This window comes from Anopheles nili, chromosome 3 (assembly GCF_943737925.1).
Source record: "Anopheles nili chromosome 3, idAnoNiliSN_F5_01, whole genome shotgun sequence".
Classification (NCBI taxonomy): Eukaryota; Metazoa; Arthropoda; class Insecta; order Diptera; family Culicidae; genus Anopheles; species Anopheles nili.
Window position 1 is genome coordinate 17152761 of NC_071292.1, and position 104527 is coordinate 17257287.

The following is a 104527-nucleotide window of genomic DNA, read 5'->3' on the forward strand; positions in this document are numbered from 1 at the left end:
GTACTTTTTATTCGGATTACCGAGCGAAAGATGCGTAAAAAGAATGTACATAGCAATCCAACGTATCATTGCGACAAACGGAAGAGCGACAACCTTCCGTGGTGGAGCAAAAACAACCAAAACCATTGTCGCAAGTACCGAGCTCATGCGGCCCAACTCCTCGAAGTCATGTGGAACAATTTTGATCGTTTTTGGTGCTTTTTCGGACTAAACGTGGCTTGACAATCTTCATGATCGATCCCCAGTGGCTGTTCGCGAACGGCAGAAGGAACGTGAGGGAAATCGTCACGCGATCGACATCGCGCGCAGATCAAGTACGCACAAACCGAAAATTCAATTAAAAGCTCAATCCAACCGTGACAGATGGGGCGCAATCGTTCATGCTTTGGCCGCGTCTCCCGCCGATAACGTCTCCCGGGGGTTTGGCGTGGTGGCCTTTTTTGCGTCCTAGCGGGTTGCGTGGGTTTTTGTTGCTATTTTGGTGCGCTTAAAACACTCCGCCCGTGGCTGTCAATCGTCGTCACCGGTCGAATGGCAGCGAACGAAACGGAACGAAAGTTGGAGAAAATCCTGCACCCTTCGCATCGATCTCCCTAGCGGGATAGAATTGGTGAATCAAATCAGGAGGTTTTTATATTTTCATCTTAAGCTAAAAGAGATCTTCCCTTTCTGAGCTTGGGCGAGTGAAGAGCATCCTTCCAAACATACTATTGCAATACTTTCCAACAGATCCTAGCAACCCCCGACAGTGGCAACTAAAGTGACATTTTTCGATCAACCCCTTGACAGTTGGCAGTCACGGTCTTTCGTCAGGATGGACAGTGTTGCTCTCACTACGCTTTTTTTGGTGATGCTGACTTTGGAACACTTTCTCAGAACTTAGCTGACGCGTTGACGTCAACGTCCGGGTTCTTTTTTTTTTGCATTCACCGTATGCCTTCTCGGAAATGTGTTTGGAAAGTGTTCTTTTTTTACCGCAGCTTTATTTTCACCATCATGAAACGAATGCCGATCCCTAGCCCGAGCTACCTAGCCGCAGCCCTTGACACCGTTCCGGACTATGATTAGTCGCCGTTGCGGTTTCAGTTCAACCCATAATTTCGTTCCTCCGCTGGTTGGGATTTTTAGTGCACACATTCCACCGGAACAAATCGCACCGGGAAATGGGCATGCGTGTGTGAAAAACCAACAAGGAAGAAAGGAATAAATTCCAACCGGACTCACGCGCCACCCGCCCGATGGAGCCCTGTGCTAACGAAACAAAAGACTTGAACGTGACATAAAACGACGAACGTCAGTTTAAAGTGAAGTGATCAAGTCATGTTTCGGTCGGGATTGAGAGATGATTCTACGCCCGCTCCCACACCCGTACGCCACCCGTTAGCCCATGCACCCTTCGAAGCTGACAAGAGAAAGCTTTCAACCGGCAGAACCACGGCGGCGGCGACTTGCAGCTAAGGGAGGCCGCTTAACGAGAATGCCAAAGGGCCCAACCGATGCATGCGTTTGCACTGCCCGCCCGTCCAGCCTTTATTTGCCCAGCATAAATAATAAAAACATCAAACCAATCAAACGTCGGAGGAGGTTGTGGAAGGAGAGAGAGAAGGCTAAGGGGTGTGTGGGAACTTTTTTCCCAGCCACCCGGGAATGGTTTCGTCCGAGTGACACATTCGACGAATGGAAACGAAACGATACACGGATTTCCGAACCTACCCTTTTGGCCCTTTTTGCCTTTACGCTCACCTTGTGCTTCTCTTTCTTTCCGACGCAGCGACGGTTCGCAATTGTATACACATTTAAATTACATTATAATGTATGTAATCAATAAACAATCTGTAGGGCCTTGCGCACACGGCCATGCACAAACGCTCCATGCCTGCTCCAAACCGGCGATCGGCAGGGTGGTGACGATCGCAGGGCTTTCCCTCCCAATTCTCCTTCGCCTTGGACAGGGAAAGAAAGCAAAAGTTTCCAGCAACGGCGTGCACGAAGCGCGCGACCAAAGCGAAATGGTACGGTTTGGGCCGTTTTTTGAATTTGTTCCGCCCGACAAATCGTGGACGCGAGCTGACGCGTGGAATGGCTAAAGGGGCTTCCCTGTTGGCTTCTCGCATCCCCTCAACTCCTGCACATCTCGCATTGGGTGGCCTCACGTCGTCCCACTGCTGGAAGGAATGGAGCTTCTTCGTTCCTTCAGCCCGCGTATCGGAGTCTCAAATTTGTCGAATCGATTCATCCGAACACCGAACCGAAGGGATGCTCCCGCGGATCCATCAATGGGCTTGGGCCGAGATTTCGCTGGTCACCGGGCCAATACACACACAAAACACACAAAAACACCACGTCCGCTTGAATGAAGCTTCGAAAATCCTCTCGTCCGGGTTTGGCGGCTCACGATCACGGCAGCACGTGCTTCCATGCATGGCGGCAAGCGAAACCTCTTGGATATCGATGCGCCACGATCGGGACCTGTGGCACTTGCGGATCGCAGGCACTTCTTGTGGGCTCCCTCACAAAACCGGCCCGGATTAAGGGGTTGCCGGGTGGCCGACGGGGAAATTGCTGCATAAAATTAGTCACAGTCACTTTTAGCCGGTGGTGCTGTTCGCATCGCCATTGTTTTCGCGCACCCCTTTGCGCGCCCTCGCGTGCCGGGTGGAATGTAAATTAAATGCCCATCGGTGCCCGGCAAATAAACTTATCACCCCGAAGGGGTCGCCCAGGTCCGGTGGACACGCAACTCAATCGATGTGGTGGTGGTGTGATGTGAGAAGGGCTATGAGCTGGGTTTTAGCTGCCTTCGGGTGGACAAAACTCGGATGGGACCTTGGTCACGCGCGTGCACAGGATGTGCGGACTCTAGGCGGGTTCTAGCGGAACCCGCCACGACGGCATTCTTTTCCCATCGTGTGATTGAGCGGAGTAATATCGGATTGCCTCCAGTTATCGTTGCGCGGTAATTGCATAACATTCGTCTGTTGGAGATGGAAAGCTTTCGCTCGCGTTGAAACACTCCTTGCATTCCTCGTAAGGGCGTTGATGCTAAAAGCGTTTTTAATTTAGTATTCTTTATCCAGAGTGCAAGGGGGATAAAACGAATCCTGATTTGTTTTTTTGTTTTGTTTAATTTTGTTCAAATTGTGTTGTTTAATATACCGTTCAATATGTTTGCTCAGTATAGATACTATTTGTATTTTAAAGATTCTTGCAGAAAAACATATTTGTAAAGGCATCTTTAGTGTGGCTTTTAAATTATCTTTAAAAAATAAACCTAAAAACACGTTTCAGCGCGGTTCATTCAAAAGTGCTCCATAGTACATGCTATCTAAATTAACCGATATTGGAATGAAATTTGACTGCCTTTTCTTCGTCAGGTCAAAAAAAAAGCTTCAAGCGTTGGTGTAGCTCGAGGACTTTTCGTTTATGCGTTTCACCTTTTCCCTCGATACGCATTACACTTGCACCGTCCAGCATAAGTTGTCGGGCGGACTGGTTCCCGACCGGATTGGCAACAGAATGGGACAGCTCTTGTCACCGCTGACGCTTGATAACATCAGCAAACGACCGGCTCGCGCAGATGTCGCACATGCGCACGATCGGCGGAGTCTAGAGCTCGTCAAGAGGCATTGCTTTTTATTGCGACCCGGGACACGGACTCTCACTCAGGACGCAATCGTTTTCGTTGATTCGTATCAAAACGCATCACACGGTACCGGATTTGGCCGTGAGCCGAAATTTATTTTCGATTGTTTAACCATCCCCTGACAGATGAGCCGAGATCGGTTATCTTTGCGCACCGCCTACTGTAAGCTTTTGACAGCTCCGAAATCGTGTGCATGACCATGACCGGATGCGCATCGTTTTGCTTTTTTTTATTTTAGCAAAGAGGTGCAACAACGGTGAATTCACAAAATGGTTGAGTGCCGTGAAATTTAAAGCAAGAGGAAGTTATAACATAAAACACAAGTTTTAGCATAAATCAGAAACATTCAAATTTATTTGCAAACGGCTCTGTTACTTCATACCACATTTTTTTTTAATAATTACTGGTGTTATACGTGTATCATAACATCCAACTAAACTAACCATACATATTAGCCTCATTTCATGCTACAACCATTTAATTTTTTTTTAATTCCCATCCTTCATGAACCTCATGATCAAATTTAATATCCTAAACGGTTTTCGATTTCGATTCTATGCCAAGTCCTAGCGATCCTGCATCGTCTCAAAAAACTGCAACGACGCATGCCACCAGCGACGCTTTCTATCGTACGTTCGGTAGACGGAGCTCAATAATTGCGCTAGCGGAGGCACATTAACGTGGGACGTGGAGGTAATCATTTCTGATTCGTCGGGGTGTAATAAAAACCGCACGGCCACTAAATGAAGATATTGAGTCATTTCGCGGGGATGAATTTACAACCGGCGTGTTGTTCAATGTTCGTGTGGATGAGAACCGTTGAAAACTTTAAACCCATCGAGACAGGGTAGATGGATCATCAGTGTTCACATGCAAGAGGGATCGATTTTTACTAATATTAATCCATGAAGGTGTTACCAACAATACCGTGACATATATTTTCAATTGGTATGGTGCATATTTAACATCGCATACATAAGAGTACGTTCGATGACTTTTCAAGCGCTCTAGCATCAAAACAGATCAATTTAATGGTTTCTCGTACAGCTTTAAAAAGCTATACATATAATTATTCTTGACTAGAAAACACGTGAAAAAAAAAACAAGCTCCTACTAAAGTTTCCCACTTATCGTTGATCCTCGTCAGGCGGATTAAATTTCCTTACAATTGCGTACGGGTTAATTGTCACTCCCGGTACCTTGCCAGGTACAGCAGCGCCTCAATCGATCACCGGTTTATTAGCCATCCGAAGCGATAATGAGTCGAACGACGGAACACCAGCGACGATCAAGTAAGCTTTCTTCTTTTTCGCTGCCTTCTTCTGCTGACGAACGACGCCGTGGAAGATCAATAAAATAGAGCTCCCTTCCCGTAGTGCGTTTTGCAACATTTCCACCCTTCATTCGAGCAAGCGAACAAGGTAAAGCAAGGAACTGCAGCATCGTCCCGACCGCCCGCACGCATCCGTGTCTGGTGGCTGTCCCACGTGCAACCGGCCCCACGAAGGATGCGCCATCCTCCCGCACACGGGCCTCGCCTGGAAGCGGCACACCGCGTGAAGTTATTAATGAGAGATTGACTAATAAATAATAACTATTAAGAAATCATTTGTTTTACGATGTCCAATAAATTATTGACACGACAAAACATTAAGATATAACTGGAATGGCTCCCGGGAAATGGTAACCATCTCTCGGCGCCCTCTCCCCCTCCTCCCCCCCCCCCTCCTTCCTTCTTCTCCAGGGATCCGCGATCGACGCGGGGAGCTGCTTTATAAATGGACGCTCGGACGGCAATAAAACATTTCCAATCACACTTGAGGGCTGGTTCGACCCTGCCCGCATTCGCCTTGCGATAATTCCCGGACACCCGGGCGCCGGGTAGTACACCGTCCGGACACGCTTCAATGGTCCAGTCCGATCGGGTACTTGACCCGATCGGGACCCAAACCACTCCGCCAAACCACTCCGAGGGCGCGCGTTCGAGTGTGCGCAAGTTTATAGGTCAACAACTCCCCTCCACGCCCGCTCGATGGCTGAGATGCGGGTGAGAAGGCCCGAGAACGGTGCAGGAGTGGAGGGGGTGGGGGGGAGCGGGGTTGATCGAAAGGGACGCGAAAAGGGACGACCGGTGACATTGGGTTCCCCGCGAGAGCCCCGCGGAGCATCGTGTCGATCGCCACGCAAAAGCTCCAGCAAAGCTGGAAGCGAGCTCCAATTAGCGAAACTCGCCACGCCAGAATTAAGCCACACGCGCAGGAAGAGGAAGAGATCAGGCAACCAAATAAATCATAAATTACAACAACAAAAAAAGACGGTGCACCAAGCCCGCCCGCAAACCCTCCCGACCACCCGAGCGGCTTCGAGTTCTCGAGACTTGGCCACGCAAGCGATCGAAGCGAGAGGCGCTTTTAGCTTAATCCATCGGGCAAGAAAAAGAGCCCGCGTCTCGAGGGCTCAAGTGTGTGTGTGTGTGTGTGAGTGAGTGTGTGCAGCAGGGCTGCATCCCGCGCATGGAGCCTGCGAATGAGAGCAGCCGTGATTGCCCGGAGGAATTTCCTAATGAAATTAACCTCCACTCACCACACCGGTCCAATCCTGCCGCGCGCTGCCCCATTGAACGCCCGTGCGCCTTGTTTGGTGCGCTGGAAGGTGCCGCTGCCCCGATGCCGTCCTACGAGCCAGCTTCCCGGACCGTAAGGTGGGAAAAAGGGTTCACTTCATGCACGAGAGCAAGCTCGCCAGCACCGAGCGAACCTTCTGCACGGAAACCTGCTCACGCCGTGCACCGAACGTGCATGTTCTTAATTCATACAACCCCATACGGCGCTCGGGAACCCAGGGCGGGCGTATTTGCTTTCCGGCGTCGGAGGGACTGCACACACAGCATCATAAAACGAGCCAAAAGTTTGCGAGGCCCGTGTAATCGTCGATATGCATAACTATCGGCAGTAATTACGAGCGCCCCGCTATTTTCCCTTTGGGGATGGTAGAAATGTTGGGTCCGGTTTGGGGGCACCACTACCATCAGCGGTGCGCAAAACTCCTTGCCTTATCACGCCGAAGGCCGGTCGCGATCGGTGGGAACCTCCGCGCAGGATGAACTAGGCGCGATCCCTATGGACATCGACCGCGCGCAGTCGCAGTTATCTCACGGAAGGGCGAAAAACGAAAAACAAAAACACGCTCACAAAAGCGGCACCGGAACGGTGCTTCCGTGCCGCAAATCCAACGACCCGAACTGGGTCATCGTGGTGCCCTTCCGAAAGCCTTTGCCATCGCTCCATGCCATTGATTTTTTTTTCCATCCCGAGAGCTGGCACTTTCGTGGCTAGAAGATAAAAATAAAACGTGATTTGTCAAACGGTGTATTGAAATTGATACCACGCGGTCGACCCGGCACGAAGAACACCGAAGGTGGTTTCACTCCCAAAGTGGACAAACGCGATTTTGCCACAAACGGAGCTTAGGTGACAGGGAAAGAGAGAGAGAGAGAGAGAGCGAGAAAGAAGAGTGGTGAATCGAAGGAACCGAAAGGGTTGTTCCATTCCATCAGGCTAAGAACCTCGAGAAAAGCGAAGATATCGTACAGGTGTTTGGTAAATGGGTCCCACTTTGTCTAATGCTGCTTCTTTCCCGTTTCGTCGCAACCTACGGTTTCCTCGCGGCTCGCGTGGGCTGGCAAGCTCCGGGAATGTTGCCTTGCGATTGCTTACCTCCTGCTAACCTCGATGCACTTGACCGACCACGCTCACTGACCGCATGTGTGATGCATCTTGCCGGCGATGCGTGCGCCTAAGAGCTATCGCCGGGTGGCAATGGCTGGCCGCCGATCGAAGAGATCTATTTTGCATATTTTTCAATCGTTCCGCGCATTATTGATTTTCTTCCTTTCGACCCTTAATGGGCACGAACTGGGTGTGTCCATGGCCCACGTTGTCGCTCCATCCGAAGAAAAACTACTGCCAATGATGATCAGTGTGTCCGAAGGGTGATGGTTTTCGCGAAAGGTTCGTCGCTTATTGCCCAAGTCTTTCGTTTAAGTACTCGTTTTAAGCACACAGTTATTTTATTTATTTTTTCTAAGATTTTTTGTTAAGGAAATAATGTGAGAATAAACATGCGAGAAGGTTTTAAAATTGTTATTTTTAGAAAAATTACATTATTTGTGTTGAAAAATCATGGAAAAAATAGCAAGCTATGCTTCTACAATGAGTAATTCTACTTTTCCACCACGAAAGCGTTAGCCATCTTGTCGAACGACTGCAAAATTATTGTAAACAAGCAGTAACAAGTCTGCAGTACATTGATCGACCTCGTCTGGACATCGTCTTTCCATTGCCCATGGCGGATACTTAATTCATTCGTACATATTGACTCTGACTGTCCGGCGAGTGTGTCGAGAGAGTTTTTTTTTGCTCGTTCGTCGTTGCTCTACTCGTCATTGTCTCGTTAAATCAATCCCCGTGACAATTATGGAAGCCCGCAGGATCGTCCAGCCGCTTCAAGCCCTAGCCCTCTCTTTGGTCAGTCGAGCAAAGAACGTAAAGACGGTTTCGAATGCACGAGACAATACCTGCGGAGGATACTGAAAGAATGAAAAAAAACCTCCGCATATAAGCACACATGCCAAGGAACAAATCTCAACCGGTGTCGCCCAGAATGTCCACCGATCGGTCCAGGACTTCTTGCCCTTGCGGTCACCACTTGCAATTCTACGCCTGACTAATAGTTCAAATTCTACCGCCCGACAAGCCGTACAACAAGCAACTAATGCGCTACCGGTTGCCGTTTTCGTCGCAGCCGTTACCGTGGAACTGGTTTCCGAGCCACCGTGGCCACTTCAGAGAGCTCCGATTGCACCAGGGCAAACGGCTGGCCTCGTTGGCCCTTCGCGCTTGCAGGAAGGCAAAGATCATCATCATCAACGCGATCGCAATCGTGCGATCGGAACCTGCCGGAGTACGATAGCGCGTTCGCTCTGTTTGTTTATTTTCCTCTTTTTTTCCCCTATGCTTAATTTATTTATTTGCTTCCCTTCCGATCGATGGTCGATGCATTTTAAACCCGTCCGGGGTCGGGCAATCGATCGCGATCGGAGACGCGCAACCGTCGCCGCAATAGCAGCCAAAGAGTCGGAAGTGCGCGTGTTGACGGGTGGACGATCGCGACACGGGATAACACTTAGCACCGGGGTGGAAAACAATTGTAGAACGCTCGGGAAACAAGACGTTCGAGCGACGCTGTGCCAAAGTGCACTTACGGGGAAGCAAATGCATTCGATCAACCGCGAACCACCGCGTTGTTGGGGTGGAGTTTTGTATCGTTTTGGGTTAAAGGAAAAACACTTTGCTACATTGATATGCATTTGTTATTCCTGAAACTCGTACTCAAACGAGAAAAAAAACTAGTTTGGTTTTAAAATGAATACGCATTACAGGGCTGTAAAGCATCAATTTGTTAAGCAGACTGCCTCCCTCCAGTTGATCTAGTTTCCGTTTCTATCGACGATAGGATTAACACGCTTTCCCTGGGTGGTTTCGCAATTTCATCGGCCAATTATTGGAGCGAAACATCCCGTAACAATCGTTCGGGGACAAATTTTTCCCTGCAACTATCATTGTTCTCGATTGGGCCTGGCGTTTGCAGGGGGTATTATTTTTTTTTCGTAAGCTCTCCCTTTAGATCTGCGGATAAGGGAACATAGAGAGTTGAAAAGTGAATCTTTGTCGTGTGTTTTTTATTTCTTTATTTTTTGTTTCTCGTAGCATCTCTCTCTCTCTCTCTTTCTCTCGTGCGGATGGTTCCGCGTGGTTTCGCTACAGATTGGAACGGAACCGAATGCAACCATGCCTCACCTGGTGCTCGAGCTTACTAGGTCAGGATGAATTCCAGATAGGCATCGGGAAAACTGTTCCGCCCGTTGGTCACACGCTAAATCATAATCCACCACGAAGCTCGTTGCACATTTTCCCTCTCAACCAACCGTGGCACGTCGGTGGTACAACGGTTGGGACACGCCACAACATATGTGATCGGTGTCCGGCTAACGGCAAACATGGAACCCCGGAGCCGTTGTCGACATCGGGCGCTGGCGACAATAGCGGGCAAATACTACTAATGATAATAATAACGATAAAGAAAACAACAGGTCACAGGGTCCCTCTCCCGGCCTACCCGATGGTTCCGGGAAGGGGTTTCTTTATTCGTTGCATCTCATGCAGCAAAAGCGCAAGCAGCTGGTGCCGAGACAACATGGGACAGTTTAACCTATTCGGTTGACAGACGCAACCAGCTGGCCGTGTGCGGGCGATGGGAACGAACTGGCCGCGAATGTGAGGCCACCCGCGGGTCATAAATCATCCGGCGCTCAAACCTCGACTGGCCCTACTCAGTGAAAACGGGATTCGTTCAAGCTCGATCGTCGTACGTCCGATGGGATCACATCATCGCGATCATACGTCCGTCGGTTGCTCATACGATGGATGTACCGTGCGCACTCAACTGGACGCAGTGGGTACAAGAGTTTTCACTGAGGAGCTTTTGAGGCGTTAGAATTCGATGCAATAATAGCCGTAACTCAAACATACAACGTCACCTATTCCATCACGCCACAAGAACATCTCGCAGAGGGTGCGATAGCGAATGGGACGAATAAAACGAGATCGAGGAATTTATTTGCCCCGAAAACGAGGGATGAAAAAAAAAGATCAACAACTGTATCAATCCCTCGGAATGCCCCCGTGGACGCATTCCACAAAACTTCTCTTCGAGGCTAATCCCACCATCGACTAGCAGATCCATCGATCGATACCCGTACGACCGGCCCTAAATCAATTATACTATCCGAATCGGGCGGAAAGCAAGCTCCTAAAGCCCGCGTTCAAGTCGTTCGTGCTGGTGCGCGCGAGTGTGTGTGTGTGTGTATGCGTTCATCCTTCGGTTACACGCGGGGCCCGGTTTTCCGAACACCGCACCATAAATCCATCATCGTCCAATACCTCACTTGGGACAGAGAAGCAGCCGCGACCGAGCAGCCAGCCATCGCGACCGACGGACAGCATGTTGTCTTGTTTGCGTTTAACATATTCTCCTCCAACGCCTGGTCCCGCGGCCACGCAGTTTCGGTTAGGGCGTCATAAAAAAGCATACGTTTTGTGTACACGCATTTATGATGATTGACCCATCCGCACCGTGGGCAGGCTGTGTGGCAGCTGGGTGGTGGCCCTCGGGGGTGGGTGGGGGATCATCCCGGTGCTTTTTCGATCTCCCGCGGGACCCTGCCAGATGCCAGAAGGGTTGGCGCAACTCCAGAGGACCCAACCCCGTAGCCCGGTCTGGAGGTGTTTGTTTATGCCTCACATAACGAGAGAAACAAACTCGCGCTTTTACGACGCTGCGGTTCTCCTTCCCAAGGGTGGTGGTAGTGGTGAGGAGGAGGCTAGGGTGAAGGGGGTTCCCATCCCCTGAGGGAAGGGTTTGCGGCGTGTATTCGACCCCGCGGGGCCGATCGGGGCGAGCAACGCTCATTTTATGGATCATCGACTGGTGTTTGACTTTCCATTCGCACTTCCATTGTCTTTTTTTTCCTACTTCTCTACCCCGACGGTGGTGCGATCGGACAAGGTGTGGGACATGGATCGGTCCGGACAGGACCCAGCTGACAGCTTGCCTCACGCGTGACAGACGCAGGTGCCCTTCCCACCTGCTCCGAAAGGGGAGGTTGGCAAATTTTGGCGAAACGAAACCCATCCACTGAATCGATCACCGATCACCGATCGCTGGCTCCCGATACCGGTGCCTCCGGGCATCGGGATGAATTTATTGTCCCACCCGCCACCGGGTGGGAACAACGCATATGGCTGGACAGAGCTAGATCGTCCGATCGCCCACCCCCCACTGAGAGGCTCGCGATTGGGGTTGCGTGAAAACGCGTCAGAAGATGGATTGGTAGCCGTAGACCCGTGAAACGGTTCCAGGACCGGATTGGGAGCACCCAAGACGGATGGTGAAGCACTCGGGTGGTGTATTCCTTTGAACGGGAACGGGACCAAAGCGGGTCGAAAAATAAACCTTAAAAAAGATCGTCCAGTTGGCCCGGTTTTATCGATCGCTCGATCGACTCGGAAGGATGTCTCAATGAGGGAAGCGCTGGTTTATCGGCTGAACGGTGATGTATGCGCACACTTTTCGATTCACTCCTCAAAAACAGGTGCTTGAAAGTCCCCGTAGGTGTGCCGAGGCCACGAACCAATCAGGATCCCGCGATAGCACACGTACAGCACACACCAAACCCTCCACCGATCAATCATATCCCACAACTTCTCGTGTCGATCGATCAGATCAATTGAACAAGCCATTCAAAATTGCACGATCTCTCTCTCTCTCTCTCTCTCTCTTTCTCCCTTCCTGTCTCTATCTCTTTCTCTCTCTCTCTCTCGAATCTCTCCATTCACGCAATGACTCCCATGTGAATGCTATATCTTTGTCCCCATCTCGCGCTCCAGACGCGTCTGTACATTTGGACGTATTTGCCAATTTTGAGCCCCTTTCTTTCCGCATCAGCTTGTAAGGCACACACGCACACCAGCCCCAGGGTGTGAGACTCGGCAGCATTCCAGCAGGAACAGGTTGTCCTGCGCACCTTGATCTCCATATTTCGCCACACTGCACACACTCCTCAACGTTCCATAATTCGAACCACTCAATAACCGATTCTAACTGTGTCGCCTCGGTTCTAACGGTTCCCCCCAGGACCAGAGCCAGGGAATGAAACAAATGGCCACCCTGGATTGAAGAAGGCTCCCAAGAGAAGAGACCAGATGATGTAAAACTAACACTCAAACTAAACAAAACAAAAAAGATACAAACGTTCGCATCCCGCCGAGGTCCATGTCCATCTTGTCGACCATTTCTCCAATTTCACGACGAAGACGCGCGCTAGAATTCGAGACACCCGGATCCGGCTTGGATCCTCAGCGACACACGTCAGAATCCGACCTCGATTCCTGTACCTCGACCGGCAACATCGGGGTAGGACAGGAAAGCAAGAAAACTCCGTCCTATTCGTCGCGTTTCCAATATTCCTATGACAAATAGTTATCATTAAAGATATGATAATGAAGTCATTAAGATTAAAATATCGAATTATATATCGCCTTGCGCCGGTCTGCTCCGAGGGTGCGCGCGTTTCTAGGCAGAGCGTCCGGACACTAATGTCACAGGTTGATGTTTGCCGCACAGACCCGGTGTAAAATGGAATGTTCAGCCTCAATTTACCATTGCCTCTCGTGGTCCCAGCGCTTTTCCCAATAATCCCCATCGCTTCGGCCATTTGTGCGCGAAATATCTTCTCGCCACCTCTCAAGCACACCTCCGGCTCGACGCGCACAAAGTAGAACCAATCCGACCGGAACCGGGTTTGGGGGGCCACCGGTTTGGTCAAAACACTTATAAACATCCTCGTGACAACTTGTTAATGCCTCAGCATGAGCACACGCCCCCAATCGGGCACCTCCATTAACGAGGGCGTGGAGGTGTTGCTGGGGGATGCTGCGGGGATTTACCAATCCCTCGTCCCATCCTCAGAACCCCCCAAACCTTCCCAAAATGGGTGGAAATATGGTTTTGCTTTCACGGACCTCGAAAGCCTCCACAAGCTCCATTTGCCACCAACCGCACGGTCGGACCCTCGCAGAAGCGCTAGCATGCCGTGTGCGCGTCCGATTCCTTCTTGTTTGCTTTTTTTCTTTCATTTTTATTATCGCAAAGCTATAAATCTTTCATAGACAAAACAAAAGAATGCATGTAAGCGCATAACTTAAGGCACCGCAAGCCAACGAGCCCAGCTGCTGCAATGGACCGCGGACCCCGAACCGGCTCGACTAATGCCTGGCCGATGGGTTTTGCGCTCTAAAAGCTTCCCGGTTTTCCAAACCATCCGCTAGGGGGCGCACAAGGCCACGTGGTTGAGTGCGGAGGTTACCGCGACGGCACTATTAACTACATTTTAACGTAATAAACGCCTGCATTCGTCTGCCCTCACCTATACTCTTGCTCGCTGTGTCTCTCGCCTTCTCTTCAATCCTCAGGAAAAAGCGCCTCGTTTGGCCCAATTGGCAGGTCGTGGCAAGAGTGTAAACACTCCGACCGTGCGCTGATTGCACATGGCGGCGTGAACGAGAGAACCGAAGGTGTCGAGAACGCACTTCAATGGCGTTTGGCGGCGTTCAATTCGCACTTTTTGCGCGCCTCCCCGGGGCAGCTCGAGGCGTCCGTAAGTTATGCACCTTCGGGCTACTCCTGCTGGTACCGGAACGACCGCAGGCTGCGGGAATGGGCCGCCTTCGAGCCCTCCGATGGCTGCGATAGCCAGGCAGCAAGGAGCTCACGGGGCACGGTGGCTTGGGCACAATGCGGAAATAAAGAAATCCTACCAGCGGCTATCTGCCCTCACTGCGAGGGTCTACTGGAGAACCGGTCCGTGGTGCGATGCGTGTGGAATTTCGGACTCGTCTAACCGTGCCGTTGGGAGCTGAGAAATCAGGACGAACGGGCCTATCTGCTGGAAGCTGGATTGTGCAGTGGAAGTGTTTGCACGGTTTGCAATTGCCTACGATGTCCTCAATTCTGGACGTGTACTTTCACATAACCTCAAACAAAACGACGTTCAAAATGCCCCTAAACTGCAACCTTACGTACATGGTACAGTCTTCTACAAAAAAGTAAAGGAAAAAAAAACGCAAACAACCGCTCGTCGGAAGTTGTTCAAAGAACTCATATCTCACCACGGTCGCTCCCAGGGTTCCCGAAATCCTGGCACGAAAATAAAACAACAGCACATCCCGCCCTGTACACCTCCCACCCGCTGTCCCCTCTATCGCCCACCCCACCAACGTGAACCCGCGGACATGAAGGAATTCCAGAGGGCAAAACATCGAACGATCGTGAGAACAAACGGGAACCCCTGGCCGATTTCGTCGCGTCCCGTGCTCATCCCTTAAGGGTGGCCGCCCGATCCCGTTCAAGGTTCTCCCGACCTTCGGCCCATCCCCACACACCACCCACACCATGTCGCTCTCTTCCCCTGCGGGCCACACGTTGCACTCGCGGACGGACACTAAATGGCTGATCCTGCGACATAATATATCATATTCCGCGCGCACGATGCGCATGTCCGATCGCGTAACGATCGATACGCATCGACCACGGGGCGGCGCAGGGCTCGCGCATAATACACCAGCAGCAACACGGGAAGGGACAAAATTGGACCGAAAAAATCCCGACTAAGTACATAAAAGGCAATGGCCCCGGTGCAGTGCCGTCCGGGAAGGAGGCGGACTGGAAATTGACTGGCTAGGGGAGGGAGCAGGAGGAGGGGGGGGGGGGGAAAGACGCAAGGAAAAAAAACAGACCACGCAGAAAAGTACCGCATCCTCGCAAGGAAGCCCACCGATGACCGTTCCGAGGAAAGCTGCTGCGCGCGATCGTGCAGACATTGCAGCGAAAGCTCGCACGAAAGGCTGCAAGAAAGAAAGAGAAAGAGAGAGAGCGAGAGAGAGTGTGCGGAGAATCGTTGTTTTTTTTTGTCGCTTGTTGCTGCAATAATAAGAACCCCAGAACAACGCCAAACCAACGCTGGTGAACCCTTCTGTCCGGTCGCAGCGCTGGTGTGAACAAACGACTTCAAAATTGTCTCATTAGGCTTCGATATCGCGCTCGCTCGATCGGCCGTCAACCCGCGGGGACACTCCGGAAAAGCGCGTACTCATGGCCGCGCTCGCATCCTGCGCCCTAATGACAAGCCGATCCGCGACCAACACCAGGAGGCTCCGGCAGCGTGGAGTGCGCTTCCACAAAACAATCAAATCAAGATATGAAAACGGCTTGTGCTTTGAGTTCGTGCCCCGGGTCGTGCCCGGGACGTTTGATGATGCGCTCGGTTGGGTCCTTCGTCTGGCCTCGCGTGCTTTTCCCCCGGGGTCCTTGGGTTTCCTCCAAACCATTGGAAACCCACACACATGAGCCGGTGATTGAGGAACGAAGGAGAAAGCTGCCCGACTCCTCGAGATCGCAGGCCAGTTGGAAACGCTTGGACGTTCTAGGCGTTGGAGGTACCTTTGAGGTCACACCTGGAACATATTCCCGATGGCGGCGTAATGGGCAAGCGACAGAGAGGGATGATTCGCCTGCAGGGTCTTGCCGCTCGTCGGCTGCACACATGGGCAGGCTCTAATCTTGACATGTCTCTGCGGCCGTGGCATCTCGGGCTAAGAGCCCGCTATTAACTTAACACCCGGGTACCGTCCCACACTCGGTGCGCGAGGATGGAAAGCTATCGCAAATACATCATTTGATATTGCGCACCTTCGGCCCTGTCTGGTGGTTCCGTTTCGATGGTGAAGGTTCGAGACGATGCCGAAGGGAAATTATTGTGCTCGGTTGTTCAGCCTTCGTTTGATAGTTTCTGAAAGCCTTTTTCCATTCGCATGTTGCTGTTGGAAAACCCCCATAAAGTTGCAGGACATTCCAAATAGTAATGAGAAGTCCATATCATCCTGCACCATGAGAATACAATTTTAGAAGCCTTACTACGGTGAATATTTAAACGCTTTCCACAACCGATCCCTCTAGGTGGAACGGGCGCGAGGACACGCTGGACGTTTCGTATGGAGAGTGGGTGAATCAACTACAATAACAACAGCAAGAAAAGGAACGACAAAAAAAGGCAGCAGTAATAATAACGACACCAGAACAATGATCGCGCCTCCATCGTGGCCCGTTCCGGTGAGCAAATGGTAAATCCGCAATTCCACAATCCGCACAATTGCTACACTCACTCATTTTCACGCACTCGACGGAGCGCGTTGATGCGCCTCCTTCCTGCCACCGCCCACCGCCCACTAGCCCCTGTCCACGGTTGGGGTGGAGTGAAAAGTTTCCGTATTAATGCTGCCATAGCTCACCTGCAGAACCACCGGCGGGCCGGACGCGACGCGCGTGTAATGAATGTGATCGTTCCCTACGACCCCTTCTTCAACGGACCGATCACTGCGGTCTGTGTGCGTACGCGCGCGCGTGTGTGTGTGTGTGTGCTTTTTTTTCTTCACTTTTCATCCAGGACTGTGTGGCTCAGGGTTTTTTTTTTATTTCGCCTCGTTCTTTTTGCTTTCCCCCTTAATAGTGCCTTTAACATTTGCCACGGTCATGTACGCAGCGGAAACCAACATGAATGCCTCCCACCAGCGACCGTGAGTGTATCTTAAGGGGTGTATATGGGAGTGTAAGGAGGGCCAGGACAGTACGGTGGAGGTCACCACATTCGCCAAACCCGAAGCCCCGGGGCAAATGACACTGGAACAGAAACGCAAGCCATCGGGAGATGGAAGAACGTAAAATAATAAAACAAACCTACGGTCGTTCGCATAAAAATGGTACCGAACCAACCGCAAACGCAGGATGTGCGGGGATACACAGGGACTCGGGCAGAGCGGGTCAAGCGAAAACCGCATGTAGGGCGGCCATTAGAAAAGACTGGCGAGACCACACGAAAAATGAAACACGAACCACGCACGAGGAGCCCCACGAAGGTGAGATGAATGGTCCAGCCGGCGAGCGAGTACGCAAAATTTTCCATACGACACCGGTCGTGGTCGAATGTCTCACGCGCGACATTTTGTGGGTCGTTTTTTTTTCTTAATGTGCAACACCCTGTTACAGTGTGGTGTGTGAGTTTTGCAGAATCTGAGCCACTGAGTCATGGGTTTGTACGTAATTTAGGCAAGGTAATTTTGAGCTAGTGAGGCTTAAGAAGCATGTACTAATGTACTATTTTGAGACGGAAATCTTTTTTTTACATTCCACTACATCTCCTGACAGTTGCATGAGTGCTAGTAACTGACAGTTGCGTGGAATGTATTCCGAAATGGCACCGGTAAAGGGATATTTTCTAATGAACTGGAAGATACTAAACGTGCACAAATGACTGATTCATGCTTGACGTAAATCATGCGCTCAAATGAGCGGTTGCAAATTCAATCAACCCTATACCAGCGCTCTCGGCAATGGGCTCCTGCGAACCGACCATTTTGGACGGCTGAAATGTAAACCCGACCCCGCACTAAGTTGTGTGGCTCATTTCGAGTCCAGCCCGCTCATGGAGCTCATTTTATTTTCGTCCTCAATGGTGCCTCCACGTCCAGGCCTCGCGTCCAGCTGTGTGGTCTGGCGGCGCTCTGCTGCTGCTTCCTTCGCCACACGGTGTGGCGTTTTATTTCATTTTTATGCCTTATCGTACCCTTTTTTTCTCGACCCAGCCGCCGAGCACGTACGCGTCTTTATGAGACCACATGCACGCGAACATTACGGGGTTTTGCGACGTCTGGCTGTCCGAAAAGCTCGTCTTTCGCTGGCACGGGGCATTAGTGTGATTTGAAGCTTAGTGCCGGTCGGCGCTTGAAGGACGCAGGCCGGTCCTTTCGCTGGCGTGATCATGCGGCTCTGAAAAGCAAAACGAACGCAGAGTGACGTGGTTTTTGGTGGAACGCAAAACCACCGAAACGATGACAGTTCGCGGTCAGCTTGCGATCATGGACGAGGGTTATTAGTTTTCGAGACGTGCAAGTTTGTGTTTGTCTTGCGTCAGGATGGCTCACGTGGCGAAGCGGCGAATTTATGTATCTATTACGTATCACGATCGCCAGTGCGTTGGCTGATCGGTGCCACAGTTTTCACTCGCCACTTTTACAACCACACTAATGCTCAGCTCGTAAAGTTGAGCGCATGAGCTTCGACACTTTCACTTGCGCTCTTGCGGCGTGCCCTTTCAGGATACCCAACTCACAAAAAAATGCAATAAACGTCACGAAAAAAAGACATCCCCATAATATCCTTCAAAGCATCACAGCAGGCACTCGTTTTTTTTTTCTTGCCGAAGCACCGTTTCATGGCATTTAACTAATTACTTGCCGCTTGCCGATGAGACAGCCCCGTGGGGGCAACAATGTTGCGACATTCACTGCGGTCGCCCATCATCAATCAGTATGCTCGATCGGTTAGCGGATGATTGATGTCTTGGAGTTTTCGCGCATATCGGAGTGGGCAAAATCCGCGACCCATCCATCCAAGAGGACCTCATCCTCAAACCCCATCCAAGGCAGCAAATGACCACGAATTCAATCACAAGTGCACCACAAATAAGGCCGGCCTGGAAGGGCTTAGAGAGACCCACGGAAATTCTCCAAATTTCAGCTCGCTTAGCACAGAAAAAAAACGGCACCCTCACCGTCCCAAATCTGTGATCCCGTGGCGCAACGCCAAACTGCAAGCGGCCAGACGGGTTTGCAGAAAATTAATTGCTTTTTAACCCATACCCTTACCGGGCCGTGTCGTGCAGCTGCAGCAACCCAGAGCCCTTTCGGAGCCCGCCAGTCCGGGGCACTAGTTTAGCGCCTCGTGCAAATGGGCTCCTTCCTCGAGCGTTTACTTCAACTCCCTGTATCTTCCGTATGCAACACCTTTTTTTTCTCCACCAGTGATCCACCGATCGCTGCAGCTCTTTATTTCTTTCGCAGAGCCAACGTGGCTCGGGAAGGCTTTGTGGGTTTTTTTTTCTTCCTCTTTGCGCGCACCACCTTTCGTTCGTTTCGGGCCCTCCCAACCATAAACTAACGCCAACCGAGAGGGCTACCGGCTACTGAGCGGACCACACGCGCAAACGACAACCGGCCATCCGACAGGGTTCCGTTTCGTGCGCGCCAATTTCCGCTTCGATTCGATCAATTTCGCATTTAATGCAACCTGACAGGCGAGTAAACGCTTCCACGAGGTCTCTCCGTCGCCGTGGGCCTTTCGGGCGGTTGGTTCACGTTGAGGGGTTTCGCTTTGTTTTGCCGTTTGCCTACTAATCGTCCGCTAGGAGGTGGGTCTGGAGATCCCTGGGGGCGAAATCTTGAAACTCAGCACATGTAATTGATTATTTACTATGCCAGCAGTGAGTCGGGTGGCTGCGAAGAAAGCGCAAGGGCATTGTTGAGAGCTGCAATTTTTCTGACTTGTTCGACTTTTAGCTTGCCAGCGGGTTTACATTTTAATGCAAGCAGCATGGCTTTTTGGATCATTCTTTATCCGCCGGTAAAAAACTCTCACCTCGAAAAAAAAACGTCTTTAATTCATCTTTAGACATTTCTGAGCTTTCATACTCATTCGGTATTTTATCACCTTTTTTCACTTATTAATCTTTAGTGGCCTACATTTCCATGGTGAATTTTTTGCCCCATTCGATCGCCACCATTCATACGGAAATGCATTTCTTCTTTAGCGTAATGGAACGTTCTCGGGCGAGTTGCGATTGCTTTTTCTTTCCCTTCCTTGCCGTGTGTCGTTTGAATATGTTAATTCACGAACGAATGAAACATTCTCCAACAAATGCATCCGTTCTGGCACCTTTTTCGTACCTCCACCGCTTGCTCACGATTCCGCGACGCACTTGCACATTTGGTAGAGAGCACACAACAACAAAAAATACTCCCCTCGATTTGCTTCCCTTCGCATCTTCCTCACAATGCAATCGGCCCCGATGCAGCACAAAGCGAGAAGCCGTGTTAAAAAGCGGCGCCGAATCATTACTCACCGCTCACGGCTCGGTGTGACAACGCCGCCGAACACCGCAAGTGGGGAAAGGATCGGTCCAAATCGATCTCCCACTTCCTCCCGAATGCCTTCGTTGGGCAAAAATGCACTCCAAAATTTAAAAAAAAAGGTGCAAACACACACACACATGAATCGGGAAGCGATGTGCGGCAAGCAACCGAATAGCAACATTGTTGCTCGGTTGACCGACATAAGTGCAGGATGCACTTATGCTTCAGCACGTCCGTTCGTTCTGTCCCTTGTAGGAAACACAAACACACACACACACACACACATCGGCCCGGTAAGGAAGCTGCGCGTTCCTTCGGTTTCAGGCGCACCGCACGCGCCCATTCCCTCCCCAGCCCAGCCCAGCCGAGTTCATTTTTCATCCCGTGCGCGCGGAGAATGACAACGAAACCCCGAAAAAGACCCTTTTACGTCGCCTAATAGGGATACCGCGTGGATACGTTGCCGGGTGAACGCGTGCAGGACACGGCGACGGTTCCACCAGCGGTATGCTAAATATGTTTGCCCGATTGCCTCCGTCGAACATGTGTCCTTTTGGGATGGCAAAAAAAGGGGGAAGCTGCAGGCGATCGCTGGGATACGATCGCCGCAAGCCAAACAGCGTGTTCGTGAGACGCGACCCGGCTCACGCCACGGGACACTTTGCCCAGCGTTCCAGCTAGCCTCCCAGATGGGCCAGCCCCAATCGATCACACACCAGGCCTTGGTTGTACCGGTTGCTAGACCCGATAGGATCCCGCATTTTTTTTCCTTTTCCATCGACCCCGTTTAACGCGGCACAACCTGCAGCGAGCGCAAAACAAAAGCCCCGCGAATTGAGGCAATCAAATCATAAACGCGGGAATGCTTCGCGCGGCACAAAAGCCCTCGCGTGACTTCACGACCACGAAGCGACGAACCCGCGGCCGTGGCCGCGATCGCAATCATTCAATTCACCGCTGCACTCGCCATCCAGCACATTAATGTCCCTCTCACTCTTTCTCTCTCGATCGAGGAAATCTGCATCATGCAGTGCATGCAGTGCCCGGGTTCGCGTCGCTTATCATACGGCGGTCCTTGCGCTTTCGCCCTCTAGAAGCCACCATTAGAAGGCTGCCGAAGCACCACGAGGCTCCCGGTCCGGTTATATGGTTTTGTGTTTACATTTATATTTCAATTGCATTTATGACTTCGATTAACCGATCGCCGATAGCGCAGCGGATGGTCGTGAATTTGAAGAAAATTGCCTACCCGACCGCCCGCCTCCACTCAAAGGCTCGAGGAGGGGATCCTTTTCCCCGTCGATGGACATTGTTTTTCTCCTTGTGCCCTTTCGTGCGCCCCCTCCGACGAGTCGTTCGCACGCCGATGTTATACAATGTAGTCGTCTCCTCGCATGGCGCACTCGCTTGTATGAATAAAATTTATAGCGCCTCTGGCCCTGAGGAAGATCTATCTCCTTGCTCCTGTGTCTGTCCCGCGAGTGGCTGTAATTGAGCATCCCGACGATCGGTCCGGCCAGCACCGGCCACCTCAGTAGTGCAGAAAACAAACCAGCCCCTACAACTTGCCCCGTCCCGTGGTGCGAATAGATCGTCCTCCTTCGTATAGCTTCCCAAGCCAATCGATCGGAACAGTCGAAACTACATTTCGACCTAAAACACGCAAAGCCAGCGCGGGCAGGAGATCCCAAGGGGTGAGTAAAAGCAAGAGAGAGAGATAGAGTGCTCGTGTGTGAGAACCTCGCAGATTCATGAGAGAACGAGACAGCACGAGCCCATCGTCTTGCGAGAAGGTGGCTGGCGATGGTTTTGAATAACATATTATGCTAATAAAATGATAAATATCACTGCATAATTATGTGCCCACCGCCAACCGACCACATCCACCCACATCGGGACATCCCTCCTCCTCTCCCTCTCTCTCTCTCCCTCCCCCATCCCTCGGGCACGCGGTTTGGGCTGCATTCTTGGGGCTTAGTGAAATGCGCCTTCGCCCATCCCACGAACCAGGCCGGCGGCGTCTTCATCTGCATTCGGTCCAGCTCTCGTGGCGGTCGTTTCCGGCGGTCTTTCTCGCGCTCAGGTGCTTCGGCTTCGGTGGAAGTGGTAAGAAAATTGTTTTCCTCACCCTCACGCGACAGCCCCCGCTCTGAGACGCGTGCTGCCCGTTTCCCGAACCCAAACCGCTACTCGTCGAGGCTTTCTTTCGGTTGTATTCCGTACGATCGACTGCGTTTGGGTTGGTGTTGGTTCATTGATCGGTTTGGGCTTCTTCCGTGGGCGGGTAGATGGATGCCTAAAATAGCTTTTCTGCCCCGTATCGTTCCATCTCGGTCGTTAGAAGCAGTTGCTGTCCTGCTAATTATCGATGGCAATGTGTATTTTGTCATTCATCATGGAAAAAAATAAGTATCAATTGTACGATCACTTGTTGCTCAACCTGGCATGTGCAAGGATTATTCGCCTTCTGGTTATAAGCGCGAAAATTGCCACCTTCAAAGTGATCTTTTCTGCAATGGCTCTCCATTTACGTAAGATTTCACTGTCATGTGCATCCTTACGATCACCTCTGCGAGCCGTAAGCGGCACGATCGACATCCTGCAATCGGATCACTAACACATGATGCCTCCCGATTTGACACTTTCCACGATCACGAATGCTGTCCGCACCGGAGGAATCCCCACCGTGCCTGTTAATTTCCTTTTTGTTTTGTTTTCGCGACAGCTCCTTTCCCAACGTTCCCACCGATCGGCACACGTTTGTCGCTTATGCGCTCGCTCAAATCACTCGCCTCGGGAGGCTCGATTCTGCACTCTGTGTGTCTTTCTTTCGCGCACACACATCTCTACTCTTTCACACCCCCATTGCTGGGCTCCCCTTCAAGTCACTCCCCCCCTCCCATTCCCCACTTCTTCTTTCTTTACTTCTCGCCCTGCCGTAATTTCATTCCATTCCAGCTGAAAGATTCGCTCCGCTGAGATTAGAGATAATGTGCTTTTATTTACGACATAATAAATGTTCGAATAAAATATGTACTGTCCGAGCGCGAGCGGGGCCGCAGGGAGCCGGGCCGGGTGGAGATTGTTTATTATTATTATTGCTATTGTTATTACCCGCAAGGGAAGGAAGTGTCCACCCGCCACCAGGGCCCGGATGGCTTTTGCGCGGGTGGATGGCTTAAAGCGCCCGGGCACTGGGATTGCGCCTGGCCAGGATGGGTGTATTTATGTGTGCCAGTGTGCGGGTTGGTTTCGGGAACCTCGAATCGAGCCCACGGTTGAGATGAGACGATGCACGCCACAGATATGCGGCCCGCACGATGGCAGCAGCCCAACATTCTAAGCCCGAGTTTGGTCGCATTTTTCGTTCAATTTAGAGTGAGCGTTTTGTTTGCTCTTCTTCTCGTCCGACGACTTCTGGTACGTTTTGTATTTCTTCTGTTCTGGAGTAAATGGGCGCATTTTAAACGGTGATTACTAGGCAGCAGCAGACCTTTTTGGAAAATTCAATCCCACAGTATCGGGCATGCGTAACTGATGTAGTTGCATACTTGGATTGGCGTAATCATTGATTAAATCTCAAAAAACTGTACTAACTGCACGGAACAAATTCTCAATCATCTTTTTCTTCTTTTTTACTCTATGTAACTCCGTGTGTAAAGCTTAACTGATTGTTCCAAATGCTACAAAAACCCTACATGCCTATCACCTCATTCAAACCGTTGCTTCCGTTCGATCGTCTTGCGACCGATCATTGAGAAAGTTATGCCACCCCACCCGCTACCCACCGCTAGCGTAAGCGAGAAGCACACACACACACACGCACACATACACGAACCGGTCTGCGGCTCATTTCCCAACGCCCAGCTAAGCATGTTGGCAAAATATGCGCCTCGCCCGACACCTACGGTTAAAGTGCGGCATTTATAGGAGCTTCTTCCACGGGGCTAGCAGCGAATGGCTTCATTTGCCGGACCGGAGTGTATGCAAAAAAGGAAAAGAAGAAGCAAACAAAAAAGAACCAGAAACAGCGCACAAAACCGGCGCACTCACACACTGCGGCCAAAGTGCGACCAGCGAAGCCCAAACCGGCCCCCCTCGCGAGTATCCCGCGAGCAGGGGATGTGAGAAAAAGTCAAAGGTGTGTCATTAACTGGTGCGATTAAGATCCAGCACCGGTTCGGCGAAGGTGGAAGCCCCGTCGCTCGGTGGTTCAGGAGGCAGGATCGCTTGAAAGGAGACTCCCCGGAGGTGGTGGGAAAAAAAAGCGAACGACAGCAAAACGACAGCAATTAATTGCTTGACTTAATTGTCTAAATTCAACATCATCGCACTGTCACCGTGAGGATGGAACGATGGCGAGCTGCGGGAGGGTGAAAGGACGAAATCAATGTTATGCTCTGGCTCGTCCCTTTCCCGTTCCACCTGATGCACTCTTGTGGTCAATTCAGGCAATCGTTTAATCGAGCATTTAATTTAGCGCAACTAACGCCAAGGAGCGTACACGCGCAGGACAATGAGTTACAACATTGTTGCACATGCGGTTCCGTGTCCGATCGCCAGTCGATTGCTTCCCGCAGTGTCTGCCCCGGCGGAATGCCAGCCAATAGCGTTCCCAAACGCCCAGCGTACCGCGCGTTCCGATGCACTTGCATCCAGGCATCCGGACCAGGCGATTAAAATACCACCATCGTGGTTGGTCGCATCGGAAATGCACCCCAAGGAGCAGGAGGACCCCAGTGCAATCGGGATTCGCGCTCATCCCGAACGAGCCGCACAACCGAAGGTGCAAACGCAAATGAGACGCGTTCGTCGCTTGCCGCCTCGCAAACCGCCAGCGAAGTCTTTCGTTGTTCTCTCACTTTCGCGGCATCCGGCGAGCTCTGGCAGCCGAAAACTGTTGTAAAACACACTTTTATTGACATTTCGTACGTGGCTTCATCGAGCCACGGGCGCTCGTAATTTCCCTGCGCCCGCACCGGCTACCCCACCACCGGCCCACGGGGGCATCGTGCCATCTCAATCACAGTTGCCCTCCTCGATCGTCGGAAGCTGGCCCCCGTCCAAAGGTGGCTCCAAACCCTTGGCGATGGAACTGGGACCTCGACAAGCGCTGCTTACGCTAACTGCTGAGCACCCATTTAGAACAAGGGCGAAAACGAGATAACTACGGAGGGGAGATAGCGCGCGGAGAAAAGGTCGCGAGACGGACGAGCTGGGCGAGGGAGATTTCAACGGGCGCGAAGCGGCTAACGGGCTTCCGTTAATTTAGTGACAAATTATACACTATTAACTCCGCAGCAATCGTTAGAAATTTTGATGGTAATAATTAATCTGTACGCTAATAAAAACAAACGATTCGCTTCCCGTCTGGCCTTCGCTCATGCCCTGCTTCCCGTCGTACGCTATATTGCGTGTCGCCTTATGTTAGGATGAACTGTGGTCCATTAGATCTGCTTGGAGATCGGAAGAAACGGTTACGTGTCATGCTGAAAACGGGAGTATAATATAATTTAGTGTTGCAATGGGCATATTGACTCTGCACATATCTGGAAGGCATCGAAGTAGGCTGATTGGGACTTTTTCTTTTCCCCATCAATTTCTATTGCAAATGCACGTTTGGATGGAAATTTTGAGCGCTTTTTTGTCAACAGTGTTTTTTTTTTTTAATTTTCTAGCATCTTCTCCTTCTTGTGCCCTGTAAACGAGAAATTAAAATCGTATCTTTCCCGCTACCGACGCAGGATCTGTAAATCAAAGTTTATTATCGTTCCACCCTTCTTTAACGCACATCCGTTTGTGTCATTAGCGGGCATTAAAGCGCGATCTACGCGATCAGTGCCTAGTGAAGGTTAGAAATCGAGGCTGCGGAATCGAGCTAGTTTTATGACCTGACATATCTTATAAAGCCAATTACGTTCGAGGTGTTTTCATTTTCGTATAAGTTGATTTCACTGCTCACATCTACAGCCCAGTTGCACGAATCCCGATCATTCGAACAACTCCTTTGGACGACACCGTGGAAATTGTCTGCCCGTCAATCGCTAACCCGCCCCGCAAAACGAACATCGAATGCGAGCAACTCCGCACGTTCAGCATTAGCGCTGTAAATCGTTTCGCCCTGGCCCGGAGCGATAGAGATAAGGATATATGAGCGATATTGCGTGACACCACTGAATCCTGACTTTACTGTCATATATCCGATTTTATGTCCGACACCCCTGCGAGACTGCGCGGCCCAATCGAGATTGGCACATTAAACATCAAACGGTGCTGGGAAGTGACAACACACTCGAAATGCCCGTGGTGGCAGCACCGATGCAGATGAGTGCAGCCGATGCAGATGAGGCGCTGCCCAAAATTCGCATTTTAGTGTCCTCCTCCCCAGTCCGGCTTCCTGGGTCGTTTTATTTATTTGCACCATTGCCTTCGCGCGAATCGCTTCACGTTGGGCCGTTTTGGGTTCGTCTCTTCTTACGGGGTTGGTTGTTGTATGCTCGAACCATCAGCTACGTCGGCGTCGCCGAGGTCGTCATATTATATCGCTCTATAAAAATGTAGTAAAAACACCAGAAATGTTTTTCTCATCTTAACCCGCCCCGTCTGCAGGACGTTACGTCCGTATCGATCCTTGTATGTTTGTTTCTTTTCCACTTGTTTTTTTATTTTGCGCTTCTTTTTGAAATGCCGTTCCTGTGGCTTTGTTGGGTGATGTTCTGCGGTTTCAGTACATCTTCCCTGAGCCACTTGAGCCGTTTCGTTGTGTGGATCATCGGATGGACGTTTACTTTTCCTATCCTGGCTTCTGAGCCTCGGGCATCGAGAACGTTGTTGCATTCCGGAGACACTCCGAAAAGAGCTCAAATTATATGCACATAATAATTTAACGGTGATGTTGTTTCGCGACATCTCGGCGAGTGTTTTTTTGGGAAAAGTAGAGCTCGGCGGGACACCTATAACCGAGCCGATGAAACCCACGAAACTGATAGAGATTTAAAACGAGATTAGAATCGGGATCAAAGAGTTCTATCAGAAAAAAAAATGCGCGCAGCGAAAGCGAGCAAACAACCGATGGCTTTCCACCCACCAGAGAGATATATTCAGATAGGCGCTGCTAAATTGCAGCCGATAGTGTGCCCGCAAATCTCACATAATGTGAAACTTTCGCGGTTAACGCTTTGCGAATAACATCGAAGAAAAAGGTCACCGATCCCGGAGCGCAAAGGTCCACCCAAAACACTCGCAACAAATCAGGCCGCGTACGCCATTTGGGCAAACTAATCCGCCGCCAAACGCGAAGATTATTCGATCAGCCGATCAAGCAGTTGAAGCCGCCTCTTAAGGTGTTGGCGTACGTCCGCCATCTGCCCCGGCTCCGTCGCCAGCTGAAATTCTGGAGCAATTTCCCGTGCCCGACCTCATTTTCGTGTTTGAATTCACCAACCTGAAGCCTTTTTTTGTCGTTTGTTTGTTTTTCTTTTACACCTACCCGACATTCGTCCTCCTGAAATTTTGTTGTTCCTTTTCTGCGCTACCTCAGGTGTGGATCGTTTAGTTTGCCTGATTCATATTAGCTTCAAAAAAGCTTCAGCACATCTCAAAAAGCTCGCAGAAACCGTCGCTGTTAGGTTTGATTTCACGGTTAAAAGGGGAATGCTGCCTCACAGGATTAGAAGTGTGGGATGGCACGAGCACAATATGTGTGATCTGCTGACTCGACCACTCCAGACGATTGTTTCGAAATAGGTCGAAAGACGTTGGGCTTGGGCAGGAGTTTAATCCTGTCGCTTTGAACACGTTCAAGCATGCAATCCGACGCCTAATTTGCTGCATCTTTATGCACCAGTCACACTCCACTCGGAAGAAAGAATTAGTAGATCGGAAAAGAAGATCCGATAAAGGAGTGTGAGCCGAAGCGAGAAAGAGAGAGAGAGAGAGAGAGAGAGAGAGAGAGAGACAGAGAAAAGGAGGAATTCGTGCACCGGATGCGATCTCTCTTCAAGGTCCATTGCATTTTATGGTCCCTTCCTCGAACTGTAACGACTCTCCAGCTCCACTCACCCCACACCCCCCACCCCCACCACTGCACACTGTTTCTCTCACTCTTTCTCTCTACCAAACACCTCGCCCCCTTAACGATGCAACCACGCCGGCCTTCGCCCAGCTAATTGCCTAAAATCACGACTCTAATCCATTTATGATGCCAATAATTTCCGAGCTTTACACCAACATCGCCACCCCGTGGTCACTTCCTCTGGCCTGCTCCACCACACCCGGCCCTTCCCCCCTTCCAGCCATCACCAGTAGATGCAGTTTTGCCGCCAAACGTTCTCCAACGTTCGTTACACCGAGTTGACACGGATTGGAACCGCCGGCCACAGGAGTCACCCCAAGGCAACCAGTGCCAGGGTGCCTTTCTTGTTGTCCTTCTTTTCCCTTCTTCGATAGACTCCCTTTTTTCGTTCCTTTTTAATCCTTGGCATGCGCCGGTCCCAAACACGGGAACCCACAACCGCCCGGACATAGCACCACTAATCCGATGGGTTTTATAATCGTCTTTATTTTATTTCCCCCCTCCTCCGAGGTCACTCCATCCCACCCCCCCCCCCCCACCGACGGTTCCTTGTTTGCTGTACACTTGCGAGTAAGAAGAGAGAAAAAGGCTCCATCCCCGAAATCCATTTGCCAACGGTACCCACCGCCACTAACGACGAAATATGAGAAATCTATAATTTAGGTAACATCTTCTTCGCGCGCGAGGGCGAGCAAAGTGTCCCCCGAAACCGGTCGCAGCTTTTACGGGTGCCTAAATAATGGCTAATCGTTTCGGGTTTTTTGGGTTAGGGTTGGTTATGGGAGCTTTCGGTTTTTCGGGGGCTGCTCACCCCAGCTCCGGGAATGGGCATATCCTGCATCGCTCATTCTAACGATCCCGGATCGGGGAAGAATGTGGTAACGCTGCTAATAAATAGGAAATCGACCCGTTTTTAGAACCGCCCGCAGTGGACGGTTAAAGGATCCATTTCGATAACTATTCGGGACAGAACGGAGGGACTAACCGCAGGAAGGCGCAAGGGAAGCTGTGAGTGTGAGCCTAAAGCAAGGCGGCTGTGGGAGAACCTCGGCAAACGGACAACCCAGAGCAAGATATATTGTAATGGTTATTGTTATTGCAAGCCAAGATGAAACGCTTGTAGTTACGGTTACGTCTTTCTTTCTCTCTCCCCCTCTTGCTGTTTTTCGGTCCGTTTCGGGTAACGGCTTAGAGGCTCCCGAGGGCTCTTGCTTACCCTTTCCACCACGCGGTACTCCGGAACGAAGGCCGCCACATGCGCAGTTGTCGGTTTCGCGCCAAAAAGCGGCACCCAGCGTTTTCGCGGCGTGGCGCAGGGAAATCCGAAAGATCAATCCGAATATGCCGCCTCAGAGGGTTTCCATGCTCGCGGCCATTTGTGGTGCTGGGGGGCGGGGGGGAGGGGATTCGAGCGGAAGTGTGGAAACAAAGCTCATGATGCGCCGCGTGTAAGGGAAGTAAGCGACCGGATGCACCGCCTGTGCGGGCAGACGGGCAGCACTTTATCGGACGGTGACCTTTTCCGAATCGAATAGGGAAGATAGGGAGTGAAGTAGCGAGGCGCAGGCGTGAGGTGAGACATTTAGGCAAACGATCGACACACCCGATCGGTCCATTATCTAATGGAAGGTGGCATCATTTCGATCCTTCGCTTGATCTATGAGGATTGTTTCTACAAACAACTTGGTCATGGACCACATTAATGTGTTCGTGAGTGGTTTTCTAGCTACGAAATAAATAACAATAGTGTAGATATGAATTCCTCGCTAAGGAGTTGTTCAAGCTAACGATAAAATGTTTGTGAGAGGCGGTATATTGATTCAAATTTATTCGACACCAAGGATCTATAGTGAACGGCGTGTGACATTGGACAAAAATGTGCTATATATCGAATTGAAAGTAACGCTTTTCCTTTAGAAAGCTGTTATTTTAAAACATGTTGTCTATGAAAGGTGTTGCTTATTCGCACGAAAATACAATTTGAGGATCAACGATGTTCCGATCATAGCAAGAAAATCAAATGAAATATTTCTTGTGCGCTAGTACTAGTACTGAACGCCAGATGTCACTGCTGTTGTTATGAACAACTTGATTTACTTTAACGCAACGAGACCTATTGGTTACTTATATGTGGTGTTTAGATGAAAAATATCAGATGCTAGATTCTACAGCTGACTCTACTAACACCATTTCTAGCAGCATTGATATAGTGCAAAATAACAGTTTGCTAATATTGCTGTGTTACAATTGTTTGAAGACGTTTGGTCTAAACGCACAACATGCGACTGAAAATCATTCCATTGAATTCAAAATACTTTCCATTGCATCAAACAACTTGTGTTTTACTTGCATTAATAAGGAAATAAGAATATGATTTAATATACCAGTTTCATATTAATCTAACGGCTATCTTTTTGACGGCTAATTTTTTGAACCATCATGTCATTCACGACGTTTTATGTGTCAATCCAAATGTTTTCTAAAATGTTTTGTTTTTCAGTAATTCGTGTTTTTATCTACAGATCTTCAATATCAATGATTTTCGTTTTAGAATTGTGATTATCTACTTTAATTTCCACATTAGCTCACAAATCACACAACACAACTATACGTAAGCACCTGGTCCATTTGTAAAAGAATTAGGTATCTATAAATTTATTATCATAGCTAAAAAGCACATTCAGTAGGATTTTGTTATCGTGTCTTTCAATAGCATAATTGCTGAAAAAAGGAAATACTGCTGAAACAGGAAAATGGATTTATCTCGTGCACCAAACGAAAGGAAGTTGTATCTTTGCAAATGGTATTTCAAAGGTAGATCCGTTGTTATTAAAAAGAACGTGCAATATGTTCCCATAAACTACAGCTTTCTTTCATTTCAGCTGGTTTTGCGTTACTACCCTTCCTGTGGTCTATCAATACAGTCTGGTTCTTTAACGAGGCCTTCCGTAAACCCGCATACGATGAGCAAAAGGAAATAAAAAAATGTACTGTATCCCGAAAGGAGCTGCTTTTGTCTCATATGAGCTAGATGATTAACGAAATTCTGTAATTTCTTCCTGGGCTCTATTACAGATGTCATATTTTCTTTGGTTGGAACGTTAGTATGGCTCATCGCAATTGTTTCGTGGATTGTCACATTCCAGCTTAAACGGACCGATTGGGGAGAATTTGCAGACAATATTAGTTTTATCATACCTCTGGGGCAAGCATAGTAGTAATGAAGGCATGCACAAACGACTAGAAAAATAATTTAACTTATAATAAAATTATACTCAAACCATTTCATACAATCAGATATAAAAAAAAACTAAATATAGGCAAATGAAACAAACAATAAGCTACTGAATTTGATTTTGAAACACCTTTCAATAGGAAATTCAACCTGTTGCTCGTTGTTTATGCCACCGCATTCGAATAGCAACCATATGCGGTTTCCAAGCTACCAATCCGTAGCGCACGTTGCTTATTACTTTGTTTAGATTGTTGGCCTAATTGCAGGACGTTTGCAGTGTACGGTGTGTTATTTCTTGCTGTATTTCAGAAAATCTTTACTGCTTTCGGATTTATTTCTCAAATTTACATTCATTTAACAAAAGAAAATACTCTGAACTATAATAATGGAGAAAAGCAATCGCTCCAAGCAAATATCCATCGTACCGAAAACTGCATATGGTTTACGTACAGATATCCTAGGCAATGTGCACTTTACCCTCAAGCAGGAAATCATTTACCCAGTTGCAGGAGTATTGGCCATCCATGACTTTACCACCAATAAGCAGAAGTTTTTGAGGTAAAAAAGGCAATTATTTCAGCATTCACGTGAGAAATAACCCTTTTCTAAATAGGTTTCCAGAAAATAGTCACCCGGAACGAATCGTCATAAGCCCGAACCGGAAGTTTATAGCTGTTGTAGAACGAACGAACGATAAGTAATCTACCACGAAGCCAATACGCATATCCTATTCCTAGCTAGAAGGCATGATACTTTAACAGACAAATTTTAAAATTTATTTATCTATCACATCAGTAAATCGATGGTCAACGTGTATGAAATTGAAACACTGAAAAAACGGAAAACACTGCAGTTACCACCGGACTGTCCGAACACGCAGATCGGCAACATCTGCTTTACGTATGATTCCCGCGGAGTGGCAGTCCTGTCGGTCGAGCCGGATGCGTTCCTATCGATCTTCTCCTTTGACAAGAACGACTCACTCATCATTGGCCGGGCATCCAACTCGAGCCAACAGGGTCAAGCGATCTATCTGTCCTGTAACCCAAATGACGCCACTATTGTTGCCGTCGGTGGATTCTACATGCTCAAGATCATGAACCGTACCGACAAGGGCTTTGGGCAGATTGGAACAATTAAGGGGGACGACTTGCTTATAACATCCATGACCTGGCTGTCTTCAGAGGTGTTGGCAGCTGGAACAGCTGAAACAGAGATCATCTTCGTGGAGTCTGGCGAGCTAAAGATTAAACAGCGAGCAGACACTATAGAAACGGTCGACCTATCTGGCGAAGGAGACGCCGACCTCGTGTCCACTCCGGCGGAAGTTGCAGGACTAAAGCACGATCACCACGATGTGCTGTGTTTGACGCAGTTTGAAAAGGGTTTCCTGTACGCAATCTATAACGTAGTACATGTGTTCGAGCGAGAAACAAACTACAACTTCCGCAAGAAATCCATTATTCGTGTGCCGATCACGCTGTTCGACGAGCATCAGTACAAAATCATAAACGTGGCAGTCAACCAAGAACAGGACACGATCGTAGTCGCAACCGTCCACTCACAGCTCTACATTGGTATGCTGATCGTGCCGGAAACGCTTAAAATCAGTGAGCTGGTGTTTCAGCATCTCGGAGAACCGCTTCATATTAGTGGTATTATCGGGATGGCCGTTTGTTCTTGGAAGCCGATAGTTATGACAGCATGTAAGACTGTAAAGCTGCAGGATAGAAAAACGAATTTCATTTAGAACTTTGCTCTATTTTATTTACTTTCATCGTTTACTAAAAACAGCTCGCGATTTGACCATTCGTGTTTGGAACTACGAAACGATGAAGGTGGAGCTGGTGAAGAAATACCAAATCGAAATAGGAGTTATTGCCCTTCATCCCTCTGGGTTCTTTGCTGCAGTCGGCTTCATCGATCTGCTACGACTGCTTCAGATCCAATTGGATGATCTTAAGGAAACAAAAAGCTTCAATCTGGCGAGTTGTACCCAACTGCAATTCTCAAGTCAGGGCCATCTTTTAGCAGCAGCCCACGGTAAGACGATTACGTTGATCTGCATCTTTACATTTGAGGCAGTGCAGACACTAAAAGGACACAACGGAAGTATCCTTAGCCTGGCCTGGTCTACGGACGATGCAGTTCTGGTATCGGGAGGAAACGACGGTGCAATTTACAAATGGAATGTGGTTACTGGCGAACGGCTAGAGGAGGTCGTCCAGAAGGGTATTCAGTACCGTTCTTTAGCATTAACGAGTGATGCCCATTCGGTGTATTCCATTACCAATACTGGACTCATTCGAGAAGTTGCTAAATCGGATATCGTAAGTATGGTTGTTTAGGGTAATTTGAATCCTGGGTGATTAATTGCCATATCTAAATATTTTCCCGAAGGCGCGCGAATTCAAGATCCCGGAGTTGACACCGCTCACCGATATGGCATTGGCCCGTTCTGATGCGATACTGTTTGTAGGCAGTGTAAAGGGCCATTTGTACAATGTGCAGGTTCCGCTGGTAGACACCAGCAGTGGAAACTGCACCAACTTCCGCTTCTTCAACACGAAAGTAACGAAAATTTGTATCACGTACGACGATTGCACGCTGATCACGGCGGCCGACGACGGTACACTGATTGTGTGGCATATTTTGAATAACGAGGGCAAAACGGCTCGCCAAGCCCCAGAACTCGGGAAGTGTGCGGACGTATTAATCGCACGTCAAGATCTCATCGAGAAGAACGAATCGATCACCACACTGGAAATGCGCATCCAGCAGCAGAGCATGGAATTTCAGTACAAGATGAAGCAAGGCGATGCGTTTCACTCGGAGCAGATGCGGGACATTCACAAGGACTACTGCGCGGCTATCGAAAATCTGAAGGTTGAACCATTGTCCTACGTAGGTAAAATCACCAGATGTACTAAATATGAGCTCTTTTCTTTGTAGAGGAAAAACATTGAGATGGAACAAGCCCACACTGAGGAGTTTAATCTGATTACTGCTAGCATTGCCCAGGGAAAGGAAGATCACCAGAAGGAGATGATGGATTTTGAAGCTCAATTTCACGAGAAAATCATCTTGGAGTACGATAAGTTGACGAGCATGAAAAACAAAATGGATTCTATGCGTGAAGAGTATGAAGTCAAGCTACGCCGATCTGCGGGATGTTTGCAAGATACGATAGGTGGGTACGAATTAATCAATATACATTAGCATTGAATGTGTGTAGTGAACTTATATCTACCTCTTAGAATCGATGGAAGCGGATCAGAAGCGGTTGTTGAATGAAAAGCAGGAAATAATCGACAATCTGCTCAAGGACATGGGTCGCAAACGTACCGAATTCGACGAGTACTGCCGGCAGGTTGACGTCGACAATGATCGTCATAAGGTGGAGTTGCAACTGCAGTATGAGAAAAAGCTCCAAGAAGAGGAGGAAAATTCAATCAAATGGCGTGGTGAAGCCGGTGTACTAAAGAAGAAGTTTTCCACCCTGAGCCGCGAAGCTGAAGCATATCGCAAGGAGATCGAGACTATGCAAACCCAGCACGGAAAGTTCCAGCAGAGTATCCGGCAACATCAGCGAGAGATCGATGCTTTGCGCAAGGAAGTGGCTGATCGGGACGGAATAATTCGGGATAAAGACCGGAAGGTGTTTGAGTTGGGAAAGAAAAATTCCGAGCTGGAAAAGTATAAACAGGTGCTGTCGATGAAGATCGGCGAGCTGAAGTCACAAATCGAGCCGAAGGATCGTGAGATCAAGGAAAAGAAAGAGTTTATCCTCGAGATGGAAAAGAAGCTGGAGGAGTTGCAGCAACACAACAAACAGTACGAGCTGCAGCTGCAGGAATTACGCGACAAATACTGCGGTATCGATCTTGAGCTACGACACGAACGTAACCGATTCCGCAATGCTAAAGCGCAATACCAGCGACTGTGTGGTGAAGTCTACAACGTTTCTGGACTGATCCAGCGTCCAGACGAGCTGAAGCGTAGCGTTAAAGAGCTTTGTCATCGATATTCGGACGATAAAGAGCTACAGAAGTCCCTAGCTCTCGACGAAGACGTCCAGAACGAGTTTTTACGCCAGCGCGAGTATCTCGAACGAATGACAAAAAGCGCCAAGCAAAAGGCTAGCAGTCAGCGCAAAGATGCCGGTGAATCACTGAAGCTGATGAAGGAAAACATGGAGCTTCTTGCAGAATTGAATAAACTGCGTGAACTGTTAAATGAGAAGCAACGTGCTTGCACCCGAATGGAGGCCCTTTTAGGATTGTCAAGCAAGGCAATCTCTCCTCGAGAAGCGAAGGAAAAGCTAGAGAAAGCGGTTACGGTAAGAATGGCTCAACATATCATACTTTATTCATTAATGTACAATTTTATAGTTACAATGTTACAAAAAAGGACACACTAAATACCAGACGTTACGGAAACATTCTGTGCTTGCAATTCGTACAGTTTTAGACAAGCGCTGTCGTCTTCGTGTTCCGTACGAACTATTGCGCAAAGGGCATTACGCAGGCAGGTTCCGGTGCAACCCTCCTGGAGGAGCGGGTCGGAGTATTTCTGCTTTGCTCGCCAGTACCTGGAAAGGTGCGTTTCGGAGCGGGCGAAGCGCTGTACTAGTTGGTGGAGCGAGTCCAGACTAAGATCCTTCAGCCCATAGTACTCCCGGAAGGTGTACAATCGATACCATGACGGGCGAAGATCGGGCATTTGGTTTGCCTCGGTAAGGTTGTAAATCCATGTCTCTTGCTCAAAGGGTTCCTACAGGAAGGAGATTCTATTAAGAATTTGTTTTTTCCAAAGTAAGATTTCAATTGATGCCTTACAAATGATGTCGGATTGAACTTGAACACTTTATAGTTTGGGTTGAGCTTCGTAAAAGTGGTAGTCGATCCTCCATTCCACGCTACACTGACCGGACGGGAAGGATCGTCTCGCGCGTAGTAAAGATTGAACTCGTCCACGTGCGAGTGGCCATTGAACTGGGCTGCGATAATGTGCGCAAATCGTTCGACAATTTTTCGGTACTCGCGTGTCCATCCGATGAAGCAAGAGTCATCATACGAAGGTACGTGCGCCAGAATGTGTACACGTTCGTTAGCACGTTCTGCCTCGAGGAGTGTATCATGCAACCACTGTAGCTGTGGTAGGAAGTAATCCAGACTGTAGAACAGCCAGAAGTTGTGCACGAAGCAAGGATTGTTGTTAAGCCCGATGATGCGCACGCCGTACGGGGCACGCACGGTGTAATATCCGCCCTCGGCTAGAGTGTTGCGAATGCGCTCGATCGGCAACCAGTCAGCCCACTGCTCGGCAACAAAATCATACAAATAATCCGTGCGGAAGGTTTTCTCCACAGTGTGCGGAGCATATCTGGAAAGAAGCATAAAACAATGAATATAAAATACCGAGATTTTCTATACTTCTCGATCATGTTATACAGTATATGGGTAGAATACTCACAAATTGGCTGGATGAGACTCGTGATTGCCTAGGATCGGATAAATTGGGACATTCGGAAAGGTGCGCTTCATCAAATCAAACACCTGACGCATCGCTTGTTCGTTTGACTCGATCGTCGTGTTCCAGGTGAAATGGTGCACAATATCCCCAGTGAAGTAGATCGCGTCAATCTTCGGATGCTGCTTACGCACGTGCTCCATTACATCCACGACGCCATGCCAGGGCGTGTCACAGTCTCTATAATCGCCCCAGTAGCCAGCCGCATTGTCAACCGTGACCGGTTCGAGATCCGGCAGCATACGACAGCAGGCTTCCGCTTTGCAGTCCGCATTCACTCCGACTATGTACTCCGGATCGTAGTGGATATCGGTGAGATGGACGATCGTGAGAGGCCGTTTCCTAGATGAAAGATCACTCGCACATGATCCGATTGTGTCCTGCTGTTCAAATATAGATCGTCCTGATTGTTGCGAAGTGATTTGTTCCTCCACCCGTGGAACGATTTCGACCAAACGGTATAAATCCGCCCCGGTGATGCTACGCCCATCGCGAACGCAATCCAGCTCCTGCAGATATACCTGGCAAATGTCCTCCGGTTCCGGGAACGGGGAACGATTGCGCAACACATACTCGATAACGTCTCCGTTGAGATCTACCACTCCGTCACACAGGTACTTCTTGAAGCCTAGCAATCGACAGAGGCGCTTAGCAATCATCCGCAGGCGTTCGGAACTTCCCTGTTCATTGGCGATCGTTTCATTGTACAGGCTTAAGAACATATATGAGCTAGACATGCAGGTTAGGCACCGTCCGGCATCACGGGCACGACCAAAACCATCAAGCAAAAAGTTTCCGGTCAACCGTTCTCGATAGTCGGGCAGCAGCTCGAAAAAGGGCACATTCTCTTCGTCAGCTGACTGGGATGCCTCGAAGAGAGCACGTACACGCGTTAGTAGCGCCTGGTTGTATTGAGCTGGCCAAGAAACGATCAACAAGGTAGAAAAAATCCGTTTTGTAATTTGTTCGATTACTAAACCATACCAAAAAGCACATGGTGACGGTTAACTACAATCACTTTCACCTTACCTAAATCGATCCTGTAGGGTGTTCCACGTGGAGATCCTTGCGTTTCAGTCTCGGTTACAAGGCTAATAAGCACTAAGGCAAAAATAAGAGATAGAAATGCTGTTCGCGCTAACATTTTGTTTATTCGAATGACCACCAACCGCTCGGTAACGTGTCCGATAACCTTCTGAGACACCGTGTTGTTTAGAGGCGATGTACTGATCTTCGAACACTACCATCAAATAAGACCGATACCACCACGATCGCTTGGTTCTCAGTCATTACATTTAACCTACGGCCGGTATGCGTTACAATGCGCAAGATGATAATGATATGCGTCGATGTTGGTATTCTTGACGAGTGGAACAGCGCGATTATAAAGGTGCTCGGCCACTTGGGGCACCGAATGGTACCGAAACGATTTGGCTGACTGACCCCGAGGAACTTTCATAAGAGCTCATTTTGAAATCGGGACAGTAATTCTACGGTAACTCGCCAGGAATACTATTCAGGCAATGAGTAAAAATGTGGCCACTGTGAGTTGGATTGTCGCTTTGGAAAGTAAATTCACTTGATGCCAGGATCACCTTTTTGAAATAAAATTAGGAGCCTAGAGATCACCCAACATTCAAGGGTTAATAAGTGGATGTTTTGTAATTTTGTATAATAACAAACGCCACACTTCATGGCTTCTTTCCGGAGATGATGAAGGAACCGATTTAATGCCAGAGTAAAACGATCTAGCGTTAAATTCGCATCGAAACACAATGGGTCATCGATGCTACTGAACAGTTCCCATGATGCTGATGTAAGCATATATAAAGCCTCGTTTATGCAAATCACTGGCCGATGATAATTACAGCATGCATGTTAATGAACGATGGTACGCGATCGATGTGCTCGAGGTAATTGACTTCGAAGCAATAACGCTGCCTTCTAGTGTGCGTTATGGGTATTGGGAGGTAAAGGAGAAGCATGGAATTCGTTGCATATTTGAATCTCCTATCATGCACTTGACCTACTTCGCAGGGAAAGTGAAAGCTATTTCGGTTTCATTCTTCTGACCTCTTCTTCTCGTTGCAGGATCACGATGCACTCGAAGCGCACCACCGGGAACAAGTGACGAAATTGGAAGAAATGGTGCGTACGCTATCGAGCGAGAACCAAACTTTGCGCGCTGAAATGATTTCCCAAAGTACCCGCAAAGGAGCCCTGCCTATGGTCACTAATAAGTGAAGGTCTTCCGACGTATGAACATGTCGCGATTAATGTGACAAAATTATTCTTCGTGAGATGATATAAATATTCTTTATTAACTTTCTCGTCTTCGTCTTGTTTTCGAATGTGTACAGAACAGAAAACGCACAATATTCGTACGAACAAATAACACACGACTAAACACTAACGGCATTTGAACGAACAATGGTTTGAAGGAAATTGATTGTTCTATTTAAACGCATGTAAACGACGAAGCAGATGAATTTCGTATGATAGAGCAGTGGTGCTGGACGGGCGAATAAATTAATAGCTACGATACAAAATAAATAAACTCGCATAGTTTTTCGCGGTAAAAGATTGTAAAGATAGATTTGTACTCCACGAGTAAAGTTTCATAGTTCAAAAAACTTTCAAAAGCCATTTGGATCGGGGACGATTCTCATAATCGTATAAGATTACCATCGTTGTTCGCGTAAGGCATTAAATAGTTCTAATATTATAAAACGTAGAAAAACTAAATAAATAGATAATTGTTGTAAATATAGTGTGTGTAAAAACAATACTTGCTCATAAAAGCACAGCTAGTAAATCATTCCGGTGTAAAATTGGCCGCAAGCTCAACTACGAAGAAAATGATTGAGCAAAAGTAAAAGGAATAATTTTACAACCGTATCAAGTGGTGCTTCTATAAAGTTCTCTCGGCTAAAGAAAGCTATTTCCCAAAATTATATCGGACGATCGAATCATCCATTTCCGGTGTTACTCAGAAGTAGCCGGCATGATTAATACTGGGATCGGCGCGAATGGCATTAACGGAGGCTATCCGGGCAGCGGCATTCGCGAGCGCATTTTGCTTCTGCTGACTCGTGGGTGATTCCGTACAAACGCTAACCTTCGTCCATGAGCGTTCATTGCTTGATTTTCGAATGGCGTCCAGAACCGCCTGTACATACAGGCCATCTTCGAAGGTGGCCGCCGCCTGCACGGGTTCCTTAATCCAACCCGCGGTTTCCTTGTTTGGATGAAAGGCGTCACGAAGAGCGCCTACGAGTTTGCAAAGTCCCTTGACGTACGGCCTGGGGAGAGCCGTATCCGAGGTTGAAAATTGTAGATCCTGCACATCCACGTAGAGCATCTCTTCCTTGACGGCGCCTGTTTCAGCGTTCAGTCGATGTCCCACCAGATCACCACCACGTACGGTTAAATGTCCCGCCGGACCATAGATAACGACTTCCTGCTGAAAAACGTTGTTCGTCTCGTGACAATTTATGTTGACCGTTACCAACGCACTCGATGCACCGCCGTCACCTTCTAGCTCCATCTGGAAACTGCACACATCGGGTGCCGCCACACGTCGGATACCAGTGTGTGAATGCGAAGCGTACATTGCGTACGTGCGGACGGTTCCGTGGACTCGTATCGCACGCCGTTCTGTCAGGAACTTGACCAGATCGATGACATGACTGCCAACCAGATTTAACGCACCACCGCCCATCGATTCGTCGCATAGCCAATCGTACCGCTTCCGGTTGAACAGAGGACCCATTCGTACCTTCACGTCGATGAGCGTCTGGTCAAGGCAAGGCCCGGGCGCTCCGATATAACCTTCCTGGATGGCTCGCTTCATGTGAGCGATCGCCGGCAGGAACCGCAACGAGTGGTTGACGATCGAGATTAGAGTTGGATAGTACTGACTGGCGCGAACCATCTTTAACGCGTCACTCTGCATCAATGTCATCGGTTTGTCACATACGACATGCTTTCCGATACCAAGGGCTTTCACCGATATTTGCGAGTGGAGAAACGGTGGACAAGTGATGAACACAAGATCGACATCCTTCCGTAGCAGCACGTCATCGATCTTGGCCGTATGGAAGGGAATCTTCAACTCGAGCGCTGCCAGTTCCGCTTCCTTGCCCGTCCGACCCCAAATGGCGACAATGTTGAAGCCCTTATCACGCAAAATGGGAACCAGCACGTGGGTCACCTCACCCGTTCCGAACATTCCGATACCTGGCAGCATTTTCGGGCTGACTTCACACTCACCGGAAGCACATAAAACGACACGGAAAAACACTAGCAACGTAGAGAATGTTGTTTTCAGCTGCAAATTGTAAACAAACTGATCTACTGATGACAGGTACGCAGATTGGCGAGTGTAAACAAAGCTGGAAGTTAGTAACGTCTTACTGTCAAACGACTGGTTATATGAAGTAACGCCTCCAAAAGCCGATCTTACTGATTCAAAGTCTTATAAATCACGTGTGTTGAAACACTTGAAACAGATCTTTTACTCTCAGCAATTTGTTTTCCTTCCATCATCAAGAAATAAAACATTTGCGTCATAGCTTTAATTTTCAGATTATTACTGTTTTCACTCTGTGTGTATGTGATTTCTTTTATTTCATGCAAATCATTTTCGAACCATCCTAGGCAAGGGTTCATGATTCATCAGTTCAACATCGTTTTCATCGTCAGTAGCATATTAGCCTGTTTGTTCGTTCAATTCATCATTTCATAATAATTATCATCAGTTATTAGCCACACACTTAAGATGCGGCGACATCCGCAGCCTCATTATGAATAGTTACGAATCATGCCTCTCTAGCAGCAAATATATTGTTTTTTTTTTTGTAATAATGTATCATTGTATTCCAATTTTTTTCAACCTCATCTCATCGTTTGCCTCAATTCAGTATTATCAGCCATATTTTGATTCAGGGAGATACTATTCCTTCTCGTTTAGTAAAGCCTATTCAATGATTCTATAAGATGATTTTTTTTTAATTCTGGGTTCAAGATGGCGCGAAATCACTTCAAACCTTAAAATTTTTCAACCATTTTACTACCAGTGCAAAATTGAGACTAGGGTATTAGTGTTAGGATCCCTAACTGATTCTGTTCTCAAATTCCAACGGCAGCTGCGATTTATCCAAAATGTACGAGAAAAGAAACTAGCTCGGTTGTCCTGTAAATTAAATGTACCAGTTAAACATAGTTTGAAGAATGAGCCAAAGAGCATCTATGAACACAATTTTCAACATTGTTTCTTTAAATTTCGCTGGCTTTTAGTTTCCTTGCACGGCATTTTGATTGACTGACTGAGCGGATCAGTAGCTTTACCAAAATACGAAACATATTCAGGTGTTTTCATTTCAAATGTAATTCATATCACTAACGCAACGCATTTAAAACATAATATCGAATAGAGTAATAATTAAAAAAGAAAAGTGTAGATGCTGAATGAAAAAAACAATATATGGATGAATTTGATCATTAAAAAACTAAAAAGGGAAAGGAAAACTTGATTGTGTAAAGCAAGCAGACAAACTATGATAAACCCACGCTATCTAATCGTCAACAACATATTGACTCAGAAGAAAAACTAATGAATAAAATGTGAATCAGACATTTCAAGACAGTTTGAGTATCTAAAAAATCTAAACAATAGAAATGTGCTAAGCTTCACGTCACATCATTTCTATGAACTTTAAAATGAAAAAAAGCAACATAGTGAGTTGAAATTCCAAGCAAAATTAAATTTAAAATGGATGTTTCCAATATGCGCTATCTTTACCTGTAGGCAAGAAGCAACATGTGAGAATTCAACTATTGTTTCACATTTCTGTTCACAGGAGATGCTTTACTTTTTCTTCTCTGCCGATGCTGCCCAGGGATCGCTGTTGCTGCCAGGAGCCCAGATCATATCGACCCGAAAGGGATCGTACCCTGACACGTTAGTCGGCGAAGAAGATGATAGCGGAGAAGCCGAGAAACCGGTTGAAGATTCAGAGGACGATGCTGCCGCCAGTGCGGACGTAGTAGACGAGGGAACACCTGGAGACGAAGGTCCTGTGGTAGCAACATCACCAGTTCCGGTGACCGAATCTTCGGATGGAAGTTGCCGAATATGCTGCTGCTGGCGTTGGTGGTGTAGAGGAAGCTGTTCCTGATGCTGAGGCTGACGTTGTTGTTGTAGTTGAAGTAATAACCGATAATGCTCTAGTCCGTTGGTTTGCGATGCAAAATCATTCATAATTGCGTGGGATCCCAAGGATGGCGGATGATTCGAGAAGCCAGGCGGTGGTGCGACAGTAGTCTGGCCCGACGATATGGATGTATTGAACCAACTATCGTTTACACTCAAGGAAGAATGTAGTAGCCCAACATCAGGCACGTTTTGCTGTTGATGTTGAAGCGGACGATTGCCTGCAATCTGACTGGCCGTTGCAGCTGCTGCAGCCATCTGCGAGTTGAAGTGCATCGATGTTGAAAAACTCATTTGCTGTTGCTGCTGGAGATGATGGTGATGCTGTGGCTGCTGTTGTCGGTGCTGCTGCTGTTGCTCTTGTTGCTGATGCTGTTGTTGTTGCTGCTGATGATGGCTCTGATGCTGGGGGTGGTGCTGATGATATGGGTACTGATTTTGAGATTCAAGACTGTTCCACAGATCCGAAGTATTCCAATTTTGACCAATTGCACTCGATTGCTGCTGTAACATCGGTTTATGGGAGGACAGCGACCAGTGTAAAGCAGGTTCCATGGAGTTATTCCAATCGCGCTGATGATGATGTTGTTGATGGCTCATTGCATTACTCGGAGAATGCTCAAATATAAATTCATTACCCACGCTTCCAGATGCTCCGACCTGGTGATGACTACCGTTCGGCAGAGCTCCAGCGAGATCGGAATAAGTGTGTATCGGGTGAGAAAGCAGTGACGCTGTAGTGATTCCACTTACTGAGTTGCTAGATACTCCCGCCATTGAAGCGATACCCTGATACTGCTCATTTTGGTGGTGATGAAAGTCGGCAAATGATTGCGAAAATAAGCTATCTGACTGTTGGACGCCGTTGCCCGAAGTGCCAATAATCGCTTCGCCAGATCCACCAGTGAGCTGAGTCGGATTGTGAAGAATATGTCCACCAAACGGTTCCCAACATTTTGTCACGTTGACACCTGCCCTGCTGCAAGCCATTCTTCCTGTCCCGTTACAATCGTTTCCATCACCATCATCGTTACTTCCTCCTGAAGGTGATTTTTTAGATGTTCCAATCGGACCAAGGTCTGGGGACACGCTAGTTGCGACATATGGTGCTGCAGTTTCACGAACAGTCGTTCCTCCAAGATAACTATCGTCTTTCGATTTGTGATCGTTACGATTGGAAACAGATGCAGTGCCACCATCCGTAGAGGATCCTAAAGAACCATTTGTGATCTCTTGTACCACATGTAAAGGCTTTCGGTGGTGCGCATTTCCATGTGAGCCGGACATACCGGTCCCAAATGCATTCCCGAGGGTACGCGAATTTTGTACAGACTGATCAGTGTTATTGCCTCCACTTGCGAGCGCCGAAAGGCTAACGAGCAGATCCATTCCCAACAGCGTGGAGGTGACCGCCGTAGAGGATCCACCGGCCTTCGCGCAGGAGACGGGTGTCTGTGCTACGACATCGCTGAACCGGGCGCAATTTTCTCCCCAAACCGATGTTGGGACGGGCACAGCAGCGTTTTGCAGGATTGTACCGAGAGTGGTCGATTTGTGCTGTTGCTGCGAGGACGAATTGAACTGCAGCGCGGTTCCTTTGTACACCTGGCCGCCTGATGTCGATCCCTTGCCATTCGCTCCTTTCTTGCCTTGGTTTGGTTTCCGTTCGCGGCCCGGAGTTTTGCTAAATTTTTTCGACGATTGTGACTGCTGGGGCTGATGCTGTGCCGGCTCACTCTAAAATGATTTGAACAAAATAATATTAAAAGCATTATTTACTATCAGAGTACTAATTCAACATTACACGCAAAACAGTTCAATGACGTTGAAACGCTTACATTACATCATCGACTACCCCCTGCCTCATATGAAACCAACAAACAGTGACGCAATCACATCACAATCGTGTTATCAAAGTTCAAAGCCCTTCAACGCCATCAAAATTAAACAAAACCAAAATTAATTTAAGCCACAGCCCCCAAGGGTGCCACGTGCTTTTTCTACGCAATATTTGCTTCCTGGTTCTGCAACGTAGTACGCTCATTGCAACTGAAAACGCAACTTTGTAAGGATACTACGAAGCTGTTCGAACTCGATCCATCTCAATGCGTAAATGCGTTCATCCAAGCAGCAACAACAAAAGGCACATCGAAGTACGTTGCTACGATTACTGATACTGTAGAAGGAAAACAATCCTACCGATTGTTCATCAGCATTCGTCTTTCGGTTGAGATTTCTTCCCCAATCCCAACACTAGAGATGCGAGAGTAAGCAAAGAAGGCAGATCTCTATTAGATCGATTCCAATTTCTCGCCGGCGCAACGTCCGTCCCTGTCATTATATTTGTTTTAGGTTCTAAAATAAATACAAACATTCTTGGTGCGCACAAAGCGACAACCATCCTGCGTTCACGACGTATGAGCATACCCGGCATGAGGTGTGTGATGGAGGTTGTTTTTTCCTCCTTTTTTCTTGCTTTTGCATTTGCCCTCGCTAAAACAAAGCGCTGGGGATGGATAAGTTAGTAGCCCTACTAGTTTGAAGAGCGACAAGCTCCACCATGCTCCGCTAAGACTGCGCTCACGTACAACGCACACGCCGTGTTTGTTGTCTTGCGTACACAAATGCGACCGCCAAGCGATTCACATTCCAGAGGGTGCGCACACAGACGAACCACCACGTGCACCATTTCGCTCCCATCATCAACTGCTGATACACGACCCACGAGTGGACAACCGAGACGCAAAGAAGAAGCATGCTCACGTGCAACGCCGTTCATACGCACGACAGTTTTTGCGCTTGCGCATGCGTACGGCGGGAAAAATGTCCGAGAACCTACACATCGAAGTTGAGCTGCTACAATACAAAGTTGGATAAAAACAGAAAATCTCACGTAAAAACAACAAATAATGTGCATCCATGGCACGAGCCAACATTCCCATAGCACTCAAGCAAAGTTCGGTTCTGTGATAGCGATCATTAATCGTCTTGTCGGTGTCGTTAATCAGCCAAAACCCTTCTCCCCCTCCCCCCCCTCTCTCTCTCTCTCTTTCTCTCGCTCTCTCTCTCTCTTTTATGCTCTTGTACACTGTCTCCTTTGGTTTCGACGATCGTTCTGATAAATGTGCTCAACAGCTAACTCAACTGATTTTACGTTTTTGTTGAATTTGCATGTTTTTACTACTGCACACCAAATTGCTGATGGTTGCATAAAACACAGACATGTTACACCTTCTTCCTTCCTCCACCAGGGTGACACCGCAGAAATATCACCCCTTAATCAACCTTTTTTTGCCAAACGAATATCCTTACCTGTGTGTTTCCCCCGGTGGGCTTTTCCAGAACGATGATGTTCCCGCTGGAGGTATTCTCCTTTCCAAGCGTCTCTAATGAAGCACCAGCGACCAAAAAGTTCACTTTATCACCGTTGCTTTTCGTTACAATCGGCTCCTGATGTCGGTTAGACTGCGTGGCCATACTCATCTTGCCTGCACCATTCGTTGCCGCGAGTTGCTTCCCGCAGCTGCCGTTAGAGTTGTTCGCTGGGGATCGCATCTTATTTGGAGCATCCTTTGAAGCTATCTGCACAGTGGATGATGATTCCTTTGAAGCGGAAGTCACTATCGAGGTGGATAAAATTGCAGCCGACGATGCAACCATTTCCGATGTGGGTTTTTGACTCGGATACGATGCTGTTGATGTTGTGGCCGCTGATAACGAATTGACGGCAAACACCGAAGCCAGAGAGACTACCACCGATTCGTAACTAACCGGAAGGCTTTTCGTTTTCTTCACATTTGCTTTGCCAGCGGAGTTTGCTGACTGCTGCTTCGATTGTTGTTGTTGTTGCTGCTGATGATGTTGCTGCTTCGTCGTTGGTGATGGCGACGAAGACGTAGAGGAAACCGCAGACGATGACGATGATGAGGACAAGGACGAACTGGCCGATGAAATATTTCTTTCCTCCCCAGCCGGTTCCTCAGTTCCAGCTACTGACGACGACGAGGATGACGATGTATGGTGATGTTGCTTGTTGGCGGTTGAATTTGATTCAAACGTTAAGTCACTGGTAAGGGATGCAACCGGTGCTGGTTTTGTACCGCAGGATCCACTCCGCGCTGATTTCGTGTCTGCTTCTGCTGGCGGCAACGAAGGTTTAGTTCTATCTTTGGTAGCTCCAAGGTTACCGTTGCTGATGGGCGACTGATGCGCTGGTTCCGCAACTGGAGACTGCTGTTCCTTCGGAGGAGTAACCGACCGACGGGTCTTGACCAGCGATATCTGTGACGACGAGGACGATTCCGTTACCGACGAAGTGGGAACCGGCGCAGTAGTTGGCAAAGGCAATGCTGCAACAGCGACGCTTGCTCCCAGTTTGGGACTTGCTCCCAGTTTGGTCGTAAAATCATTCCAACTACGATTATATCGACTTGGCGTACTATCTAACATGGCCAACCCTCCGAAGGAACTACCATTTTGCAGTCCCCCCGCCACGTTGGCTCCCTTCGTGTGCGACCCATTTTTGCGATCCGGTTTCCGGTGGTTGCGGGACACCACCGAGGACGCTGTATTCACCGCACCGTTAGGACTTGTCGATGCAACTGTTCGAGCGTCCTTGCTGCTGGTGCTGGCGTCGGAAACTGCGCTGGTATGCTGCAGCGCGATTTGCCTTAAGTCAAGCGGCGGCTGCAGCGGACCCTTCTCGCGCACGAGGCTCAAAAAATGTATCCTTAGCACGCGGTTCGAGTCAAGGACGGCGGCAGCCAGTGTGCCGAACAGTGCCGTCGGCAGCACCACGAACAGAAACGCCCGGAACCAGTACTCGAACCACGGCCGAGGTAGGCTTTGGTTACAGATATCCAACCGTTGCATCGGGACCGTACCCAGCAACGTGAAGTTGACCGGGAAATTGTTGATATTCGTATCAAAATGCAGCATGCGCACGACGCGCGAGAGTGTGAAATCGGGCGCAAACACGATCTCAATCTTCCGGCTTGCATTTGGTGCCAGCTCAAACGGCACGCAATCCAGCACCTTGAAGCCGTAACCCTCGCAGGGTGCCTCCTCGATCCGGATGCCGGATATCACGATCGGTACCTCGCCGTAGTTTCGCGCCGTAAAGGTTCGCTTAGTTTCTACTTCGAACTCCTCCTTCTCGCCATCCTGCTGCACCGCAGGGCCATCCTGCTGGACCCGCTCGGTCGGTTCCTGGCCTTCCTTACTGCCGAGTCGTCCTTGCTCACGCAGCTTCCGGTAGTACCGCTCAAGGCACGGTTGCAGATGCTTTTCCGTGATCTCAAATTGTAGAGCCGTCGGCGAACCGGGTCGCCGGTTGCCGAACTTGAACTGTGGCACAACGGCCCGGGCTTGTATCCAGGCGGCGTCGATTAATGTTAGATTATTCCGCATGTACAGCACGGTCGAATAGGTGCCAGGCTGCCGGGCGCTAAACTTGACAGCTATCCTCAGGAAAGACAGTGGCTTGACGTAGTTCACGTATATGTCATCGCTGTCGAAGAGAAAGAAGGAAAATACGCTCTCCTCGCTCAGGCTGCAGTTATCGCAAGCGGTCAAAACTTCGGGTGGTAACGCAATGCCACCATTGCCACCCCCGCCGTCCACCACCGGAAGCCGCCCATGGACCGCCACATCGTGCAACACGAGGTGTACGAAGAGGATCTGATCCGATGGGTTGTTGATTGTGATCAATCGCACAGCCTCCTGCTCAACCTGTAGCGTCGGAAAGAAGACGTTTTCATCCAACAATTTCGGCCACACCAGATCGACACTTGCGTTGAAGTCAAACCGACGGCTCGATTCGGCTAACACCTGAAATTGCACGCTGGTGAGCCGCTGGCGCATCTCAGCGTACCGTTGCAGCTGCTGCAGCAGTTTATCGCTGTCCAGCCGTCGATACTGCTCATAGCAGTCCAGTGTTGCCATCCATTTTACGCCGAATGGTTTCGAAAGCAGATCGAAGCTGCTGTAGCAGTCGGATGGGCCGCAATGGGCTTTCGGGTCGAAGGTCAACCGACCGATGCTGGTAACGGTGTCAGGATGCAAGGTGACCGGTTGGTTGGGCGCTATTGGCCGCTGCTTGTCCGGTGTAAGGAACTCGTAGCCCAACCCGGGCACGTCGGTACGGATGCTTTCGATCTGGATTTTGGTCGGGAAGCTGGAGGCAGCAAGCAGCGACAACGTGCACAGCTTCCCCTGGAAATATGCCACAGGGAACAAGAAGAAGATAAAGAACTATTAAATGCAAATTCAACACACACACATAGAAACCAGTTTGAGAAAAGTGAAAGCACGACACGCGGTGAAATGTGAGCGGAGGTGAACATTTACATATTGCTAATTTTTGCCTTACTTCCTACGCGTTTGTATTTATCCAGTTCGGTATCGATACAACTGAAATCAACCTCTAGTACGCGGTTGACCAACAATAGCGAGCTTTTTATGGAACTGAAACACGCAAAGCTGCTTGACACGCAGTCTCAGCCCAGCGCAGTTTGAACAAGTCCTCGTTTTGTTTGCACAATTAATCAAATCGATAGACCTACAAATGCATCATTATTCCACCGTCATCATCGGATGAATGCATGAAACAATCATATACTAAATCCTTTGCTTATAACACTACCAATAGCACATTTATATTATCGTACATTAGAGAAAAAATAACTTTATATCAAGATATAAAAATAACTTTAAATGAAAAAATAACTTTTTCTATCTATTAGTGAATGAAAGAGGATTTAACTATACAGTTTTTCACTAAAAATATTTTCTGAAAAAATGACTCTCCCTCAAGAATACCTTTCGATAACTTAGCTGAAAAGTATTTTGCTAAGCTAATCGTAAAGCCAAAGACTTTAACATAATCCTTTTTCACTGACAGCTCGTTACCGCAGGTAAAAACAAGCTGGGAAGGGACAATGTGGCGCCTTCCTTTTTTACTCGTTGATAATGACGGTAGTGTTGATGTTATCGATTGTTGACGTTAGTTTACTTTTTTTATATATGCGCCCTTTGGCAAACAGCTGGCGTGTTGCTATGATTCCTATTACCCCCGGCGATGTTATAATTTGCACCCTTTCCGGTGCTGTCATCCTGGCCTTAGCCAATTATCAGCTAAATTTACCGGCCCAGTTTCACTGCATCTGGAAGGGCCGATCGTATGCTGCTGATCCTTATCCCCTTCGACCTGCTTTGTAATCGAACAATCTCTGTACATCCCGTGAACGATCGTGCGCCTTCATTATCAGCTGATTTTGCTCCGGATGCGTGCGCCTTGCTTTGGCAGGAGTTACAAAACGGCTTCCGACAAGCCAGTGGTGCTGGTTTTGCGGACTAACACGGCCACAACAAGGCCACAAAGCAACAGCAAAAAATGTTATCAGTCCTTCGCTTCGCTTCGCTTACACCCGACACCACAATCGGGCGCCTTTGGAGACGCCTTCTTCTTTTCTACTCGCGGTTGTGATGTGTGGTTTGATCCAAACTGATAATCTATATCACAAACAAAACGTGCCCCCTTCTTCACGTTAGCGAGCGAGAAACCGATCGCTTTCTACTACGGAAGAGACGAGCTTGTGGTGTTCAATTGTGATGCAAAATCGGGATGTGCCTTTTGCTACCATCCGCGGATGTGTTAAGATCGCGAGGCCTCAAAACCGCGACGGGGAGTAATTTTTGCGGAAGACGTGAGCTATCGACCGTGCGCAGGATCATCAGCGCACCGATAGTGTGCCAACTGATAACGTACACTCTCCTTTTTTTGGGCCACCGCACGATAAGATGGCCTTCACATAGATGCGCTGCGAAACAACGAATCCCTGAACCCAGGACGGCTACGGCAAGACGAGTAGAAAGCACAGCTTAATTAAATACGTTCAACCGTCGGTTCGTTGGTTCTGCAACCATGACCGAGGACTTCTTATCGTGTAAAGGAAAATTCCTGCCATAAAATTTGCCACCCGCTCGTCTGTTCGAACCCACAATTGACGATCGGTAGCCTTCAAACGTACATTAGGTCAAAACATTCGGTCAAAGGTCTCAACTAGCGTGTTTCCTCGTAACAAGAGACACGAACATCGGTTATAGGTCATTTCTATTTAATTGATTCTATACTGATATGATCATACTTTTAAAAATATTTAAAATTAGCTTTGACAGCTAATGAAAAACTTATTACAAGTGATACAGTTCAACATGACATGATGTTCGAAATTCGTGAAACTGCGCCTTTGAAACAAGTTATCGATCGAAAATTTATATATTCTGATGACTTAGCAGTTGAATAAATAGAAGTATTTCTTCTCATATCTTTCGCTCTTTCATATACAGCAGACTGTCGCTTAATTCTAAATAGAAGTTTGATGATATGCCGGGTAAAATGTTCCAAATGTTTAATTTTATGTTTATAGATGACACATTTTATCAGCTAGCGGTACTAGAAGATTTCAGAAACCTGTTTTCATGCTGCAAAATCGTCCCCTAACGATATTCATCCAACTAGTTCCTTCCCATATTGATCAATCTACCATCGTTCAGCCTATCTTTCAATGGTGATAAGTGAAACCAAACTTCAATCACGAATGTGTTGTATCAACTTATATAACATACATGCTAGACTCTAGATAAGTATTCGAATATATTCCTTTTGGCTATGAAAGAAAACACGTTTTTTCATCTATCAGAAGAAAACACGTTTTTTTATCTATCAGCTTAATTGATCAAGGCTATTAGTTTTTCAAATGTGCTAAATTCTGTTATCCGTGACTCATTGTGTATAATAAATTAATCATGCAACTCCAAGAAGAACAAATAAAACAACGAACATTATCGTGTAAGAAGCGGAAAGGAATAATGAAAGAACCAACAATCATGAAAGTAACCACGTCTAACTTCGGCCTCGCTAGCATTAAAACGCAGTATTTTGCCGCGTAATATGTTTTGTTTCCCTCCGGAAAACGTTGTATATTTTCTGCCGACCTTATCAATGTTTATCAATAGTTTCGAACAAAATATTGTCGATTACCGTGCACATTATGTTCGTTAGAGCAAGCATATTTGGTTTAAATAGTTTGCCTGTTGCTGCTAAATCCAAATAGCAACTTTATCAGATGCACACAATCTGGATGTTTGGACGTTACTAAAATATTTCACAAATTTTTTTATTTCAAAACCAACGATGCCTGAACCTTGAAATAACATTTCCAAACACATAAGGTCAAAGCAAAGATATAGATAATACATTCGCCAAAACCAAAAATCACGCTATTTGGGGGATGGATTTTTCGTTTTTTTGTCTCCAATTGCAAATTTTGTCACCACAGCCGATAGCAACTGGTTCCTGGGTTTGGTACTGAAATGCTTTGCCTTTTCCTCATTCGCTGCCTTTCTTAAATCTCTTAATATTACCTACAGCTCATTTCGGGGGATCCACAAAATCCAGTTCCATTAATGGAGATTTTTTGGCAAAAAAGATCGTGCGGTGGAAGATTTGTTTCCCTTCCTTTCCATATGGATATGGAAATGACATGTTTAACTTTCACTGGACAGAACCAACGAATAAAATCCACGACAACCACAATGACCCATGGCTCAGCTGCGCGTTGAGGCAGATCGGCGAGCGTTGAACAAGAAAGTCATGTTTTGCGAATGTAAGTCATGCTCCTCCGCCACGTGTTTAAGGATGAACAATTTAAATTTTCAAAGGATGCCCATTTTACCCAGAATATAAAGCCTCGCAAACTGTTTCCGATACTAGCGCCAACATTGCTGTAGGAATCACTTATCTGTTTGGTAGGATAAAAACTCACCGGAAAACAGTCCGTAAAGCGCAACCGCTCGCGCATTAGGTGCAGCTCCCCGACGGCCGTCGTAAACCGGAGCGGTGTCACGATCTCCTCATAGTCAGTCTTGACCGTGAACCGTCCCTGATAGCTGTCAATCGTCCCACTATGCACGCTGATCTGAAAAACGACCCACTCGCCCGGTTGCACAGTGTGACAAAAGACGAGCCCATCGAGTCGCTGTGGTCCGCAACCGCGCAGGATCACCGTAATGGTCGGAGCTCCAACGGCCGCCTCGGAAGTGATGGCGCCCTTCCAATGGATGATCGGTATCGGGACTGGATTTGGGTTACGGAACACTATCAGAGCCTCACCGATCGTTGCGATCGGTAACACTCCGAAATCGAGCTCCTGCTGGTTCCCCGTCACACCGGTCAGTTCCATTGGCGTCAGTTGTGACGCGTCCCTTACGGTCGGTGAAAGGAGTCGCTCTAACCGACCACTGTACCCAACCACGGGCAGTTCGTAGACGCTTATGTTCGTCACCAGCCGTAGCGAAGTGGAAATGGTGATGGGTTGCATATGCCTCAACGACAGAGCACGCATTCGATGGATCCTCATCAGTGTCCGCTCGTTGTTCGGTTGCAGCACGACAGGACGGAATCCTTCGAACGCCAAACAACGCGAACAGTTCTCAGGTACGCTTATATTTGTGATGGACAATGGCACGTTGAAGTAGTTGCGGATCACCAGCGGTCGTCCTCGATTGCTACCGCTCTCTTCACTGCCCTCTTCGATCTCCCATTCGTCCCCAGTGTCCTGTGGGCCCGGTCCTGGTACGGGAGGCGGCAGAAGAAACCGCAACACTTCTTCGTTGTACTGGATGCCTCCCTTTAACACCTCACCAGCGAAAGGTATGGAGTAGATGCTGGTCACAACCTTCTCCGCGCCATCTCCATCCACCTCCCCATCTCCCTCATAACCTGCACGGTGTTGGTGGCTGGTTTCCTCCTCAGACGTGCTGTGATTCACCGTGCCAGGATCATCCTGGTTGTGTTCCTGCTCATCCTGCTGATAGCCGTCTTCTTCCGCCTCTTCTTCCTCGCTCGGTTGATGATCGTCGTATGACGGGTACGACAGCGTCCGCTCAAGATTGAGCAGAATTCGGCCGCTTATATGTCGCCGACTGCTCGTCAACTTTGACCAATCGAACTCGACGTGCAGCGTTCGCTCTTCCGCCACCATCACGTGCATACAAAGCACCGATTCCATGTCGTCCGCCTGGACACCCCAGCTCTTAACCCGCACCGGTTGGATGCCGGAGTTTAGCAGATCCACACTGAGCCGGGTCACATTGGGCCCAAGCCGCAAACTTAGCCCCGACTCGCTGCCAACGACGGGCGCGGCAAGGACGGATGTGATCGACGTACGCCGTGCGAACAAGAACGACGAAGTAACGCCCAGCTCCAGGAAGGATATACGCGAGTACAGGCCCGTATCCTTCGTGATCTCCACCTCAACCGGGACAACTAGCATCTTGTCGGCGAGCGACGGGTTCGCGGTCCCGCCGGATACCTTTATGCGTACGTACGAACCGTGGGTCCCAGGTGTCCTGGCGTGAAAACGCACCCGTATGACTGTGCGCGTACTGTGCGGTGGAATTTCCCACAGTTCCAGCGGTCCTTCCTGGGTGCCGCCTGGCAGTTCGAGCTGGAAGCTGCCGTCACTGCTGTACACCTCCTCGATTTGTAGCGGCGTATCGTGGGGGTTGTATATGCTGATCTCTGGCGTGATGGTTGCATTCAGCGGAGCCTGCAAACCGACGAGCGGTCGCAACCGGTACGGGCACTCGATGCCCTCGCCCTGCACCTGGTACCGAAGCATACCGAAGGACGTGTGTATCAACAGCGAACCGTCTGCCGGGCCGAGCTTGCGTGGGAGGAACACGACGTTGAAGCTGGTGTTGCCACCGGGCGGTATCACCTTCTCCTTAAAATACGAGCTCGATAGCTCGGCCGTGCTGCCAGATATCGAGCCAAGATAGACGCTACGGTTTTTGTGCCGGTTAAAGAGCACCACTAACTGATTGTGCGGATCGCCGATCGATCGTTCGGCGAAGTTTAACAGCCGGGGCTGGAACAGCAGATGCAGAGCGGCTTCCTCGCTGAGCGTTGGCAGGACACCATCCTCGTCGAGGATGATCCCGTCGATCAGTGAGGACGCTGGTGCTGGTGCCGCCGACCTTGTGCTGGACGAGGACGTGCTGGCGGATGCGGATGTGGCTGAAGCGGACGACGCATCCTTGGATAAGGCGGCCGTTACAAGCTGAATTTGCAGAAAGTTTAGCCACAGTAAAACCGCCAGCATGAGCACCTTCTGAAGGGACAACTGTGACGTGCCACCGGAGACCACGTTCGTCCAACCGGGTCTCCCGTCACTGGTCCTGTTTCTCCTGGCAACGCCGCTGCTGCCGAAATAACTTCCATCGCCGCTGCTCGCTGTGATCATGATTTCGTGTGGCTGCTGGGTGGCTTCACTAATGCTGCCGTGCTGATGTTACCAGCCAGGAATCCGTCCCGAATGCTCGAAACACCAAAATACGCAATGAGGCTTTTCCTTTTCTTGTGTTCTCACACAACAGCTCTTCCCGGGGTCACGTATTTGTCCCCCACCACCCCCCCACGCAACGCTTACGGACGTTAACACTAAGCCACCAGCCAAGCTCTCTCCCGCGTGGATTCTATCTTTCACGGTTTTCACGATTTTCACGATACTCACGATTGGGTGTCGTTCGGTTTTTTTTTGTGCGTTCACCACACACGAACAAGTGTCGAACTGAGCAGCAGCTGCCACTCGGATGCAAGCGCGAACGACACACGCTTTGCTGCTATCATGCACAGGGCCTACTTTGTCAAGGATGCACCCGCCTTTTGGGGTTTGTTTGCTTCACACACTCACTTTTCTTCACCGCATACACACACACACACACACACACTCGCGTGCTCTTCCTTCGCAACACCGCCACCGGTTGGCGCCCTTTCCTTCGGGTGCTTCCTATTTATTTTTGTCGTTCACTTTTCACCACCCTTCGCCGTCCGTGGGTAGACCGTACCTCTTGGCAGACCGCGGCTGCCGAGTGCCTGGGGTTGAGGCTGTGCAGCTGATACGCGGTGAGGTTCGCCGCATTTGGTCGTTTGATTGCAGAGTGGCTGCTGGCGACGGCATTGGTCACGGGACAGCGACAGCAACAGAGTCATATTTTCTGCCCACTGCCGGTGATGGGGAGAAGGGGGCGCGACGACCGTGTTCCCCGGCACTCGATTCGTATCCTACGGGATGCGTTCTTTTACTTTTTGGTTACCGTTTGCCTGACAGCGCTCTGACAGGAACGTCAAACGACGGTCCGGACCACTTTTGGAGACCAGATGGCGCGGAGTCTTCTTCACGTAGCCTTGACTCCGCTAAAATGTACGCGTATCGCGACTGCAAGAGAGAAAGAGACAGACACAGCAAGAGGATAAGGAACAGAGGTGGGCAGGGAGGGACGAAAAATAAAGGGATGGAGAGGGTGGAAGGTAGGGTAACCAATGGTCAGAGTGGTAGGAGATAAAACGAAGCACAACAATCGCACGAGGTCGAAGTAACACAAATAACAGCGCACACACGCGCGCACACATGAGCTCTCGCACAGCGCACACGCCACTACTAGATCTCCAGAAGGCGTGAATTTTGTCCTTAGGAGGAAATAGTAAGCCACCATCGCCTTGGGAACGGACGGCCAAAGGCAAAACCACCTGGTTTTTCACGCGGCCCCGTTACGAGGTTACTTCGATCAACGACACAACCATCAAAAGTGCACACCACGGAGCGTAGTCGCGACCGCAGACTCACACCACCAGATCTACACTCGCGCACGCACGGCACCAGCGAAACACGCATTTTCTGAGTACACACCAACGGGCGGAACTGCCGGGACGGCCCAACGACTAGATTGGCCGCGCGTTGGAATGCTAGTTTCCTGCCGATTGACTTTTCTTCGTTTCGCACGCGTTCTCCTTGCCCTGTAGCTCACCTTCGCGACGTAAAGTATGCACCACTCGTGCACCCACCCGTGTCCGAGTCGCGCACGCCGCGCGGTCACTCCGTGTCCTTCCGATCCTACCAAGCGTAAGGGACTAACTACTTGCTGCACGATCCGTCAAGTCGGCCAAGGAACGGCCGAGCGAAATTCGTCCGGTTTATACGAGCTTCCGCAGCCACACCAACGGCTCTGTTTCCGCCAAAGCATCGGCTCTACACGGCCGACAGATTGATACTACAACTCTCACGAAGATCGACCGAGGCGACACCGAATCTAGTGGTGCTGATGTAGATTGGTATTCGCAGGAGGTGCGCACAGGGACGATTTACATTTCCGCAAATAAGTTTTAGATAAACGAGCGCGGAAAATCATCACTGATACCGTTCGTTCAGCTAGTGGTCATGGAGTGGATCGGTCCTGCTGTTTGTCTACTGTTGTAAGCAATGCCTTCTGAAGAGCCTTCTTTTGCGACACTGTTTCTTCTTCTTCCTCTCTAAGCGTAAATTCACGATATGGGAGAACTCATCTATACGGTTCCCCATTTAGTAACATGTGGGATTAATATTGGTAAAAACAAACGATTCTTTTGTGCGAACAGTAATTTAGATTACTAGCTTAGTAGATGTTTGTAATTTATAGGTAATAAAATTTAGAAACTTGATAAAAGATGTGTAAACAATTGCTATTTTTCTACCTAGCGTATGGATCGTAATCTTTTGAGAAACCTACGCGTTCACTGCACTTAGAACACAAGTTCTTCCTCGATTACTTCTTCTTCGTTTGTCGGGAGTATGTATCAGTAAAAGAGGTTTAAATTCCATTTTATATTACAAAATTGCATAAAATCGTCACTTAGAAAAATACCGACCAAAACCATCGCGCGCACACACACACTGTGGTATTTCTCAGACGTCAACTTTGACAACAATAATGGTTTTCAAAATACACTGCTGTCTAATTTATACCTGTTTGAAAATTATTATTTAATTTTCAAATGTATCAACTTTTCATTGGTACAAAAGTTTACTGCAATAGCATCAATATATACAAAGGAACAACTTTACACAAAAGTTATATAGATGAAACATTTCTAATACTACAAAAAGTAAGCATAATCAGAACGAAAATGGCATCGTAGTTAGCGATAGAAATTCCATGCTGTAATCAAAGTATTTATATTTGTTTAGCACTAGATTTGAATTATAATAAATTAAACTGTTTTATTTTTGTTTCTGATATTTTGTTAGTAATAAATCATAAGAATTGTAGACTATGGAGATACGATAGAATAGATGTATCGTTCAAGCAAAATTGATTGCAAATAAACTTGTAGTTTTTCTTCGTTTTTGCAATGTTATATTTCAATGAATGGTGATAATATTACGATAATTTATTTTAGACAAAAACTCCAACTGTATAGAAATAACTTTTTATCAAGAAATAATGTCCATTCTATGATTACCACAGTTGTATCGAGGCCATGTCTGATTAGATGTTCGTGTTGGTCCATAGCATATGGCGGACGTGTGAATCAGCTGCAGGCGTCATCCTTAGGACGCCACTTTACCATTTTCCGCGTTTTTCTTTAAGTTTGACATTTACGTAATGACGCAGAATTGTCATTAAAATTTTATTGGGGGAAGGAAAACAGTGACGCTAGTTTATATAAAAATAACTGGAAATGTATCAACCGAACAACAAATACCCCTCGGAAGACGATGGTAAGCCTTGTAATGATGATTATTTGCTCACATAAGCAATAGTTTATGGTTGTTTTTTTTTGCAGCAGACGAATATCTGATCGATCCAAAGATGGTGCAGTATCGGGATCAGTTTTGTCGCATATGTCTTATGAATTCGAAAGATTCTTTGATTCCAATATACGCTGAAATCAAGAAAATTTCGCTGTTAGAGATGTTTGTTCAACTAACCACCTTTGAGGTACGTATGAAAGGATTTACCTACGCACGTCGTTGCATATCATGCAATGCGCATTCTTTTTAGCTTGAACACAACGATGCATACCCCGGTTTTATGTGCGAGCAGTGTGTTAGCAAGCTTACGTTGGCATACAACATTCGACAGGAGTTTATCACCCAAACCGAATTGCTTCTTAAAATGACCGTCGAACAGAGAATAATGGACTACTACAAGAAATGTTTAGGCGAAACAGATGATCCTATCGATGTGAAACCAGTGGAAATAAAAGAAGAAAACGTATCTGCATTCGCAGAATCAACAAACGAAAGTGAAGTCGTGACGGAGGAACCTGTCAACATTTGGAACAACAACAACACCAACTTCGACGATTCCGATAATTACAGCGTCGAAAGCCTAGAATCTATTCCCATGCCAAAGAGACGCTACAAATCCGTAGGTAAACGCGGCCCAAACAAGAAAAAAGCTGCAACAGTGAAGAAGATAAAAGAGATAGGGGAATACAAAAATCAATACTCTTCTAACAAATGCTTTATTTGCAATCGGGAACACGAAACGATCGAGGAACGAGATGATCATTTTCGCGAGCACATTCACTTGATACCGCAGGAATGTACTGAGTGCGTCATTAATCCGAACGCTCAAGACGATTCATCTGCCGATCCGGAAAGTGGCAAACCGAAGCGAATAGTTATGAAAAGCGTAATTCAGTTGAACACACACTTAATGATGCATGAAATGCCACATAAATGTGACCAGTGTTACCGGCGATTTATGACTCCCGCTCTTCTACATCATCACATGTGGAACTACCATGGCAATTCCAAGGAAGGACTTACTTGCGAATGGTGTGGAAAACGATATTATTCCAGGCGGCCCTTTACGGAACACACTCGTCGCCATCGGTACGCGCTAACCGAAAGGTTTAAGTGTCCTACTTGTGGTCGTTCCTTCGGTACCAATGCGCTGCTGCGACGGCATATACTGGTACATACAGGAGAGAAAAATCATAAATGCACCTACTGCTCCCGAATGTTCAGCAGAAGGTGTAACTTGCTTGATCATTTGCGACTGCATACGGGCGAACGGTGTCACAAGTGTGACGAATGCGATCAAGCATTCAACACGAACGTGTCTCTACAGCGCCACAAGCAAATGGCCCACATGCCACAAACCGAACGTGATGGGAGGTCGAGAATCGACCGTAACATTTACACCCTGGAAGCTGACGGTTCCAAAATGTACCGCTGCAAGGTGCAGGGTTGTGCATTCACAAGCAAATCGAGTACAATAATGACCCAGCATAGGACTCGTCACAATAAACCGTTTGTATGTGAGGAATGCGGACAACGTTTTGTGGCGCCCAAATTCGTCCGCAAGCACATGGAATACATGCACTCGGGTAAACCAAGGAAGCGCTATCAACGATCAGCTAATTCGACGAAAAAGGACAAAGACGACGGAAACATTCTTTCCGAAGTAGAACCCACTGAGTCGAACGTTTCGGTGAAACCAAAAAGACGCATTCAGGTGTTGGATAACTCATGGGAGAAGATGAAGGACGATATTATTCGGACCGATCTTAATGCTGGTGAGCTAAACGTTGTTCGCGAATACGTTGTGGAATTCGTGGAAGACTCTAAAGCATTTGAATCTTAAGTTAGTTCAGTATAATTATACATATGGCAATTGATAATAAATACTAAGTTTAGCTTTCCATCAACTCTATTTGTAAGCAACAGTATGTTGATCATTGAAAAAATAGTTCAATCTCCTCTATAAATTAAAGACGTTATGTTTAGCTACGATTATACCGGTTCCCTTCGCCGCGACGGTGTTCGTCTTTGAATTCGTCCTTCGCACGTTGGCGCGCCAAGTACTCCTCGTCATCACATTCGACTAATTTTTCGTTCTCCTCGTCCTCACGATCTTGCTCTGCCGCGTTGTCCTGGAACACCTTATTCATGAGGGAGTTCTTGTTTACCTCCTTCATCTTTTCCGGGTCGGGGAAAATACCTTCCGCCACTCGCTGCTCGTAAAATTCGGCTACCGTCATGGTGGGGAGACTCGGATATCCCCTACCGTAGACGGCCTTCTGAACCGCGTCTCGTGTAATGATGATGGGTTTTAATGGTTTTGTAGGATGCTTTTTCACGGAGCTGCCCAACCCGCTGCTACCACCAATGTCACCGGAGTTCTCATCGGGGTGCAACTTTGCATGGGCTAAGAACTGCAACATCTGTTTTTCCTTTGCTATGCTCTCCAGTTCTTCCAGTGACTCGATAATTGCGGACTTCAGAAGCGATAGGTAAAACTCACGCTTCGTTTCCTCGTCGATCTTGTCTTCCGACTGCTCCACTACGTATCGTAGTCGCTTGATTTTTTCATTTAATTCTTTTTTTTCCTGAAATTTTCGAATTTTTTCGTTCCTCTCCTGACCCATGCGCTGTAACTCGCGTATTTTATCGCTCTGTATACCGGTCACAACCGCCAGCTCGCCGGAAGCATCATCTTCGTCTGGTTTTTCGTACAAGCGGTAGCTCTCACAGCGTGTTAAAAAGTCTCTGGATAAGTATAACGATCGGATCAGGCCATGTCGCATAAATTGAACGATAGCAACTTACTTAAAGTATACTTCCGCTACCTCAACGACCTCTCCACGGTTTGCATTGCATAGTCGCATGGTTAGATTCCCAAGAAAAAACGGTAGCAAGAAGTATCGCATGTTTTCGGTCGGTACTTCTTCGTGTGTTTCGTTGCTGCTGAACATCCCGACCAGACTAACCAGGCGGGTGGCATCCTCGAATAATCCAATAGTTTTCTTTACTGCTACCTGTGGGAATACCAAATCAAATGCATGGTAGGCGATTTTTTTTGTGATTGATGTAAGCAGTATCCGAAACATACCTGAAATTCGGGGGCATTTGAAGGAATCGCTGCATTTTCGTCCAACCGGTTCATCGACGTATAAGCATCATCAAAAATTTCTGATAGCTTACGATCAAGCGGTATCTCGTTCGTTGTTTCAGACATTTTACACTACAGTAATTTCTTGTAAAATATGAAGCTTTTAAATTTTATACCTTACCGCGAATTTTGTTTCTATAATGACGACTTGCCGGAGTTTTTTCTTTTAATCTGTCAACAATATGCAAGGTTGCTACATCATTCAAAGTGTTTGATTTTACCCATTTACCTGGTAGACGAGAGCAGGGGGAATTTTACCTAGCCTGTTAGTGTATACATGTCAGAAGTGTTTACGTTGTTTAATTTATGTACGCAAAAATGGAAACGCTCGAGGAAGGTACGTTTTGTTAGAACCGAAGCCAAAAGCTCGTAAAATATGTGGGTAATTGTGTACACTTTTCAACAGATGATCTATCTACTTCCTGTCCCATGGAGTCGCATCAGAAAACTCCGGAAAAATCTGTGCTGCAGCGGTTCTGTCGTTTGTGCATGCGAGAACGCCCGTCGCTTTTGCCATTTCACGCGAAGTTGCGAGACATTAGCCTTGCCGATATGCTGGAACGAATATTGGGTGCATTTAAGATAAAAAAATCGACCAACTTACCCGACAGAGTCTGCATGAGTTGTGTGACCAAGTTGGACTATGCCTATAATGTGCAGAAAGAGTTTGTTCGTAACGAGCACCGGTTGAGGCATCACATTCAGCACGGGGCTTTGCTGGAGAAGTTGTTCGTGTTCCAAACGCAAGCTATCGCAGTAAAGGAAAGCTATGCGGAGCAAATTCTGGCAGAATGTGGTGATGGACTGCTAGCCGAGAAGATAACGGTCGACCAGGCACACGAGGTGCCCGATATGCCTAAAGCGGAATCGGAAGCGGCCACAACGTTTAAATCTATGGTACCGCCTGGCGGGTGGGCAGTGATGGCTTGCGATTGTCGCGACAAATCGGCAGCTAGTTCTAAGCGCAAACGAACTAGCAAAACGATACGTTCTCCGAAGCGAAAGCTACGAAGCCGGCAGATTCTACGACAGGCAATCGCGGCCGAAAATCCTAGTGGCAAGACCAAAGCTTTAATCGATCCTTTGAAATGTTACATATGTGATACGGTCACTGAAAGCGAAGACGCGCTAAGGGATCATTTAGTGGTGCATTCGGATATGCTGCCACACACCTGCACAATATGCTATCCGGAGGGTGCGGAGAGCAAGGAGTCCAACCCTGTCACTTCCTTGGTAATGTTGCAGCGGCACTACCGGATGCATACTTACCCGCTGAAGTGTCCGCACTGTCCGCAACGGTTCCAGTTGTATACTTCCGTGTACGCCCATGTGCGCTATCGGCACGAGTCGTTCGACAACCCCGAAGGTTACACGTGTCACGTTTGTGGGATCACGATGCGGTACCGGCCGTCGTTCATGTATCATATGCGAATCCACTACCACGAGAGGATGGGCACGTTCCGGTGTCAGTATTGTGATCGTGTGTTCGGCACGCGACCACGCCTCGATCGCCATGAGCGGACGCATACCGGAGAACGCCCGTACGCGTGTCACCTTTGCACGAAAACGTTTGCTCATTCGGGGCAGCTGACGACGCACATATCGCGCCACAACAACGAACGGGGCCATCAGTGCGAACAGTGTGGCAAAGCGTTCTTCAACAAAGCCATGCTTCGGCAGCATCAGGAAACGCACGAAACGGCTGAATCCCGAAAAAGTAACACGAAATCACGCCAACGTCCCTGTCCTCACCCGGGATGTACACACGTGGCCATGACTTACCAGGCATACTACATGCATCGGCTTCGCCACGACATGGCGCATAGGTGCGAGGAATGTGGAAAACGCTTTGCACGACAGTGCGAGGTGAGGCGACATCGTCGCATTTACCATTCGGCGGAACACCCCTTCAAATGCGAGGCGTGTGCTAAGACCTTTGTAAGCTCGCAGAGCTACAGGGAGCACATGGATTCCCATGCCAACGTGCGCCGGTACGAATGTGATATTTGTGATAAAAAATTTGTGCGACGCCGCAATCTGGTAAACCATCGAATGTCCCATACAAACAATCGTCCATATCAATGCGGAGATTGCAACACCACGTTCAAGTACAAGAGCGACTACAATCGACACCGGAAAGATAAACATGAGCAGGTGGAGCTGGACGATACGCTGGCGGGGACTGAAGACGAGACGGTTAACGAAATCGTGCTCATTGCCGAGGATCCGATTATGGATGGAATTCTGGAAGAAAGTGTTCAACGGAGCCTGTTGTCCAAGGAAGAAATTGAACTTGATAGTTCATATGGCGAAGTAATTGAAACAGTCGAAGAATCGATTGTTGCCGAACAACCATTAGTCACTATCGGAATCGACCAAGTGACTAAAGAAGAATATATTATCGAGTACATAAACCATGAATAATGATTTGAAACTCAAATTTTGAACAGTAAATATAATTAAGTTCGAAATATTGTCCACGCATCACTAAGTTGATATTTTAATAATACACATACGCGTAATACAATTGTTACAATTACATGTTGTTTAATTACGATTATTTAGCTTTAATCTGCTCATAACTGTGATATGGTCAGGTTATTAATTGAGTTTGTAGCTAGAGGAGGGAGTCTAGCATAGCCCTTTTAAAAAACTGTAATCTTGTAAATTTTGGCAATCAATAGTTGCATGGTAAAGGACACGTTTATATTTCAGTTATGCCAAAATGTATTCAATTACAAAAACAAGTTAAGATAAATGGCATGGACTATGCCTATAATTCCACTCAATAGATTTCTAATATCTTCTATAGTTAACAGAAACCTATTTACTTACTAAAGTAGAATATTGTACGTAATTTCAAATTATATTGTTGATTTTCAGTTTAGGGAATGCCTGTTTTAGTCGTTTGGCAACACTGCCTTGAATGTCAAATCTAGGCGACAAGATTGTTAAAAGATGCGTCTATCCAGTGTTTGGGAAATATAATACACTTTCTTTAAACAACAATTATCAATTAACAAATAACATTTCCATACGGATTACATCTTTCGTTTTACGGCTGCCTTAATCTGCTACGAAAGATGGAAGAAGACATCTCATTAAATAAGGGCAACACATCCATCTCGTTGAAGGAACAGCCGACTACTGATGGCACGGTTGATGACGAAGGTAAGTCGCAAATGTAACCTCCATAGTGCGGCGTAGCTCAGATAGGGCTTGTTGTGAACCTTATCCATTCGCTATTGAATTGGCAAACTTCTTTCCGTTGGCAGTTACTTCATCGGATTGCTTTTGCCGAATATGCTTGCTAAAGCACCCAAATCTAGTCTCATTAATGGAACGAATCGATGGCGTGATGATACCAGAGATGCTGTACAAACTTTGTGGTCGCCAGATTGAGGTCCAAGAAGGCTATCCCAAGAGCATCTGCCAGCGCTGCCTGTGTCTGTTAGATTGTGCTTTTAAATTTCTCAACGAGTTTCACCAACAAGATGAGCGGTTGCGAAGCTTCTATTGGAGCGGCTCCGTACTGAAACGACTGCAGGAGTATCGCGACGAAGGAATACAAACTGTCGAAACCCGGATGGAAAATCTAATGGCCCGCAATCGTAACCTGTTTCTACCGACAAGCAAGGAGACTAGCAATAAAACGACGAGTACCAACCTCGCACCGGAGTTGATTGATGCGAGTACCAGCACCGAGTTGCCGGTGGTGGAGGAATTAGTTGTGGCCCATGTCAAAACGGAAACTGCTCAGGAGAACGACCTGCTGATAGACTACGTAATTGAGGAAGATGAAGAGGCATCTTTCAGCGATGCTAACCTTTCATGCGCCGATGCAATTGAGTTACCGATGAAAGAGGAACATCTATTGGCTATGAAGATAGACGTTCTGGAGCCACTAGAACTGGACGAAGATGCACCATTTATAGTAGAAAAAAAGGAAAGAAGAAAAGTTCGTACGAGGGCGGGTCCTACCAGGACATCCAGCCGTTGGAGAGCGGCCCGTGCCAAGGCATCGAAAGTAGAGCCAGAGGACACCGCACCCACAGAATCGGACGAACTGTCGCAAGGCCAGGACTTCAAAGAACGTTATGAGAATAGCGAGCACGATCAGGAGGAGCTGGACGAAAGTCCGAACGCAATCGACCATCTGCGTTGTTACATATGTGACCACGTGGAGAAAACAGAAGACCTGCTGGAACAGCACCTCGACTTGCACAGTGTAATGCTGCCGTTCGATTGCACTACTTGCTTGCTTGAGGGTGCAGTACCCCGCACGATTAAGACAATAAATTCTCTGCACAACCATTTTCGTTCGCATCAGTTCCCGTTCCGGTGCGCTCAGTGCGGTAAACGCTTTCTACGCAAGGTACATTTGCAAGCCCACGAGGAGGGTCACAAAAACGAGCTATTCGTGTGCGACGAGTGCGGTCGACAGTTTACCCACAGAAAAACTTGGCAAAATCACGTCAAGCGCCATTCGGCGGTCCGAACGGAGGAGTATAAATGCAAATACTGCAACAAGGTCTTCGGTAACAACCCTCGACTAGAGCGGCACATCCGTTTGCACACGGGTGAGCGGCCGTACGGTTGTAAATACTGCGTAAAGCGTTTTTATGATCGTCACCAGTTGCAGTGTCACACTGAAAGGCATTTCCGCGACTTGGAGTGCGCCTGCGACACGTGTGGGAAATCTTTCTCGGGCGTTAAGAAGCTAGAAGAGCATAAGGTGCAGGAACACCTACGCGGTGCAGAGCTGGAGGAGTTCTTGGCAAAGCAAACCAAAACTGCACGGCGTGTAAGCAAACTGAAGGACACACATTGTCCATTCCCAGATTGCGACTACGTGGCGAACACATACGGAGCGATGTACGTGCACAAGCGCACCAAGCATCAACCGGTACACCAATGCGATATGTGCCACAAATCGTTCGCTTTTTTGAATCAGCTGAACGTGCACATGAAGCTGCATACGGGCGAGAAGCCGTTTTGCTGTGAAATTTGTGGACGCAGCTTCCGGCGTGGATTCAGTTATCGGGAGCACATGGAAATGCACAACACGGACACGAACTTTAACTGTCCGACGTGCAACAAGAGCTTCAAGCGGCCTCGATATCTGCAGGCACATATCCTAACGCACACCTCTGTGCGGAAGTTTTCATGCGAAATATGTAACAACTGTTACAAAACGAATGGAGAATTGAAGAAGCATAACCGGAACAAACACGGTTTAGAGATAACGGAGGAAATGACGGAGACAACCGTAGATGTCGATGATGTGTCTGTAGCTTATGTGGTGGAATACGTTTAGAGTTACCAAAAATGGGGTCAAAAGTAAGGAAACGATATACATTCTTTGTTTGGCTTCACATTCTTACGGTAACTATTAGGCTGATATTAAAAAAAAAACATTAGTTAGCACATACATAAGAATAACACGGATTCAAACGTATTCGATTAAGCATTATTAGATCATAATCAGAGATATCTAATTTCATTCTAGCAGTTCGAACCATATGCCGGTAAAAATAATTTGAAACTCGATTGAAATTAGTTTCAATCTTAGGCTCATGTAACAGATTAGTTTTCGTTGTGTCTCACAATTTATATTGAAATATATCATTATCCTTACTTATCATTTCTTCCTATTAGTTAACACTAAACAGATTATACATCCATTAGTTCAATGAATTTTTAAAGAAAGAAAATTATTAAACACGTATTAAAGATGCAAAATAAAATCTGTAAATTGGTTTATTGTAGAGCCCCCCGGCAGAATGTGTATTAAGGAACGCGCTTCCCAATCGGACAATTATGCTATAAGGCCAACGGACAGCAACGCCGTGGCTAAGATATTTCTTCTCCCTCCTCCACTCAACTATTCGTTCTTAACGCGACTGAGTGCAACGTAGCTAATCTTCGTTGCCAAATCGAAATATCCAATAGGACCCTTATGACAATCGGCACATATGAGATACTTTTTATCGTTCACCGTGTTCGTGAAGCCTATGTTTTCAAACGTGTATATATCCGTTACCTCCCAAAAATGTCTCAATGTTTCTTTTGTGTCGTCCTTCTCTTTACAACCTTCCATAGGTAGCTCGAACTAAAAAGTGATGATGTTTGTATGTTAGCCTAAAAATGATCATGAAATATAAAAACATTACAGTACCTCAGTGTTCACGAATTCGGCGTTTGTCGGTTTTAGAATGAGTGAGTCACAGTGACAGCATTTTACGTTTGTTTTATTTCTGGCATGTTCGTCTTGCAGTTCAGAATAATCTGAAGATGTTAGGTCGCTAGCCATTGCCGGTTCTTAGTGGATTGTACTCTACACTGAATATTTTCGTTATCAACAGCAACTTTTTCGACTGAACGGAACTGTGTGGAAGTAATCAAAGCAAATGTCAAAACAAAAACAAGTCCTATTAATTCAATGTGACAGTTGATAGTACTCCTTATTGAAAACTAAAAAAGTGTATACTAATTTCGGTTTTTAATTTTGAAACAATTAAAATATAAGTGAAAATATTCACAAGGTACTGAATTGCATGGGTTACGTGAGAGAAATGAAAAGGATAAAAGAAAAAAGAAGAGTGCTTGTTTTTGGGTTAATTTTGCAACATTTCCACTGTACTCGCTTTTGCATGATTCCGAGCGTATGCAAAATGAATATGTAAAATTAATTATGCACCGATCAAACTTTAATCTCTTATATATGTACATATAATGCTAAAGAGAATACATTTTTTTCACTTTATTAAACATTTTTAGTTTTGTACAGACAAATAATACTACTTTAAACTTAGGTTCATATTATATCTTTACACTAAATCATATTAGTTTAAAAATAATACACCATCACTCATACATCCTTTGTATACGTTGCAGAATATTCAAAGAAATCATGATTAGATGCATGAGCCTTTTAGATAGGGAGCCGTGTCTATTTATTTAAAGGAATGTGCCACAATACTTTAAATCAGCTGATCGTGATTTTTTTAAGATAAGATTTTGATAAGATGCCTTTGTGCGTTGAAAACATGCTTGAATATATAATACACCAGACGTGTATCGAGGTAGTTCTCCTATCTGGTTGGTTTATTATTAAATATAGTTATAAAATTACGGTAATTTGTTCCGCAAAAAACTGTAATGTTTATAACGAGACTCGCAAGTGAAACGTCTTTGACATTTCTGACGTATGGTATTAACATTAAATTAACTTGATAAATTCTTATGATAAATGAAACGTTTGAATAAATTTCAATTCAAAACTGAGGTGTGTTGTAAGGATTACAGCATCCGTTGACTGTATCCTTTTTCATAGTTCACTTAAATGGCATATCCTGAGTGTACCTCCCTTCTTAAACTAATGCTATATTATACTTAACTATTGCTATAAAAATATTTCTACAATGTATTACGATTACTATAAGTAGTTATCGCTATTTATAATCTGTACAAACGCAGCAGAATTTGGCAACGACATTTTAACATATATCTTTGAATTTGATGCATTGGATTTGAAAATATGCATATTTTTTTCTGAGTCCTGCACTTATAAAAATTAAATTTTTGCGTTCCTATGATTATAAAACATAGATTGGTACGGTTGAAAGATAAATAAAACTAACTTGCCATAGCACCAAAAATGTTAGATAGCTCATGAAAATGAGTAAAATATATGCATTTTTCAGATCATTGTCATATTAGTAACTTGCTTTACCATTTTACAAACCAAAATGAGGGTGACTTATTCAAACCCCAAAAGGATAACTTTGTGTTGATTTTTGCTAACTATCGGTTGATATTTTTTTGGAGCGGAGTCACAGTTAATGGCGAGAACTATTCGACGGAACTATGCATTTTGATTTTGTGAGTCTTTACACTGGTCTTTGTAGTAAAATTTCTATCACATATATTGCAACGGAATGCTCCGCGGTGAGCAGCGATATGCTCGCTCGCTTTATATTTCATGATCATTTTCTTGCACACTGGACACGGCGTGAACGTGTGTTTGCGCTGGTGTACCTTCAATTGTTTTAGATTTATGAATGATCGGTCACATTGGTCGCAATCCTCAATTGCAGCTGCTTCATGTATATTGGAGGGTGCGTGCACTAACATGTGATGGGACTGCAAATTGCACTTCTTTTTGAACATTTTTTTGCACGTTTCACACTGGAATCCTTTGTGGGCCTCAATATGTTCCTTCATTTTGAATCTTACGATCATTTTCGCACAAATTGGACAGGGAGCTAGCACGTGAATGCGGCTGTGTATTTTAAGCTGCGTATTGTTATTGAACAATCGATTACACTGATTGCATTGGAGCTTTTCGTGGTCTAATTCATCTGCAGCATGCAGCAAACTGCTGTGCGTCTTCAAACTAAACTTTGTTGCGAAGGTTTTATCACATATATCGCAGCGATGCGCACCCATATGGGTTATCATATGCTCCTTGATTTTATGTTTCGCGATTATTTTTTTACAGATCGTACATTCAACGCCGTTGTCATGTATCGTTTTTTTCTTTTCTTGCTTTAGGAGAGGATAGGATAGAAGAGGGTTCTTAATATCATTTACATTGTTTTCCATACACAACGAAGCTTCACTACAGGCAATATTCGCAGTGTCTGTAGGTAGATTATCTTCGGAAATATCACATCGATCGATGGGAATTATCTCATACTTTTCGCATTGAAAAAATTCAAAGACCTCATTTTTAATGGTCAATTCTTCGTCTGGATTTTCTGCAGCTCCATTGGATACATGTGCTGCTTGCTGATGTTCTTTATATGGTTCATAGTTACCGGCGTTCTCGAAGGGATCGTCGTCATAATAGTTGTCGGGAAAATAGTTCTTAAACGTACCTTGCCTCGACTGGTCAGAAATCATATGTTCTGTTGCATGATCCGTGTCGGCACTATGATCCAACGGTTCTTTCTTGATGATGTCGACAAAATCAAGAGCTGGGGTTTCCGCAATGTAAAGGGGATTTTCAACGGTCGCGTTCCATTGTTGCTGTAATTTCTCTTGATTTTGTTCCACCTGTAGACTGTAGCTGTGGAAGCTCCATACAGTAGCTGTACACTGTGTGCATACATTATTTGACAAGCCATTGGCTTGTTTTACCTGTAAGAAGAGTAAGAGAGAACGGTTGCTAAAAGGAACTTATACTAAAAGGCATCAAAGTCTTGCCTAAGTAGATATTTAAATGTAAAATATTACCTGAAACGAAAATACACGCTCGATTACGTTGCGGAACGTGCCTTCCACTAAGGATGAGCCATGTTCACCGATCTGCCCAAGGCAAAATCTACATGTCGGGGTACTCATTGCAGAGGATCAGATTGTTTGAAACGAATAGTCTATACCAGTATCCTAGTGGGAATGTTGGGTGAGAATTAAAAATTATGCACTGAAAAGAGCCGCCGCTACTTTGTTTTCCAAGGTTAACTAGCCACTTTGATTACAAAAAATGTAAAAATAAGACAATGTTAAACGACTATAATGTGGCGTTCTTTTTGAACGATATAATGGCTACAGAATGTCACGAAATATAACGACAAACAGGTGCTCTAATCAGCGTCACTGATTTTAGGAGATTTTCCAAAGAAAACTATTTTTTCGCACTCGTCTCTAACGTTATTAATCAAACAATATAAGCGCACAATATCAATGAAAAGGAAGTTTGATCTCGAGTTATCGTACCAGCTTGTATTAGCGTGCCTACAGTATCATCTTGTATTAGTGTACCGTCGTACCTTAGGTTACATGAATATCGGTACAAACGAACTGGTCCAATTTCTTTCCAAGTCCAGGGAAAAACTCAAACGAATAGGCGTATTTGCGCCAAGCGTGCACAACATAGTGAAGAAATTGTACATAAAAACAACCTTAAATCACTTTAATAATAGTACACGAGCGAGTTGTTTACTGTTTTCTTGCGGTATCCATGAAAATCAATAAAAATACACATCTAAGAGCCGCCAATAGATCGCATCTAAATCGTATAATGTTTGACATTTGTAGCCTGAATAGCTGGTTGTGAAATATTTCATTTGTTGTGGCATTTGACATTAGTGATCAAAAATGAATCAAAAACTTGAAATTACTGATCAAAACAATCAGTGAAATATTTTATGAAAAATTGCTGTGAGAAGCCCATCGGCTCACGGTGGTGAGAAGATGATCTGCTCACTATGGTGAGTACACGGTCGTCTCACGACTGTGATCCGATCGTCTCACCACGGCAGAAAGCGGTAACCTCCTGGTGTCCTGCGACCCTGTTACAAATGTCGAAAATTTTAGCTCGCCGGCGTGCACCGTTTTTTCGCGTTCGACGCTCATTTCGCAATTTGAAACGGCGGAGCCTAGTATTCAATCTGGGCTTATAAAAGCGCTGTTAGGCATGTGATATTCATTGAAAATGTACTTTATTTAGATAAAAAGATTATATTATAATAAAAAACACAGGCATTGGAATTATTTTTGAAAAGTATTTATTTTATACGTAGATTCTAAAGGAAGAAACCCTATTTTTAACAGATTTATTTTAGATTCATAGTTTATTCTACAAACTTTCTTTAAGAAGGCATTGCAAGAAATAGTTGATACGTATTAATAGTTTGAAGCTTCTTGTTTGATTTTTTTTTCATAGATTACACTTTGATTCTGAAAACATCGATCAGAATGCTGTATTCAATCCCTTGTCATCGAAATAATCGGCTTAGAAGGAAACGTACGGCTGATGAATTCGAACCAGCAGGTCAGATTTTATTGGCATGTTACAGATTTAGTTGAAACGGATAAACTTTCCTTGCCCTTTGAGCCATCCGACCGCCGGATAGCTAATGGCAAGCGTTTAAAACATCATCCTTTCCATGGTGTATCGGTAAGAACGTTGACTTATTATTACTCCTGCAGCTGGGCGTTTGTGGCTAGTTATTGGAACTATCGGAAAGAGTTAGGAAACTGTGGAGAACGCGACTAAACACAACTACTACACGCTCCTACGTTCGTTTTCAACAGGTTAATATAATACGTTGCTCGGGCGAGCCGCCACTACACCAAATTTCCAGAGTTTCACCACGTGCCGAAGGGCACGTGCTCGGTCACATACGCGCTACGTCGTCTCTTTCTGATACCAGCGTGTAAGGATGCGCGTTTCGTTGGCATGTTATCTGAGATGGAGCCGTGCTGGGAGCCGCCAGAGCGTGGCCACTAATAATGGCTGCATCAGCACGATTTCGATTCGATTCTGCGGCCGTTGTTAATCAGAGAACAAACCCGGTTACATACGATGATACGGCTGCACCATCCTAGGGGTTAGTGTATAAACTTTAACACGCGTTTCGGTTAGCACATTGACCATGCCTCTCCAACAACAGAACGTCCACATTCGTCTAGCAGAGCCACCGGGCGCGACCGGTTAAATGTATCGCGATTAATATTAATTGACGCACTTAAACTATCAGAAAAGTTGAGCCGCGTAAAGTCACCATTGGCGGTGTGAATAGAGCATACACTAGCGATCGCGGCACGAATGCTGAACTTTACAGGTTGGCATCGCGGAAGTCAAATTTGTGCTGTTGATTGTACCCAATTTAAAAAAAAACAGACTCTCACATCGTAAAACGCGTCCTTAGTTAATGTAAACGATAATAAACGTAAAAAACGCAGACCAACACAAAATTAGCTGTCCATTTTGTGTCCCTCCTCCCCGAGGACACTTGTGCGTGTTTTGTGCGGTGGAGCCTTTTCGAGACGCCTGTACCAAGGCGATAAGTCGCACGTAAGGAAGACAGTTAAACTGCAAGATAAGTAAAATCGTAGCCAGAGCATTCCACCGTCCGGGTGTTCCTAACCGAACAGCTTATCGAAGCACTGATGGCAGTAGGGTTTGTCGTTCTGCTCCTTGAAGGTCCCCTTGTTCAGCTGCTTCAGACAGAAGGCACACACGAAGTGCTCCGGGTGGAATTTCTTGAACATGGCCGTAATGCAGCGGCCGGTGATCGGTTTGGAGCATCCGGCACAAAGTGATCCTCGTTTCGCGTGGTAATGCGTCTCGCAGTACGGCAATCCTTCGTGGTCAAAGAACGACCCACCGTGGAACGGTTCGCGGCAGTCCTGCGAAAAGGAAAACAAAGAAACGGTATTGGGGGAGGCATTAATAATCTTCAATTAGGCCACCGCGCTCTGTTTGATGATGATATCTCGTTAGTTGGTTCGTTGATTATGGCGGTACGTGAGTGAAGAAACGTTTGCCGTGAAGAGGAGCTCGTTTCACGTTAATTAAAATTGGATTGAAATCGACCGTCGTACCGATTGGCAGCTGGTTGGGAAATAATACTTTGTATGAACGCGATCATCGTTCATATGGGCAGATCAAATAGAGGTTTTCTTTTGAAGAGTTGTGCGAGTGGTTTCCAGATTACGATCTCTTAACTGTTTTCCTTAGTTTAAACGCTTTCTGTCCTATTCGTCCAACTAGCTCATCAAACTCCATATCTTACATTGTGATCCGAATCGCAGATTGAGCTCGTATGAAAAAAAATATAAACACCCGAAGAAGCGATCGGTTGAAAACCAACGCGTTTTCTCGTTCTGCTGCCGTTACTGCTAATCCATTCAGGCGTGTCTGTCCTGCGCCAGTTAATCGCAATGCTTTTAACCTAACGCGACCCTGCCACCGTTTCGTAAACGATGTCAGCAGGTCACCATGTTCGACCTGGTACGCCTACTTGAGCGTCAGCGAAAGACCCTTCGAGTGTCGTCTCCTGCCACAACCGGAAGGACGTTCGACAACACCGCCAACCGGTGCCAGTGCGCGGACACGTGTGGTACGCATCGTCCCATCGGAAATGATGGATGATGATCTACGAGGGCACGAGAAGAGTTCCAAAATAAATGACCAAAAGGCGCGTCCTTTCGTTTACGCTAGCCAACTAATGCCACGATCGGGTGCGATGTGGCGATGAGGCGACAGAAAAGGTAAGCCAAATATGAGAACAAGAATTAAACAGAAACCAAGAGAAAAAAAGCATCTCCTTTCGGCTATAAATATGCCGTCGTGCCCAACCTGCACCTGAATGGAGCGTGTCCATTTTTATGTAAAAGAATTTGCATTTTGCTTTCCGTTAGGTACATTTGCATTTGTGTTTCGATTCTCGTTTGCCAATGTTTGAACTGACGAAATTTGTTCAGTGCGAAAGATCTAACGAATTTCTTTTCAAGCTTCCACTTCGATTCAGGGTATAGTTTCCGTTGGCCACTTTTCAAAAGTCGGAAGTTGTCAACACGTGTGCTGTTCAGTACCGTGGGTGTCCTTTTTTAGTGACAAGGGCGTTGTTTTTGGGGTCGAATCAGATTGTGAAGAAAAAAAAAACATTACCGTTCCGTTGTGACTGGGAACGTGAGAAGTTTGTGTTGTTTTGATGTTCGAAGGTCAGTTGAGAAATTACGAATTTCGTTTCTAGCATGGCCCCTTCTCTAGTCAATGTCTTCAAAGTGGTCTAGGGATTTTGTGTCATTTTGCTCCTCCGTCACCATGGCATCAACCGCTGTTTTGGTAGCGCAACTGTTGCGGTTCTGTTAAATACATTTCGTCGTAACAAAAATGAAAGATCACATTGCAAAAAAAAGGTGACTAGATCGCGGATTGACGTCCCATAACTCCACTCCCGGTGCCATGGAAATCAAATATGACACGTCGTGCGTGAGTGTGTGTCAGTAGCCATTCGCCAGACATACATGCGAATTATTTACATTCCATTGAACAAGGTGCGAGAAACGCGCCGGATGATGTTCACCAGCCATTTTTCTTCGCCATGAATGAGTACGATGACCGTGAAAGCCCTCAAACGAAGGCCACAAGCGGTATTTCGATAACGTTTCGTTATCGGATCAATTTTAGCCATCTTCTAGCGATTTCCTACATCGTCTTGAATGCGAAAGCAGCTAAAATTTATCCCACCAGAGGTGACATAATACGATCGCACCCGTCCGCGTGTTCGCGTCCCGTCCATTCAGTGACTTTGTGTCCAGTAAGTCAGTCCTGCTCAAGCCTGCGCTCTGGGCAATGTGTGCCGTAAAAATTCTCATCAAACGGCCACCAACTGATCGGCGCTGATGCATTTAATGGAAACCGTGTACGAGCGAGAGGGAACGTTCCAAAATTAGATCCCTGCCATTACCAGCCGCTTAGCCGGAGACGTTCCGGGGCGGAAAAGCGCCGGCCTCCATTTCGTCAACTCGCGCCGTTAAGCGATGCGCGAGGAAACGACTCCACTGCTGCTGGCCAGCAGGCAGTAGAGTTCATTTCTTGCTTCACGGGTTTACATCATGCCATTCCTAGCATGGAACACGACACCGGACGGCCGGGCTGTGACGGTCATGGTTCGGGGTGAGATTTCATGCAAGCTTAACCCGAGAGAGAGCGAGAAAAAGAGAGCAAGAGAATACACAACACCCGCGCAAAAAACCACCCGAGTCGTGAGGTGCGAAATGGAGGCGGCTGGTGGCTGGTACCGATATTCCATCACCGGAATAAATACTAGCAAAACCAAACCCGACCAATGCGCGTACGCTAGGGCAGGATCGTGACGTCACCGAAACCGGATGATGTCACCCTGTGGTGAATGAGCCAAACCAAAAACGGTTTTGCGTGAGAGAGCGTGAAAAAAAGGGCCAGATCCCGTACGCGTGCACGTGCGCCTCTCAAGGACGACTGACGACAGGAGCACCGCTCGAACGCAAAGCCCTGCACGACGCGTGGTGTGTGTCTTTTTAGTTTTGTTGTGTTTGGTTTTTTGTTTTGTTTTGTTTTTTTTTTGTGTTTGTTTATTATCGTCTTCTTTTATCGCTCTTTATTTACAATATACATTTATAATATATTTATATAAGATTCGATAGGGCGCGAGAGGGTGTGTTGTGGTGTGAAATGAGCGGAAAATGTCGGTTTAAGCGTCTCGTACATACGCGTCACTAAACTATCTCTCGCCGTGTCTCGTGTTTCTTTCCGAAAGGTCCGAAAGGTTGCATCCGCGTGCGAGATACTACAAATGTCTTGTGGGTCGGTGCCGGTGGCATTGCGCAAAACGTTTCCACCGTTTCCGATGGGCATCATTTCCGTTTGCGCGCGGCGCCCATTTGTCTTGTCATGTTTAAGGACTTTTCGCCGAATGAGTGAACGAAATGGAAAGAGCAAAACAAAAAACGAGAGCACACCCCGAAGAAGCGTCTAGCGAGCTCCGTAGGACACCGGCTAAACGTGACCTCGGGCAAAACGTGAATGAGCAGATGGGGTGGGATGGGGGGAAAAAAAGCTGAAAAAAATGAACAGATCCTTGCCACGGAAGGGCGCCCGCTCTCGACACATTATATGCCAAATCGCGGCCGCGACCAGTGGGGCTGAAAATAGCCGTGCATTCGTGCGGCTCTTGGGACGAACGCAAAAAAAAAAACGCTGGGAAAAGCTGCGTTGGGTTGCGTGGAAAATAAAGAAAAGAATTAGGTCATCAGCGTGCGGGGGCGGGCCTCTGCAGCAGCATCGCAGGACGGATGGGCGGTGATCGTCGTGCAAGCCGACGTTGCCGTGTGCGTTGGTCGATTGATCTACCAGGATCGTACAAGGGTGCGCCATTGACAGGTGCCTTGCGTGCGCCTGCCCAGTGATGGTGGTTTTGCAGCGCAGCGTTGATGGAGTCTTAACCGGCGGTGGTGGTGTGGGCCTATTTTTAACCCTCACCTCAACGACGACCAAACAACCCGTGGTAAACGGTTTGCAAGCGGTGCCGCTTTTATCTTTCCAACCAGACGCAAAGCTTCCTAGTCCGATCCATTCGACCAACGGCACCACGTGCGTGTGCTCACGCGCCCAACAAAATCGCCACCTCTGTAGCCACGGGGATGCTACCTGGCCGTGGCCAACCGGGACCACGTCTAATCGTCCTCATCCGCACCGGCACACCCGGGACAGACGGGTTTGCCTTCCATCGCGTAGAACGATTTGCCGGTGACGGGTTTCGAGCAGTCCTATAAATAAAATCGATTACTGACGATCACGAGAGCGACCGGTAGAACACGCCGTGTCCTGTCGCGGGTTGCCTGGAAAATGCGTGAAAAACCTCCCCCTCCCCCCTCCTTTCCCCTAAGATGCAGCCGGAAAACCCCGGGCGCACACTTACCCGGCAAACGAAGCAATCCGGATGCCACTGGCTGTTCAGGGCGGAGATGTAGTTCTCCATGATGGCCCGGTTGCACCCGTTACACTTCGGGGCGAACATGTCGAAGTAATCGTTGCGACAGTACGGCTTGCCATCGCGCTCATGGAACCCATCTTCGCCGAACTGCTGGCCACACTGGGCGCAGAAAAAGTGCTCCGTGTGCCACGTTTTCTCCAGTGCCGTCACGCATTTCTGTGGGAAAAAAGGTGTGTGGATTAGAATCAAGAGTCGACAAACGACAAACAAACACGTACATCCAAAATCGGCCCATTGCAGTACGCGCACCGTGGGCTGAACAGGTTGTGATAATCCGTCTCGCAGTACGGGTTGCCATCGCGCTCGAAGAAGTTGCGCGTGCCGAGCTCCTGATTGCAGTGGCTGCACGTGAAGTGCTCCGGATGCCACGTTTTACCGAGTGCCGTGATGACCTGACCGACGATCGGTTTGTCGCACGCGTTACAGCATCCCTTCTGCGTGGTGTTCACACCCTGGCGGCTCATGTCGGCGGTGAGATTGCCGAGCATAGAATCGAGCTGGTCGGACGACGGTGGCAGCTGCTCGGTGGTCGAAACCGTCGTCAGCGTGCTCTGGTAGTGCGATGTGCCCTGGTTCGGTTTGGCGTAATCCGTCACCGACTGGTGCTGGTGCGATGATCCGGCGCTGATCTGTGGAGGGCAGATACGAGATGGAAAAGAATCCTTTTATGGTTTCCGAGTTGCTAGAGGCTTTCGCACGTAAATCCCCTGGTGTCGCTGGATGTCCTGCGATGGACGAACCTTCTTCCAGATGCAACGGTGTCGCCGAAGGGCAATAAACTAAATTCGAGAAGAAATTGAACGACTTGAAGCGGTGCTCGACGGTGCTGACTGCGAGCTAAGGATAGGTCTTGCCGCGTCGCGGTCTCAACGTGAACTGAGTAGCGCCGGCCGTGTGATCGTCTACTATTGCCACCCTCTCTCGATTGGCTCTGAGGGGGGCGGGTTGATGGTGGGATTTTGCACCCCACAAATCCCACCACACAACACGCACACATTCGCTCGCGGCGGTCGGGTGTTGTTTTGTTTTCTGGGCGCGAGGGCAAGCGCGATGGAGACGCATCGTTTGCTCACCAGCAAAGGAAGGGACGTTTGGTACAGTCGTTTTCCGAAACCGCCCTGTTTCTTGCCTGTACTATCTCTCTCTCTCTCTCTCTCTCTCTCTCTCTCTCTCTCTCTGTCTCTCACTCACTACCCTTTTCTAAACGCTATAACGGAAGATGACGCTCCGCGGGCGTACCCTGCTTAGATGGACGTGGACACGAAACGAGACACGCCAGAAGGGAATGGAGAGGATTGTTTTTGCGCGTCTCTCAGGCGGGAGAAAACGCCCAAGGGCAACCTCGTACGCTAGTGGCGAAGGAAATGCACAAACTCCCGATGCTAAAGCTGGAACGATCGTGGTGCCGCGGTGAGCAGATTATCTGGTTTTTATTTGGCCCATTTCCCATCCGAAATGCGCGCCCACCCCCACACACACACAGACATCGGGAAAATTAATGAACGAAATGGACGCGATCGAGGATAATCGCCGAAATCGCCGCTTGATCAGAAACCAGCAATCGAACCGCCGCTGCCTACTTGGGTTGGAGGATTCTGTTTATTGTTCCGGGCCCTATTTTTTCGCTTTCTTCCTCGAGTCGATCGCGTTTTAATGCAATCACTTCACTCATCGCTTTAGAAGGGGAGGGAATTATCCGATATCAATTAGTTTGGCTGGCGATACGGCGATTCTAAACAGATTCCTTCTGCGAATCGGCGAAACGTTTTTTTTTACAATAGACAAATTCCAACCCCATTATGTGTTTGATTTAGGTCGAGTGGAATTTTACTAGCCAAAAAAAACACCCATAACTTATACTCCAAGTCCGTTTGTGGCACTTCGATTGGTTCTGGGTCGGTTATGATTTTCACCTTTTTCCATGCGATGATGTAATTTACGCGAACCCGATTGCGATAACACACGTGCAAACAAAAAAGCAGTCTATTTCTGCGAAAAAAAACACTGCGACGCGTAATGGACAGGAACCCTTCGCGCATCTGTTATTGATCTTTTGAAAGCAATTTAAATGATAACGGGCGCGCGCATGTTGTAACCGGGCATAGATGATTGCGTCCTATCATACGCTTGTTTGGTGCAATTATGATGCCCCCTTTTTTTGTTTCTAGTCAACAACGGCACAGACGGTAATCATAACAAATATAATTTTACCACACACACTTTAGGATGGCTGACGCAGGCGTCCTATTTTTAACGCCCTTTCGAGAGATCGAAGCGCAACAAATCCGTCGGTAAATTGTCACAGGTTTTGTGTACCATCCTTTGGGCCGATTGGAAGGTTGGTTAATCTGTTTTTTTCTTCGTGTTCTTCAGTCGCTTTGACCTTCATCTCCCAGAACGATGAATAAAAAAGTCGTCTTGAGGCTAATCCATTAGAAAGATTAAGATGGGCGCTGCATGTGAAATTCATTTGATTATTGTTGGATATATGGACACCATGGGGAGGGGTCGCATCGAATAATTTAGTGACCCCTCATTAGGATTTGTCTTACGGGGCCAACCGTACGGGGTTGGGAAACGTGTGGCGCAGGAAGTGATCCTTCGGTCTCATTTCTGTTTGCTTTCACTCGCACAACGCGGTGGCATCCCGCGATCGGGGACAATGTTCGTTGGCGTTTGGTTCGCGACCAACGTTGGAAGGAGGGTTAGTGGTTTCATTTCGTCCGTGCGGCTGGCCTTTCGGGCCTCAACCCCTACGCCGATATTTTCCACTTTGCGGCCATCTTTTGCACTCATCCGGTCCGGGCGCCCGTGAGCCGGAAAAATAGTGACGCGCCGTGTGCAGAGGATCGTGCGCGATGAAAACTCGCGTCCTCCGCAGTCCGAGCGAGAGAGATAGAGAGTGAGAGAGAGAGAAAGAGAGCTAAGATGCGTTCCGTTCGGTGCGGTGTGCTACTATGCAAACATACGGCGGGTACGCTTGTTCGATGTTCGTTGGGTTCGTTTTGAAAACCCGCAAAAAAATTGGAACATTACTTCGAACTGGCCGCAGAACACAAGAAGGAAAGAAAAAAGCACACCCAGATGCCCTGAGGATGGGGTAAAAAAAAATGTGCGTAAGAAGCAACGATCATTCATCAGGAGCGAACGGTCAGGGATCCCGATTCCCGAACTGAGGGTGGAAAAACGGAGTTTCCGTGTGGGTTGTGTTTTGGCTTGCAATCGCAAAACAGACATCCGGTGTTGGGTTTGTTTTGTGAATTATTTTTACACTTCAAACCCAAAGGAAACGTGATAGAATGTTTGGAGACGCAAATGATTGCTGTTTATCGCTAACTAATTTCACGAGGCAATTTTTATCTAAACCCGAGGAAAGGGTATTTTAAAAAGAGCAATCGGACGTACGAAAAGCAAAGGAAATGGATGAGATTATGTCTAAGTAAAGCGTATCCGTGAGTCAGTTGCTCCTGAACAGCTACTAGTAGTTTAATGGTTGCTCATTTGTAATATTTCGGTCGTGGAAACGAGTCACACCAATCTAGGAAACGGCTTCATTGCCCTAAATACATTTATTACATAAAAAAATTTAACAAGTGAAAGGTAATTTTTCAACTCCTGTATAGGCCGAAAATCCCACACAAAAACCTGCACCTATTATGTGCGCATAGATTGAGAGTGAAGGAATCAGATCGAAACGGAGATGATCGGTTTCGTTGCTCTAAGGTGCGTTGGCGTTGAAGCAACGGGTCAGCAACAGAGCGTCACGTTAAATATATGATCGATGTCCATATGGTGTTTGAATTATTCGGCAACCATGCAGAGGAGAATGGTGGTTCGAACGAAGCTTAACCAGCAACGTACGTTTGGGGTAGGTGTTTCAGGCAAATATGATTGATGTGTGCGGCCATTTCGTCTGTGGGATAGACGTGGACAGAGCAATGGAAATTCTTTCATCTCGGCCCTCAAATAGGCACGCCTCCGTTCGTGGACCATTGGAAGAGTCCTTACATTCACGGTCACTACGGTCTGGTGGCGTGCAGATGGATGGCGTGAAGAATGTTGGCCAAATTATTAACATTTTTTTTTGCTTCATTTTAAGTGCACCGTGAATGCCGTCCAATGCCTCCATGCTAGTCAGTTTCGAGGCCGATAAATTCGGCGAGTTGCATGTTTGAAACAACCGTTTCAAACGTATTTTAACAGCACATTCTTATTTATCTAACCATGGAGAAATAACCATACCTACTCGATCGATCGAGACGCAAAATAATCGAGCATAATCAAACAGTTTCGCTCGATGACAGCAAAACACCACACCCAAACGGTCTTGCGAGTTCAGTCAAGCCCAACGGATGGGACCGAACCGGGCGAATGAGTAATTCGCAGTCCGAACAGCCGAGCCGGAACGTCCGGTAAGCAAACGGCCACCGTATACGGGTGCACGCGATGTAAACTCCCTGTGGAGATGACTTCTCGGGCACGGTGTAAACATGTGTCATCAACGGTCGATTCAAATGTATCATAAACATTCTCTTCACCGGTCGAGGTAGTTTTTGATGCGCAAAAGTGTACCTAAATGACGGTATGTCGATATGTCACCACACGAATGGACGACAGAGTGTTAGAGGGTTAGTCAGCTCTAAACAGGTTAGTAAAACTTTAAATTTATCGCACCGTTATCGACGGCAGCGTTGTATGCAGTTGCAATTTATTGACCAAGCAACGCCTCAAAGAGCTATAAAAACATACGCCACGTTACAGCTATATGAGGTCCGTTCAATTAAAAACGATCAAATGGTGCTTGAATACGGTTAGCAGTAATTACTGATACGTATGACAAATTCAACCTCCTATAGCGTTCACCCTAGATGCATCATCACAGGGAGTTTAAGCTGGTGAATGGAAAGAAAACAAAATAGTTCGTTGTTACATTGAGACAACGTGCCGCCGCACCAACCAGCCAGACGAATGCGTGCTAATCAAGCAAGTGCGATGCGCAAAATCCCACCCGTAAGCCACCCAATATGCACCGGGGGTACATTTATCGTGCCAGCAATAAAACTAGTTACAGAGACTCGTGCTCGGTCGCTAAACGCCCGTGTAGTTTGCGCCGGTAGTTAGCAACCCTTGTATCGTTGGGTGAGCTGAAGGGCGCTTGTGTAAAAGTCTCCGCAAAAATCGATCGACTTTGCTGCTGAGTTGGTATCAGCTTTCGACGGGTTAGCTGAAGGTTGAAAGTGGTCCTTCTCCCTATCGATTGCTTAACACCCCCGAGCGCCCTTCGGCAGGAGGATTCACGCTCGTACTCCGGTGTGTGTGTGTTCTTCCGTACACGTTTGATGCCTTACATGGGAGATGCACGTTGCAACGTACCCACTGGGGTGGTGTTGCATGCCAAACAACAATTGGTTCGACCGCACAATGAGCGGATTCCCCAGCCATCGGTGGAATCGCGATTCGTACTTTCTTTGGCGCACCCACCGATCAGTCCTTCACGTGTTCGCACGTCGCTCCTGTAGATGGATGAACATGGCGCCGGCATCAACCCCGTACGTACACTAACAAACACACACACACGCAGGCATGACATCATTTGCAATGTCGGAAAGGCAACCCGTGTTGATTGCAAACGGAACCATCCACCAGAGGGAATAATTAAAAAAAGAACGAAACAATTAAAGGTCACACGAAATGGAACCATTTTCCATTTCGGAGACATTTGAAATCCGGCGGTCCTTGTTCGCGTAACCAGTACCGCTGGTGCCTCCGTCGCCTTTTCGAGCGATTTTTAACGGCGTGCCGTGCGTTCTCGTGATAATTATCGTGAATCGTTTCACAAATCAACAAGCCGTCAACTGAGACGATTCGGGCGGTGTTTCTAGCGCAAGCTAGAACTAGTTTCGGGAAACTGCTTCACGCCTAGCTTGTGCGATTCTTGACATATTTTATTTAATAGCCGCAGTAAAGCTGCCTTTCCGTTTCGCGCTGTTGGTAGAACGCAAACAGTTGATCGCGATCGTAAAGACTGAAACAATCTTAGACAATGAGCTCAGGGGGGAATGTGCTCCGGACAGCAGCCGAGGAAGTAGTAATAAATAGTAGATAATAATTTTTACGTTGCGTTTATTTGAATGTGAGAAAACAAACCATCATATGTACGATTAGGCGATATGATTTAAAATTATTTTCATTTTTACAAGAAACTTGTAGGTAAATAAATAAAAAGGTGTGTAGCTCTTTAACATACAAAGAGTGTTCGTCAAAGAAACACAGTAAATGACGTCAAAAATTAAAGACGACCTTCTGCGCTATTCTCTCAACGCCATGCGAGATGATGCCATGGTTAATAAAATTAATACTACAACCATGCGAATTGGAGCTCAAATGGGGGGCGTTCTATGCACAGTTTGCTCGTCTTAATTAATGTGTGGATCGGCGTCGCCTGGTTGTATGAAACTCGGCCAGAACGACAAAAAAAAAACACGAAACAACCAGCGTGATAAATGAATTTCTAAATGGCTGCGTTTCATCGGCCGAAATTACCCGACGTGTTCTTTTCTTCGCGACTAGGCAAAGCTGTGCAGCTTTGTACGCCCCCAGAAGGGAATTGTGCCGATGTCGGGGACAAATTTACAAACTACGAATGATATATCGGGTCCATTTCAATTGATGTTCATTAAAATGTCCGCACGCGTGCAAACATACGAGCACCGGGTCGATGTTTCGCATGCCTTGATTTTTACTTTTTGTTTCCGGTTTGCTGTCAGCTTCAAGTTTCATGCCATCACATTAAATTGTCTTCGACAGCGTTTACTGCATCTTTTAAATATGCTTGCCCATCTCGGCTCGAGCTAATCGAACGTGACATCTGTCACGCGCCAGACTCTTTTTATGATCGAGTTTCAGTGTCTTTCAGTTCGTAATTCTTCATATTTAAGAAGTTTGGTGCATAAAACACTGCATGTTTCATATAGGAATTATCTTCAAACATCTTAATAAACTACCCCCTTAAAATGAGTAATAATTTCAATAATAGCACAACCGAGCACAAAACATAGTAAAGAAAAGGAAAGTTTACCTTGGCGTCAATACTGCAGCTCGGTGTCTTTGGTTTTGGAAATGGCATGAAAGCTACTCCGCTAGCACAAACATTGTGGGACTTGATCCCAAGAGAAAGATTTATTTATATTCGATAGCTGTTTGAAAATTTGTTTTCATTACCACCGCTCCGGAAAAGATCACGTGCGGGAATAGGGAAAACGGATGCACAAATGAGATTACCCAACGGATAGCTAGTGAGTGTTTGTTTAGTGCAGCGATTGCTTAATTTGTTGAGAGGTAGGATTTAACGCAGCGATACAATTCAATGCAGGAATATTCAAACGAACTAATAAACGATAATGTTAGAAATGACTAATTATTAAAACTAACTAATGCTCATGTATTGTAACGATTTTAAATAACATATCAACAAATAGGTTTTTGATTATTTATAAAATTAAATTCAGAATTTCTTGATCAATACTCAAATAATATGAAGGGTACAATCGGTGACGTGATCACACCTCATCTTCAAAGCTATTCGAGTGTCAAACAAATGTCTTAAATTTGAACAATAATTCTTCACGCCAATAAAATGAGCTAATTAAAGATAAACAAACGTTGCTTCCTTATACCATGACATATGAAATGCTGCTTTGGCCAGAAAATGACGAACGCTTCGGCAACGCGGACAGTTAAATGCAACCATTAACGTCATGTTAGTAACGGTCAGTGATCGTGATAAATTTCCCCCAAAAACAGATGCGCTAACAAAATACAACTTGGCAGTGGGTTTGTCTCTTACTTCGCAAAGTAAAATAGAGTGCGCCAGGGGAAACCAAACCCACCAACCGAACCACGTTAGTCCAAGATCAATCGTAGCAAATGGTCCCTTCGCGATCTATTCTGCCATTCATGGACGGTAGCAAATCTTGGTCTCGGGGTAGCATTTCGATACCGTACCCTACCAGAAAGCAAATGTAAATAAATCGAAAATAATCATGACCGCACACACTATTGGACGGACAAACCCGACAACAGGCATTTCGTCGCAAAAATGCTCCACCCAGCCCTCTCAAAAGGACTCAAAACTCCACATGCAACCGTGTCGCGGTTGCGCGTTTAACGTTCGACGCTCGTTTGAGCAGGGGCGCTAAAATTAGAAACAATAATTTATCGCTAATGCAATGGTCGCAACGGTTGGGCAGCTGAATTTTAAACGGTCTAGCTGTGTGCCAACAGAATCTTCCTCGTGTCCAGGTTCGCCCTGTTCATCGATCTATCCTACAGGCAGCGTGGCGTTCACTTGTCAAAATCATCACGGTAACCATCGACGGCGAACACTCAATTGTAGGCAGCAGCGTGGATGAAGAAACACATCCGTCTCTGCATCGACGAGTGTCAGTGATGAAGGTGTAGATGTCAATCTTCACATTATAGCTACTGTCCCATTTGCAGCACAGCACAACCAATCGCACGATGGAACGAAGAACGCTCGAGGATAATGATTGAAGCGCATCGAACCTTACAAAGATCCAAAGTTTCATCGCTTTGGCAGCAAGCCCTGACCAACCAATCATTTCGCGTAGGGTAAAGTGAAGTAAAATATCAAACGTCAAGTGACGATTTCGACGTAGTAGAGAGTAGGTGTTCCGGCCAGGCACTGCGTCGACCCTGCTCACTTCCGTTAGGTAACGGTGGCGGATTCGCTAATGAACCACCACACAGGTTAACAGGTGAAACGTGGCCGAATTTCCGCAACACTCTAGTAACGAAATCACAAAATTGCACCCGGCGACAGGCGACTGTCATAAAGCTGTCACTACATGGAGGCGCATGGTGTTTCAACACACCCGCCCACAAATCGTGACCACGGCTCTTATTTTTGTGCCATTGTAAAATTACTTGATTCCTCCGTTCGCATACTGAAGTGAAAAAGAAACACCGACGAAGAGAGAAGAACGCCCGAAAGGTATTCGATTAAAAGTGGAAAGTCTCGTCCCTCTACTTTTAACATGAAACCGCCCACCAAAGGCACCTTGGAGTGGAATAATTAATCATAGCGAGATGAAAAAGCGTTTTCCACATTCAAAGTCTTGATCTAGCAAAAACAGAAGGACGCAGGTTGCAGAATTTGGCTAGCGTAACGTGTATGTTACGTGCTTTTTTTTACAAATCCTGCTATGTAGTCGTACTGCTGCGATCATGCATAGAAAATATATACATCCGCGTCAACAAACACAACACAATTTACCTTGAAATCCGACAGTGACGCCATCAGATCGTCCAATTCCTTCGTTGCAGACGAAGTGTGCGATTCATTTTGGGCCAGCTGTTGTTGATACACTGAAACGGTGAGCGATAGAGAAGCGAAAGCGAAAACAGAGAGAAATTAAATTAATATGAAACGACAATTTAGTTCACGAAATATTCGTGTTACGACGGTTGCATACATTGCAGGCGTTTTTAAAACGCTTCATAGTAATGCATAAGATTCGGGCAGCGTGAAATGATCGCTATCATTTTGAAAATGCAGACGTTTTTAATTTTGAAAAACTGAAAATTATGCTGCCGTACTAATTATCTCAGGCTAATATAGATTATTAAAACTGTGCGGATCAGCAATGCATTCCTGGTGTATAGTGTATAACTGACCACCAGGACCGATGTGTATAATGGACGATCTTAAATAGCACAGGCACTTACTCTGATTCTGGTACTGTGCACTTGGAGTACCAGTAAGCTTTTCCGTCGTCGTTTCACGCACCGTTATCGTGACTTGCCGTCCCGGTTGGTTTGCATTCTGCGGCCTGAAATAACGACAACATAATATCCCAATTAGACGCGGTTGTAGTTTTGTAACGCATGTCACAAAGATTTGCTTCGATTCTACTTACCCGTGCGGAACAGCATAAATTGGATTCGAGTGTGCATTGCTCAGCTCCTCCAGCAAACTGTCTACTGACGGTCGCTTAATGCTATCATTAATGGCATATGGAGATGGACTAGTAACGATGGCGTTATTAGGTTCTGTAATAAGATGGCATCAATTAGTGCACCGTTCGAGGTACATGCTGGGCTACTGTTTAACTTACGTTTTTCGACCACATTTCCGTAGCGGGCGCTGCTCAAGTCTTGGAGTAGCGAGTCCAGTTCCGATAGATTACCGGAAGCGGATGTTTGTAGTTTTTGCGGAGTGCTCGAACGTGGCAAGGAGTTGTGTGGGGTTGTTGATCTGGGCAGCGAGCCATTGTAGCCGTTAGAGGTGCGTGCTTCAGTGACAGTTTTAGTAGAAGTATTCTGATATGTTTGCTGTAAGGGAGAAAGTATAAATGGAAAATTTACATTATAATTCAAATTCAATTTCTAAATCACTAATATAGTTTCTAGTTTTATCACTGATGTGTTTACAAAACACATGCAATTTTGTCCGTTCTTACACACAATGTGCTTTCTAGACTAAGAAGAAACCATTATACCATCGTATCTTTTCATTTTTTTTACTCTTTTTAGAACATCAAAGCTAGATGACGCCTTTGGAGCACATCCAACTACTTGACTGTCGCTAGTGACAGATTTATTCACCACCGCATGTTCATCACCCAACGCCTGCGATAGTTGAATCAAAGATTCGTCCCATTCCTCCCATTGAAATCGGTTCGACATGATGCGTCTAACGTTCGTTAGTGCCATTTCCGGCAGATGCCTTGGGAAAGGTTCGTATACACTGATCGTCTAGACGGATTGCCCTAATTTGTAGAATAGGTTGTAGTCATGTCGGCCAAACGAGTGACTCATTAAAAATTTAACGACACATTTAAAGGGAAATGACATTTTGTTGTCATATTCCAAAGAAATCGATAGTAGTCGATGTTAGCCTTTTAAGTCTTATTTCTTTTAGATAAGCTGTTTTGCTACGCATATGATAAGGCTTTGATATAATTATCTTATCATTTTTTCTATCATTTGCACGAGCTACCGTAACATTCATTTGTTGTTGCAGTGAAATCGATCGCAAAATAGTATCAAAACAAATGAACTAAATGCTAAATTGAACGATGATTACGCGCATGCAATCGAATCTCATCTCACTATCGTTTCGCATCACACACTGCTGCAGTCCAGTGCGTCATCGAGAAATGTGCACCAAACGGGTGCGTTTCGGTGCATCAACCACGTTGTTCCTTCAGTTGTTGTCGTCCGACCGGCCGGTGGTATTGCTGACGCGATGTAAGTCCAATACCAGGCGTACAGATTCGAAAGAGGCCACAACGCATCACATCACAGCCGCAAGCCATTCGCACACGCTCATTCATTTCGTTTACTCGCTGCACATTTCGAAGACACATACGAGAGCAAACGACCCGAAGCGAGCACCCGAGAGAGTGGTGTGCAGTAATGAAAAGCAAACGAATTTCATTGCAACTGCACGGACACATACTCGCAGTGACAGAGTTGCAACGCTTGCAAAGTTTGTTTTGCGCGATGCGAGTCCACTTTCCCAGACGCCACCACCCCGCGATGCACTCGCACGGTCACCCCAGTCAATGAAGTTTTATGCACCACCACATCTTCTTCGCGATGCACTTTTAGTCACTCGCCACTTTTCGGGCTCCGATCGTCGCTTGGGAAGGAGGACAAACACATGACACTTTTATCACTTGGAATCATCACCTACCGGAATGGGACTTGTCTGCTGCTTGTTCCGGACTCCGTTAAGGCTGCCGTACCCGGGCACTGATGAGCCTCCGCCACCGGCATGCTGCTGCTGATTGTGTCCGGGAACCGTATTCTGAAGGTCGGCTAGCAGTGCGTCTGGAAGGGAATGAGAAGAAGAAACAAAAAGAAAAGTGTTAGCAAACGGACATGAATGATGGAAACGCACAATTGGAGCAAGGAAATGGCACTCGAGAGCTGTTCACATGATCGATCGCGATCAGTGATCGAGGCGCTACCATACCGAGAAACTCTTGGCAGTTTTCCTGCACACTCTCGTAAGTTATTTCTTCCATCTTTGGATCGCGCATGAATGCAGCAGCAGTCCGCATGCAAGCCGAGCGTGGATCGGCCTCGCGGAATCACGTTTACTGATGAGTGGACAAGAAATGACACCGCCAAGCAGCGGTGGGTGTCCCACTGGTGTCCGCTTAATACAGCACTGGCTTTCTCCACCAGTACCCCCAACGAGGCCACGAGTTTGTTAGAAAACTCCAAGCTTCACTGACGGTGTCCGCGACTCAACTGGCGCGTCGGGAAAGCTCGTACCGCTAAGTTCTTCGATCGTGCGATATATTTTTGTTTTTTCTTTTTGCTGGAGCGCCAGACAAACAGCGGCGCTATATGCCTGTCTTCGCACCCGACAATCACTAGAGAGATGAGGGTACGTTTTCTTTTATCTCTCTTTCCGCTACCCTTTTTCTAACTACCAGAACGACAAAACCGCAGAACGGAAGATGACCCAACCAACCGCTGATGACGAATTTTTGCGGAATGCCTTACGAAATGGTCGCGCTACCTTCAACGGGTCCCAAGCTGGCGCACACGATGGTGTCACATTTTGCACGTGGCTGGAGATTTTTGTTAATGAATGTAAGCCCCGCTTGTGGTGCTATTGTGGTTTGAGTGCCGCGGGCGTTGGTATTGAGATTTACTTTCAGTTAACAGTAGGAGGGCAAGCGAAGGTTACACGATAAGAACAACCTCACGATAAGCGCAGCACAAATGATATACAGACGTATTACCACGTTTTAGGGTTTACAGAAAGTACCCTCGTTTTTAGGGATTTTGTTAACTAAATAATAATGGTAGATGAATTTTATTACTAAGTTGTGATGAATAAGCATTGAATTCAGTTAATTATAAAATAACAGTTAATTAGAAAAATTATTATTTTTTTAAAAGGCATTATCATATTTGAACTCAAGGATCATAGTAAAATGACGCAGATTTATAATGAGAGATGATGCATATACATTTTCCCAGTAATCAATGGGCTATTTACTGTGGAAAGATATGAATCAGCATTAAATTGTAAAACTACTACTACACACACAGTGTCGCATCTTTGAATAAGGTTTTGTACACTCCGAAGTCGCTATTTCAAATTATGTCGTTAGATTACAGTAATTTGCATCATTTAAAAACATAGAAAACATTGCATTTAAATCTACAATTGATGATTATGACCCTAAAAGATTAACCACATAATTCAAGAGAAATCGTGTAACTAAAAAATTTCTTAAAATTTAACTTTTTCCATTCATTACAGATTGCTAAACGCTGGAGAATGAGATGCTGCATATGAGCAAGTGCTGCGTTGCTCTATAAATATCAACCACCGTTTGACAGCAAAGGAGAGTGGGGTGCAATTTAAAACCCATCGTGCGCTGCCGTTATGGGGCCGAGAGATCAATTTAACGCGTCTTCAAGATGCAAAATATTGATTCAGCTGCGTGCGTGTACGATGCACGTGTCACGAAACACGTCGACCGCGAAAGTGGCACAGAATCGTCGGTGAAGCGTTGCATTTGTTTGCATTCGATTGATGGATGCACTTTCGGCTCGAGTTTTTTTTATTTTGGATCATCTTCGCAGGTGAAACCTTCCTGCATTAGTGGCCCTCTAGCCGGGGCAGCTTTTATCCACCTTTTTAAAAAAACCGTCCCCAAAGAGAGAAATCATTCACGGGACGAATAAATCTATAAATAACATTTTCTTTAAGGAGTCCACGTTCGGTGTGGAAGCATTGGGAAATTCCCCATCCAAAACGCACACAAGAGACACTCACCCAAATAATCTTCGAAACCTTCCGACCGGCCCCCTGCGATTCCTTTCGTGGGCGTGGTGCGCGATGTTCTCGACGCCATGATATTGCACAATCGATAGTGTTAGTTTAGTTGGAGGATGCGTTTTTCCGCACGAAATTTTCACGTTCCAGCACTTTAAAGCTACTTCGAACGTCGTAGTTTTTTCACACTTCCTGACAAAAGTCGTGCTCACACTTCCTTGTTTTTTGATAGCATTACACTTTGACTCCAACAGAATATTTCTATTGATGCTGCACTTTAGTACACCAATTGCGAATCGTGTACACGGTATGAATCTTATTTTTCTTTTCACCTACGCGTATTCCAAAACAGGATGTGAGATTTGTTTAAGTAAAAATTTCCCTTTTTCAAACCCTACTCAAACTCGATTCCATCCACCCATCACGGTCTCGTGAGCAATGTCAACTGGAGTGTTGTTCCATGCTTGCGCGAGACTCCCACGAGACATTCGAACTCATCAAGGAGATCAAGCCTGGTGGAATTTCATTATTCGAGACGATCTTTTCCCATGACGCCATCGGCCGGGGCCGGTTCGGTCGTTTATTGGGACACTGCGTAGCGCATCCCCGAGATGCAGACGCCTTCAATGAAGACAGAAGACTGTTAACAGTTAATTTTCACACCAGCGTTAACGATGTCGTACGTAGCTGAAGATGAGCATTAAATTGCAATAAAAAAAACCCGCAAGGCAACGCACGGTACGATCGTTCGAGGATCGATTGGACGTTGAAACATGGAGTGGACAATACGATCGCTTCAGAGCGCTTGGTTCGGGGTGGTGGCTTTTAATATTAGCCAAATAAAACGCTACCGCTAAGGTCAAACTACTGTCCGGAAATGTCAACCGGCTCACGTGCTCCAAAGACGTCGTGAACGTTAATAAAAACGTACAATAAATTATAAATGTTGCTGGGCTTGGATGAATTTTTCACTCTCGTTCAGCACACAGTTGCCCAAATTTTGTAGCGTTTGCTAACGACTTTTAAATGCCACAAAAATCCAAACGACGTCAGCAAGCGGCGCGTGCCGATACGGTTAACCGGTAGATTTTTTCATGCTTCCACCTTTAACACCTTTTGCATGATGCTAATTTTAGATCCACAAAACCCACCCTTCGTATAACACCGAGTAACCAGAGCAGGGGGGCAGAAAAAAAGGAAATGGTAATGGAAGTTTGCAGAGCGCAAACAATTTCGACCTTCGACCAGGCAGAATTGAACGGGCAATGGTTTAAGACGATGAAAAACGGAAAAGGAGTTTCCACCAACGATTCTGCGGTGTTTCGTGCCGTCTCGATAGAATCGAACGTCATTAAGCGAACATTTGCTATGCCTTGGAAACGGGCGCGAGGCGTTCGCGAGTGGGAATAATTGCAAAACTTCATTGCTGTAGCAAATTGCCTAGCCGGATCGCGGAGAGGCGCACATCGTTCCTTTGCAATTGCACGAAACGCAGCATGCCATAATGTGCGGATTTTCCGTGCTGCCACAACTTTACACATTATCGAGGAAGCACAGCGTTAGCTTCGGTGAATTGTTTTCATTTGCGCTGGGTCCGAGTGGACTCGAAAATAGCACGTCCGCTCTATGACTAACCGTCGTGCCCAGCCGGAGCCGCTTGTTTTTTCTCTTTTTTTCCTTCAAAACGCAAAGGTTCCGTCGCCTTGAGGATGAGTATTCGAACGCCAGGGACCAATTATTCGCCGGGTGTACGTAATTTTTCCTCCGCTCGCAGACGAACGAGACCAAGGTCAAGACCCAGCGCCACCCTTTTCAACCGCACCCTGTTGTGAGGTGATCGTGTCTAGATACGACCCATACGGTTGCGGTGCAGTATGCGCGTTCTCTCGTACGGTTCTTCGTGCGGAAAATCGCGCTTCATCCTGACAGAACTTACGCGAGCGTAAACATAAACAAACGCGCAAAAGGTTGGGGCTGAGTTCGATAGCATGCAACGTGGTCACTCTCCCAAGAAGGTAGGCGATTTGTCTGTCGCCAAGGATCACGCCCTGTAGCCGAATCTGGGGAGTTCGAGTAGCACGCGCATGCCCTATTTCGTCGACACCGTCGTACCTCACGAGAGATAAGCAACCGTGCGCCGTCGCATTGTTTGTCGTTTTGATAGTCTGCTCCGTCGTGCCTCATCGAACATCGAAATAAGCTACAGTCTTTTCAATAGGCATAAATACATTTTTATGACCTCTCGACGCGAACCACACACACTGAAAAAAAACATGCCCTCCCACGAGCTCTATTTTCTTGCGAGAACAAAACACAAACACTTTTCATCCGGTTTTCCTTCGCGTCCAACGTGTCGAAGAAGTTGCTTGTGTGGCAATGGTAGAGATATTCATCTCTTTCGGTATTTTTTTTGTTGTTTTCGCTAAAAATATTAACCACAGACGAAACCCCGACAACGGATGCTTCTCATGGGGCTCGTTCTTCTCTGTCACTGCTCGGAACTTTCGGGCACACACACAAAAAAACTGTTCACACCAAATCTCAGAAAACGCATATGCTCATGAGTAGGTTCCGTTCGTACTACTAAGTTACTATCGTAACATTCTACACCATGTCGTTTGAGTGGATGGATAAATAAACCTTCTATTTCGACTCTCCATGGCGTCATGTTCGCACACTCTCGAAACTCTGTGTGTTCCATTATCGCTCGAGGCTTGAGATAGCGCAAACACCACCCTAAACACCTCGCACCCACTTAAGCTCGATCGGTGGATATTTGGAGAGATTTTGTGAGATTTTTTCGACTGTAAAACCAGCAAACGTCTCCCGCAAAACGAATGGAAAACTTCCACCTTCAAGCGCCACAACACACAGGTGTAGACGACGAAACGCGGACGGGTGTTAAACACGACGATCCGGCACGGGGCAACCTGCGAGTAGCACCAAACGGTAGTATATATTCACTGCCACCGGAGCTGGTCGCCAAACTGGCCGATCGCGTCGCTGGGTTGCTCTTTTTTCTCGTGTGCTTGGCCGGCCGAAGGTGCACCAACGAGCGGGATGAGATTTTGCAGCATCACGCAAGATTAGACGATCGTCGGTCTAATGCGGATGAGAGCGAGAGAGAGAATGATCGCGCGAGAGAAGGGGATACCGAGCGATCCGATCTAAGTCGACATACCGCGTGCGAGAAGTGTGTGCGTGCGTTTGCACCCAGTGGGGTTCGCAATGCGTGCCACTATAATATCGACCGATCGCGATCGGATTTACTACGTCACAGGAACGTCGAGCGCCAGCGGCCGGTGTTGATTTCGAACGCACACTAGGCGGGCGGATGCGATCGATTCCGTCCTGTTGTGACACGGCGCTAAACCCAGCTGGGAAGAGAGAGATCTCTTTCGAGCCGTAAGACACAAACGGTCCGGTGTATCTCTCGCCAAGGGTGATACGGATTTAGCAAGAGATGTTGATTTTGTGCCATCCTGAAAACCCCTGCCCGCTGGGGCCACAACCTTGGGCCATAACTGGCGTGTGGGTGTGCGTGTGTGTTTTAGATCGCCGGCGCAACTGTGGCGCAACACGAGCAACATTTCACCACCCTTTGGCACAGCATCCAGCAACCGCGCCCCAAAACCAAGTTGTCACAGAGAAATCGTTCGACACGGCACGAGGAACTTCTCTCGAGTTGTCTCTCAGATCAACCCTTAAAGCTTCTCGCGCAGGTGGATTTCCGCGATCGCCAGAGAATACACGCACGCTCGCAATCCCGCCAGCGAGTAGTGTCGGAAGGAAAAGCGTCAGAGTACAAACGCAGGCAATATCTCCCAACCGACCGGGAGCATAAAAATCCTGAATTTAGTCGAACGATCTGTAGATGGGTGCCGATAACGCAAGATGGCAAAAGACCGATGGCCGGTTCGGCAGCAACTTCACGGAATGACTGCAGTGCGGCGCGATGTTAGCTTATTATTTATGGAAAGCCACACAAATTCCACCCTGCCACATATGTTGGGGCGCTGCTGGACATCAGCTTTAAAGGGGCGAGAATATCGAAAAGGCAAACATGGCTATAATGCGAAAACCAGTTAGATTAGCAGCAACCATCACTGTTCGGGAGCAGCTTTGGAGGGCAGATTTTAAAACCAAACGGAATGTGAATGATGTCAGAGAATCGCCAAACGTGTTGTATTGGGAAAAGCATACATTAAAATAAATATATATAAAAGATATTACTAATAAGTTTAATTGAAAACATTCATATTGCAGTTAAAGATGTAGTAATAATGATAATATATTGATCATTTTATAGATTTATTTAAGGAAAATTTAATCAACAACATTAAATTAAAGATTCAATTATTAAATATTTTCGTAAATCCTTGAATTAGCAAATTGATTAATCACTATAATACATTAAATATTGATTTGATTTCTTGATTGAACTACGATTACTTGGAATATCAATTCAATACGATTCCCAAAACACTCCGACAAAAGAAAACATGATAACGATTTTACTCTCATAATTTCTTATCATCAATCAAAATTTCACACCTATTCCTCTAACGACTTATACCGATTAATTAATCCTACAACATTTTCTGTTAGTATGGCGGATGTTTTTTTATCTAATAGATGTATCCAAATTTCATCATTAAGAAGCTATTATTAAAAAAAAATCAATACACTCTCTTGTGGTAAAAAGGGTGCGTCTAGATGACCGCCGGTTTTTGCGTTTGATTAATTACTTTTGGTGTCGGCTGTTTGTTGATCATTACGTTTGAGGCTAATAAATCACGGTAAGAAATTAATGTGACGACAATACCCATAAGATACCGTTGCTTGTGCTTTCGCAGTCGCAGTTTTCGAGATCCGCCACGAGCACCAAGTCATTGACTTTTTAGTTGAGCAAGAAGGGAACACAAACCTAACGAGAGTGTCTCGGTGGTACACGACAGTGGACCAAACACGAAAGAGCATGAAACATGCAAATAAAACGCCCTTACAATGGCCGACAGTAAGGGCTGCACAAAGAAATACGAAAGCAAATGTCATCTATGGCAAAAAAGAAGCCTTCAGCTTTCGCTGAATGGACGAACAAAGAGGTGAAATGAAGCGTATTCGACGCTCACGATTTTTCCGTGATTTGAGATTTGCTGAAGGCATTTTTCAATAACAATAGTATTGAAGAAAATGTACAAAAAGCATGGGAAAAATCCACAGAGCTGCATATGGCACAAGAGCAAATTAAATGCATATATTAAATAAGTATATATGCTTGAAGCATTCAAACACCTACACCTATTAAAAATCAAGCAAACACTATATGTAGGTGGTTAATGAAGCGAAAAGTCTCATATGCTCTTATGTGTACAACGCAACAGCCAGTCCAAGGATTTCATCAAGATAAAGCGTGCATTAAACTTTGAAGGCCTCAATCATACCATAAGAAAGATCTTGAAAGCATAAAAAAACGGATATTGCTTCTTGAGTGATAAAACCATATCTCACACGTCCAATCGCGTTCGATTGCGAAAGGAATGCAAATCTATAGCACGATAAAGCAGAACTTCTGGCGATGTAACGAAACCCTCACATGACAGTGGAGTTGGAGCATTATGATTCAATCTATATTCTTCCTTCCACTACCCACGAACTCCATGTAAAGGCATGTGATTCAAAAAGGTAACGCATAGTAGGCGATCAACGATCACTTGGATCGGCATCGTTTTAACTTCCGGTCGAACAGAGACCTGTACGAGGTGATGGGTGATTGTCGGTCAGTAACATGTGTTTGTTTGTAGAGCTCAATAAACATGATGAACATAATTATTGAAGCCGTCTGAGAACTTGCGGTAGCAATTAGCATGGGAGTAATATATTAAAACAATAATTTCCTTTTTTTGATGAATGAAATAAATGATATAAATACATTCTATGGTGTTGGTAAAACGCTGAATGGGATATCAGCACCGAAGGGTTTACGATCGAATCGTTGCCTTGACTGGCGTGTAGGATGCGTGGCTCCGTGGCGTGTTTGGAATGCTAAAAATAACCGCTGACCTGCCTGTGTCTCTCCATCCGCAATCGCGATGCAAGACAGGCGCGTTTTTCTCTTCTTCTCGTTTCGCTTCGAAACATCGTCAAGAAGGAAGAGCATTAAAAATCCCCGAGATCATGGCACATTCCCACATCAGTTCTCTCCTTCTGGCTCTACTCTGGCCTTGTTCTGTTTCTTTTCCACCGAGTGGAATGTTTTGCGGTTAACACATCCCCAAGGTGCTCCCACGCTTTTCCAGGCTCAAGATCGCTAGACCCTGGCTGAGTAGGGGAGTAGACCATATTCTCAAGTTCACTGGAGCACCAACGTCGTCTCCACACACACACACATTCCGCGTCCAGCGTCACCGCATGCTGGCACGCATAAAACGATGACGTCACAGAAAAACCTGTTCCAAACAGATGATCGAGGCTGCGGTTCTCCGTCAAGCACTTACCAGTCATAGTATCGCCGCTCTGTTGATCGACTTTCCTAAAGAGTTTTCTACAGGGGACCAGAGATTCTTATGCCAAACAAAAATGGATCCACCAGATGAAGATCGGCCAATCGAAATGGAATTCGACGCAGCAAATCGTACGTTACTCACGCCGCAAACTTTTCCCGACGAAACACACGCTTCCCGTGGGACCACGATGCCTTTGAAACGAACTGGGAACACAATTTACACCACCGAAAACCGTTTACAACCGCTCAGCAATGGGTACCGGGCGCGAATGTGTGTGAAAATGGTGTTTTTCCTAGCATTTGGTCACCGCGCTAATGGAACAGTTTCGACGGAACCTCAGAAACCACCAGCGAATGATGTCAGGCGCACTTCTTTCACCAACGCACGGGCGTTGCGCATGTACGCGTGACGCGAAAGGATCAAAAATTGAATCCCGTTTAAGGATAAGACTCCTTTGACTGATTCGGTGATTTATGAACCGTGATTGTTTGGTGAAGCGAACGGACCGGAACGGGACGACTCGCGCGAACGGCAATGATTCGATGAATACTAAATCAACCCCTTTGGCCGACTGCGATTAACGCTGGCGGTTGTGTGGTTGAGGCTAATGCAAATCTCTCCCCTGGGGAACCAACACAACCGTGAACGGTGATCGTGAACGCGTCTTGCGCTCGTGAGCGCATGGAACCGTCGCTGGAGATCGCAACCGGGCGAGTTATGCGTCCAGTGGTTGTGGGGGAGCTAGGGGTTTTTCTCGTTTTTATTTCTCCTTTACAACGCATGAACTCGAACCGCGAACCGTCCACCCTGAAAGGGAAAGCTTGGCCGCGGGAAACCAACCGTAGGCTGGCTGGAGAGTGAACTGGCTGGATTATTGTGCGCGTGAGTGACTCTGCGGCTGCGATTAAACATTTACACGGCCTCGGGAGAGCATATTAGCATGTTCCACGTGCGCATGGGTTGGGCCAGAAAAGTACACATCGAAGATAATTGAAAAGAATAATATTGATGTGCATGGTTTATAGAGTTTGTAGAAAAAATGTGATTCAGAGAATTGGAAGTTATGAGAAAATTCATAAAAAAATGTTTTTCATTTGTAAAAAAAATTAGCTAATTTAGCTAACATAAACAGGATAGTAGTCAAAATCTGATTATACACCCATTAAAGCATAAATAAACAACATAAAGTATTCCTTATTCGAAATATTGTAGTGTATGCTTCAAATCCTTTCGAAGGACATTGTGATACACTTTCATGGTGATGACATGACTCCGTTCAAACAGTAAAAGTTTAATAAAAATAACCATTTGATTCATTGCTGTGAGCATCGTTTTCGTTGTGTTAAATATGCTGCCCATCCGAAGGGTTATGCGACCGGGCACGCTGAATGTAAACAAACTGAAGCGATCGATTAGTCACTAACACACAGCTGCCCTGGCGTCAGCGTCGCTTCGAACGAATACCACCCGCGGGAGGAATGAATGAATTTTTCTTCTTTCCGAGCGATGTTCGCTGGCCGCACTAAGAAGGCAAGGTTTGTAGGCGAGAGACTTGTGCGGGGAGCACATTTAACCAAAGACGCCATCGATTACTGGCGTCAGCCGTCTGTCGAGCGCTAGTGACATCATCGACAGGACCATCCGCGCGTTGGCGACAGGAAGTAGGCCGACGCCCGCTACTATCAGCCGGCCTGTCGAAGGGTGGCTGCGTAAACACCTGAAAAGGTGTCGGCGGAATGTCATTTCAACGGCACGAACGCCCTACTGGCGCGGCGCATGACCTTAGGGCGCTCGAGGCCTACGCGTTTTCAGCGCTTTTGCGACAAAAAAAATCCAGCGCAAACACACCAGCAAGCAAGATCGCGCTAGGGTGGTAGCAAACAACCCTCAGGGTGGTTTGTGGTTTTGGGGAATAGAAACCGTTTTTGCAACCGGGCGCATGGGGTGGAGAGCAACACCACGTGCTTCCGCGGCGTGCAATTGTATCCAGCCAACCCATCGAACGTGCGCCATCTGTTGGTAGACTTTTGTATTCAAATAAAGGAGCTTTCGGACAACCAGCAGGAGCGCGATTTGATTGTTTAAATCCGTTACTGGTCAACAGCCTAGGAAAGTGAACAGGTGGGTAAATAGTTTAATTACATTTTACATTAATTTCATTGCAGTTAAGACAAGTAAAATTTGATCGAAATAGAGGTTTTACTGTCGAAATTTATAGTTAGTATTGTATCGAACTCGAAATAATGAAAACTACAAAATTTAAGTGAAAAAAATTAACATAAGAAAAATAAAAATTGTAGCATAATTGTGCTATAAATCAAACAGAAGATTTAGTCAAAAATATTTGGCTCAAAAAAGTATGAATGTGTGTTGAAACAACAATAGGTAATTCAAACTATTATAACCAATTAAATACGAAATAATTCAATATTCAATGTTCAATTGAAATGTTCAGGAAAACAGGTCTAAAATTGATTTTGTTGAAGCCAATGAATTATAGTTTGCAGAGCTGCAAAAATTCATGCATTTCATAAGCCCTTCAAACTGGCATCCAGCCATCTAACAAGTACATTCCCGTGCTTAACTCTACTGCGCGGAGTTAAACTCTTTTACTAGAACAATTCCCTATCGTAGGTCCGTGCCATGACTGGTTTGCGGTTGTCCGAGCAGCCAAGACAAACATCGGCGGAAAATTCATAAATAGTATTTGATGACGGCCAAAAGAAAGTATGTGTCAGTGCGCTAGGCGTTCGTACCACATTTCAACAAGGCGCCGGCCAACAAATGTTAGTCGATACGGATGTATGACCAAGAACAAGCCGTGCACAAGGTTACCGCCGACTCATTTGCTACACGCCAAACGTATTGGAGGCGTGGAGAAATATCCTACGATCGGTTTCGGTTGCATTGCAGCATCTGGTTTTGCCTTCGTTTTGCCATATGGGTAAAAAAGAGTCAGAAGAAAAAAAAGGAAACAAAAATTCGTACAATAACGGAGATATTTTCATAATACGTTGTTGCTTGCAAAAAATCATCATTACGTGTGGGACACGAATATGAAAGAGAAATTTATTCAATTTAAAATCGTCAATAGATCGTTCTTTTCCAACCCACATTCACCCATATGTTATCCTGAGGTGAGATTCGTCTTATGATGGATTAGTAATCCCGCAACACACCCATATTAGAAGCACCAGCAACACTTACATCCCGGCGCAATGCCACGGTCTCTCAGCGTGCATCGGTACGGTTGACGAGCTCCTGGATCAAATTTCCCGTAGCACGTTCGATCCATCTGGGTGCCGTTGATTCACTATTTTTTTTTTCGACACCTTTCAATCCGTTCTCGTGGCATCCGACGACGACCACTTGTTGTACACTTTTTTCTCCTTAGTAACCAATCACCCCAGCGCACACTACGATCGACACTTTGTTTAATTTTTCTCCCCTATGAACAAACGAATTCTAGAGCCGCACTTTCCTGGAACGGGCTTGGTGTTTACATATTGATTACGTTTTTACACCGTTTTTTACACCAATCTCACCCCCGCACACTGGCCAGCTGTTTTCACACTAAACACTGCCGATGCAGGATAAAATATATGGCTAATATAAAACGTTCTCTTGCGCATCCCCGCCTTGAACAGTCGAATAAAACATATACCCCGAGAGCATATACACGAGAAAAGCGCCAGTGATCGGTTGGGCGGAACAGAAGGTGGAAAGATGAAAAATGGCTCAAAACGTCTAATTTACGCACACCGACCGGCAAATGGGTGCCGTCCGGCGGCATTCGGGCAGCAAGCGGAATGGATGCGTCTCGTCGTCGTTTGGTTGCTACTACCGTCACTTTATTTGCCATAAATTATATCCATATCCCCGAAAACCCTTCCCCCGTCCATCGGGTTTAGGAAAATTTAGCTGACACAAGAAAAACGAAGGCCTCTCTTCTTCTTCCCTTGATGCCACTCACCGATCTTCGGGGGGTGTTTTCGAAACTGCATGATCATGGTTGGTGGAAATCTCAGAAAACCGACACCGACAACGACCAAAGAGGCCACCGTTGGTAGAGGACGTTCCACTTAGGACGATGCACGGGGAAACAAATGTAGCATTAATACGCGAAATTAAAACTAGCCAGACGGGAGTCGGTAACAATCGGGTTGACTAAAAATAAAAAGGAGATCCACCGACGTGCGTTTGGGACACCTAAGTTCTCTTTTGTGTCTAGCACGTTTTTTTTCGGGGAAACGAAACATGAAAGGATGCGAAAATAATCAACTGGGTGTAACGGAACGCAAAGAAAAATAGACGTTTTGTTTTATTAAAGTGACGGGTCTTTGATCTCTCGGTGATGATTAGAGAAAATTGAGCGGAAAATTGTCGAAACCCAATACAGCTGACTTTCTTAAATGTTTCAAAAAAACCTGATGCGTTGATTACGAAACTAATAAATCAATTCGAACATCTCTCCTTTAGTTTTTTTGTAATTTTCCTAGGAAGTTACAATTCCTTACTCCGCCGTCAAAGAACGATACACCACCGGACACAAACGCGCGTGGGAAGATCGACACTTGACACTTGTTAGAACACCGCCCGGAATTGACGGAATTGACGGGCTCGTCGTAGGGTCGCTAATTAATAGCAGCTACATGGGAGCGATTGCTTTCGTGACGAACCGGTGAAACCGTCGATCAACGCACAAACGCTGGCGTTCCCCTTAGGGGACGATCACTCGTCAGGACACATTCAATTCCGGGCCGGGAAAAAAAGGAAAACCCGGGCTCCTAGCGTGGCTGTTTGTAAACATGTCTCCCCACTGCTAATGCTAACGGCGCGATCACGATTTCGTCACCCGAATGTCTGTCAGAATAAATATAACAACAAACAGAAGAGAGTCCACTCTCCCGGGGTTGTGGAACAGCTCCTTCGCTTCGCTGATCGATTTAACGACTGGTTTTAGAAGTTGCTGTTTAGGGAACGACGGAATGTGTCCCCAATTTTCGAACCATTTTCCTTCCCTTGAGGGGGCTGTGGCTTGCTCGTTGCACAAGGTGTGCACGGTGCCGAACAAAAACACTTCACTGGGAGGAGAAAACAGAGAGAAATAAAATCACGCACGCACAACACACACACGGAGCGTCGTCGACAGAATGTGCCGGTTCTCGTGCCAAAGATGCTTGACTGGCGCTCTCAAGGAGTGGCGCGGTGTCGTACCTCGATCGTTCAGAACTGCGAATGGAATGAAAACTGTTTTTCACGAGATTTGTTCACGAGCTTCGGCGCGATCGTGATGATCGCCACCAAAACTCGCGGCCCAAACCCCGTCATAGTCGGGGCTGGACCAGAGGTTTGGTGCGCGAAGTTGATCAAGCTGGCCCCCGGTCGGTTTCTTGCCGGGGTGTGTGCTTGACGTGGGCCATTTCATGGGTTTGGTCACATCTGGGGGCAGCATTTGTAACGCCACTGCGGTCGCTTCGTTGCCCGAGGGACGCACAATCCGGCCGCACGCACAATGAGGTTTTTGGGAGTGTGGAAAAATCGGTTTGCTTGAATTTTTATTTTTTTTTATCCAAGCCACTATCGGTATTAACGTTTATGATGATTGAGGGAGATGAATTTGGAAAAAAATATTCAGTAATTTGCAAAGCAAACAGAACAAACCCTCTGTTGTGGCACATTCTTTTGGCTGTTTGCGCATCTAGCAATAAGACATCTTCTTAAAACAAGGGAATTAATATAACAACTCTATTTTGTCTATTTGCCTATCACGCCAACACAGTGAGCATTGCAGC

At 46.8% G+C, this 104527-nt stretch overlaps 9 protein-coding genes across 12 annotated transcripts; 3 read left to right on the forward strand and 6 right to left on the reverse strand.

Moving 5' to 3' along the window:
- Positions 1 to 30963: 30963 nt before the first annotated feature.
- On the forward strand, positions 30964 to 31629 carry LOC128725477 (gamma-secretase subunit pen-2). The gene is made up of 4 exons (XM_053819229.1): positions 30964 to 31000; positions 31071 to 31171; positions 31240 to 31344; positions 31433 to 31629. The coding sequence occupies exons 2-4, from the start codon at positions 31111 to 31113 to the stop codon at positions 31570 to 31572; spliced, it is 306 nt and encodes a 101-aa protein (XP_053675204.1). The 5' UTR covers positions 30964 to 31000; positions 31071 to 31110; the 3' UTR covers positions 31573 to 31629.
- A 348-nt stretch (positions 31630 to 31977) lies between these two features.
- On the forward strand, positions 31978 to 39368 carry LOC128723797 (cilia- and flagella-associated protein 57). The gene is made up of 8 exons (XM_053817562.1): positions 31978 to 32150; positions 32206 to 32289; positions 32388 to 33298; positions 33387 to 33922; positions 33993 to 34478; positions 34545 to 34782; positions 34850 to 35931; positions 39216 to 39368. The coding sequence occupies exons 1-8, from the start codon at positions 31978 to 31980 to the stop codon at positions 39366 to 39368; spliced, it is 3663 nt and encodes a 1220-aa protein (XP_053673537.1).
- A 745-nt stretch (positions 39369 to 40113) lies between these two features.
- LOC128726493 (glucose-fructose oxidoreductase domain-containing protein 2) lies at positions 40114 to 41373 on the reverse strand. The gene has a single exon (XM_053820305.1). It carries the CDS (start codon positions 41371 to 41373, stop codon positions 40114 to 40116), a length of 1260 nt encoding a protein of 419 aa, XP_053676280.1.
- A 563-nt stretch (positions 41374 to 41936) lies between these two features.
- On the reverse strand, positions 41937 to 55646 carry LOC128723798 (uncharacterized). The gene is made up of 3 exons (XM_053817563.1): positions 53166 to 55646; positions 46651 to 49551; positions 41937 to 45075 (listed from the first exon to the last, which is right to left on the reverse strand). The coding sequence occupies exons 1-3, from the start codon at positions 55644 to 55646 to the stop codon at positions 42994 to 42996; spliced, it is 7464 nt and encodes a 2487-aa protein (XP_053673538.1). The 3' UTR covers positions 41937 to 42993.
- Positions 55647 to 60955: 5309 nt separating this feature from the next.
- On the reverse strand, positions 60956 to 62237 carry LOC128727069 (immunoglobulin-binding protein 1). Its single transcript, XM_053820935.1, has 3 exons — positions 62065 to 62237; positions 61782 to 61990; positions 60956 to 61721 (listed from the first exon to the last, which is right to left on the reverse strand). Exons 1-3 carry the CDS (start codon positions 62188 to 62190, stop codon positions 60956 to 60958), a joined length of 1101 nt encoding a protein of 366 aa, XP_053676910.1. The 5' UTR covers positions 62191 to 62237.
- A 205-nt stretch (positions 62238 to 62442) lies between these two features.
- Positions 62443 to 67441, forward strand: LOC128723799 (zinc finger protein 845-like). Its single transcript, XM_053817564.1, has 4 exons — positions 62443 to 62461; positions 62531 to 64536; positions 65208 to 65295; positions 65400 to 67441. The coding sequence occupies exons 1-4, from the start codon at positions 62443 to 62445 to the stop codon at positions 67439 to 67441; spliced, it is 4155 nt and encodes a 1384-aa protein (XP_053673539.1).
- Positions 67442 to 67858: 417 nt separating this feature from the next.
- LOC128726536 (guanine nucleotide exchange factor MSS4 homolog) lies at positions 67859 to 68482 on the reverse strand. Its single transcript, XM_053820350.1, has 2 exons — positions 68303 to 68482; positions 67859 to 68236 (listed from the first exon to the last, which is right to left on the reverse strand). Exons 1-2 carry the CDS (start codon positions 68435 to 68437, stop codon positions 68009 to 68011), a joined length of 363 nt encoding a protein of 120 aa, XP_053676325.1. The 5' UTR covers positions 68438 to 68482; the 3' UTR covers positions 67859 to 68008.
- Positions 68483 to 69978: 1496 nt separating this feature from the next.
- LOC128723800 (PR domain zinc finger protein 5-like) lies at positions 69979 to 71479 on the reverse strand. Its single transcript, XM_053817565.1, has 3 exons — positions 71365 to 71479; positions 70720 to 71268; positions 69979 to 70674 (listed from the first exon to the last, which is right to left on the reverse strand). The coding sequence occupies exons 1-3, from the start codon at positions 71470 to 71472 to the stop codon at positions 69979 to 69981; spliced, it is 1353 nt and encodes a 450-aa protein (XP_053673540.1). The 5' UTR covers positions 71473 to 71479.
- A 1418-nt stretch (positions 71480 to 72897) lies between these two features.
- Positions 72898 to 102057, reverse strand: LOC128725884 (paxillin). Of its 4 annotated transcripts, none has more exons than XM_053819655.1 (9): positions 101940 to 102057; positions 90118 to 90254; positions 88535 to 88751; positions 88337 to 88469; positions 88146 to 88249; positions 87694 to 87785; positions 78617 to 79027; positions 78324 to 78554; positions 72898 to 74265 (listed from the first exon to the last, which is right to left on the reverse strand). In XM_053819655.1, the coding sequence occupies exons 1-9, from the start codon at positions 102025 to 102027 to the stop codon at positions 73999 to 74001; spliced, it is 1680 nt and encodes a 559-aa protein (XP_053675630.1). In that variant the 5' UTR covers positions 102028 to 102057; the 3' UTR covers positions 72898 to 73998. The 4 variants fall into 4 exon arrangements, with proteins under 4 accessions (XP_053675630.1, XP_053675632.1, XP_053675631.1 ...); XM_053819657.1 differs by lacking the exon at positions 101940 to 102057 and adding an exon at positions 92227 to 92364; XM_053819656.1 differs by lacking the exon at positions 101940 to 102057 and adding an exon at positions 90400 to 90490.
- Between the last annotated feature and the right edge of the window lie 2470 nt (positions 102058 to 104527).

Bases quoted from the DNA above. Each gene is read 5' to 3' on its own strand.
- LOC128723798 (XM_053817563.1), bottom strand. From the start codon at position 55,646: ATGATCACAGCGAGCAGCGGCGATGGAAGTTATTTCGGCAGCAGCGGC. The intron at 49,552-53,165 runs GTGAGTTTTTAT...GCATATTTCCAG, and splicing joins GCTTTACGGACTGTTTTCCG to GGGAAGCTGTGCACGTTGTC. The intron at 45,076-46,650 runs GTAAGGATATTC...AAATCATTTTAG, and splicing joins CCACCGGGGGAAACACACAG to AGTGAGCCGGCACAGCATCA.
- LOC128723800 (XM_053817565.1), bottom strand. From the start codon at position 71,472: ATGAGTACCCCGACATGTAGATTTTGCCTTGGGCAGATCGGTGAACAT. The intron at 71,269-71,364 runs GTAATATTTTAC...CTCTTCTTACAG, and splicing joins AGCGTGTATTTTCGTTTCAG to GTAAAACAAGCCAATGGCTT. The intron at 70,675-70,719 runs GTAAATGATATT...CCTCTCCTAAAG, and splicing joins CGTTGTGTATGGAAAACAAT to CAAGAAAAGAAAAAAACGAT.
- LOC128726536 (XM_053820350.1), bottom strand. From the start codon at position 68,437: ATGGCTAGCGACCTAACATCTTCAGATTATTCTGAACTGCAAGACGAA. The intron at 68,237-68,302 runs GTACTGTAATGT...ATCACTTTTTAG, and splicing joins CCGAATTCGTGAACACTGAG to TTCGAGCTACCTATGGAAGG.
- LOC128723797 (XM_053817562.1), top strand. From the start codon at position 31,978: ATGGAGAAAAGCAATCGCTCCAAGCAAATATCCATCGTACCGAAAACT. The intron at 34,783-34,849 runs GTGGGTACGAAT...TCTACCTCTTAG, and splicing joins ATGTTTGCAAGATACGATAG to AATCGATGGAAGCGGATCAG. The intron at 35,932-39,215 runs GTAAGAATGGCT...TTCTCGTTGCAG, and splicing joins AGCTAGAGAAAGCGGTTACG to GATCACGATGCACTCGAAGC.
- LOC128725477 (XM_053819229.1), top strand. From the start codon at position 31,111: ATGGATTTATCTCGTGCACCAAACGAAAGGAAGTTGTATCTTTGCAAA. The intron at 31,172-31,239 runs GTAGATCCGTTG...CTTTCATTTCAG, and splicing joins TTGCAAATGGTATTTCAAAG to CTGGTTTTGCGTTACTACCC. The intron at 31,345-31,432 runs GTACTGTATCCC...GCTCTATTACAG, and splicing joins GCAAAAGGAAATAAAAAAAT to ATGTCATATTTTCTTTGGTT.
- LOC128725884 (XM_053819655.1), bottom strand. From the start codon at position 102,027: ATGGATCGAACGTGCTACGGGAAATTTGATCCAGGAGCTCGTCAACCG. The intron at 78,555-78,616 runs GTACGTGTTTGT...TTTTTCCCACAG, and splicing joins GCAATGGGCCGATTTTGGAT to AAATGCGTGACGGCACTGGA. The intron at 74,266-78,323 runs GTAAGTGTGCGC...TCCTTTTCGCAG, and splicing joins CGGATTGCTTCGTTTGCCGG to GACTGCCGCGAACCGTTCCA.
- LOC128723799 (XM_053817564.1), top strand. The intron at 64,537-65,207 runs AACCATGAATAA...CTGCTACGAAAG, and splicing joins AATATATTATCGAGTACATA to ATGGAAGAAGACATCTCATT. The intron at 65,296-65,399 runs GTAAGTCGCAAA...TTCCGTTGGCAG, and splicing joins TGGCACGGTTGATGACGAAG to TTACTTCATCGGATTGCTTT.
- LOC128726493 (XM_053820305.1), bottom strand. From the start codon at position 41,373: ATGCTGCCAGGTATCGGAATGTTCGGAACGGGTGAGGTGACCCACGTG.
- LOC128727069 (XM_053820935.1), bottom strand. From the start codon at position 62,190: ATGTCTGAAACAACGAACGAGATACCGCTTGATCGTAAGCTATCAGAA. The intron at 61,991-62,064 runs GTATGTTTCGGA...GTATTCCCACAG, and splicing joins CAAATGCCCCCGAATTTCAG to GTAGCAGTAAAGAAAACTAT. The intron at 61,722-61,781 runs GTAAGTTGCTAT...ATACTTATCCAG, and splicing joins GTAGCGGAAGTATACTTTAA to AGACTTTTTAACACGCTGTG.